Source organism: Mustela nivalis, assembly GCF_964662115.1.
Source record: "Mustela nivalis genome assembly, chromosome: 3".
NCBI classification, from domain to species: Eukaryota; Metazoa; Chordata; class Mammalia; order Carnivora; family Mustelidae; genus Mustela; species Mustela nivalis.
Genome location: NC_139022.1, coordinates 105,520,066 through 105,661,059, shown reverse-complemented (window position 1 = coordinate 105,661,059; position 140,994 = coordinate 105,520,066). Strand labels below are relative to the sequence as shown.

The 140,994-nt window shown below is 44.4% G+C and overlaps 6 protein-coding genes and 1 long non-coding RNA gene across 19 annotated transcripts in view; 6 read left to right on the top strand and 1 right to left on the bottom strand.

The window, feature by feature from the left end:
- The window catches only part of CDC25C (cell division cycle 25C), a 31,569-nt gene extending 12,346 nt beyond the window's left edge, over nt 1-19,223 (bottom strand). For 2 of the 6 annotated variants that reach the window (XM_082725555.1, XM_082725559.1), the window contains exons 1-9: nt 18,992-19,215; nt 18,554-18,654; nt 18,228-18,433; nt 17,414-17,511; nt 16,091-16,136; nt 14,135-14,168; nt 13,930-14,019; nt 12,423-12,521; nt 9,143-9,298 (exon numbers count right to left, since the gene is read on the bottom strand). In XM_082725555.1, the coding sequence (XP_082581681.1) occupies nt 9,143-9,298; nt 12,423-12,521; nt 13,930-14,019; nt 14,135-14,168; nt 16,091-16,136; nt 17,414-17,511; nt 18,228-18,421 (717 nt within the window). In that variant the 5' untranslated portion in view covers nt 18,422-18,433; nt 18,554-18,654; nt 18,992-19,215. Of the gene's footprint in view, nt 1-9,142; nt 9,299-12,422; nt 12,522-13,929; nt 14,020-14,134; nt 14,169-16,090; nt 16,137-17,413; nt 17,512-18,227; nt 18,434-18,553; nt 18,655-18,991 lie in introns of all 6 variants that reach the window. The other 4 variants (XM_082725556.1, XM_082725560.1, XM_082725557.1 and 1 more) reach the window with 3 other exon arrangements.
- Nucleotides 19,224-19,656: 433 nt separating this feature from the next.
- On the top strand, nt 19,657-24,683 carry LOC309862111 (oocyte-specific histone RNA stem-loop-binding protein 2-like). The gene is given in 7 exon segments (XM_082725607.1): nt 19,657-19,729; nt 20,810-20,905; nt 21,017-21,121; nt 21,951-22,071; nt 22,073-22,110; nt 22,253-22,385; nt 24,463-24,683. Coding segments are annotated over 7 exon segments (669 nt in total). The 5' UTR covers nt 19,657-19,685; the 3' UTR covers nt 24,595-24,683.
- Nucleotides 24,684-25,342: 659 nt separating this feature from the next.
- Nucleotides 25,343-36,138, top strand: FAM53C (family with sequence similarity 53 member C). 2 transcript variants are annotated; one of them, XM_082725583.1, is made up of 5 exons: nt 25,343-25,432; nt 28,772-29,001; nt 29,393-29,450; nt 30,664-31,448; nt 33,051-36,138. In XM_082725583.1, the coding sequence occupies exons 2-5, from the start codon at nt 28,924-28,926 to the stop codon at nt 33,309-33,311; spliced, it is 1,182 nt and encodes a 393-aa protein (XP_082581709.1). In that variant the 5' UTR covers nt 25,343-25,432; nt 28,772-28,923; the 3' UTR covers nt 33,312-36,138. The 2 variants fall into 2 exon arrangements, with proteins under 2 accessions (XP_082581709.1, XP_082581708.1); XM_082725582.1 differs by having other exon boundaries at nt 25,423-25,885.
- Nucleotides 36,139-39,287: 3,149 nt separating this feature from the next.
- Nucleotides 39,288-109,861, top strand: KDM3B (lysine demethylase 3B). 2 transcript variants are annotated; one of them, XM_082725474.1, is made up of 24 exons: nt 39,288-39,613; nt 56,685-56,852; nt 61,249-61,362; nt 62,600-62,705; nt 64,629-64,753; nt 66,536-66,610; nt 68,970-69,569; nt 74,510-75,746; nt 76,608-76,809; nt 81,472-81,686; nt 82,374-82,526; nt 91,818-91,925; nt 93,960-94,087; nt 95,064-95,340; nt 96,056-96,312; nt 99,620-99,886; nt 100,661-100,832; nt 101,254-101,344; nt 101,476-101,606; nt 103,586-103,705; nt 104,719-104,858; nt 105,351-105,527; nt 106,235-106,369; nt 108,425-109,861. In XM_082725474.1, the coding sequence occupies exons 1-24, from the start codon at nt 39,425-39,427 to the stop codon at nt 108,503-108,505; spliced, it is 5,268 nt and encodes a 1,755-aa protein (XP_082581600.1). In that variant the 5' UTR covers nt 39,288-39,424; the 3' UTR covers nt 108,506-109,861. The 2 variants fall into 2 exon arrangements, with proteins under 2 accessions (XP_082581600.1, XP_082581601.1); XM_082725475.1 differs by lacking the exon at nt 68,970-69,569 and having other exon boundaries at nt 39,294-39,613.
- A 1,556-nt stretch (nt 109,862-111,417) lies between these two features.
- Nucleotides 111,418-117,682, top strand: REEP2 (receptor accessory protein 2). Of its 6 annotated transcripts, none has more exons than XM_082725595.1 (8): nt 111,682-111,854; nt 113,731-113,803; nt 114,095-114,171; nt 115,263-115,383; nt 115,614-115,727; nt 116,049-116,190; nt 116,286-116,416; nt 116,491-117,682. In XM_082725595.1, the coding sequence occupies exons 1-8, from the start codon at nt 111,823-111,825 to the stop codon at nt 116,557-116,559; spliced, it is 759 nt and encodes a 252-aa protein (XP_082581721.1). In that variant the 5' UTR covers nt 111,682-111,822; the 3' UTR covers nt 116,560-117,682. The 6 variants fall into 6 exon arrangements, with proteins under 6 accessions (XP_082581718.1, XP_082581717.1, XP_082581716.1 ...); XM_082725594.1 differs by having other exon boundaries at nt 116,043-116,190; XM_082725593.1 differs by having other exon boundaries at nt 116,043-116,190; nt 116,283-116,416.
- Nucleotides 117,683-130,566: 12,884 nt separating this feature from the next.
- Nucleotides 130,567-134,694, top strand: EGR1 (early growth response 1). Its single transcript, XM_082725554.1, has 2 exons — nt 130,567-131,427; nt 132,131-134,694. The coding sequence occupies exons 1-2, from the start codon at nt 131,118-131,120 to the stop codon at nt 133,456-133,458; spliced, it is 1,638 nt and encodes a 545-aa protein (XP_082581680.1). The 5' UTR covers nt 130,567-131,117; the 3' UTR covers nt 133,459-134,694.
- A 642-nt stretch (nt 134,695-135,336) lies between these two features.
- LOC309862123 lies at nt 135,337-138,875 on the top strand. The gene is made up of 2 exons (XR_014310311.1): nt 135,337-136,361; nt 136,779-138,875. It is a non-coding gene; the product is annotated as an uncharacterized lncRNA (long non-coding RNA).
- Nucleotides 138,876-140,994: the final 2,119 nt, after the last annotated feature.

Genomic DNA, 140,994 nt, shown 5'->3' with positions numbered 1-140,994 from the left:
CACATTATCATCTCAATAGAAGCAGAAAAGGCATTTGGCAAAATTTATTACCTGTTTCTGCTAAAATCTCTTAGCAAACTGAAAATAAAAAGGAACTTCTTCAGCCTGACAAAGGGCACTAGAGGTGATAGCTTGGTGAGCATGGGTGGCTCAGTTGGTTAAGCAGCTGACTCAATCTCAGGTCAGGTTTTCATCTCAGGGTTATGAATTTGAGTCCCGTGTTGGGCTCCATGCTGGTTGTGGAGTCTACTTTGGGGGAAAAAAAAGAAAGAAAGAAAGAGGGGCACCTGGGTGACTTAGTTGGTTGAGCATCTGCTCTTGGTTTTGGCTCAGGTCATGATCTCACGATTATGAGATCAGGTCCCATGTGGCGCTCCCTGCTTTAGCACAGAGTCTCCTTGAAAATTTTTTTTTAAGATTTTTATTTATTTATTTGTCAGAAAGAAAGAGAGAGCACAAGCAGGGAAAGTGGCAGGCAGAGGCAGAGGGAGAAGCAGGCTCCCCAGTGAGCAAGGAGCCCAAAGTGGGACTCAATCCCAGAACCCTGGGATCATGACCTGAGCCAAAGGCAGATGCTTAACTGACTGAGCCACCCAGGTGTCCCCTCTCCTTGAGATTCTTTTCCTCTTCCTTTCCTCTGCTCCTCCCTCTACTTGCGCTCTTTTGCTTTCTTTCTCTCTCTCAAATAAATAAAATCTTTTTTAAAAAACCCTCACAACTAATATCATACTCAATGGAGAAAAACTGGATGCTTCTCCCAAAAGATCAGGCAAAGTGTTCTCAATAAGTTTTAAGATTGCAAATGAGTCCTGATACCAAAGAACTGGAGAAGTATTAATCTAGGAGATTAATACAGGAGGGAGAAAAAGAGAGCCGATTCCTGCAGGAGCAGACAAGAGGAGATGCTTCCATGTGACTCAGGAGTTTTGCAAAATGTTTACAATGACCTACTGGGCCCTACATGACTTGTCCTGCTACCTACTCTCTAGCCTCAACTACCGCTGTGTACCTGCTTACTTTGCTCCAGCCACCCTGGCCTTCTTGCTGTTCCATGGAAGATGCCTAGCACACCCCCACTTCAGAACCATTACATTTGATCTTTCTTCTGTCTAGAAAAATTCATCCCTTATTATTTTTTTTAAAGATTTTATTTATTTATTTGACAGAGAGAGATCACAAGTAGAGATCACAAGTAGAGAGATCACAGAGAGGCAGGCAGATAGAGAGGAAGGGAAGCAGGCTCCCTGCTGAGCAGAGAGCCCGATGCAGGACTCGATCCCAGGACCCTGAGATCATGACCTGAGCTGAAGGCAGCGGCTTAACCCACTGAGCCACCCAGGCGCCCCTCATCCCTTATTAACTGTTTGTTTGGCTCCCTCACTGCTTCAGATGTGTGCTCAAAGATCTGTGAGGTCTTCTCTAATCTACGCAACCTATCAAAAATAACTCCCACTCTACTCCAGCCCAATCCATGTACTCCCTATTCTGTTTACCCTCCTTTTTTACCATAGTATTTTACCATCTGTCATATTATAAATGCATTTGTTTCTTTATCTGTTTCCTCCTGACTAGGATGCAATCTTTACAAGAGAATAAACTTTACTATGTTATTGTGTTCGGTACTGTATCTCCAGCATTACCGGATGAAGGAATGATTGAATGAATGAATGAAGAGGAAGAAGTGCAGAGGGGGAGGGAGCTTCAGATAGGACGAGGGACACTTATACAGTATAACAAGAGGGATGGCAGTTATATGGATATGAAAGCAGATAGGATGCTGTATTTGGTGAGAGAAAGTAGTTTTCTTCTAACTGCTTATGTTTTCTCTTGGAAATAAAAACACTTGGAACTTAACATGTCTAAACTCATCCATGATCCTATCCTTCTTTTACAGCCTGTCAGTTCTGTATCCAAAACACCTTCTGAATTCATCCATTTCTGTCTCTGTAGCCACCACCGTAGCCTAGGCTACAATCAACCCTTCCTGAGACTACCACAATAGCTTCCTATCCTACTCTTACCTGCTTCCAACATCCTCCCTCCTTCAAACTCTTAATCCTTCCTACTCTTCTTTATCCAACAACAAGAGTGGTCTTCTTAAAACAAACTTATTATTCCTCTACTGAATATCCTCTAATTGCTTCCCAATGCACTTAGAATAAGATCCACACACTCACCATAGCCCTAAGGCCCTGCATGATCTGTCTCCTGCTTACCTCTTCTGTCCCACCTCAGGCAACTCTCCCCGTCCCTCACAATGGCTTCTCAGTACCTTGTACCCACCAAGATCTACTCAAACTTGGGACCTTTGCACCTACAATATTCCCTCCTCATGGAATGCTCTGGCTCTAGTCATGTCGTGTATGGTTCCTGCACAACTAGAGTGACCAGGTCACCCAAATTTGTCTGGGACTTTCCCAGTTTAAGCACTGAAAGGCCCAGGTCATAGAAACCTCCTCAATGGCAGGCAAACTGGGACAGTTTATCAACCTGTTCTCAACTAAATCTCTTTTTCTCAAGGAGGCCTTTCCTATTTATTCCCATTTATGTATTTATTTTTAAAGATTTTATTTATTTGTCAGTGAAAGAGCGCACAAGCAGGGGTAGCAGCAGGCAGTACAAGCAGAGGAAGAAGCAGGCTCCCCACTGAGCAAGGAGCCCAATGCGGGACTCAATCCAAGACCCTGGGATCATGACCTGAGCCAAAGGCAGACACTTAACCAACTGAGCCACCCAGGCGTCCCTATTTATTCCCATTTAAAGGTCTCCTTCTATTAGTGTTTATCTCAGCCCCCTTTTTGTTTCCTTCATTACACTTGGACAATTTGCAATGATTAAGTTATCTGGTCTCTTTTGGCAGTCATTTGCAATTTGGCTAAAGTTAGACATTTAGTAATATCTCAAATTTAATGGGGAGGCAGCCCTGCCTCCTGATAAGGAGGCCAAAGGGGGACAAATAATCCTTTTTCCATCCTCTTATAATCAACCAGATATTCCTGACTGGATTTTGAAGATCGAAGAATAACACAAAAGCACAGGGTTGGCTGAGTCTTTTTTTTATGGCTGCAGCACCACAGTGGAGAATAGAGTAGGTGGCAGCAAATGGTTCTAAGCAGTACGGTCCAGCAGTAGGTTGGATGACCTTCTGGGGCAGGGGGCTGGCAATGGTAACACTGAGTATCCAGCCAGTAGGTGGTGACATCCCAAGCACAAAGACCCCACAGCAGCACTTGGCCTTACCTTGTTTTCCAGCCTTCCTGGTACTTCTAAGTTCTTCAATACCCTCCAGAAAAATCCCTTTTCTGCCTGAGGTAACTAGAAATCATTTTCTTTTATTTGCTACCAAGAACCTAACTAGAACATCTATTAACCTGTATACACTTTTGTTGTTGATGTCTCCTTGACAAGAATATGAATTCCAAGAGGGCATAAACCTTCTGTATTGTTCACCATTGTATTACCACTGCCAATCACAGGGCCTGATACCTAACAGGCACTCAGTAAATATTTTTTAAACGAATACATTAGAAATCACTAAGTTTATACAAATCTCCTTGCTTTCTCAGGTATCTATTTCCATTTAGCATCAAAGAGATAAACCCAATAACAAAAATCCCTACGTATTTTGTATTCTAAAATCTACTGCTCTGCATATTCCTCTACAGTGTATCCTCAACTGAAAGTAATGCTGTAAGAGTCACAATGCATTAAAATGTGCAAATAAGGGGACTTAATATTTTTTATTATTTTTTTTTAAATTTTTTATTTTTTATAAACATATACTTTTATCCCCAGGGGTACAGGTAGACTTAATATTTTTTAAACACCAAAAGAAAAAAAAAACCCTCAAAAAATACCTCACAGCCAGAGCTATTCTTCTATATAAACAAACAAAATTTCCAGATTATTTGCTGGGGTCAGTCTATTTTAAACCTACCTTTCTTTTTTTTTATTATTATTTTATTTATTTATTTATTTATTTATTTATTTTTTAAGATTTTAAAAAAAATTATTTATTTGACAGATCACAAGTAAGCAGAGAGGCAGGCAGAGAGTGAGAGGAGGAAGCAGGCTCCCTGCTGAGCAGAGAGCCTATGTGGGGCTCGATCCCAGGACCCTGGGATCATGACCTGAGCCGAAGGCAGAGGCTTTAACCCACTGAGCCACCCAGGCACCTCTTAAACCTACCTTTCTATACTGTCTGTATTATACAACTCAGAATGATGTTTCTAAGATGATGAAAAGATCTTCATCAAGGAAAGATTCAATCATGTCCTCTGTACTGTACTTATTGTTTCAAAGAAGAGATTAAACACATTAGATAAATTTTCAACAAGAAAACTGAAAACAAAATTTTCTTTTTAATCAACATTAAATTTAATTACTAGCTAATACTAGTTGAGGACTGAACCATATCAGCTACATTTCGGAAATATGAAGACTAACATATATTTGTAAGAACACAATTAAATGTTCACCTTACATTGCTTCCCCCCACCTCCCGCCTCAGAAGGCTAGCAATCTTTCCCCATGCTAACTATCCCTAAACTTGTTTTTCCACAGATCTACCCTCCATCATCAGTGAGTCCTCAAAAAGGTTTGTTTCAGGAAGGTCACTATCAATTCTCCCAATATCCATCTTATCTCTTTCAGATAATACCTTGGTTCTGTTGTTTTCCCACAAACTGCTGACATTAAAACAAAACAGGATTTAATACTGTGTTATATAGCAGGGTGCATCAAAATCACTTAGAGGGACTATTAAAACAGACTGCTGGGCCCCACCCTCAGTTTCTGATTCAGAAAGTTGGGTTGGGGCCCAGTCATTTGCACTGCTGAGAAATTCCTACCTGATAATGATGGTGCTGCTCCAGGGACATACTTTTTAGAGGGTTCTAGATCTGACTTGCCATTATAGTAATACTAATGACACAGGGTAATCTGTATTGGTTAAAACTGAAAAAAATTAAAACTTCAGTTTCTCAGTGGCACAAGCCACATTTTATTTATTTTTTTTTAAAGATTTAATTTATTTATTTGATAGACAGAGATCACAAGGAGGCAGAGAGGCAAGCAGAGAGAGAGGAGGAATCAGGCTCCCTGCCGAGCAGAGAGCCCAATGTGAGGCTCAATCCCAGGACCCTGGGATCATGACCCGAGCCGAAGGCAGAGGCTCAACCCACTGAGCCACCCAGGCGCCCAAGCCACATTTTAAATGCTTCAAATCCACGGAGTGGTTACCATATTGGAGAGATATAAAGCATTTCCATCATCCCAGAAAGTTTTACAGAACAGCAGTGTTCTAGATAATTGATTCACCACCCTTCCTAATACTTCAACCCATTCAAACTCTGGGTATTCAACCTTACCAAACCTATGCAAAAAGCAAATGTCAGGATGCCTGGGTGGCTCAGTCAGTTAAGCATCTGACTCTTGATTTTAGCTCAGGTCATGATAACAATCTTGCGGTCCTGGGACCGAGTCCTGTGTCAGGTTCTAAGCTCAGTGCAGAGTCTGCTTGGAATTCTCTCTCCCTTTGCCCCTCCCATGCTTGCTCCCTCTTTCTCTTTCTCTCAAATAAATAAAAAATAGATAGATAAACAAATAAAAGCAAATGTCACTATTACATGTTCCTGGAACAATTTTTACCTCCCAGGCATATTGAGTAAAAGACACCATGATATTGGTAAAAACACCAGCTTGGGAGTCAGGCAGATCTCTCAGCTTAAACCCAGACTCTACCAGTGGCTAAATTTGTGACCTTGGGTAAGAGCCTTTATTCCATGGTCTGATATTCTCCTCCTAAAACATGACAATATTAAAGAAAAAACAAAAGGGAGAGAAGAAAAAAAAATAAAGGGGTATCATACTCCTATTTCAGGATTGACATGAAAATTAAAAGCAATGATGGATATAAACAGCTCAGCACACAGTGCCCAGTATGAACAGTCAATAAATGGAACCTACTCTTATTACCTGCCTCTCATTTTTCTTTTCCATTCTTGTCTCCCAAGACACTACTCAAAACACTAAAATCCAGACTACTTATTTCCCCACATGCATACCACATTCTAAAAACTGAAAACCCCTCAGAGAGGGACTTCACAACTTCTTAAATACTTGCACCAAGCTTCTCCTGCACTCCACATTACCCTCTCAGTAAGCAGGGACAAAACAAAACAAAAACAACAACAACAACAAAAAAAAACCCTGCAACCATCCACTTCCTCTACCACCAAGAATTCAAACTTGTCACATCCTCAAACTAACTACATTTCTGCTAGCTCTCAAAGTTTCTAAACCAGAAGCTTCTTCCTCCTTGGCAACTTTCAACCACATTGCTGTTCTTACCTTACTGAGTCTATCCAGTGAGACATTTGGCTCCTTATCCAGGCTTTGTTTGATTCATCATCATCTACTTCTCTGCTATTTTTTTTTTTTTTAATTTGTTATTGAGAGAGAGCACAAGCAGGAAGAGCAGCAAGCATTGGGAGAAGCAGGCTCCCTACTGAACAAGAAGCCCAATGTAGGACTCAATCCCAGGACCCTGGGATCACAACCTGAGCCTAAGGCAGACGTTTCAACAACTGAGCTACCCAGGTGTCCCATTCTTTCCTACTTTCACAATCACTTATGCTAACTGAACCCCAGTTGATGTTTTCATCTGCCAGTGGATACCTCTAACATTCAATCATCCTTAGAGCTCCAAAGTCTCCAATCTTGCTTCTAGGCAACAGCACACTATGCCATGCAGGTCTATCACATTAAACCTTACAAATGTCACTTTATTAGCTTTTTAATAATTCCTTTCTGAGGTTTCCAAAAGTTGATTATGACTTTCTCCAAATTCTTCAAGACTGTCACCTAACACTCTTCCTCTGAGTCACAGATTACTGCAACTTTCACTTTGCTAAGGACATCAAGGCCATCATGCATCCCTTCTCTTCCAGTCTTTATAACTCCATGCATTTTGGACCTTATACTACAGTAATTAAGCACTTTTACTACACTACATTATAATAATTAAACATTAGTAATTGGCAAGTATTGTTCTAAATGCTTTATGTATAATTAACTCATTTAATCATCACAACAACCCTATGAAATCGTTATCAAAGCCTTTTCTTTTTTGTAGATTAAGGAAGTGAAGCATATGGGATGCCTGCATGGCTCAGTTGGTTAAGCATCTATCTTCAGCTCAGGTCATGCCCAGGGTCCTGGGATTGAGTCCCGCATTGGGCTCCTTGCTCACTGGGGAGTCTGCTTCTCCCCCTGCCTGCCACTCCCCCTGCTTGTGTGCACTCTCTCTCTCTGGCAAATAAATAAATAAAATCATTTTTTGTTTTTAAAGATTTTATTTAATTATTTCACAGAGAGAAACAGCAAGAGAAGGAATACAAAAAGGGGGAGTGCTCAATGTCCAAAAGAGAACATATCTTACTCTCTTTGAATTCCTCCTTCTTTTCAAATTCATTGTAGTGTCAGCACTGCTCTAGTTACTCAAAGTTAAAAGCAGCACCCTACTAAACTTCTAGATCCTTCCTTTTCTTTTTAATTAAAGATTTTGTTTATTTATTCGACAGACAGAGATCACAAGTAGGCCGAGACAGGCAGAGAGAGAAATAGAGAGAGAGAGGAGGAAGCAGGCTCCCCATGGAGCAAAGAGCCCAATGTGGGGCTCGATCCTAGGACCCTGGGCTGAAGGCAAAGGCTTTAAGCCACTGAGCCACCCACGCGCCCTCTACATCCTTTTTCATACCACTCTGTCATCCATAGCACTTTTGAGAATCTTGTCATTATCTTGGGTATTGGTTTGCTTACTTACTTCCTTAGTCTATCTTTTAGACTAGAATAAATATAAATATGAGCTCCATGGAAGTTAGGAATCTTGACCATCTTAATCACAACTCTGTCCTCAGTTCTGGTATAGCACCTAACTAACTCATAACAGTCTCATAATAAATATTTACCGAATGCTGTTACAGCTTACATTCGTTTTTATTAACAATAAAGTATTATAAAGTGTTTAATACTTAATCATATTCACAACAATCCTACTGAGGAAATATTTCTCATTATTATGTTCTCTGTTTTATAAATGAGAAACTGGGGTGCCTGTGTGGCTTGGTTGTTAAGCATCTGCCTTCGGCTCAGGTCATGATCCCAGGACCCTGGGATCAAGCCCCACATCAGGCTCTCTTCTCAGCGGGAAGCCTGCTTCTCCCTCTCTTGCCTCTCCTGCTTGTATTCCCTCTCTCACTGTCTCTCTCTGTCAAACAAATAAATGAAATCTTTAAAAAGAAAAAATGAGAAACTGAGCTTTATACTGGTTAAGTGTCTTTCTCATGCTCATAACACTAAATAAGAGAATGAGGACTAGAATCCAAGAACTCAACTATATGACATTTGCCTATTTAATCAATACATTTAGAAACACACTCATACACATATTCGCTTCACAGAAATGAAGTTGATTTAGAAAAGCCAAATACCTCAGAATCTACCTTTGGCATATCCTATATGACCAAAAAGCCACAGGTTTCAGGTATGCCTCCCAGTGACACAGGGAGGATATATTGTAAAATGGCTAAAAATCATGCTAGGTATGTTCCATCCATTACTGTTCTTCTGGAGGCATCACTTATACCGAATTACTTTGAGGGTGATGTATTCAAACTACTAACTGGAACCTTCTCACCCAGAGGTAATAAGAATCGCACAGCTGGGGACACCTGGAAGGCTCAGTAGTTGAGCATCTGCTTCAGCTCAGATCATGATCCCAGGGTCCGGGGATTGAGTGCATCAGGCATCCTGTTCAGCAGGAAGTCTGCTTCTTCATCTCCCACTCCCCCTGCTTGTATTCCCTCTCTTGCTGTTTCTTGCTGCCAAATAATACATAAATAAATAAACAAATGCCTAAAAATTAATTAATTAATTAAAAGCCTTAAAAAAAAAAAAAAAAGAAAAGAATCCCACTGTTACCAATACCCCGTATTATTCAGGTAGCCCTTAGAGTATAGAGACCATGTCTTCTTGAGCTCTGTAGACCTAGTACTGTGGCTAAAACCCAGGAGATGCACAATATTGTTTATTCAAGAATGAAGGAATAGGGAAAATACAAAGTTATCAGACAGTATCTTACCTTGTCCTCTTCTTGATCTTCCAGAGAAAACTCCATCAATTCATCAGAAGTCTCCTCTGCCTGATCTTCTAGTTCTGGATTTTTATCCAATTTTGGAAATGTAGTAATGGGACTGCCCAGATATTTCATTTCACTTTCCAAAAAGTTTCCATTGTCCTGCCAATTATATGGACAATATTAAAAACTCTTCAGGACCCCTTACATTATACCATATATAAAAATTAATTCAAAATGAATCAAAGACCCAAATGTAAAAGCTAAAACTATAAAACTCTTAGAAGAAAACAGTTGGAGGGGGTGCCTGGTTGGCTCAGTGGTTAAAGCCTCTGCCTTCGGCTCAGGTCATGATCCCAGGGTCCTGGGATCAAGCCCCGCATCGGGCTCTCTGCTCAGTGGGGAGTCTGCTTCCTTCTCAATCTCTGCCTGCTTCTCTGCCTACTTGTGGTCTCTGTCTATCAAATAAATAAATAAAATCTTTGAAAAAAAAAAAGAAAACAGTTGGAAAAGTTCATAACATTGGATTTGGCAATGATCTCATTAACATGAAACTAGAGCATGGGCCAACAGAAGAAAAAAATGAAAAAAAAAAAAAAAAAGAAGAAGAAGAAAATGAACAAATTGAACTTAATAAAATTAAAAATTTCTGTGCATCAAAAAATACCACCAAGAAAGTAAAAAGGTAATGTACAAAAATGGGAGAAAATATTGGCAAACCATATATCTGATAAGCAATTAATATCCAGAATATACAAAAAACTCATACAGTGCAACACCAAAAAAACAAAGATTTTTAAAAAGGTCCAGCTGAGGAGTGCCTGGGTGGCTCAATCGGTTAAGTGGCTGCTTTCAACTCAGGTCATGATCCCAGAGTCCTGAGATTGAGCCCCACATGGAGCTCCCTGCTCAGTGGAGAGCCTGCTTCTCTCTCTCCCTCTGCCTGTCACTCTGCCTACTTGTGCTTTCTCTCTAGTAAACAAAAATCTTAAAATAAAAAAATATGCCACTGATATGGATAAAGAGTATTGTGGTTTCCCCTCAAATACAGAATTATCTTATAATCCACAAATTCCATTTCTGGGTATATACCCCAGAGATCTGAAAGCAAGGATTTGAACAGATATTTGTATACCAGTATTCATGGTAGCACTATTTGCAATTGAAAAAGGTAGAAACAACCCAATGTCCATTAACAAATTAATAGATAAACAGAATGTTATACCACTAATTGTCCAAAAGTCAAATTCACAGAGACAGAAAATAGATTAGAGGTTACCAGGAGCTGGAGGGAGAAAGGAATAGGGGAGTTATTTTTTAATGGGTAGCGAGTTTCTGTTCTAAATGATGAGAAAAATCTGGAAATGAATAGTGGTGATGGTTGCACAACATAGTAAATATATTTAATGCCACTGGATTGTACACTTAAAAATAGTTAAAATGGCAAATTTTATGTTATGTATACTCTATCACATTAAAAGATACATACATGCGCGTACGCGCACACACACACACCCCGCATATGAGACTTAATCAGTAATTTACCATGCTCAAGTCTTCCCTTTCTCCAAGAAATCAAAAACCTGAAACATGGTCAATATAATCTACTTATCATGGGCTATGTTAAAATGACTTTTTCCTAGGATTGAGGTTAGATCCTAAACCCATGGAGTATCTTGAATCCACTGTCTATTAAAAGCAACTGAGTGCCTGGGTACCTAAGACTCCAGTAGCTAAATGGACAAAGGGCACAGTCATTTACTAGGTAAAATGTACATGGCTAATATTCACACGAAATCACTACTAATTGTTTTTAACATAAAATAAAATATTTATCAATCTAATTAGCAGTTAAAAATAATCATTTATCTAAAGACCTATAGATTATTAATGAATATTTATTTTCCTACAACTTTTTTGGAAAGAAATCTGACTATATATATCAAAAATCTTAAAAATATACTCTTTAGGGGCACCTGGGTGGCTCAGTATTTAACTATCTGCCTCAGCTCAGGTCATGATGTCAGGGTCCTGGGATCAAGCCCTGCATCAAATTCCCTACTCAGTGGGAAGCCTGCTTCTCCCTCTCCCACTCCCCTCTACTTGTGTTCCCTCTCTCACTGTCTCTCTCTCTCTGTCAAATAAATAAATAAAATCTTAAAATATATTTATATATACTCTTTAACCTCATAATTTTAATTCTTGGTACTAATCCTAAAGAAAATATTTTGAAATACAGATAAAGACTGATGTTCAAGAATTACATTATAGCATTATTTGTAAAAGCAACATTTGGATACAACTGTGTCCAAAAATAGGGAATTTTGTAAATTATGGTTCATTTGTTAGAGTAAAAACATCCATTAAAAAGTAATGTTTACTAGGAGTTTCAATTTTAAGTTTAAAAAAGTGGGATATAGGGACGCCTGGGTGGCTCAGTTGGTTGGACGACTGCCTTCGGCTCAGGTCATGATCCTGGAGTCCCGGGATCGAGTCCCGAATCAGACTCCCAGCTCCACGGGGAGTCTGCTTCTCTCTCTGACCTTCTCCTCGTTCATGCTCTCTCTCACTGTCTCTCTCTCAAGTAAATAAATAAAATCTTTAAAAAAAAAAAAAAGTGGGATATAAAATTATATATATGTAATATGACTTCAACTTTGTAAAACTATACACATAGTTAAAAGACTGTAAAGAAATAAGGTAAAATGTTAATAACAGATTTCCCTTTATGAGATAGCTATTTTCTTTTTTTTTTTTTAAGATTTTATTTATTTATATGCCAGAGAGAGAGAGAGAGAGCACACAGGCAGGCAGAGTGGCAGCAGAGGCAGAGGGAGAAGCAGGCTCCCCGCTGAGCAAGGAACCCGATGCGGGACTCGATCCCAGGACGCTGGGATCATGATCTGAGCCAAAGGCAGCTGCTTAACCAACTGAGCCACCCAGGTGTCCCTTTTCTTTTTTATATTCTTGTATTTTAAAACCATTTTCACAATGGGCCCATTGTACTTTTAAAAATTAGGGTAGGGGGAAAAAATTAGGGTGAGGAAAACAAATAAAGAATAAAACAGAAAAATTTTAAATGCCCAAGAAATTTTTTTCCCTCCTTAAATTGAAACAAATAAAAAGATCAGGGGACGAGTCTCCTCCTTTTTCTAGAGTTACTTCTCCAACCCCTTTTCTCACCCAAGCCAGCTTAGAAAAATTCAAAGGGTTGTAAATGCAGATCTGCAACCTTATATTCCACAACGCCTCAGCAGACCCTTGATGAGGATGTTCAGTGACTCACCAGTAGAGAAAGGGGAGACATGTAAGGCCCCCCTTGTCTTGTTTGAAACTTCAGGCTCCTGGGTGCCCACCACTCTGAGGACTTCAAAGTGTTGTTCTCCTGCATAAGAAAAACTACATGGGCTGGAGGAAGGCAAGTGTCAGCAAGCCCTGCCAAACACATTTCATCAGATGGAGCCATGAATAACCCTCACAAAACACATTAAGTGTAATCAAGGTTGATCCTATATCCTGATGATACAAATTATGGTTTGAATTTGACGTATGATATGTAGCTTTGCTTTGGAGGATACTAACTTTATAATCACAAGCCAAAGGAGGGAAGGAAGAGGGGAGTCCAACTGGGGAGGGGATGGTGAGATTTTTAAAAAGTGATCAGGAGAGTATCAAATCAAGAAAAAGCTGATTAGAACAGCCAAAAACATGGATATAACTTAGTCAATGTGAGAAAAGAACAGCAGCTATCTTTTATAAATACTGACCTGGGGGAAAGGATAGGAGGCAGGAAATAGAAAAACATGGCTTGAAAAGGGAATTAGTTGAAGGGATTATTTAGACAATTATCTTAGTGATTAGGTGGCTCTGTGGTGCCCACTTCAATTTAGAACTGATGGAGGGGAACAGCTGGGTAACTCAGCCCATAAGCATCTGACTCTTGGGTTTCAGCTCAGGTCAGGATCTCAAAAGTCCTGCCTCAGGCTCTCCATTCAGCAAGGGATTCTTCCCTTTCCTTCTGCCTACCCCCCCACCCCCCACCCCCACTTTCATTCTCCTTCTCTCTCTAAAATAAACACTTAAAAAACAAACCAAACCAAAAGAACTAATGGAGGGCCTGAGGCTCCAAAAAAGGCCCATGGCTTTCTCAGAATTCAGACTAAAGAAGATGGACTAAGAGAAAAATAAGAAATAAAGCAGATGCATATATGAAGCCATGCAAAGAGTATGTTAACAACTTCTATAAATTACCTTTATCCATTAAAAAAAAAGTTCTAAATTACCAAACTACAGTAACAGATTTTTTTGTCCTTAAATTAATCAACGAACATGGGTAAAAATGATGACTTGCTGTGGAAGACTCAGAGCTATATTTCTATTCTAGGGTCAAACCTTAAAGAGAAAAAACAAACCATAAAGAATTTTTTGCCTGGGGCATCTGGGTGGCTCAGTTGGTTAATCCTCTGCCTTTGGCTCAGGTCATTATCTCAAGAGTACTGGGATGGACCCCTGCAAGGGCAATGGGCTCTGTGCTCAGCAGGGAGTCTGCTCTCCCTCCCCCTCTGCCCTTCCCCCCTGCTCTTCCCTCTCTTTCTCTCTTTTATGGTCTCTCTCAAATAAATAAATAAAAATTTAAAAGAAAAAAATATTTTAAAAAAGAATTTTTTGCTTGTAGTGATGCAGTTTGCTTGTCTGTACAATGAGGCATAAGGGTTCTAAGTCTCATAATAATACTGATGAGTTGCTCCCCTCACAGGAAGAAAAGTGCTACTGTATCTAGGTTTACCACTCACATTTTCTTTATTTGTGGATGAGCTACATATTGCATCTTTCTTCCTGTTGCCATGGTCCAAAGCACTTGGAGTGCTACAAAGCAGCTGTGCCTACAAGAGAATGTTTTCTGAGAAAATCCAGCATCCTTGGGCCACAAGTAAGCTGGAAAGTCTCTGTCTCTCACCTGAGAAACAAACCCAAACCCAAGAAAGAGACGCTACTCACTGGGCCGCATTTTGTAAGGTGCTGCTGATGATTCCTGCAGACCAAAAAAAACCTGACAGTCAGTTAACCCCAAATACTGTTTGATTATTTGTCAGTGGCTTGGGGCATTCCAACTTTTCCTTTCTTCCATGCTAGAAGCCCTATACCTAGTTGACGTGTTACTTTCAGTAATAATATGTAGGGTGCTGTCTGGTAAATACGAAGATGTTGAGTGATATCCTGGGCATAAGGCCCTCATTTGATATATATACATCAAAGATGATGAGTTTGTCTTACATCTTACATACACACAATTGACTAATTCTCCAGCTTTGGCTATTTGGAGCTAATATTTATTTTTTAAGAATTACTATCCTTCCTACCAGGATTTTATCTAGTCTACATGGTTTAGGACATTTTAAGCAAATCAAAGAAACTACAAGAAATTCAAAGTGAAATTTTCTCATGTATTATTAAAAATAATTATGGAGGGGCACCTGATGGGCTTAGTCACTGGAGCATTGACTCTTGATCTCGGGGTTGTGAGTTTAAGCCCCCTATTGGGTGTAGAGACTACTTAAAAATAAAATCTTAGGGGCGCCTGGGTGGCTTAGTGGGTTAGAGCCTCTGCCTTTGGCTCAGGTCATGATCCCAGGGTCCCACATCAGGCTTTCTGCTCCATGGGGAGCCTGCTTCCTCCTCTCTCTCTCTCTCTCTGCCTAGTTGTGATCTCTGTCAAATAAATAAATAAAAATTTTTAAAAAAATCTTAGGGCGTCTAGGTGGCTCAGTTGGTTAAGCAACTGCCTTTGGCTCAGGTCATGATCCCGGAGTCCAGGGATCAAGTCCCACATTGGGCTCCCAGCTCCATGGGGAGTTTGTTTCTTCCACCAACCTTCTCCCCTCTCATGTTTTCTCTCACTCTCTCTCTCTCAAATGGATAAATAAAATCTTTAAGTATTTTATTTATTTATTTGACAGAGAGAGATCACAAGTAGGCAGAGAGGCAGGCAGAGAGCCACCCAGGTGCCCCTAAAATAAAATCTTTTAAAAAATAAATAATTCAATAAAAATTTCAAAAGTCATAGAATGCTTTCACTAGTGCCCATAGTGGCACCTAATTCACCTAAATATCAAAGAATAAAGTTCTAAGAAGATTAAAACAGTCAAATGGAAACCTGAGAAGTTAAGAAGTTGAATTAAAGTTACTTTTCAGGGCAACTGCGTGGCTCAGTTGGTTGAGCGACTGCCTTTGGCTCAGGTCATGATCCTGGACTTCCAGGATCTCATCCCGAATCAGGCTCCCAGCTCCTTGGGGAGTCCGCTTCTCCCTCTAACCTTCTCCTCTCTCATGCTCTCTCTTTCACTCATTCTCTCTCAAATAGATAAATAAAATCTTTTAAAAATTAAATAAATAAATAAATAAATAAATAAAATAAAATTACTTTTCATTCCTGAGGATTCTCCCAGTTGAACATGTTAGATCTCCAACAAAGAATCCCCATGAATAATAATAATAAACATTATAAAATGTTTGGCATGTGCTAAATTTCATCCTTACAAGACCAGTTATGGGAAGTATTGGTATTATTTCCATTGTTATTTATTACAAATGAAGAAACTGAGGTCCAGGGAAGTTCAGAAACTTTTCAGAGTCATAGCTGGTAAAACAGTAAACCACTGGAATCTAGATGCTCTAACATAGCCCTACTCACATGCTGGTAACAGCCACTGCCTAAACGTAATATATCATTTTCTTTCATTTTTTAAATATAACACAAACTGTTTGTAGTGGTTAAAATGAACTATTTAGATCTGGGAAACTTAAAAAAAACTTTCAAAGAAAGGATCTGGGCTTTCAAGCCCACTTACACCCAAAGCAAAAGGTTCTATATTCTATAGAGTCTGTGTAGGATAAAATCTCTGTGCCACTGCTAAAAAGGTTTTAGCATGGGGTTCATTTAGCAAAAGAACTTACATCTCAGTTAAATGTATTTCCCGAGATCCTTTAGAATCCAAGTGACCTGTAATCAGATGGGAAGAGTTATTCTTGTCCATGCATTCTTTTTTTTTTTTTTTTTTTTTTTAAAGATTTTATTTATTTGTCTGACAGAGAGAGATCACAAGCAGGCAGAGAGAGAGAGAAGGAAGCAGGCTCCTGGCCGAGCAGAGAGCCCGATGTGGGGCTCGATCCCAGGACCCTGGGATCATGACCTGAGCCGAAGGCAGCCGCTCAACCCACTGAGCCACCCAGGCGCCCCTTGTCCATGCATTCTGTCTTTCCTTCTGGTTTTCTTCATTTCTTAATTTCAAAAGCTGATGTTTTGAAAACAAAGGCTCTTGATAAGTACTAAGTATACGGTACAAGGTACAACTTCATGAAAACTTAAGAATTTATGTGTGTCGCAAAGAAAAAACGCTGCGAAAACAGGGCCCTACCCTAAACAACAGAGATTTTTTTTCTCGTGAGTAGAAAATGATGCTTATCACTCAGGAAATCTGAAAGTAGAACAAATACTAAAATGGCTGACAAGTTACTCCTTTTGGACTCAGACTCTACAAAAACAAAAGAATTAGTTAACAAATATTTATGTTTGTTTCTTTGCCTTTCCTGAGATTAGACTAGAGCATAAGATGTCTCATTTTAATTACTACTTTCATTCCTACCATCAGTTAGTCAATAAAATATTCCTTTCTGGGATGCCTGGGTGGCTCAGTTGAGCAGCTGCCTTCAGCTCAGGTCATGATCCTGGACTTCCAGGATAGAGTCCCACATCGGGCTCCCAGCTCCTTGGGGAGTCTGCTTCTCCTTCTGACCTTCTCCTCTCACATGTTCTCTCTCACTCATTCTCCCTCAAATAAATAAATAAAATCTTAAAAAAAAAAATTCCGGGGCGCCTGGGTGGCTCAGTGCGTTAAAGCCTCTGCTTTCGGCTCGGGTCATGGTCTCGGGGTCCTGGGATCAAGCCCCGCATCGGGCTCTCTGCTCAGCAGGGAGCCTGCTTCCTCCTCTCCCTCTCTGCCTGCCTCTCTGCCTACTTGTGGTCTCTCTCTCTGTTAAATAAATAAATAAAATTTAAAAAAAAATTCCTTTCTAAATTTTTCAAATGCGAAGTGACTCTTATTAATGATATTACATTTCTCTTCTTGGCTTATTCTCAAAAATCCACTAAGTACTCACAGAATTCTAACTTCAAGGATCTCTACCTACTTTTACCACCTTCTATCTCTATTCAACTACACTGTCCTCTCCATTAAAAGCTGTTCTTTCCCTTGAGGTCTTTACCTCCTTTCTCCTTACCAGTTTCATCAAGGTCTGCAGAAGTGGTAAGCTGACTGGCAGACATCTCTCCACCACCGCTAAGATTCGAAAGATCAAGGCAACATTTCGGGGTACCTCTATTGAGACACAATAGTACATCAAGATTCCTATTTGGCTGTCGTATCCTTAAAAGGCAAAGGTCACATTATCCTCTTCATCTGAAACACCCCTCAATAGTCATTCACACCATCTGAACAGTGTCCAAATAAATTTAGCTGCTTTTTGGCAATACTTCAGAGTAGGCTGAGAAAAATCTCCCACTTTTCTCTACCCTAATAATTTGCATGTCATTTCCACCTCACCAACAGAGTGAGACAAGCAATTTTTTTAAATTCGAGAACCAAAGATTGTTGGCTGAAGTCAATCTTGACCCCACAACTTCTCCCCTAAGCACTGTGAACAAACACATTTGATTTCTCCTTGGAGTCTCTAGTATTTCTCAGGTCTATAACTCCAACTTTGTTTGCCAGCTGAGGCATCAGAGCATGGCATGACCAGAATTTAAAGAATAACACTAATATTAATACTAATAAAACAACCAACTCATTTAATGCAATAGAGTTTTCAAAGACTTGTGCCAGACATCACATCATTTGATTCTCACAAGATCGTGGTAAGATAGGAAGAGATTATTTCTATGTCATAAAAAAGAAACCTGAGACTCAAGGGTAACACGGTTAATGAAGGGCAGGGTTTAAAACTTCATCTCTGATTTTTGAGTCAGGATAATTTTTTAAACATTCAAAGGCCATTCAGGAAAGCAAAGGAGATAAAGTGTGAAAAGTGAATTTACCCAGACAAAACGCTTAGGTTTGCAGAATCACTACAGAGTTTGTTCACCGGAGTTCTAGGGAGATCTGGACAGGTGGTAAAGGAAGTGTCTCTCTCCAGGAGCAGGTTTAATATCTTCCTCCGACTGGATCTAAAACTGGGTCCGGAGCTGGGGCATTCCTCCTCTCCTGCTGATGAAATGAATTCTGCAGACATGGCCTCTGAAACCTAAGGAAAAAAATAAGTAAAGCCTAGCTAAGGGGCGAACATCATCTATAGGTACCCCACAGACTGTCCAGTGTTCACATCCTTCGCCAATCTTACCAGCAGCGGCCCGGCGGCTCTTACTGGATCCCAGTTCCAACCGATGAATCACACACAGATCCGCCTGAAGGTGAAATCACACGTGCTCCAAGCGGCTTGACCTTTTCCTCCGAGCCTGGACTTAACTAGAGGCAAACGTAGGATTTTTTTTTTTTTTCCCTTCAAGTCAGGTCGGCAACCTAACGTGGGACTCGAACTCATCACCCCAAAATCAACAGCCCCATGTTCCATCGACTGAGCCAGCCGGGCCCTCCAAACCCAAGACTTTAAAAAAGGAATGAAAAGATGGCTTTTATTTGTTCGGGGGCTACACAGTTCATGGCTCATGGCAAGGAAGGAATTCAGGTCTCTTAATTCACGACAATGACTATTAGGTCCCCTGAAGTTCTGTTTGTGAGACCCCGACCGGACCTGAGGGGACTCTAGGGTCTCTGATTCCGGTGGAGAAGTCTCCGCGCTTACCTCAGAAGAAACGGAAGGGGGAAGTCACTCACAAGCAAAGCCTTGAGTAGAATGAAAAGAAATCTGAAGGAAGGAGTCAATTAACCAGATTACAATTCTGCTTCAAGACAGGATAGGCTCGAGTCCAGGTTTGCGTTTCTCTCAGGAGAGGGTCAAACTTACAGCCTCGGTGCAAGAATATCAACAGTCACAAGTCCCGGCTGTTCAAACCTTCCGCCTTCCCAATAAACCTATCCCATTCACCTCAAAACTACGCCAGCCAATCTGCGCGCGTCCGCCAGAGCCCCCCACCCCCCCACCCCGTCACGGCCAATCGTTTGGCTCTACATCACCAGGCGTGAGCTTGCTTTGGAAGGAAGACAATATGCCCCTCCCCGTCGTCAGAGAAAGATGCCCATTGGCCCATCAGCGTACGGCTTGTCCCGAGGTAAGCCCTGCCGCGGGGAGTACCTGACACACCATTGGCTCTCTCTCTGGCCAATCGCCACAGCCTTTCCGAGCTCTCCATTCCCTAAGTCCCTCCAACCCCGGGAGATTTAAACTGCACTTCGTGAGCAATTATCACTCTGTAGGATAATATCTGGGGAGATTTGTTTGGGTGCAGGGTGTTTTAAACGTTTCTCTTTCCTTACTTCTTTCTTGTGTGGTTACGTGGGTCTTTTCCTCTTCGTTTTGCTTGACTTCCCTTGGAGATATGGAGCCTTTTCCACTGGGATGGCAGATGTTGAGACGAGACAGGTGTGTGTGCTCAAGCTGAGCAGCCCTGGCCGCTTCCGACAGCGTTTCTTGTTCCGTGTTCCTTTTATAGCGCGGCGTCTTCTAGATGCTACGTTGTGTAGGATAAAGGAAATTTCTTTTGAGAGTCGTTTATGGAAATGTGGACACTGATGAGGTGGTGTTAAAAAAATTCTCCCCCCCCCCCAAAGTTTATTTGTCTTTGTATTCTCTACACCCAATGTGGGGCTCAAACTAAGGATCCCAAGATCAAGAGCCCCATGGTCTTCTGACTCGGCCAGCCAGGCGCCCCAAGAATTTATTCTTGTATTTTTTCAAGAATTAATTCTTTTTTTAAAAAAATATTTTATTTATTTATTTGACAGACAGAGATCACAAGTAGGTAGAGAAGCAGAGAGAGAGGAAGGGAAGCAGGCTCCCCAGCGAGCAGAGATCCCCATGCGGGCTCTATCCCAGGACCCTGAGATCATGACCTGAGCGGAAGGCAGAGGCTTTAACCCACTCAGCCACCCAGGTGCCCCAAGAATTAATTCTTAAAGTTGAAGATTTGAATAATGCTGTGGGAGTACTGGTGTGCATAGATAAAACAAGATTTGCCATGATTATTAGGTGATGGGTAACTAGGGATCACTACTCTCAACGTTAAACTTACATACTAATCATCTGGGGATTTTAAAATGCAGGTTCTGATTCAGTAGGTCTGAGTTGGGCCCAAGATTCTGCACTTGTAACAATCTTGCAGCTGATGCTGATGCGGTGGTCCTGTGACCCTATTTTGAGTAGCAAAACATTATACTGTGCTCTTCTATTTTTGAAATTTTCCATAACAAAAAAAGTTCAAAATAACCTGGAAGCTCTTTAAAAGGCTTCAATAAGTTGAGTGTGGGATCTAGGAATTATCTAAGATCCCAGGGGCTACTAGTGCTGTTGGTTTGCAGACCAGTCTAAAAAACAAATAAAAAATACAACCTTTATCTTTGAGGAACAGTTAAGTCAGATATACAACCTTTATCTAGTGTCCGCATCTTGGTGGTGGTACAGTGTAGTCAGCCAGGTTTTATCCTAATACTCTTTCATCTGCAGAATCTGCTTCCCCAGAAACGAAGTGTGTGAAGAGTCTTTGTTCTCTGGGATTGAGATGGTGAGTGTGGGAGTCAGCACAGAGCCCTGTCATACCAGGTGAGTTTGGAAATCAGACTGGGGGTTAAAGGAGTATGTGGAGGATGAGTTGCTTTCTGCTTTGATAACCATAATCACAATTCATGGTGCCACTGTATACTTCCCCCACAGGTGGGAGGTAGAGACAGATGAAACTGTTCTACAGCGGCGGCAGAAACAGATAGATTATGGCAAGTGCACACCTGGTTACCAGTGTTTCCTGCAGCAGGTCCCCAAGTGAGTGCAGTTGTGGGTGGTCACAACAACAGAGTCATCCAAGTGGCTTTGGTTCAATGTAGGGTGATGGAAAGATACTAGAATCTGAGTGTTCTCACAAAGTTACATCATTACTACAACTAATTCTCTTGCACTGTAGCCCCAAAAATAAGTTTTCAAGATTTTTTTTCAAATAGAACAAATCATACTTGGCCAATGAGAATTTTTAGAGTTCTATTTAGTTTGCTATGAAGTTTTTTCTTTCTAACCATTTTTACCTCATACCTCCAGCTGACTTCACTAATTACAACATACTTGCCTAATTACATGTAAGTTTCCATGCATACATGCATACTAAGTGTATAAAAAGGAAGCATGTATTTTAAAGAGATGTCAGATATTGTCTTTTTTTTTAAGATTTTATTTATTTATTTGATAGAGAGAAATCACAAGTAGATGGAGAGGCAAGCAGAGAGAGAGAGAGGGAAGCAGGCTCCCTGCTGAGCAGAGAGCCCAATGCGGGACTTGATCCCAGGACCCTGAGATCATGACCCGAGCCGAAGGCAATGGCTTAACCCACTGAGCCACCCAGGCGCCCTCAGATATTGTCTTTATATCTACTTTGACTTCTGAGAGAGTTGAAATATCTAAATTATCTTTCCTAGAAGAATATTAGGAATTTAGGAAGTTAGGTACTTAATCCCATCTGAAGATTTATTTTTTCTGACTGAATTGAGAACATTGGCCCTACTTCCCTCTCAGGAAGTCCCTGAGTCTCCAAATTCACTGGATAAACAATGAGCTGTGCCCCTTTATCTTGACCTGAGTCTGACATATTTTTCATTGCCAGGGCCAAGCGACAGCCAGGACTTCACCCTCAAACACCAAACAAGAAGAGGAGATACAGCCGTCGCTCCTGGGATGCCCAGATCAGGCAATGGAGAAGAGCCCTACATTCCTGGGACCCCCGCCCCCCCCAACCAGCCTCTGCAGGGCAGAGTGTCTGAGGGGTGTGTGCATGATTCTTGGTTTGTTGTTTAAGTGGTGGACTGAGCCCAACCTCTCCTCAATTTGCAGAGGTTTAGCTTTTACAGGCTGAAAAGGGAGAGTCTGAATGAGGTGTGTGTTCCTCTGACTCAACTGCCTTCCTAGGCAGGGAATGGAGGAACTCTTAGAGCCAATGGGTTCCACCCCTTTGGATGACCTCCTGAATAACTGGTTCCAGGCCCTGGAACCCTCACCAAATCCAGATGGAGGCCAGAAGGGTACAGATACAGCCCAGGTAGTATCCTCTTCTAAAACCCATTGGAGCAGGTTTAGAAATAGGGTCTAGCCCATGAGGTAACCATTAGTTGGAGTTCATGGTAGTATTCGAAGAAAAATGGGGCAGCAGGAAACAATAGGACAGAAATAAAAAATTTGAGAACTAAAGGTGACATAAGGAGATTTAACTGTAGTTGGTAATGGTGGGAAAGTTGGGTTGCATTGAAGGTTATTTTATTTTATTTTATTTATTTATTTAAGATTTTATTTATTCATTTGACAGACAGAGATCACAAGCAGGCAGAGAGACAGGCAGAGAGAGAGGAAGGGAAGCAAGCTCCCCGCTGAGCAGAGAGCCCAATGCGGGGCCCGATCCCAGGACCCTGGGATCATGATCTGAGCCGAAGGCAGAGGCTTTAACCCACTGAGCCACCCATGTGCCCCTGAAGGTTATTTTATACTTGATGAAAGGTGTATCTTCCTTGGAAATGAGAACTTGAAAGGTGACATGAAGGGCTTGGGGTGTTTATTTTTCTTTTAAGTGTCTCAATTTATTTCCATGTTTCGGAATAAGCCAGTACTAACCTTACTTCTTCTTCTTCTTCTTTTTTAAGATTTTATTTATTTATTTGACAGACAGAGATCACAAGTAGGCAGAGAGGCAGGCAGAGAGAGAGGAAGGAAGCAGGCTCCCTGCCAAGCAGAGAGCCCGATGCGGGACTCAATCCCAGGACCCTGGGACCATGACCTGAGCCGAAGGCAGAGGCTTTAATCCACTGAGCCACCCAGGCGCCCCCTAACTTTACTTCTTATTCTCAATTATTGAACTTTTTGGGACGCCTGGTGGCTCAGTTGGTTGAGCGGCTGCCTTCGGCTCAGGTCATGATCCCGGCATCCTGGGATCGAGTCCCACATCGGGCTCCTTGCTCAGCGAGAAGCCTGCTTCTCCCTCTGCCTCTGTCTGCCATTCTGTCTGCTTGTGCTCGCGCTCTCTCCCTCTCTCTCTGACAAATAAATAAAATCTTTAAAAAAAATTATTGAACTGTTTTTAAAAAGATTTTATTTTTTTATTGAACTTTAAAAAAAAAGATTTTTTAAATTTATTTGACAGAGGGGCGCCTGGGTGGCTCAGTGGGTTAAGCCGCTGCCTTCGGCTCAGGTCATGATCTCAGGGTCCTGGGATCGAGTCCCGCATCGGGCTCTCTGCTCAGCAGGGAGCCTGCTTCCTTCTCTCTCTCTCTCTCTGCCTGCCTCTCAGTGTACTTGTAATTTCTCTCTGGCAAATAAATAAATAAATAATTTAAAAAAATTTATTTGACAGAGAGGTAGAGAGCACAAGTAGGCAGAGTGGCAGGCGGAGGGAGAGGGAGAAGCAGGCTCTCCACAGAGCAGGGAGTCCAATGCAGGGCTCAATCCGGGGACCCTGGCATCATGATGACCTGAGCTTGAAGGCAGCTGCCAACTGACTGAGCCATCCAGGCATCCCAATCACTGAACTTTATTAAGTATGGTTAATAATAAAAATGAGTATCACCAAGTGGTGAAAATCAAGGGCTTTAGAGCCTCAAGGAGTGTATTGTTACATTATCTTGGCCCACCATATGGGCAATCACTTAATCTCTCTGACCATTTCATCTGTCAAATAGGGAGATTTGTCTCATTTGATAATTCTAAGCAAAAAATGAGAATACATATTTAAAGTAAGTAGTATAGTGCCTGGCACACAGTGCTCCACAACAGCAATTATTGGAAACCATGTCTCCTATACTTCATGGCCTCTTTTGCCAAGGGATTTGAAATGTGCAGGTAAAGGAAATGTGCAGTGCATCTTCTCTCCACTCCCATTTTCTTTTTTTTTTTTTTAAGATTTTATTTATTTATTTGACAGACAGAAATCACAGGTAGCAGAGAGGCAGAGAGAGAGAGAGGTGGAAGCAGGCTCCCCGCTGAGCAGAGAGCCCTACTGGAGGCTCGATCCCAGGACCCGGAGATCACAACCCGAGCCGAAGGCAGAGGCTTTAACCCACTGAGCTACCCAGGCACCCCCACCCCCATTTTCTTGATAAATAGCTCACTTTCCCTCTACTCTTCTTTTTCAGTTTGCGGATTCGGTGGCTCCTGCCTACTCTCTTCCCTGGCTCTGTGAGGAAGAGCCCCACCACTGGTTCTACTTTCTAGCTCATCACAGTTATATATCTGTCCCAGATTTGAGTGGGACACAAAATATTTAGAGAAAACAGATGTCTTTCAAGGGACATGTTGCTAAGTGTAATAGTGAAGATTACTTGCATTACTGCTACTTCCCAATTAAAAAATAATCTTAAACTGCCCTACAAAGAAATCACAACACGAAGGCATTGTTTAAAACTTCTTTTCCCATTTTTGCCTGCTTTTCTAAACCTTCTTTGATAGCTGAGACTCAAATTTACATAAGAGCCAGTAACCATTTAGCTGTTCCCCAACCTATTCCCTACTAACGTCTATGTTCAGTCTTTTCAAAAAAGACTTAAACTTTGGCTGAGGTGGGAGGTGGTGGTAGTGGTGGAAATTTAATAACGGGCGGCATCCTCTTCCTGAAGAGGAAATACAAAGCTATCAACATCTTTTACACAAGCTGCCTCTTTCCTTCCTCCCTCCCGTTCTGTCTTAAGGAAAGTGGTCCAGCTGTAACCACCATACTCCCTCCGCCCCCCCCACCCCCGCAAGCAACTGAACCGCCTATGATGTCATAATCACAACCCCATTACCTCATCCTGCTGGGGGGTGGGGGTGCGTAGAAGAAGGAGGAGGAGTGAACAGCACTGGGCCCACCTCGGCTTTACAAAGTGTTTTGGGTGAGGGTTAATTACTGAACCAATTGGGAACGGCCCCGCAACCGTTACAAGTCTGAGGTTTATAAGGCTCTAGGCGATCCGGCAGCTGGAAGAGGGGCTCCTGGGACTCAGAGCAGGCCGTAATCGGCTCTTGGACTACATTTCCCAGAAGCCTTCACGCCGCGGACGGGTCCTCTGTTGGCGGAAGGGGGATTCCTTCTGAGAGGCTGCCGTAGAGGGCGGGACAGGAGAGCAGGTAAGAGGAACTTTGGCTATTTCTGTTACGCGGCCCGAATCGAGTAGGGAGCCGTACTTGGGCCAATGTCGGAACCGAGGGCGAGGGAAATGGCTTTGTTTACCTTCGACCGACACGGTCTCCCCCGCGGGTTTGGAGATGTGCCGCCAACTGGGCCCGTCCACCTTCTGCAATATTTTGGAGGGGGTGACTCGATAGTGAGGAAACCACGTTCATCCCTAACTCAAAGATCTTGGCTCATTCCCGGCATCACTTTCTAAAAAAGACTTTGAGAGAGAAATGACGCGGGTTCGAGCCGCCGCGGACGGTTCAGGGCGATTCTGCGATCCAGAGCGATCCCCTACTCTCCTTAGGGGCCCGTTGGTTCGTGCCGGCGCCTTTTAAGGGCACCGTGGGGCGAACGGAGCGCTCAGAGCTGCTCTGGCCGCGGCCCTGGGAGCTGGAGGAGCCGCGGTAGGTGGCGAGGGCAGGTGGCGCTGGGGCCTCGGGGCGGGCACCTCGACCGTCCCTCCCTCCTTCCCTCTTTCCCTTCCCCCAGCCCGGTCGCGCGCGCTGCATGGCCTCTCTGGACGCCTCCGCGGGGAGAGCACGGGACCTGGTGGGGGAGGGGTTGGCGGAGTGCTAAGTCCCAGACCCTCTACATCCCCTGCGTCCTGAGTTCGCTTCCCGCGGCCAGAAGATGGAAGCTGATTGGGAAGAGGCGAAAGACAGCCCCCCTGAGCGAGCCCTGGTGCCCCCCCTAGGGGCTAGCGGACGCCCCATGCCCCACCCCGCAGGGACAGGCAGGGCAACCGAGGGAGAGGTTGAAGACTGGAGGGGGGGCCTACCCCTTTTGCTTCTTCATCCGGGTGGGGGGAGGGGTGCTCCCCACTTGTCACCCCTATCCCCGCCAGAGCCATATGGAGGAAGAGCAGTCAGTTCCACTTACCTGTTCATGCACCTCCCTGCCTCCCTCATGTTTTCCTTTAGTGTCCCCCAGAGGTGTGGGTCTGGGACCTGGGGGGAAGGTCCCCAGGGGATTTGTGACTCTCCTCCCCCTTGATCTGACTTGATCCTAGGTTCTCCAGGTTTCAGCACAGCCTCAGCATCCCTAAAACCCGAATGTCAGGGGCTCCTACCATCCAATAGGAGATGGGGTGGGGGTCCAGTCTTTATTTTAGGGGGCTGATGGTGAAGGGAAAACCTGGATTGAGAGTTGGGCCTGGTGGGGTGGTGGGGAGGGCCTAGCGGCCTGCTACTCTGTGAAGGGCTGAGCCCTGTGCCAGTTGTTAAGCTGAGAAGTTTTAACTTGTTTAGTGAACGTTCAGGGCTGCCTCTGCTCCTCAGATATACAAAATGGAAGGGAAGGAAGGCGGCAAGAGAGGGTTTCTTACACTTTTTTCTATGCCTGCCTGAGAAAGAGGAGGCCCCTCGCGGAGCTGGTTTGCCTTCTTTTGTGTCCTGGTTTGATTCCTTATGGCTTCCGTTCTGTTCCCCCTCTCAGCCTGGCCTGTTTTAGGAAACTCAGGCTGAGAGTATCAGTTGCGTGATGGTAGTTGCATTGTTCCGATTACCGCCGTGTGTGGCCACATCCCAACAATTAAAATGCAGAAAAACACAAAATCACTCTCTTCACTTGATCCCAGAGAGGGCTGGGAGTTCGCTGTTTGGCCAAATGCCTCATGAAAAGCTTGAAAGAGTTTGCTTCACTCCCTGCTCTTCATGACTGGTCAGCCTGAGGCCTGGGATCTCTGGGGTAAAAGCTTGCAATTAGGCTCCCTGTCTAGTTGATCTTTTGGGGGCAGAGTTAAGAAACCAAGAGGGAAGTGATATAAGCTTTAGCTTTTCCTACAAGAACATAGGGGAAGCCACTGAAGGGAGCTCTCAGGAAGCTGGAACTTCATTCAGGGTGGTAATAATAATTATGCATGAAAATGATAGTTAACTGTAATGATGATTGACTTCTCCCACAGCTTCCAAAAAACTACAGATACATCTACATGTAGTTCTTTGCTCTTCCTTACCTACCTCTCTCTGAGGTGGGAATGTGGTAGAGATGATTCCTTCTTTTTGCAAAGTAGAAAGTGATCTGCCTCCAAGGTCACAGGAGAGCTGTTTTGGGCTTCCCTAGGTGTTCAGGTAAGGGAGGTTGGCATCCAGCCAAATAGATAAACCCAATTGCCGCCTTCATCTTAATGATACTATCACTTGTGGCATTCTTAAGCTGTGTAGAGCAACAAACAGGAGGGTTTGAGAAACAGCAGTCTGTGTGGACTCTTGATTTGTACAGGCTGGATGATATGCTTTTTGCATTTTGATATTTTGTGTTATAGTGTACCTGTGACAGATTATTTTTTTTCTGCCCATTTTACACATAGGTTAACTAAGGCCAAGGAAAGTAAAATTATCTCCCAGAACTGTTGTAGCAAATTGGAGCAAGACTTAGATTTCTTGATGTTTGTTGTTTCTACTAGAAAATGCTGCATACACTCTCTGATGAGCTGTCTGCCTGCTGGTCATTTCTGGGAATAGGCAGAACCATATGGAAACACTAGGTTATCCTCCCCTCCTCCATTGAGCAAGGTCCCTCAGGCGATTGTGTGGGCTTGAAGCCTGTTCTCTGATGGAATTAGTTTGCTTATACTGAAATTGACCATGAGAAGGAGTCTTGATTAATTGAATGCATGGTCTTTGAGTAAGATCAAGCTAAAAACTTATTTGAATGAAGTCATACAGTTGTTATTTTTAACATGTATAGAGTAATGTAATTGGAAGAATCCTGGTACCATTTCTATCTTCTTACCATTTTGTAAGAGAATACATACAGTATGTGTTGGAAAACAACAATAAATCAAACATTCAAGCTAGGGGAGAACATAAAACCTTTTTCACTTTGGTCTGAATCAAAAAGTCATTCCTACAACCAGTGCCCCTCCCTGTTCCCTGTTACTATTTCTGTAGTTTAGGAAAAGGGTACTTCTCTGTTTCTGATTGGAAGATAAAATATTGGGGTAATGAGGATGGAAGTAACCATTAGGGCTTCCCTTTTTCACGTGAGCTGTTTTTAAGTGGTGCTGGTACACTGGGTAGACAAAGCATAGCATGAACCAGGTTAAGATTGGCAAATAGGTTTCAACTTGCTTGCTAACTCCAGTTCATTTTACTGGTTAACTGGAGTGCCAGGTTCAGGGTGTTTCTGAGGCTGTATTGAGGCTTAGCAGGAAAGAGCTATGATCAAATTAATGAGGTCTGCCAGAGGCCTGGCATAGGGATGCTGTGTTATGTGTGCCATGCATTTTCTACCTTTGGGCCAGGTACATCTCTAATATCACTTGGGGCTGGTCCCTCTGTAATTGGCAGACTCAGCAGGCATGACTGGAGAGGGAAGTCCCAATGGTGCTAGAATGGTGCTGCAGTGGCAGAAGACGGCTCACGAGTGAGGTCTGGAAGAACGACAGGGAAGACATCCATCATTTGCTCCAAAGTGTGCAAGTCAAATCCTGGGGAGAATCATGATAACCCTGATCACTGAGCAGCTACAGAAGCAGACTCTGGATGAGCTGAAATGCACACGCTTCAGCATCAGTCTGGTAAAAGACCAGTCTTCCTGCTTCTCTACAACCCCCTCCCCCTTTTTTCTGAGGCTGTTTATTGCTACTACTTTACCCATGTCCTGTGCCATGTGAGTCATGGTACTTATACTGGAAAAGCCTACTAAAGACTTTCAAAACCCAGCCCAAAAGGAAGGGGGCAGGTATTCTTCCATGGATAGAGAAGGGACACCAAAACTTGGGTGGAGAAGGGTTTGAGATATTGGAAGATACAGATTATTTTACTCACTAACTTTGGGAAGACAAGAAGAGAACATTTAGGAGTCCCTCACATCCCTATAGCCCATGAATTCCAGGGGTGAGCTCAAGAGGCCTTCCTGGAAATCTGTATCTTAAACCTGAATCATGATGGATATTCTCTCTCTCTTAGCCTCTGCCTGATCATGCAGACATCTCCAACTGTGGGAACCCTTTCCAGCTTGTGTCTGGTAAGGCATTGTGTGTGTGTCTGTGTGTATGCCCGTGCTTCCATCCACACCTTTCTTGCACTGGTTTCCAGTGACCCCGGCTAGCTAGCCTACCTCCACAACTTTCTGGCCAGGATTGCCTGCTGAGATTGATGCTCATTTCCATTCTACTGTGCCAGCATGGAAGTTATTTGTTTAGTTGGCTCTTAATCGAGCCTTGATGGGACTTTTATAATCTGGTTTTATTTATTTGGTTGTTTGTTTATTTTTTGTCCCCCCCAGTCTGTTTTGTTTTTTTAATAGGTAATATGTTCATTTAGTTCAAAAATTTTTAAATAATAAAAGTTTATTAAGTTATAGTGAGAAAAAGTCTGCTTTCTCCATTCATCTCCCACCATCTCCCTAAAAGCAGCTCTTGTTATTACTGTCTATCCATCTAGAGTTTGTTTATAGAAATAGAAGCAAATATAAATGTATTTTTTTATTCCTGCAAAAGGTTGCATATTATATTTATTATTTGCACTTTTTTGTAAACTTAACTATAATATAGCCAGAAGATCTTTCCATATCAGTATGTTAATTTGAGTGTTTCTTTGTGGGTGGCCAGACACAAAGCAACATGAATCGTCTTAGGGTTTGCCAAGCACAGGTTCCACGTCAAAGGCCTTTCCTACACTGTTTGCCCTCTCTAGAAATTAAAATGATTTTTTACCTGCTGGATTATCTCTTACTCCTTGGCAGCCCTAACTCCTGTCTTGGTGCTGGTGACACATGGGAAAGGGAAAGACTAAGGAAGAGGACCATAGGCCTGCTTTTTACAATTTGGGGCTGGTGGGTAGGGGAGCAGAGTAGGGTTAGGTGGAGTGAGGGATGAGCAGGGCAGACATGCATTTGCTTCTCTTTAATTGGTCTACCTTTGAGAGAGAGTGGCAGGCAGTATATGAGACTTGTCAATTTCAGGTGGTTCCTCATAATGGAGGCAGTATCGTATAGTAATTAAGAGACCTAGCCTTAGCATCAGACAGACCTGGGTTTGAATCCTCCTTTGGTCATTTCATTCCTACGTGACTTTGGACAAGTTATTGGACTTCTGTCATCAAATAGGGATAATAATACCTACCTCATTAGGTTTTGGAGAAACCTCCCATAAAGTGCTCATTACATGGTGTGGCAAATAGCCCTTAAAAATATGTTAGCTTTCTTTAATACTATTTTTATTGTGAATGCTTTCCAGAAGGTGCTTCCTGGAGGGGCCTGCCCCACTGTTCCTGTGCCGAGTTCCAGGACAGCCTCAACCTCAGCTACCACCCCTCAGGCTTGAGCCTGCACCTCAGACCACCCAGCCCGGGAAGCTCCCCACAGGAGCAGCCCCTCTCCCAAGTCCTAAGCCCTGAGCCCCCAGACCCAGAGAAGCTTCCTGTGCCCCCTGCCCCTCCATCCAAGAGGCACTGCCGCTCACTCTCAGTGCCCGTGGACCTGTCTCGCTGGCAGCCGGTGTGGCGGCCTGCCCCCTCCAAGCTGTGGACTCCCATCAAGCACCGGGGCAGTGGTGGAGGGGGTGGGCCGCAGGTGCCTCACCAGAGCCCCCCAAAGCGGGTCTCCAGCCTCAGGTTCCTCCAAGCTCCCAGTGCCTCTTCTCAATGTGCCCCAGCCCACAGACCCTACAGTCCCCCTTTCTTCAGCCTGGCCCTGGCCCAAGATTCCTCTCGACCCTGTGCCACCTCCCCGCAAAGTGGCTCCTGGGAGAGTGATGCTGAGTCCCTGTCACCTTGCCCGCCCCAGCGCCGCTTCTCTTTGTCACCCAGCCTGGGCCCACAGGCAAGCCGCTTCTTGCCCTCTGCCCGGAGCTCCCCTGCATCCTCCCCAGAGCTGCCCTGGCGACCTCGAGGCCTCCGCAATCTTCCCCGAAGCCGTTCACAACCCTGTGATCTGGATGCCCGCAAAGCTGGAGTCAAGCGGCGCCATGAGGAAGACCCCCGGCGGCTGCGGCCTTCTTTGGACTTTGACAAGATGAATCAGGTGGGACCAGTAGGACTAGGGAAGCTTGGTTGGGAGGAGGGAGACTATTCCATTTTCCCTGAGAGCTATCCTCTAGTTCTATGCACTCCTGGAAGGTTTCTTTCTTTTTTATTTTAAAAAAATTTTTCTTTAGTTTTTAAGTAGACTCCACACCCAGCATAGAGCCCAACACGGGGCTTGAACTCAGCATCCTGAGATCAAGACCTGAGGTGAGATCAAGAGTCGTACACTTAACCGACTGGGCCACCCAGGCACCCCTGGCAGGTTCTTTTCTGTTTGAGCTTTTGCTAGGGTGATTTACCATCCTGGTTGCCCAGTATTGTACCCATTTTAGCACTCAAAGTCCATGTCATGTGCCACTCCATTTCGAGAAAAACTGAGGTGAGACCCATGTTAAACCTTCTAACAGGAATTCCCAGTTCTGTTAAAGGCATTTTCCCCTCCATTCTATGGATGTATAAGCCATAAAAGTCCCATCAGCAGTGCCCTGCCCCTTCTTGACCTCAGGGCTCATTTTGCCACTTGTCCTTCATTGCTTCCCTTGGGTCTGTGACGGCCTAAGCAAAATGGGTTGCTGCCATCATTCACGTTCAGCAGATGTATTTTGACTTACTGGTGTGGTACAGCTGTTGTATGCATGTGCCCACTTTTTTCATACCCTTCCTTTTAGTCCACCACGTCACAAACCTCTTTGAGAATCTTCATGCTTATTCATAGAGTCATTCCTCCAGCGAGTCAGCAGATGTTACTGAATACCTGTTACGTACCAGGCTGTGACTAGGCACTTACAATATTATGAAACATACAGATAATATTCCTGCCCACAGGAAGCTTATTAATGAGCCCCTAATCTTGAATCTGATAGAAACTATGGGCTCATTTCTCAAAGAATTTGGAGAAATTATAAATAATAAATCCATAAAATTTATTTATATATTTTATATATAAAATATTATATAATTTATATATAAATTATAATTTATATAATTTTATAAAATTATAAATAATTTATAAAATAAATTTATAAATTATAATATATAGTTCACATATTTCACCCTCAAGCCAAAAACTCCTTTTTTTTAATTCTTTTTTTTTTTTTAAGATTTTATTTATTTATTTGACAGAGAGAGATCACAAGTAGGCAGAGAGGCAGGCAGAGAGAGAGAGAGAGGAGGGACTCGATCCCAGGACCCTGAGATCATGACCTGAGCCAGAGGCAGCGGCTTAACCCACTGAGCCGCCCAGGCGCCCTTTTTAAAAAAATTTTTTTTTTTTTTTTCCCCTCTTAAAAGATCTTATTTATTTGACAGAGCACAAACGGGAGAGCAGTAGACAGGGACGGGGAGAAGCAGGCAGAGGGAGAGGAAGAAGCAAGCTCCCTGCAGAGCAGGGAGCCCAGTGTGGGGCTTGATTCCAGGAATCTGGGATCATGACCAGAGCCGGAGGCAGACACTTAACCAACTGAGCCACCCAGGTGCCCCAAGCTTAGGACTACTGCCTGCAAGAGTAACCAAGAGGGACACTTGGAAATAGATTGGACCCAGGGTTTTGTGGAAGTTGGTATCTTTTTTTGCAATCTTAACTTTGTTGTTTGTTTGACAGAAACCATACTCAGGAGGTCTCTGTCTCCAAGAAGCAGCCCGGGAAGGCAGCAGCATCTCTCCACCGTGGTTCATGGCCTGTAGCCCCCCACCCCTCTCTGCTTCCTGCAGCCCCATTGGGGGTTCCTCCCAGGTGCTGAGTGAAAGCGAAGAGGAGGAGGAGGAGGGGGCCGTGCGGTGGGGGCGGCAGGCACTGAGCAAGCGGACACTGTGCCAGCAGGACTTTGGGGACCTGGACTTGAATCTAATTGAGGAGAACTAAAACTGAGAGGCTACTTCCTGGGGCCACACAGACTGACTCTCTATGGCTACTAACAAGTGTCGAGGCCCCAAGGCCAGGGGCCCAGCCTGGGAATGGGGGTGAGTGGAGGGCTCCGACTCAGGGCAGCCGGAAATCTTCTCGCTCCAGGAAGCTCGACCATGCCAAGAGACTGGCCGGGACAAGATAAACGGAGCTGGTGGCGGGAGGGACAGCCCCAGAGCAGACCCTTCCCATGGCGGCCCTGAGTGTGAGTATCCCTGCCACTGAGAAAGCAATGGGCAGGGAAGGAAGGGGTCTGTTGACCCCAGCTCGGGGAATTTCACTAGCCCCTTTGCTTCAAAAGGGCACTTGTGTCTTAGAATTTGGCCAGGGTGGGGGGTTCATTCAGCCTCCTTGGAGAAAATGTGTGAGAGTGTGTGTGTGCGTGGGAGTGTACTTGGGGAAAGGTGTGTTTGTGTAGCCTTAGGGAAGGAAGGCAGTTGCTCCTTAACGGCAGAGCGTCATGATACCCCCAGGATCTTGAATTTTCACAGGATAGCAGGCTTATTCAAGGAGTCAAGAGGAGGGCACCAAGTTTTTCTTTTTTCTGAGTAGCTCTGGAACCAGGCTTGTAATCCATAAGCACCACTGGCTCTGCAGAGGATTCTCTTTGGGATATGGCAGGGTCTTTTAAGTGCTGTGACCCTAGCTAATGGTCTTTTTCTTAGGCCCATTCCCTCCCCTAGGTAGATCTAATATTAGGACTGGAGAGGGCTCTTTACATTGATTCTGAGCTGGCCTTTTTTTCTTATCAGATTGCCTAGGCTGTATACAACCTGCCTTTGTGTCTAAGTAGGTGTAAGTGCATGTGGGCAACTGAGGCAGAGTTGGGGGGGTCCATCTTCTTCTTTCCCTGTCTACTGATGGGACTCCCCCCCACTTCACTCTCTGAGCTTTGAGGGTTGAGAACATGGAGGGAAGGCTCTGTATTGGTCCCCATCATCTGAGGCCCAAGGGCCTATCTGCAGCAGAAGTTGCATTCAGTGCCCACTAACCATGGGTAACCCCATCCCAGTACTGCCCTTTGGAAGCAGACTGTAGAGAAACTTGTTAGAAGATCCAGGCCTAACCTCTTTTCTGACCTGCTTGAGAAAGCGGAAGGGGATGTCAGCATTTACCAGTTTGCTTGTCTTCCATTCCTGCCAGGAAATGTTTATTTGCCTCTAATTGGACCTGAGAGACCTCAGGGAGATTGGGGCTCACTGAGGGGTTGGCTGAGGATGTGTAAAGCAAAGGCTATGAGAAGCAGCTGGGAGTTTGTTGTTGTTGGATTGAATCCCCCCCCCCCCGCTTTTTTTTTTGTTTCTCACCCATAACTTGAGCCAGGACAGCAGGTCCCAGTGGCTGCGGTAATGGGTGTAATAGCTGCCGGACTCTTCGTAGGCCTGGCACCAGTGGAGGTATATACTGAAACTGCTGCCAAATAACTTGTGAGGCTTTATCCAGCTCTGGTTGACCCTGTACAACTGAATTGGACCTGCCCTTCAGGTTTTTTGGAGGAAGGGGATTCTCTTCAATTTCCAGGGTGTCTTAGGATCCAATTCCTCATGTTAGGGAAGAAGACCAAAGCCCATATGTTTTCTTCCTCATGGAATTGAGCCTGTCATTTTCTTGGTTTCCCACATATTGGATAGGAGTGTCACTGAGGCTGTAGTTTCCTCACCTCCGTTCCTGAGGAGGTGGCCATTTGTTCTTGAGCCTCTGGCTCTAGAGGTTCTACCCTTCCAGGGCCCTTCTCCTGCTAGTTACCAGGTATTACCAGTGAGCTACCAGGTCTGTGGGGGGCCTGAAAGAGGCTCTCTGGAGAATCCAGGGAAACTGGGAGCCCAGGGTTGCCCATCCTTGGTTTCATCCCTCCCTTGGCTCCTCTCCTTTTTTAGGCCATAATTTCCCTGGTGCCAGCTTCTTTTTCTCCTGGGGCCAGCTTCTTTGTCTTTTGGGGCATCCTTATCCCTGGGCTCTCTGCTGCATATTGGCTGTGCTAGCTTCCAGTAGGCCACTGGCAAGGCCAGTGGGGTCTCTGCAAGCCCTAAGCTGAAGAAATGAGGGCAGTTTCTGCCTCTATTCTGGCTTCCTCAAAGCCCTAGGGGTGCAGTCCTTAGAGGAGAGGGTCTACAGATACCATATTTGAATTCTATTACTTTAATATCTGGAAAGTTAAACTAGTTGAAACTGTCATCTTGCTTCCCAGTCTAAGCACCCATGACCCTGGTACAAGCCTTTTCAAGAAATGGTTCATTTTGCTTTACACAGTAGATCTGTTCCAACAGTTCTGTGTAAGCCAGATGCTATTTTGCGATGCATTTGGACTGCTGACCATTTAAAAGCAGCCTGTGTGATTGCTTCTTTTGTAAAGCAAGCAACCTCCCTCTACTTTAGCTGTTTTGACTCTTCAATTTTCACATATTGGGCTTACCCAGAGTGGAGCACACCTTTTACAGGGCTGTGGTTGACGCTGGGTAGACATCTGCATCTGTGTTGTGTGTGTGGTGTGGCTGACCGGTAGGTGAGTATTCCTGCGTGCGTGAGTGAAGCCACTCCCAGGCTGGTGCTCTCCTCCTGTGCCCGGTGACTGCCCAGTGGCAGCTCCAGCTGCCCTTCACTCCCACCTGCTGCCAAAGTCCCTGTGCTAATGGGATTACAAATACAAAAAGTGGAAAAAAATTTTTCGTAAACTTTGTTTTATATTAAAAAAATCCATTAAGTCTGTGTGTGTTAAACATGAGGTCCTGCCTCTGTGGCTGTGTTTGAAAAAATAAAGTTTTATTAGAATAATTCATTTTCCCAAGCAATCTCGTGTACTGCAGTGTCTTCTCCCCTTCTCCACAAAAAAAGGCAAGGAGGAAGCAGGGAGAAGGCTACCTAACAGCCCCCCTCCTCTAGTGCATGTCTGGGCCTTCACCCTTGGAGGGCGGTATCTGATCCTTAGGCCCTTCAAGGCATGGCAGTAATATCCTGGGGCCCAGACTTGTGTTAGGCCTTGGTTATTTCTGGCAGTCTGATTTGGTCTTTGTTTCCCTGCTACTTACCTTTTCCCTACGGTCACTCTTCCAACAAGTTGAAGTCAAGTATTTATACATTCTAGTTCCCTGAGAAATGTTTGTTGGTCCAGTCAGGAACTTTTAGATTGGCTTGTAGGCTTTAGGAAGGGGAGAGAAAGCAGACTGAGAGACTTGACTGGGAATCTTTTTCTAGGAGTTTTCACATCTTATACCCTAGAGAGATGGAGATTTCATCATCAGAATTCAGATTCTAAAGACCTAAGCAATTTCTCCATTCTAAAAATTATCCTAACAGCAGAGCTTCTCTTTTATTCTAGAAGTTGGTATTTTCCATAATGCTTCAGTTTGGGTTGTTCGTGTGTTAAGGGAAGCTGTGTGGTTCATTCTCTTTAGACATTGCTATTCCACCCTTCCTATGTTAGCATTCTTCCAGTTTGTGTGGGTGAAATGTAGTTGCTTAGAGATCCAGGCAGGAGCCTCTGTCCCTGAGGCATAGCCTTTCTTTACTACCAGTTGTGGTGCTGACTTGCCAGGCGTAAGAAGAGTCAAGTTGCTTAGCCTCCGTCCCAGTTTCCTGCTTCAAATTTGTGGCACTCATTGTTGAATACCAATGAAGTGTGCAGGAGGACAGGATTGGCTTGATAACCTGGAGCAGGAACTTTTGAGGGGTTGAAAGTACACTCTAAAAAGAGGGGCAGTTGTCATCTGCCCCCCAAACAAAGGAGAGGGTTTTGAGGAGGGTGGGGCTTTGGCATGTGTTTTAAAGGAGGCTCAGTATTAGAAGTTTTTCTCTTTCTTTAAAACTGCGGCTGTTTCATTTCACCTACTGTTTGAGCAAGGGTAAAGTTTGAACATCTAAAGTGACTTTGTTTTTTTTCAAACCCTTATGTTCATTTTGTTGTTGTTGTTAGGTTTTTATACTGTTTATTTTCTGTAAGGCAAAGAGATTTCATTTTTCATTCTTGAAGTCCTGCTAGTATAGGAAAGAATGTAAATTCCATGAGGACAAGGGTTTTGTTTAATGTTGTATCCCCAGCACATTGAAAAGTTACTGGCACGTGAAAAGACCTGCCATATTTGTTGAATGAATTTCTCATCTTTGCCTTCTCATCCCTGAACTTAGGTACATTACTGTCTCTGGTGCTAAGAAACCAGTTTTGAACACTGGGGCAATAATTAGAGCTCCATACAGGAGAAAATCCCAACAGTGAATTTTGGTAGAAAACCTGAAGGGCAGCCACCAGGTCTTAGGAATTCACCCTTGTTCTCCTCTTACCAACTATAGTTTGTGGGCCATGTGCTTTGAGAGATGTCTCTTGGCCCAGGAAAGCATTTTGATTTAGGCCTCAGCTGAGATGGAAGTTCCAAGGAATAGGGAGAGAAAAAATTCAAGGAAATGTTTCCTTAGTGCTCCACAGGGTTAGGTCTAGAATGATTTCCCAAGAGGTTTCATACTTTTTCTAAAGTCAGTAGTTGCTGCCTACTCCCTTTTGGAGCCCTGGACCTTTGCTGCAAGAAAAGTATGTCAAGGGTAAAGGAAAGGTATAGACAGGAGTTAACTGTGTAGGCACATAAGTCTTAGAGAAAAAACCATCTACTACTGTGTAGGGCAGATCATTGAAAGAAATGGTTACATTTTTTTTTTTTTAAGATTTTATTTATTTGACAGAGATCACAAGTAGACACAGAAAGAGAGAGGGAGTAGAGAGAGAGAGGAGGAAGCAGGCTCCCTGCCGAGCAGAGAGCCACAGAGAGCCAGATGCGGGACTTGATCCCAGAACTCAGATCATGACCTGAGCCGAAGGCAGAGGCTTAACCCACTGAGCCACCCAGGCACTCGAAATGGTTACTTTTAGAATAACAATCAAGGATTGTTTCTAGACCCTTTGTCTTTCTGGTTTGTATCTACTTCCATATATACTCATTCTGCATCCATAAAACTATGCAACCTGTGCTAATCTGATACTACCAATGGTAATGATTGAGGTTTCCCATTGCCTGGTGTGCAAGACCATCTGAGCCAAAATTTCAGTATCTTCCCTTCTCTACTGTCCCTTTTCTGTCAGGAGTTACCAATCTCCCATACCTATATTAAATGAATTGAGATGGGAATGATGGGATTTTCTTTGTCTCCACTCCCACTACTTGTGTGGTAAGAGGAGGTGCTACTGAAGCAGAGAAGATAATCTCTTTATTGCTGGTTTCATTCCAATTCCCCTCAAAGTTTAACTGAGAAATATCTGTAACTAATAACACTGGTAGACTTGGAAAGGGAAGAAGTTCCATGACTTTAGGTCAAAATACCAGGATGTTGGAAGCACATGGGCCTTCCCCCAGTGGGAAGAGTGGTATTACAACCTCCACAGGATGTAGGTCATTGGTCAGTTGGAAAGGAACCCATGAGGTACTGGTAGTATAGAATAGGATGGTACTATGTTATGGACCAGTGAAAAGAAGGATATTGTGTTCCATGGACCAATGGGGAAAGTTTCCTAAGAAATAGTGACAGGAATGGTAGGGCCTATTTTCCGGATAGGAAATCAGTAGGTATTGGGGTGTTAACTGCTTGGCTCAAAACACCAACCCTAGATGCCTTGCCCCTGAACCACCCGCCCCCCCGCCCCCAGTAAAAGTCTTTGGTGTCCAAGGCGGCCAAGCTAAAGCCTACTCACATATGGTACCCCCCCAGAAGGAAGGTTGGGACCAGAATGGTGCCATGGAAGACTGAAGGACCCGCCCACTTTCCCACCCCGGCCGAAACTGCAATTCCCCTCCCTGCCGCAGGGGGCACTGCAGGCCCCGGGGAGGTTGGGGCGGAGCGCTGCGAGGGGCCCGGAGCTGCCGCCCCGCTCCGGAGCGCGGGGGGCGCTGTGCGGGGCCCGGGCTGCGGCTCCGCTCCCGGCCACGGGGGGCGCTGCGCGGCGCCGGTGGTTGGTGGTGGCTGTTGGGGGGGGTGGGGGGGAGCCGCGGCCGCGGGTGGTGCGGAGGGAGGCCTTGCGGGCGGATCGGGCGCTCAGCGGCAGAGGTGGTGGGAGGCGGCGGGCGGGAGCGCGGGTCTGGCCGGCCCTGACGATGGCGGACGCCGCGGCCTCCCCGGTGGGCAAACGGCTGCTGCTTCTGTTCGCGGATACCGCGGCCTCGTCCTCGGCCTCGGTCCCCGCCGCGGCGGCGGGCGGAGATCCGGGGCCTGCGCTGCGCACTCGGGCCTGGCGGGCCGGCACGGTGCGGGCCATGAGCGGGGCGGTGCCCCAGGACCTAGCGGTGAGTGGCGGCCGAGGCGGGCACTTGAGGCCGGGGCTGCTGGGCCTGCGGGCGGCCTCCCCGGGGGCCTTTGTGAGGGGGCGGTGGGGTGGGGGTGACCCAGTTCTGCGCCCCCAGATCTCCTTAGCGCCCCCCACCGGCTCCTCAGCACCCCTTGCTCTGGCCGGCATGGCTTCCGCGTCGGGGTGCGCGCCCCGGTTTCCCCCGGGGGGGCGGCCAGGGCGCCAGGAGCTGCCGCCTCCACGCGGGAGGCCCCGCCTCCTGAGGGACCCCTTTCTCAGCGTGCCCCCCCCCAAACACGCCTTGGGAGCAGGCTCCCGAATCCTGGGAGCCCGGGCCCCTCAGAGTTCGACTGGTGCTGTAGCTGCGTCCTGAAAGACGCGGACCTGTAGTTCCCAGCCTCCCTGGAAACCTGCGCCCTGTTCCCTTCCTCCCGGAGCCCCGAGTGGGGCGGGAATGTGGGCAATTGTGGGAGGCACAGAGGCTGCAGTCGGAGCTGCTCCGGGCTTTTTTATCTGGCAGTTACTTCCTCCTTGTCTGAGCTGGGCTCGGCCTGGCGGTCTCCAGAAAGGCCAGCTCTTGAGATTCTCTTAGGGCTCCTTTCTCTTTGAGCTTCTGGGTGACAGGAGCTGCAGTTGTGGCTGTTTTTGATAAGTTTGAGATGTGTCTTAGCAGCCGAATGGGGCTGCTTAGCTGGTGCTTTTTTGCTCCCTGCTCGGCCCTGGGAGAGGTTTTGTTTTGAAACTTTGTGTTGGAGCTTGGGCGCTTTTGAATACTTGCCTTGGTATATTTTGTGATTAAAGTTGTTCAGTAAAATAGAACTTAACTAGTATTTGGGTGCGTTGTGTTATTTTTGCTAATGTGGCGGCAAAATACTGTCTTTGAGCTTTGGCAAACCCCTTTAGTTCCTCATTCTGGTAGCGGCCCTAGCTTCTCTGTTAAGATACTCTTAAAATAGGGAGATTCTTTTGGAATGTAATACATCAGCAGGCAGAAGGTAAATTTTCGTGATGAACTTGCTTCTGCAGATATTGTATTTGCTATAAATTGGAATGATTTGGAGAGATTTGATATTAATATTGTAGGTTTCTCATACCCATTTTTCTATTTATTGATTAGTCGTGTTAGGCTTTTTCCTCTCCCCCTTATCAAGCTTTATGGGTTGTTTGGCTTGCGGCTGGCTTAGCCTTTGCTTCTGCTACTTGAGTTCACATTCTTTGATCTTTTCTCCATGCTAAATAAGAAAAGGCTGCTTGGACATTTATGAGGCTTCAGTGGGGCGAATTTGTAAAAAGATACCAGAAATATAAGGGAATGAGGATGATGATTAAGAAGGGGATTTGGATTTAAATTCCTCCGTGCTTTCTTCAAAAGACTGCTTTCTAGGTTGAGGTGGGGGAGAGGTGTCTCTCTGAGAGCCAGTAATTCACTCCCATAAATGCAAAACATAATGAAGATCCACCATTATATGCATACTTTGACCTACAGCCTAGCAAGCCCTATCTTTTCAGTCGGAATTTTATATTCTAGTTGTTTCCACCATCAGATGAATTGCTAATGAGCTCTGCACCTGAAATGGCTACCCATTCACTTTGTTTTTTGCTGGGCTCCCTAAGGGCAGAGGTTTTTGAAGCTCCCTGAAATGCTGGACACCTACTAAGCTAAATACTGAATAATTTTACCACTGGCCTCATTGAATTGGTTTCTCAAACCAAGTAAAAAGTTGCAGTGATTCTTGGAAATTAAAGCCAAGCCTATGTTAGAACTGCTGAGGTCTTGCATGGAACTGTATACATACAGAAGCAAAGGCAGATTAGGGTTTTGAGGATAAACAAGCTTGTCCTGTGTATTTATCAAGGGATATAGATGAGAAAACAAACACAACCAAAACTCAGAGCCTTTAGACTTTTTCACCAGTTTGCAAAATTGCTCAAGAATTGCAGGTGCTATATTGAGGTTCTATTAATGACAATGACTAGTCTAGGATGAGAACTGGACGTTTGTTCTTCTTTTTCATTAAGAGTTTTCCTTTGGACCCTAGACATGTGGGCCTTACCAATTTGCACCACACACCGTAGTAAACACAACCGTCTTCCAATCAAAAGTGTTCTTCCTGTACTCAAGGGTGGAGTTTTCAAGCAGCTGGTCTGTGATTGGGCAGATTTTCATTCAGTTAGTTTAAGATGTTTTCAGGCATGCTTGGTTTTGAGTAATGCATAGCAGGGCGCCCCCTGTTAAGGATGAGTAATTGAGGGTTGGATGAATGAGTTTTTGAAGTGATTGAAAACACTTCTCAGTTTTAGGCTCCATTAATACCCTCTTTCTAAATACTTTATAATGCTGAAATGTTTCAAAATGTAGCCCTTCTCCATTTAGTTAACCCTTTTCTTGAAAACAATACCAAAGCCATGTACTACCTTAAAATGAAATAGGAAAAACAAAAAGTCAGGATCCTGTTGATTGGGAATTTTCTTGATAAGGATTTTATAGTGGCTATCTTCATCAAAGCTATGCTAACAAGTAACTGCTGAGATTTTTAGATGTAATAGGGAAAAAACCTCCCTGCCCTCCATGGAATAGTAGTTTTATTTGTGTTTCTAAATAGGCTAGTTTAAAAAAAAAAAAAAAATAGTCTTGTTGCAAGATTAGCTTAATGGATTTTTATGCATTTATTTTCTGACTCTTAAGTCTGCCCTCTGTGTTTTAAATCATTATTGGTTCACATGAGTTGCAGAGACCTTGGGACCTTCATATATGTAGGGATGGTAGATAAAACACCAAAAAAAAGGGGGTTTTCCTTTTCCTGTGTGTGTGTGTGTGTGTGTGTGAAAAATCAAGACTTCTGGTTTGTCGAATGTCAAACAACGAAAAGTATACACAGGGAAAGCCAACAATCTAGCTCTCACAGGCTTCCACTTGTAAAAGAAGGCTTTGCTCAACTTAACAGTAGTACAAAAAATATAGAAACATTCATCTATATACAAAAGGTTGCTTTTTTTTTTTTTAAATCAGATGGTATCACACTGCACGATATCTGCAGCCTGCTTCCCCCCCTACTCTTTTAAGTAAGGACTCTGACTTTTTTTTGTTGTTGTTGTTGTTGTTGTTTTTAATTTTCTTTTTAAATAATCTCTATACCCAACATGGGCTCAGAACTTACAACCCCTGAGGTCAAGAGTTGCAGGCTCTACCACCTGAGCCAGCCAGGTGCCCCTGTCTTTATTTCCATTCAACATTATACCATGGGCATCGATACCTGTAGATCTTACTCATCCTTTTAGGTAACTACATTGTATTTCATAGAATAGATGTACCATCATTTGTTATGTCATTCCTCCTCATGCTGTTCAAGATATTGAAAAAATTTTTGGTATTACAAATAATACTATGGTTAATAAACTTGGGCGTATATCTTGTATAATTATGGTTTTATTTCTGTAGTTTAGAGATTCAGGAGTGGGTTAGGAGCTATAGGAGTATATGCATCTTTTATTTTATTAGGTAATGCGAGGTTATTTTCTAGTAAGATGATAGCATTTCATAATCCCACCAGCATTGTGTGCATGCAGTGCTGCTTTCCCTTTTACCTTTGCCATCATCAGTCTTTGTCATTTTTGGCACTCCAATGGGTGAAGAATACAGCAATTTCATGACTACTAGTTTTTTTCTATGTTTATTGGCTGTTCGTGTTTTTTTTTTGTTTTTGTTTTTTTTTTTTTTTTTTTTTAATGAGTTCTATGGCTATCTTTTGCCCATTTGAAAAAAAAAAGTAGGAGGTGTCTTACCACTCCGTACAAGTTCTGTGCATTTTCAGGATAGGAACCCCTTTACTTCACAACTTCACAAGTGTATTACAGTTATTTTCTCTTCTTCATCTTCTGACTTGATGAGTTGTCTTGCCATATAGAAAAACAAAATGTTTATGTTATAAACAGATCTCTTGGACTTTTCTTAATGGCTTCTGGGTTACTTGCTTGGGGATAGCTCCCCTATTTTGAGCCTATATAAATGTTGTTCAGTTTTTCTTTATTTTTACCTTGAGATCTATGGTCCACCTGTAATATTTTTGCAAATGGCATGTGAGGTGGGGGATCTAACATGCTTCCTACTGAGTAAACAATGATGGCAGCACCAATTTTATTAAGTAAACTGCCCTTTTCTTGCTGTTTCTTAGAATTAATTGATGCCTTTATTAGAACTGATTTGTTTTGAATGTGTTGATCGTAGCTATCACAGCTATCCAGAACTTGGAAGAGGAGTGAAAGCACATCTGCCTTATTTCTTTATCCCTCAATCTTTCATCTTTATCTGGAGGAAAGGTGGACTCTCAAGTACTACTTTCCTTTGATTCCAGATAATGTAGTAATTGTAGCAGTGTCCAGACTAGTACCATGTTTCTTCTATCTGGGAGTCTTCCAAGAGGAATGAGAGCTTATCTGGATCTGCCGTATTGTTTTACTTAGTCCTCCTAGTCTCAGGTTAGGTGCACTTTAAAATACCTCTCTACTTTGTTTGTAGGTAATGTAATGATTATAATCAGATCCAGGACAATACCATATTTCCAGTCCACAGTCTCAACCTGTGTTCACACAAACCTAGAACTCCAACCCTAATTGAAATGGGAGTTTATGGATGTTAATGATCATCCTTAAGTGTCCTTTTCTTATAATTTCAGAAATTCAATAAAAATCTGCATGATACATGATAAGCTGTTTATTAAAGTAAATAGTATATGGTTTTGTGGATTGGTGTAAGGTTTAGAGAACTTTAAATAAAAGTGAGATTGTATACATGAATATGTAATGTTTAAGTGTGAGCCCCTCTACTGCACATTTCATCTTTTTTTTTTTAAAGATTTTATTTATTTATTTGTCAGAGAGAGAGTGAGTGAGAGCGAGCACAGGCAGACAGAGTGGAAGGCAGAGGCAGAGGGAGAAGCAGGCTTCCTGCGGAGCAAGGAGCCCGATGTGGGACTCCATCCCAGGACGCTGGGATCATGACCTGAGCCGAAGGCAGCTGCTTAACCAACTGAGCCACCCAGGCGTCCCACATTTCATCTTTTTTTAAAGATTTTATTTATTTATTTGACAGAGAGAGATCACAAGTAGGTGGAGAGGCAGGCAGAGAGCGAGAGGGAGGCAGAGAGCGAGAGGGAAGCAGGCTCCCCACTGAGCAGAGAGCCCGATGTGGGACTCGATCCCAGGACCCTGAGATCATGACCTGAGCCGAAAGCAGCGGCTTAACCCACTGAGCCACCCAGGCGCCCCGCATATTTCATCTTAATTCTCTTAAAGGAGGAGATCTATTTTTGAGACATTGAGCCATCCTTGAGTTTTTCAGGCACTCAGGTGCTTCATATTGTTCTTTTCTTTTTAACTTTGTCTTGTGTGTATAATTGTTAACAGTTGTCTCTTACTTTGTGTTTGCATTCTGTTTATTCTAGAGCTGTGTAGTATATTCACCAGTGATCACATACACTTGTCATTTTGTCCATCCAGCATCCTCTCCCTTTCCTACACAATCAGATCTTTCCTCTTAATTACCCACTTATTTCTAAGAGTTCCTTCACTAATTCCCCACCTGCCAAGGACTCATTCCCTCCTTCAGTACTCACTTGCTGAGTTCTTATTTCCAACTTGTTCTGGCTGATTCAGTTCCCCACTTCCCTTCCCCTAAATGGTTGGGTAAATAACGTGGTTAGTGATTTTCTCAACAGCCGGAGTTGATTCCTGTAGGCTTTGCTTCCACAAGGCCTGGGGGATACAACACCTGTTGCTGCATCTCAGTTTTCCACTCCCTTTAACATGTTGGTGGTTTTTAAGCCCTCCCTACCCAACTGCCCCAACTGCCAAAGTGTCTTTTACCCTTGTTCTGTAGATGGATAAAACCTGCCTGATTGTTCAGTAGTGACTCATATAGTATGACCTCTCTCAGTTTTGCAAGGGCAAAAACTCCATTTTTGTATGTGTGTTCAGGGATAATCAGGCTCTAGGGAACCGCTTCTCACTAACCAAATTCTCTGGAGACTGATTCGTAAATTGTCATATAAGGTTATTAATTTACAGTGGGAGATACATCTATCCAGAGATCTGCACAGAGCCCCCTCCTAATCTACTCAAGAGACCAAATTACAGATAAGAAGGACCCTTGGCGTGCAAAGAATCGAATGGGGGAAATTGGGTGTTGCCAAAAGGATATTTATAGCAAGCATCCCTGATTCAGTGATCTTGCACTTAATACTTTCTGCCTTCTACTGCTTGCTTTTTTTTTTTTTTTTTAAGATTTTATTTATTTGTTTGACAGAGATCACAAGTAGGCAGAGAGGCAGGCAGAGAGAGAGTGGGGGAAGCAGGCTCGCTGCTGAGCAGAGAGCCCAATGCGGGGCTCCCAGGACCCTGGGATCATGACCTGAGAGGAAGGCAGAGGCCTTAACCCACTGAGACACTCAGGGCCCCCTCCCCTTTGCTTTAATGTTAACCATTGAAATCCTATAAGAAGAGAAAGCCTGTCTGTTCCAGGTTCTACCAGTTCTATAAAGCCTGTCTGAATCTCCAGCATGCTATTTTTTTTTTCTTTGCTCCTTTAGTACTTTGTTATTTGCCTCTTTGGAATATTAATCACAGTTTTTCTTCTTATAGATAGATAACAAGATATATAGCTCATCTCCCCTACTAAATTGTAAGCTCCATCAAGAACAGAACATGCATTTTTCTGTTATTATTTTAAGAGACCTTTTCTGACTATCATATCTTAAAAATAATATTTAGAAGCTGGTATTAGATTAACTTTCACATCTGATTTATTATGGAATTTCTACTCTGTGGCTTCCTGTTATAAGGTGTTTATAATTGACCTTTAATTTTTGTGTTACATATTTCTGTTGATATGGACTCTGCTAATTTTTTTGTTTTGAGATTATTGGAATCTTAACTTGGGACTCCAGTCCCAGGTCCATTGTCCCCTGGTTTTCGTGACTTACATCTGACTTGTTAGATTAGAAGCATTAGATGTTTTATTTTTGTGATTCTCAGGTAATGCATGCCTATGATACAAAAATGAAGAAATTATTTTGAGGGTAATTTTAAAAGTAGCCTCTGTACATCACAACTGATTAGAAACTGCTGTTTATGTTTTGACATCTAACCTCTTTTTTAGAATTGTTAAAAGTCGAATTCATACTGTATTTTCAATTTTGTGTTTTGCTTTTTTACTTAATGTAGTAATTTTCCTGTGTTACTGAAAACTTTTGTATATTGTGATTTTAATTTTCTTTGTGCCCTTATTTATTTTCCAAAGATAACATGTATTGCTCTCATAACTGAAAGGAAAACAATAAAATTGTCTAAGAAAATTCTTACAATTTGAACTCGTTTCAGATTTTAGGTTTTACCAGTTATGCTGTGTTGAGCATTTTTGTGACTAAAGCCTATCCTGTGTTTAGGGTTATTTCCCAGGATTATTGCTGAAGGTATTATTATGGAGACACGGAGTGTGCACATATTTAAGATTCTTGATAGATAACGTTTTTTTCTTTTATCAGTTATAATCAGACCAGTAGTGTGAGTTTCTTATGGAATGCAAGTTTATCCGGAGCCCAAAGTCTGCTAGGCCTTTTATGCTTTTATTTCATTTAATCCTCAGACAATCCTTTGAGATACTTACTGTCCCTATTTATAGTCAAAGGAAGTGAGGCGCAAAGAGGCTAAAGTGACTTGCCCTGGGCTACACAGCTAAGAAATGAGGAAGTTGGGATGCAAACCCAGATCTTTGTGATTCCACAGGCCCTAAAAACACAATATATGTATATATGCTTGAGTTTTTATTCTCATTATCCCCAAGGTACTCAAGTACTTAACATCTAATTTATTGTGGATATTAGAAAGTAGGGGGAGGTTTGAGGTGGTGAATAGGGTTAATTGTTAGGAAGCTATGTCATGATCAAAGGAATATAGAGAAAATTGCTTTTTGTTTGAAAACTGCTGTCTTTTTTTTTTTTTTTTTTAAGATTTTACTTATTTATTTGACAGACAGACATCACAAGTAGGCAGAGAGGCAGGCAGAGAGAGAGAGGTGGAAGCAGGCTCCCCGCTGAGCAGAGAGCCTGATGTGGGGCTTGATCCCAGGACCCTGGGATCATAACCTAAGCCGAAGGCAGAGGCTTTAACCCACTGAGCCACCCAGGCGCCCCTGAAAACTGCTGTCTTCTAGACATGCGTCATTCCCCACCTTGGCTGTCGAGATATCCCATAGTTTTGTAAAGTCATTTTTTAAAAAAGATTTTATTTATTTATTTTGACAGAGAGTGAGAGAGTTCACAAATAGAGAGGCAGGAGTGGGGATAGGCAGACCCCCTGCTGAGCAGAGAGCACAATGCGGAACTCCCATCCGAGGACCCTGAGATCAGGGAGGACCCTCTGAGATCAGGGCCCGAGCCGAACCGAAGGCAGAGGCTTAACCTACTGAGCCACCCAGGCACCCCTGTAAAATCATTTGAAGCGGACTTTACATTTTGTTTAGAATCCTTAAGAAAACAAAATTCAACTGGTAGATTTTATAGATCTTACTGGCTTTATTCGACAATAACTGAATCAGGCAGCAACCCTTGTGGCTAATAGAAAGGAACTCCAGAGAGCTGTGCAAAATGAAAGACTTTTATAGGCAGAAGGAGGTAGGACAAAGAAGTTACTCTAGCAAAGAGCTGATTGTTTCAGACAAGGCCACTTTCCTTGAGGGGGGACAGTAGGGGTCTATCAGGCTGATTACCTCACTAGTACTGACCAGGTAATTCTAGATTTACTGGTTTAAGATTCCATTCTCTAGAGAGGTTTTGTTGTGGTTTGATGACCTGGGCTTAGCACAGGTGACTCCATTTTGGACCTGTTGTCCTTTTTGAACAAAATGTAGGTAGAAAATTGGAAAAGAAAATTTAGGGACCTTGGGAGTTGAGTTAGTCTTCCAATTCCCTTACTCTCAGTCATCACCATATCCTGTTACTTTTATCTCTGTGGCTTCTCAAATAAACTTTTCCCTTCATACAGCCTTATGGGGTTAGGCCTTTTTCATCTCTTTCCTGCATTGTCATGGCTTTGTAATTGGTCTCCCTGCCTTTAGTTTCTTCTCTCTGTAATTAATCTTCCACCCTGTTCCCAATGTTCATTCTTTCCCTTTTAAAAAGTAGTGAGTTGCCTGGGTGGCTCCGTCATTAAGCATCTGCCTTACAGCTCCGGTCATGATCCCAGAGTCCTGAGATCAAGCCCTACGTGGGGCTCCCTGTTCCACGGGAAGCCTGCTTCACCCTCCCCCATTCCCCCTGCTTGTTTTCCTCTCTCACTGTCTCTCTCAAATAAATAAAATCTGAAACAACAACAACAAAAGTATTATTTTAGCATTACATGAATACTTTTTTTTTTTTTAAAGAAGAAGGAGCATTTACTGATTAAGGCTAAAATACTATTATCCCTTTTGTCCCAATCCTTCCCTTCTCTCACTGCCACCCCTCCCCCAAATCTGCAACCAGCTTTTTTTTTTTTTTTTTTCTTTTTTTAAGATATTTATTTGACAGAGAACAATTGGAGGGGCAGAGGCATAAGCAGACTCCTTGCTGAGCTGGGAGCCTGATGCAGGGCTTGATCCTAGGACCCTGAGACCACTACCCAAGCTGAAGTTAGATACTCCACCCAGATGCCCCTGCAGCCAGCTTTTTTGCATATAATACATCTTGGAGATCTTTCCTTGTTAGTGTTTTAGATGTACATTTTTTAAAAACTTCTCAGTACTGTTTCATAGTCTGAGTAAAGTGTGTTTAGCCATTCATCTAATATTAAAATACTTTGTAATTTTTATTTTGATCTATTTTAAACTGAGCATTGAGAAGTTTTTCCCCAAAATGGCATTATCTCTATAAAGCATTTTACGATGTCTTCCCCCTGCCCCTTTAAAACTATCAGTGACTCCCCCAAAGCCTATTTCTGGGAACGTAAACCCACATGTGTCCAGGGTAGCAGGCTTATGAAAATAGCTAGGTGACAGACCAGAAAGTATAGTGGAGATTCGTAACTGGGGAGTGCAGACACTGCCTAAAGATGTTCAATGCATATTAAAAACAAACCAACAACAACAAAATCCCACTCTGCTGGCCAAACAAGATACCTTTGCCACCAGATTTCAATGCATCATGCACTAACATGCCAATCAGAGCCCTTACAGCTTACTTACTAATCCTATGGCTGCTGCCTAGAACACTCAATCTACTTTTGTTTCTTTTCCTTTTTACCTCCTGTAAGTCTTCTCTTCTTTCTCTGCCAGAATGCTTGTCCTTTAAGACCCAGCTTGGGTCCTACTACCTTTTCTGTGAAACTGTTCTAGTTTCTCAAGGCAGATGCCTTTTCTGGCCTAATGTATCATGTTCGGATCTTTGTTACTGCCCTTGTTACATAGCTCTGTAATCATTTCTTTTTTTTTTTTCTTCTTCATTTAAGGTTTTATTTATTTGTCAGAGAGGGGAGAGAGAGAGCACGAGCATGAGCAGTGGGGAGGGTCAGAGGGAGAAGCAGGCTCCATGTTGACCCCAATGTGGGACTTTATCTCAGGACCCTGGGATCATGACGTGAGCCAAACGCAGAGGCTTAACAGACTGAGCCACCCAGGTGTCCTGCTCTGTAATCATTTGGGGGGTTTTTTTGTGTTTTTTTTTTTAAGATTTTATTAATTTATTTGACAGAGACAGACACAGGTAGAGAGGGAACACAAACAGGGGCAGTGGGAGAGGGAGAAGTATGGTTCCTGCTAAGCAGAGAGCCCAATGCAGGGCTTGATCCCAGGACCGTAAAATCATTACCCGAGTGGAAGCCAGATGCTTAACGACTGAGCCACCCAGACGCCCCTCTGTAATCATTTCTGTACCTCTCTTAACTCATCTGAGTTAACAGATGAGTCCCTCCTGTCAGTTGCTAGCTTTATTCACCTTGGTATTCTTGGCCCCAGTAAATGCTATACATTTACATAAGAAGTGTTCTGTTTCTGTTGAGAGTAAATAAATTTTATTAATTGTAGGAAAAATGGCCTTAGGGAGAAACAGAATCCAAATTGATGATTAAACAATAAACATGAAAACTTATATTACCCAGGTTACTACTATTGATGTTATCAATCTTAGGAGAAATTAATCGATCTTTTTAAAAGATTTTATTTATTTATTTATTTATTTATTTATTTAACAGAGATCACAAGCGGGCAGAGAGGCAGGTGGGGGTGGGGGTGGGAGGGTGGAGTGGGGGGGGTGGAGCAGGCTCCCTGCTGAGCAGAGAGCCTAATGCAGGGCTCCATCCTGGGACCTTGAGATTGTGACCTGAGACAAAGGCAGAGGCCCAACCCACTGATAGACCCAGGTGCCCCCAAATTAATTGATTTTATTAAAAAATTTCTTTTATTTTAATGTCACTAAAATAAATGTAAATCACTTAGAGACCATAAAAGGAATTTTGAAATAAAAACAAGAGTGTTACCACTAGGGACGCCTGGGTGGCTCAGTTGGTTAAGCAGCTGCCTTCGGCTCAGGTCATGATCCCAGCGTCCTGGGATCGAGTCCCATATCGGGCTCCTTGCTCCGCAGGGAGCCTGCTTCTCCGTCTGACTCTGCCTTCCACTCAGTCTGACTCTGCCTTCCACTCTGTCTGCCTGTGCTCGCTCTCGCTCACTCTCTCTGACAAATAAATAAAATCTTTAAAAAAAAAAAAAAAAAAAAAAAAAAAAAAAAAAAAAGAGTGTTACCACTAACTTTCTTTAACTAATAAAATATTTTACATCTAGTCCTTGGATTTTAGCTGTAGCATGAGTAGTTCTATTTGCTACTTCTAATAGTAAAAATTTTTAAAAGACTTTAAATAATCAACTCAAACTGTCTTAGTCTTATTCTGTTTAGTTGATCAACCTGCCTTAGTCATCTCTGACTCAGTCCAACCACAATCATTGATTTTTGTTAGTTTATATCCCTTCCCCTGTTTTGTGGCCTAGCCACTACCATTTTAAGAGTTCATATTCTAGGTACTTTGATCTGAAATGATTATTTACTTATATGTTCTAACTTCTTCTATTACTCTAGGTAGGAAGTAAAGCACAGTGCTAGGGCCAAAAATAAGCCTCGCTGTTCAGAGAATATGTTTACATTCCATATTGCTCTTTATTTTCCTTTTTCTAAAGACTTACTTTGGAGAGAGAGCAATCAAGCAAGTGGTGGGGAGGGGCAGAAGGAGAGGAAATCCCAAATGGACTCTGCACTGACTACAGAGCCCTATCTTACCACAGGGGGCTCCATCTCAGGACCCTGAGATCAGGACCTGAGGTCAAACCAAGAATTAGACGCTTAACTGACTGCGCCACCTACGCACCCCTCCATATTGCTCTTAGAACAAATTCATATTGTTAGCTGTGAGGTATAGCTTGATCCCAGAGCATAGAGCACTGCTGTTCTTTTCAAAGTAAATACTTTATTCCATATATGTCCTTTGCCCAGGTGGATTGAGAGATAATTTCCCTTAAGTTAAGTGAGATCTGGCTTTCCAATAACTGAACTTTCCCTGATGTTTTCAGATAAGTGATGACAGGATTCCTGAATCTTAACTTTATGAATGTTGAAGTTCTTTTGTACTAAGAATAAAAACTGTTACAGCTGTAGTACAATGACTTCTTTCAGTGTTCTTGTATTTGTGAGTTGCTATATTTTGTGCCTTATGGTTTGATTTCTTTTTATATGGTTGGCAGATTAGAACTGCAGTGTGGTGCCTGGCCATCACTCACCATGGACCCTCAACCTCTGTTTTTCTGAGTGATGCCCAGTACAGGGCTGTGTCACAGTCACACACAGCCAGGGCATATAATACTTCATGCTTCTTTACATGTCATGCAAGATCTTGTGTGTCTTTTAGCCACCTCCTCCTCCTGACATCAGTTATGTAATGGTACCACTCTTGTTCAAAATCCAAGTCATTTTTGCATTTTCCTTTACTCTTTTATCCAGCCAGTCATCAAGCTTGGTGATAGAACTCATGGATTCTAATAAGCACAAGTAATTTTTTTCCTAGTCTCACTGTTCCCACTCTGGGTCATGGAAGAACACTTCCTTTTATCTTCCCCCAACTCCAGTCCATTTATATCCACTGGTAGGTAGGTGAATTTCCTTAAACCAACTGCTCTGTTCATATCTTGACCTCAGTTAGAAACCTTTTAATGGCACCTGTGTACATGAATGCGCGCACACACACACACACACACACACACACGCAGAAACACCCTCATGCCTCTCATTGGCGGCTGGATGAGGCCCTGGTTTTTTATCCTGGTATTCAGGATCTTCCACCTTTACTCTTAGTTTTTTAGCCTCATCTCCTATTGCCTTCCTCCACAGTCTGCTTTTAAAGTCCCGGCCATCCTAAAACTTGATTGGGAATTTTTTTTTTTTTTTTGCCTCAGACCATATAAGTCCCTCAGGACCCTGAGGTGATCTCTCCTGCCTCTGAACATCCCCCATACTTTATTTTACTTTATTTCTCTTTATATTGCCTAAGTAGTGCTTTGCAATTGACCACAGTGCTTTTGAATCCATTACTTTATTTAAAGTTCACAACCTGTGTGTGAGGGAAGTAAGACAGGTGGGTCTTAACACAAGGCAGGAAGCTAAAGCTTGAGGAGGGAAGAGTGACTTGTCCAGTTTTGCAGTTCATAGAGTGGGGCTAATGCTCAAATCCAAGCCTCCTAGAAGTTACCTCCAGCCTTTGTTTATTGTGCTGCTACTACCTACCTTTCTTGGTGTCTGAGTTTGCCCATAAGTGTACATTTGATTATCTCTTTCTTTTTTTTTTTTTTAATATTTTATTTATTTATTTGACAGAGATCACAAGTAGGCAGAGAGGCAGGCAGAGAGAGAGGAGGAAGCAGGCTCCCCACTGAACAGGGAGCCCGATGTGGGGCTCGATCCCAGGACTCCAGGATCATGACCTGAGCTGAAGGCAGAGGCTTTAACCCACTGAGCCACCCAGGCACCCCAAGATTATCTCTTTCTAGTTGTCTGCAAGTTATTTGAAGTTGTGTTTTATTCCCTTGGAACATATATGTATATATGAGTGAGCCCATTCATATATTAAATATGTTGCAATTCAGTGTTCTCTTTCTCTGTAAAAAATCATTCTTCTGCTTTCTAAGCCTTGTTTCCCCTTTGTGTCTGTGTGTGTAAGTAGAAGTGAGCTTACTTATTATAATAAACTAGAGCTTTATATAATGAATTTAATTTCTGGGATAACTTTTCAGCAGTGCACTCCATATCCACAAGTATGCATTGCCTGTGAAGAGATTAAGCCTAGGGACGCCTGGGTGGCTCAGTTGGTTAAGCGGCTGCCTTCGGCTCAGGTCATGATCCCAGCGTCCTGGGATCGAGTCCCACATCGGGCTCCTTGCTTGGCGGGGAGCCTGCTTCTCCCTCTGCCTCTGCCTGCCACTCTGTCTGCCTGTGCTTGCTCTCGCTTCTCTCTCTATGACAAATAAATAAATAAAATCTTAAAAAAAAAAAAAAGAGATTAAGCCTAATGCTAGGCTACTGTGAAGTGATTTCACACTTCTCAAGTGTGTCCTGAAATTTCATATAATTGTACCTATAATTTTGTATATTGACTGGATGAGAACATGTATACCAACAAAAGCTGATATGAATTCAGGAACAGTTTTAATAGATTCAAATTTTATTCATTCTGTCATCAACATTTTTAAAAAGATTTTATTTATTTGCATGGGGGAGGAGAGCACAGAGGGAGAGAAGCAGACTCCCTATTGAGCAGAGAGCCCGATGTGGGGCTCAGTCCCATGACCCTGAGATCATGGCCTGAACTGAAGGCAGACACTTAACCAACTGAGCCACCCAGGTGCCCTTATCAACATATATTTTAAAAACAATAGTACATACATATAGAACACATGTAGTACTCACTATAGGAAATGCTTGGTGTCCCTACTACTTAAAATTTTGGTAACTTCATGTTTCCTAGTTGGAAGTCACTATTCTACGGATTTTGGCTTTGTCCTACATCACTCATTGTTGACTTAGGAAGCTTCTTGTGAGAAATGTCCTACAGTGCCAAACGGTTGGAAAAGCATTGCTTCCCTGAGTAGTAATTGCTTTATTTTCCTTTTAGACAGTGGGAAGGGCGCTTGGCTTCCTTCCTTGGTTAGAACATACAACTCTTGATCTCCAGGTTGTAGGTTTAAGCCCCATGTTGGGAGTGGAGTTTAATTTAAAGAAGCAAAAGAGGGATGCTTGGGTGGCTCAGTTAAGCTGCTGCCTTCGGCTCAGGTCATGATCCCAGCATCCTGGGATTGAGCCCTGCATCAGGTTCTTTGCTCAGCAGGGAACCTGCTTCTTTCTCGCCTCTGCCTGCCACTCTGCCTGCTTGTGCATTCTCTCTCTCTCTCTCTCTCTGACAAATAAATAAAGAAAGAAAATCTTTTCAAAAAGAAAAAGAAAAAGATGTAGAAGGTGGGACCTGTGCAGCTGACTTCCCATTTCAAACTGGCCTTTAAGAAGCTTAGAGCCAAAAACATCACTCAGTCATATAGCCGTATAGATCCTTAGGGCCAGCTTAAGTCTTTGTTTTATACTTTGATAGTGACTTCTGTTGTAGTTTTCTTGATCTTGATTTTTTTCATTTATATTTTATCATCTTATTAATTGTGTTTCCCAAAAGGCAACTAAAACTCTGTGAAAATGAACGAACACTCTAGCCCTTCTATGACCAGCTATATCTTTAGGACCTGGGTATATCTATTCTAAGTACTGATGCCTATTTGCATAGGTCTAGCTCTATATGCTGCATGTGAAACATGCTTAGAAGTCACAATTTATATAGAAAAGCCAAACCTAAGCATGCTATTTATTAGGAAAATGTAGTTTTATTTAATATGAATCACTTTCCTAAACTTCTTACACTGTCTGCTTAACCATATGTCAAAGAGTGGAGTGTCTCTTGTGGAAGCAAAGCCTTGTTATTGATAATAACATGCCTCTCCTAACAGGTATGAGATCACTTCAGGCAGGGGTAATTTTAAAAATTCACACACAGAACTGGGAGGGCAGCTTCTTTTCCCCCCACTGTTTATCCTTTTGAGTTTTGTACCATGTGCGTATATCACCTATTCAAAAAAATTTATCAAAGAAGTTCACATTTTCAGTAGAAGTGTAAAAAAGTTTTGTCCAGCCTATTAGACCATGAGCTCCTTGAGACCAGGAAATGTGTTAGATTTCTCTATTTCTGAACCTAGTGCAGTGCTTTATACATAGTAAGCCCCCAGCTGGTGTGCATTAGATGTAAATTGGAAGGCAAGAGTTAAGATTTCGATAGGATCATGGCTAAAAGTTGTTAACTGTGGATGTGCCTCTTTAACTCTGCTACCTTTTTAGAGTGTAGCTGAGCGCAGCTTCCTTCTGTGAAATAAAATTGTTTTTTTATTGAAATTCATTAAAAGAACTTAAAAATGGGGCGCCTGGATTTCTCAGTTGGTTTAGTGTCTTCCTTTGGCTCAGGTCATGATCCCAGGGTCCTGGGATTGAGTCGCCCATTGGGCTCCCTGATCCTCAGGAAGCCTGCTTCTCCCTCTCCCACTTCCCCGGTTTGTGTTCCCTCTCTCGCTGTATCACTCTCTGTCAAATAAATAAATAAAATCTTAAAAAAGAAAAAAAAAGAACTTAAAAACAACTTAGTAGAGGGGGGCCTGGGTGGCTCAGTCATTAAGTGTCTGCCTTTGGCTCAGGTCATGATCTCAGGGTCCTGGGATGGAGCCCTGAATCAGGCTCCCTGCTCAATGGGAAGCCTGCTTCTCCCTCTCCCACTCTCCCTGCTTGCGTTCCCTCTCTTGCTGTCTGTGTATGTGCCTGTGTGTGTGAGAGAGAGAGAGCGATAGAAAGAGAGAAATAAATAAATCTTTTTGAAAAAACCGACAACGTAGAATTTTTCCCAGTTACGATTTAATTATTACAGTGTGGGATTTTTCCATATGTGACCTCCAAACTCCTTTTCATCTCTTTTTGCAGATCTTTGTGGAATTTGATGGCTGTAACTGGAAGCAACACTCCTGGGTTAAAGTTCATGCTGAAGAAGTTATTGTGCTTCTACTGGAAGGATCTCTGGTATGGGCACCCCGGAAGGACCCAGTCCTTGTCCAGGGTACTCGAGTCTCAATCGCACAGTGGCCAGCCCTGGTGAGTGACTTACCGGCTTGGAACATATTTGGGCTTTACTCCTAAGATTTTATTTATAACTGTAACTGTGGTATTTATCCAACAGCTGAACTCTTTAGAATTCCCAAAACTCCAGGCTTATCCCTAACATATTTTTATTCTGAAGTTACTAAAGCAAAACTGGGAGATCTTTTCTCCTTTCTCTTCTGAAACTTACTTTGTTTTATTGAAGTATAATTAACATATAGTGTTTATATTAGTTTTAACTGTGTAATATAATGATTCAGCATTTCTGCATATTACTCAGTACTCATCATACCCATCATACTCATGGTAAGTATACTCTCAATCCTCTTTATTTTACCCCTGCCCCCGACCTCCCTCCCTTCTGGCAACCACCAATTTTTTCTCTGTATTAAAGAGTCTGGGGTTTTTGTCTCTTTTTTTCTTTGTTCATTCATTTTGTTTGTTAAATTCCACATATGTGTGAAATCATATGGTATTTGCTTTTCTGTGACTTGTTTCACTTAGCATTATACCCACTGAGTCCATTCATGCTGTCACAAATGACAAGATCTCATTCTTTTTTATGGATGAATAATACTCCATTTTATGTCTGTGTGTGTTCTTAATCATTTATCTTTGGATGGACATTTAGATTGCTTCTATTTCTTGCCTATTGTAAGTGACGCTGCAAGAACCATAGAAGTGCCTGTATCTTTTCAAATTAGTATTTATGTTTTCTCTGGTTAAATGCATAGTAGTGGAATTAATGGATCATCTGATGATTGTATTTTTAATTTTTGAGGACCTTCCATACTGTTTGCCACAGTAGCTGTAACAGTTTACATTCCCACTGACAGGGCAGGAGGGTTCCTTTTTTTCCACATCCTCACCTGTTATTTCTGGTCTTTTTGATACTATCCATTCTGATAGGTCTGAGATGGTATCTCATTGTGGTTTGATCTGCATTTCCTCGATGAGGAATGATGTTGAACATCTTCTCATGTGTCTGTTGAGCATCTATATGTCTTCTTTGGAAGATTGCCTGTTCAGGTCCTCTGCCCATTTTTAATTGGATTATTTGAGCATTTTTATGGTGTTATGTATTTTGGATATTGTAATATTATTACAATTAATATTATAATATTATGTAATAGATCATTCTGCAGATGCCTTCTCCCATAAAGTAGGTTGCCATGTCATTTTGTTTATGGTTTCCTTTGCTGTGCAAAAGCTTTTTATTTTGGTGTAGTGTTGGTAGTTTCTTTTTGCTTTTGTTTTCCCTTTCCTGGGGAGACATAGCAAGAAAAATGTTTCTATGGCCAGTGTCAACGAAATTACTGCCTATGTTTTCTTTTATGGTTTCAGGTCTTAACAGTTAGCTGTTTAATCCACTTTGAGTTTATTTTTGTACTGGTGTAAGGGAATGGTCCAGTTTTATTCTTTTGCATGTAGCTGTAGTTTTCCGAATAGTATTTGTTGAAGAGACTGTGTTTTCCTTATTATGTATTCTCGTGTCCTTTGTCATAGATTAATTGATCATATGAGCTATTGCATGGGTTTATTTCTGGGCTCTTTATTCTTTTCAGTTGATCTTTGTGTCTAATTTTGTGCCAGTAGTGAAACTTTCTATATTAGATAATATTTGATACTTTGTCTCTAAAAATTTTTTTCACCTTTAGTGCCTTCACCTAGTAAGGTTATGAAACAATGTAATCCTTAAAGTCTTTTCTTTCCATAAGAACTCATTATTTTCCCCCAGCTAGATAAAATTGTCATACAACATTATACAAGTTTGTGAACAACATGATAATTTGATGTACATATATATAAACATATATATTGTGAGATGATTGCCACACAGTAAGGTCAGTTAATATATCCACTGGTTCACATAGTTAATATTTGATATATGTGTGGTCAGAACTTTAAGATTTACTTTCTTAACAACTTTCAGGTATACATTATTGTTAACTTTAGTTACTGTCCTTACATTAGGCCCCCATAATTTATACCTGAAGATTGTACCGTTTCAACACCTTTACCCATTTCACATTTCCTTTGACCCATGGGAATCACCAGTCTCCACTATATCCCTGAGTACCTTTTTTTTTTTTTTTTTTTTTGGTGGCTTCCACATGTAAATGAAATCATATCTTATTTGTCATTCTGATTTATTTCACTTAGTATAATACCCTGAAGTTTCATCCCTATTGTTGTACGTGGTGGGCTTTCCTCCTTTTTATGGCTGAATAGTATTCCTATGTATGCACTCACCATGTCATTTTCCTTATCTGTTCATCTGTCACTGGATGCTTAGGTCATTTTCATGCCTTGGCTGTAGTGAATAATGATGCAGTGAATGTGGGGGTGCAGGTAATCTTCTGAAATTTCATTTTTTCAGGTATATACCCAGAAGTATATGATGACTGCAGCATCATATGATAGTTCTGGGTTTTTTTTAATTTTTTATAAATTTTTTTAAAAATTTTATTTATTTATTTGACAGAGAGAGATGACAAGCAGGCAGAGAGGCAGGCAGAGCGAGAGGAGGAAGCAGGCTCCTTGCTGAGCAGAGAGCCCGATGTGGGGCTCGATCCCGGGACCCTGAGATCATGAGCTGAGCCGAAGGCAGCGGCTTAACCCACTAAGCCACCCAGGCACCCTGATAGTTCTGTTTTTAATTTTTGGAGGATCCTCCATGCTGTTTTCCACAGTGACTGCACCAATTTACATTCCCCTTGATTGTGCACAGGGGTTTCCTTTTCTCTACCTCCTTGCCATCCTGTTATTTTTTTTTTTTTTGTCTTTGATGATAGCCCTTCTAACAGGTGTGAAATAATGTCTCCTGGTGGTATTTATTTGCATTTCCCTAATGAGTAGTGATTGGCAGTCCCCTCCCCACTTTTTTAGAGAGAGAGCGCGCTCTTGGAAGTTGTGGGGGTGGACAGAGGGAGAAGGAGAGAGAGAATCTCAAGCATGTTTCATGCTCAATGCAGTGCTTGATGTCAGGACCCTGAGATTATGACTTGAGTGGAAATCAAGAGTCAGACACTTAACTGACTGAGCCTCACAGGAGCCCCTATTCAGCCCCTTTTTATGTACCTTTTGGCCATTTGTATATTTTTTTAAGAAAAATGTCTTTTGGGTGATTTCCCCATTTTAAAAATTAGACTATTTATGTTTTTCCTTTGAATTGTATGAATTGTATGAATTCAATTGCTTGTTTACTTTTGCTTTTGTTGTTTGTGCTTTTTTTTTTTTTTTCCTGAGTAAGTTTTTGTTTTCTGAAGTCTGACAAAATAGTGCTGTTGGGCGCCTTGGTGAGTCAGTGGGTTAAGCCTCTACTTTGGCTCAGGTCATGATCTTAGGGTCCTGAGATTGAGGCCCACATGGGACTCTCTACTCAGCAGGGAGGCTGCTTCCCCCCCTCTCTCTGCCTGCCTCTCTGCCTACTTGTGATCTCTCTCTCTCTGTCAAATGAATAAATAAAATCTTTAAAAAAAAATAGTGCTGTTAGGTTTAATTCTGAGAGTATCCATTTGTTCATATCCTATTAGTAAAGTAAAGGCATAAATGTTTACTTTTTAGAAAAATCTGATTCTCCTATGGCTAACCAGAGTCCATAATATTCTAAAGAAATATATTTTACGTATTGATTATACATATCATTATTTACTGTACTGTCTCTTCGTTTTTAAGGCCATTTCCAATTGAACTTTTATTTTATGTTTTTTTTTTTTAAAGATTTTTATTTATTTGACAGAGAGAGATCACAAGTAGGCAGAGAGAGAGAGAAGCAGGCTCCCCACTGAGCAAGGACCCCGATGCGGGGCTTGATCCCAGGACACTGAGATCATGACCTGAGCCGAAGGCAGCGGCTTAATCCACTGAGCCACCCAGGCGCCCCTCCAATTGAACTTTTAGAAGAAGCTCAAATGGACAAGGGCCCCTGGGTAACTTCTGAAGGCTATGAAACAGCAATATGCATTTACCCATGAACATTTATACCAGTGATTATTTTACAAGTCTCACTAAGATTTCAGGAGTTCTAGAGAAAATAATGGTGTAAGTGTTTATTCTGGGAATTTACTGTAATTTAGCCCTCTTGAAGCCTGACAAGATTAGTCAGATCCCTAGAGGGATTTAGGAATTTCTCATTCTTTGTGCCCTTTTTAGCTGTAAATAAGAGTATTGAGCTGACTTTCTGCTTCTAGTTTGTTCCTCTAATTATTTGTGGGGTAGATGCTGTGTTGGGAATGTTTTTAAGGACTTGTGCTTTAGTTTATCTGTATTTACTGGGGGTGAAATATATTAATTTTGGGTATTTTCTCTGAAGTTAGCTACGTGGCTGAATTGTTGTCTATTTTCTTGTACAAGCTCTAATCCATTTCTTGTCTTTTCTCTTTCACAGACTTTCACTCCCCTAGTAGATAAACTTGGTTTGGGTTCTGTGGTTCCAGTTGAATACCTTCTGGATCGAGAGCTTCGTTTCCTGTCAGATGCTAATGGATTACATCTGTTTCAGGTACTTAAACCAGTTGCTCTAGTCTTACTATTATTTTTCTCCTTGCTGGTTTTTTTGTTGATTATAAATATGTTGCCCCTTTTGTTTTAGCATTGAAAGAAGTACTTCCTCCCTATAATTCCCTGTGCCTTTTTTTTTTTTTTTAAGACTTTATTTATTTATTTGCTGGAGAGAGAAAGAGAGCGCAGGCAGGGGGAGCTGCAGGCAGAGGGAGAAGCAGACTCCATGTTGAGCAGGGAATCCAGTGTGGCACTCAATCCCAAGACCCTGGGATCCTGACCTGAATTGAAGGCAGATGCTTAACCAACTGAGCTACCCAGGAGTCCGTGCCTGTACCAAGTTTCTGTGCTATCATGAAAGTTTATTCACTAGCCGAGGCTTGTTTCCTCTCCTACATACCCCACCCTACCCTGAAACTGCTTAAGATCACAGTCCTAAGAGTCTTCTCAAAAGTTGGCTTCCCAGAGGTGGCTGCTTGTATAACTTAAGGATACTTAGGTCATTGGCGGAGAAGCTGGGAGTTTGGGCTGATTCCAAGCAGCATTAAATATTGAAGAGCTTAAGTTCATCTCTATTTACAAAGAAAGGGGTAAGTTAATAGTTTAAACAAACTAGCATCCAAGTTAAAGTTTCAGAATTTATGGATGTTAATATTTATTTCTTACTTGTAAGATTTACTGTCTGAAGATTAAAAATTAGGAGACTTCTAAGAGTTTTGCTGTCTTATTGAAGCAGCCAAGGACAGTTTTTCCTTAACTGTGTTGTGTGAAATATTGATGATGATTTCTTTGTTGATATGTATTCCTCCCTCTCCAGGCCTCACTCCCTCTCGCCAACCTTGCTTTATTCATCCTTGCAGTACTAGTACTTCTATGAGTAGGCACTCAGTAAATGTTGGATAAATACCAAAATATGCCAAAAGATTTACATGGAATAAGATACTTTGTGGTCAGATATGTGTGAGAAACACTGACCAAAACAAAGTTTTCTTCCATGCCTTCTCAGAGCCTTTAATATACTATTGTGTATAGAAAGATAGAGTATATCATATTTCCTAAACCTGACTGATACTAGCCTCATTATTTTTTGCAGAACATCTCATGAGACTAGGGTTTTATAGAACATTCTTTGGCCACACTGGCATAGCACTCCTCAAGGGTATGATTTTTCTAATCTGGTTAGGAACTATTGCTATTCATTTTAATATTTGGTTGTTTTCTTCTTTTATCTTTACCAGATGGGAACAGATAGCCAAAACCAGATTCTTTTGGAGCATGCTGCACTGAGAGATACAGTTAATGCTTTGATTAGTGACCAGAAGCTGCAAGAGATATTCAGCCGAGGTAAGAACAGGTATTCTTCTGTCCCTGAATCCTGAATCAGGTATGTGATCAGTGTTGAGTGATAGAATGGGGAAGATACCATGCAACTCTAAACATTTGTGCTGCTTTTTGTGAGGAGAGTCAAGAGTATCCAATTAGCTAGATTTCTAGAACAGTTTGGAAAAATAAGATCTCACTCAGACCACTGTTTCCTCTTTAAATTAAGACATAATATCCAGTTTTGTTGTGAGTTTTGTTCTGTTGTTTTTTTCCCCCCATTTTTAAAATATTTCTGAAGGATAAACTTTGGGAACGCCTGGGTTGCTCAGTTGGTTAAGCATCTGACTCTTGTTCTCAGCTCAGGTCTTGATCTTGGGTCATGAGCTCAGGTGCTGCACTGGGCTCATTGCTGGGCATGGAACCTACTTGGGGGAGAAAAAAAGGACAAATCTTGTACTAAACACAGTGTTAAGGTACTACGAGAGCTAGAGAATCTTTGCTGTTATTGAGCTCATTGTCTATGAGGTTCTCAAGGAGTAAAGACTGTAACACAAATAACAACTTAGACTGCAAGGTATGTTCATAAAAGAAGGTATCCACAGACTGATTCACCTTAACAACTTGTTATTTTTTAAAGAATGCAAAGGAGAGAATTATTAGCTTTTTCCAGTTCAGATACAGATTTTGCCTGAGATTCCACATAAAGAGTAGACGATCCTTTCTTTCATGTTGCACATCTACTCCTCTTCTTTCTGAGCCTCTTGAAAATCATGATTTTCAGTGAAATAGGGTCTTTGATTCTCTTTTGTATCTGAATAGGTAAAGGTAGGAAAACTGGTTTATTGGGGGAAGGAGAGTATCAGGATAAAGTGATGTTAAATAATCAAGGAAAAATATGGAGGCAGAAAGAATGTGAGGAAAAAATGGACAGCAGAGAGAAGAAAGTTGAGTGGACAGAATGAGAGGTTGAGATGTATGGGAATATGTATAGAAAAACTGAGGAAGCTTAATTATTGTTCCGAGAGATAATAATAATTTAAAATCAGTAATAATTTAGCTAGATAGTCTCAAATCTATGAGATATGGAGATAAGAGAAACTGTCCTTGGGACGCCTGGGTGGCTCAGTTGGTTGGACGACTGCCTTCGGCTCGGGTCATGATCCCGGAGTGCCAGGATCGAGTCCCGCATCGGGCTCCCAGCTCCGCGGAGAGTCTGCTTCTCTCTCTGACCTTCTCCTCACTCATGTTCTCTCTCACTATCTCTCTCTCAAATAAATAAAATCTTTAAAAAAAAAAAAAAAAGAAACTGTCCTTCGAGAGAAACTATTCTTCTTAGAGGGCCAGCTGAAATTGCAGGATAACATTACCTGCTGATAAAGTAATAGCTTTTAAAACTCTGTGTTCCTAGGAAGACAAGTGCTATATTTGTTCAGACTATTATTAGTGCAGAGCCTGGAAACTTCATAAATTGAACTCTCCACCTACTGTTACTGAAAGTCAGCAGAGTGTAAATGATTATCTATTCCTATGGTTGCTTAACATACTAGTATACTCAAGTGACTGGCCTTCCATTTTTTTATATGTATATATCAGATCAGATATGTCTGATAGATTTTCTTACTACCCTAGTTTTTGTTTCTAAGTTTCCTTTCTCTTCCCTATATTACTTCTACAATGGGAAGATTGAGATAAAGTGAAATCAGATCTGGGAGATGCTAAGAAATCTCCAAAAAAACCAGAATTTACAAAGATCACTGGGAAAAACTGTTTTTGTTTTTAAATTGCTGAGTATGGTAAATCTGAAATTGTTCATTTATTCATCTCCATAAGAGAGAACTGAAAATGCGAAATATTTACACCATATAGTTTTCCTTATGCTTTTAGAAACAATCATGAAATATAGCTTAGCCAAACATACTCAGTACTGACTGATCTCTCCTTTAGGTCCCTACAGTGTCCAAGGTCACAGGGTCAAAGTATACCAGCCAGAGGGGGAAGAAAGTTGGCTCTATGGTGTTGTAAGCCATCAGGACTCCATCACCCGCCTTATGGAGGTCTCTGTAACAGAGGTGAGGTTTTGATTAATTTCCTCTAAGATTCATCAATCCCCTTACGGAGGGTGGTGTAGAGGAAAGGAGCATTTGACTTTGTATTAGAAGACTCAGATTCTATCTCTGGCTCTTTCACTTAATGACTGTGTGACCTTGAGAAAGGCTGTTCAACTTTCTTAACCTCATTGTTCTCATCTGTAAATTAAGAGATAATTAGGTACTCCCCCAGCCCACTTCAGCACTGTTTTGGGAACTGAGATTATATATTGGAAAGTTCTTTGAAATCTGTAAAACATTAACGTAAAAATGTGAAGTGGTATTGGCCTTATTTTATCATATCCATAAAGGTTACTAGTTTAAAATTCAGTCAGTGAGGATTTGCTTCCGTAAAAAAAAAAAAAAAAGAATTGTTTCTAATGAAGTAAATAAAAATAAAGCACAGCATCTAGAGCTACCTGGGGAATTGTCTAGGAAAAACAACAGATGAGTGTTTTGAGGCAAACAGAAATGTATTCATGCTATCTTTGAATTGGTTTCAGATTTGCCCTTAGCAGTCATGTGTAATATAAGTGTAAATAATTTTACTTAATTCCTTACTGAGTTTTCAAGAATATTACTAATTAATCTTCATTTTAAAATGTGAGAAATAGGGGCGCCTGGGTGGCTCAGTGGGTTAAGCCTCTGCCTTCGGCTCAGGTCATGATCTCAGGGTTCTGGGATTGAGCCCCACATCGGGCTTCCTGCTCAGGGGGAAGCCTGCTTCTCCCTCTCCCACTCCCCCTGCTTGTGTTCCCTCATTCGCTATGTCTCTCTGTTAAATAAATAAATAAAATATTTTATAAAGAAATCAATAAAATGTCAGAAATACATATAAATAAAGTAGATATTGGAAAACCCTTTCCCCTAGGCAAATATCACTCTCCTCATTGGTAACTACCATTAATAATTTGGTATGTATTCCATATTCTTTGAAATATCTTGCATTTGTGTGTTGTAATATTTGCATGTTACAAATTTATGTGATAAGCATATGAGCCAAACTTTATTAATAGATGAGAATATACAATACATAAAGTTCTATAATTTACCATTTTTACTTAGCTGTAGATTATCAACATCTTTCTATGTAAATATACATAGAAATTTGCCTTATTCTTTTAAGATAGATGCATGCTATTCCACTGAATATGTATATTATAACTAGTTTAATCTAAAATTGATGGACATTTAAATCGTTGCCAGTATTTTCAATAATACAAATAATGTGGTGAATATCCTTGAACATATATTATTATAAACTATTTTGCATTGCTTATTGGAATAAATTTCTAGGTATATAATTGCTAGATCCAAGGATATGCATATTAAATCTGACCAGGTATCCTTTCAGCTGCTTCTCAGTATTTATAGTGTTTATTGATAGAGTGGTTCTTTTAATGATTTTTGGTTTTGTAGATTTTTTACTTTCTGATATGTACAGAATAGGAAGAGTGTAGAGATGTAGAATTTGCAATTAATGTCCCTGAAAGAGACACTTGGGCCTTGAGCTCAATTCATTCATTAATTTAACAAATATTTGAGTGCTCATAATATTCCTGACCTTGTTTTGGATGTTGTTATTCTGCCAGTGAATGACATAGTAGAGAACCCTGCTTTCATGGAGCTTTCATCCTATTAGGGAAGTAGAAATAAAGAGATAATTACATGGATTAGAAGAATACATAATTAAGTCTTTGGACAATGCCTAAATCTTTTTTTCCCCCCTTTTTCATATTTTCTGCTATCCTTCTCCTACTTTAGAGTGGTGAGATCAAGTCTGTAGATCCCAGACTGATCCATGTGATGCTGATGGATAATTCAACTACTCAGAGCGAGGTATAGTAGTCGACTGAGTCTTTGATCAGACTCATGATCTTTCTTTATCTTGTTATGCAGATTCCTCGTGCGTGTGTTACCCATGGATGTGCTTTGGGCTTCCACTCTGGCCACTGTACATTTCTTGCTCTCTCCAAGTCTTGTCTGGTTAAGAGAATATAGTCTCAAGAAGAAGTGTAGTTGGAGCAAACCCTTTTAATCATGGCTGTGTTGCCTAACCATTTTAGGATTCTACAGCCTAACTATTCATTCAGGACAGATGTATTTGGTATATTTGAAAGATACAGTAGACAGCTAAAGCTGTAATAAGCAGTAGTAATATCTATAACCTGCCTAATAAGAAATGGAGAAGTTGCATCCTTTTTCTTTCCATTAAGTGGTAGTGAGCTCCAAGAAGTTTGAAATTTTGTGTCCCAAGAAGAAATAAATCAAACAGGTGCCTAGCTAGTTCAGTGCTCAGCACACAGTGGATTACTCCTGTGATTCAGACCAACTCTTGGTTCATTCAGAATTATCATAACCCAAAAAAAGATACGTAATAAACCTGTGCCTAAACCAATCAAGGAATGCCATGTGAATTTCTTTCATTAAGACATTGACAAGAGAGCCATCTAGCCACATGTTCCTCGTAGTCTCTTAGCAGTTCTGTAATATTGTCGTCTTGGCCACTCCTGCTAAGTGTCTGGTTCTCATCTTTATCCGGTCATTCTTGACTTGATAAAACAGAATCAAGTTAGAAAAAGAAGAATCATGGTTAAATTTAATAGCTCTTTACTGTGTATTATATCGCTACAACTAGGATATGTCTCTTGACTGTTTACATGACTAAAAATATCTTTTACTTTAATGGGCGTTGGGCCCATTTTTATTCCCTTTCTTATTTTCTTTCATTCATTAAGTACCTTTTATATGCCATGCACTGTTCTACCGGTCAGATATATCTAGAGAGTACTGGGCTCCATATCTTATGCTATCTACTCACATGTGAGTAGCTCACCGGAAGTAGGATATACATACAAGTTAGTGCTCAGGGAGGTTGCAGTGAGCCGAGATTGGCAACTTGGCTGGATGGATAAGAGGTGAGATCTGTGGTTTTCAGGAGTAGATTGCCAAAAGTATGGGGGAAACAGAAGTAAATCTTGAGCGTGGTTAAGAACTATAGAAGAAAATTAAGGGAGAAAAGATGGAAATGAAGGCAGCAGAGGAAAAAAAAAAGAACAGAAAAACTAGAACTGGCAAGAAATATAAAATTTGAGGAAGTTGCAGCTGTCAAAGCTATAATGCTACAACAAAAATACAGATTTTTACAAAGAAGCTATAAATATTCAGGCACACCAAGATTAGTTTAATGAAGTTGGTGAACATTAATGGCTAAATCACTGTGTCTCACTAGCTTATTGCCACTCCAACACATGTTATTGGAGTAAAACTATCCGAAAGTTACCTGAATAGAGCTTAAAAAAAAAAGCATTCCTTCATAGTAGGATACTATTCTCATAATGTTCTAGATAAAAGTTTTTGCAGCACAAAGATTGCTGGAGTGTTCTAAGCCACCTTCCTTTTGTTCTTGCCAGGAGAGGAGTTTATTTAGGGATAGGAATTGTGTCTTCTAATCTTCTATTTTTCAAGGTTGCTTGGCCTCTCAATTAAGGCACAAGTTAGATTTCATAAGATAGGCTGAAATTATTGGAAGAGCTAAGGGGTTTGGCTGGCTGTTTGGTCTATGGTAGCCACCTGTTTTGCTTTCCTTTGTCTAACACTTTGAAATAAGTTCTGGAGATTGTTCGGATATTTATGGTGCCCACAAGAGCAATCCAGACCTGCCTATGTTGGACACACTTTTCCTTTGGTCACAGACACAAATGTTGTTGGTCTTTCTATTCTTAAGTTGTCACCAGTTTTTTTAGTGACTTCTGGATAGAGGAGATTTTATATCTCAGTACTTGAAATGCCAGTTTCAGTCAAACAAGGATAAAAATACAAAATAAAGCAGATTTTTTTTTTACACCAAGGGGCAAATGAGCTCCCATCCTAGCACTAATGGTCTTCTTTTGTAAACTAAATTCCACAAATCTTTCAAACCCTCAAAAAAAGCCCATTTGAGGAAGACTTTTATTTAAGGGAAAGTTCAACAAGTGAGTTAATCTCTCCTAACCATTATCTTGAATACATGTGTAAATTGAGTCATAGGAAGATTGCAGCTTTCTGACTGAGGGGATATCTTAGAGCTGGCGTTCGAACGGAGCAATCTGCCTGCTTTGATTGTCTGTTTCTAGAGATGGGAAAGAGCTAATGGTTTATGGTTTTCACAGGATGGAAGGTTCCTTATAATAAATCTTTTTTGAATTTTGTTTTGTAGGGGGGTACGTTAAAAGCAGTAAAATCTTCCAAAGGAAAGAAGAAGAGAGAGAGCATAGAGGGGAAAGATGGCCGGAGGAGAAAAAGTGCTTCGGACTCTGGGTGTGACCCTGCATCAAAGAAATTAAAAGGAGACAGGGGTGAAGTAGACAGTAATGGGAGCGATGGAGGTGAGGCGAGCCGAGGGCCCTGGAAAGGAGGGAATGCCAGTGGAGAGCCAGGGCTGGATCAGAGAGCCAAGCAGCCACCGACTACATTTGTCCCCCAGATTAATCGCAACATTCGCTTTGCCACTTACACCAAAGAAAACGGCAGGACTCTGGTGGTACAGGATGAGCCTGTAGGTGGGGACACACCTGTACCTTTCACTCCATATTCTCCAGCCACAGGTCAAACATCTTTGGCCCCAGAGGTGGGTGGAGCCGAAAACAAAGAGGCAGGAAAAACACTGGAACAAGTTGGCCAGGGCATTGTGGCTTCAGCAGCTGTGGTCAGTACCGCCAGCTCCACCCCAACCACGGTGAGGATCTCAGACACTGGCCTTGCAGCAGGGACTGGGCCGGACAAACAGAAAGGCGGCCGGTTACAGGCCCCAGGAGAGGTGAGTTGTTTCAGGGGCAGATTTGCAAGATTTGGGTTCATTTTCTTACCCTACTTTAATGTTAACACATTAAATAGCATCTAAAATGCCACAGGGAAGGAGCATTTCTGAGGTTTGCTTAAATTGTACTCTGAACAGTCCTTTACTGCTCTTTGGGCAAATGTGTATATTTTAATAACTTTATTAGCTCTTAAAAGTCACCTGAACAATTGCACTCATCAAAAACTGATTATAAAACCCAATTTAATGAGATGCTCAAATAGATCTGGTGGGGAATCTTTTTAATTCAATTATCTATTTAGTTCACATAGTGGTTGAGCCTCTACCAGGCCTATGAGAGGCAAGGTTAATGAATTATAGTGTTGGTAACAGTGAACACTATAATTAAGGCTATGTGAAAGTGACTATTACCATCCCCTGTTTTTAGTTCATAATTTTCTGTGATATTTTCCTTTGAGACTAGTTTTCTTTCCATGATTTGATATGGCCATAAAAGTTTCTTTTTTCTTTTTTTTTTTCTAACTTACTCTTTTTAAGCCTTACCTGGAAAATTTGATGGAATTAATCACAGTAGTATCCAACTTACTATGTTCTTTTTCCAGTATACATGTTCCTTCCTGAAATGGAACTTCTGTTAAATACAAGTTAGCATCAAGTTGGCTACCCAATCAAATTTGAAACACTACCAAAATCATTTCTTACATTATGCTAGTCTTTTTTTTTTTTTTTTTTTTTTTGAGACTGGCTGTTTCCTCAAGTTGGAATATGAAACACAAAGACAAAATACTAAATGGTTTTTTAAATTACGTATAGGAAACTACTGTGTGCTAAGTACTGTATATTATAAACAAAGAATTGAAATCCCTGTTTGAAGGAGCTCACATCTTAAGATGGAATCATTTTAGGTGTAACAGTGCCCAGTAAAACATGGCATATATATTTCACCTGACTCCTTCCTCTCCTGAAAGATGCAGTTTGTGAATCCTTAGTGTGCAGGGATGGGGAGGGAGGTGAAAGGTCCAGGCAGAAGAGGAGAAGGCCTATAAAATGGAAATTTCACACTATTCATGGTTTGTCCTCTATTGACCAGCATTCCCAAGATAACTAGGTGAGGATCTTATGTGGATTTCCACTGTGTGTAAGTCATCAAATTAATTAAAATCCAGTTCACATCAAAGGCGATGTAGATGTAAAGGGGGATTACAAAGTAGACCACATTTTATATGCTGCAGGAGGAGACACACTGATGCTATTCTTGGGGTAGCAAAGCTGAATAGAGGAAGTTTAGAGTCAAAGGGCATTTTCCAAACAGATTGGAGAAGTTTCTGTGACTGTACCAGTGATTTTGGTAATGTGTCGACCTAAGTATTGTCCTGGGATCTGATTTAAAAGTACAGAAATGGAAATTTCCACTGTGAAGTCAAATCTAAAATAGGGACACAGTCCCCAGGAAACTTCTTGCCCTAAAAATTAAGGTGAAATCACTTTGTCATAACTTTCTTACAAGAAAAGGATTTAAAATTTAATCATTTAAAGGAAAGTAAAAGGCCATCCAAATTATTTTTCATTCATGTGTATATTTTTATTTATTTATTTATTTGACAGACAGAGATCTCAAGTAGGCAGAGAGGCAGGCAGAGAGTGGGGAAGCAGGCCCCCTGCTGAGCAGAGAGCCCAATGTGGGTCTCCATTCCGGGACCCTGGGATCAAGACCTGAGCCGAAGGCAGAGGCTTTAACCCACTGAGCCACCCAGTTGCCCCAGTGCATTTTTTTTTTTTTAAGATTTTATTTATTTGAGAGAGGACGAGTGAGCAAGAGAGCACAAGTAGGGGGATTAGCAAAGGGAGAGAGAGAAGCAGGGTCTCCCCACTGAGTAGGGAAGCCGAAGCAGGACTCAATCCCAGGACCCTGGAATCATGACCTGAGCCAAAGGCAGATGCCTAACCGACTGAGCCACCCAGGTGCCCCAACACTTTAGTGCTTTTAAAAGTTTTTTTAAAAATATGTCATGCAGGGGCGCCTGGGTGGCACAATGGGTTAAAGCCTCTGCCTTCGGCTCAGGTTGTGATCCCAGGGTCCTGGGATCGAGCCCCGCGTCGGGCTCTCTGCTCCGCAGGGAGCCTGCTTCCTCCTCTCTCTCTCTCTCTGCCTGCCTCTCTGCCTACTTGTGATCTCTGTCTGTCAAATAAATAAATAAAATCTTAAAAAAAAAAAAAATATGTCATGCATGGGGCACCTGGGTGGCTCAGTGGGTTAAGCCTCTGCCTTCGGCTCAGGTCATGATCCCAGGGTCCTGGGATCGAGCCCCACATCGGGCTCTCTGCTTAGTGGGGAGCCTGCTTCCCTTCCCCTGCCTCTCTGCCTACTTGTGATCTCCGTCTATCAAATAAATAAATAAAATCTTTAAAAAAAAAAAATATGTCATGCATGTAAACCTGGCGATTCACAGACCTGTACCCCTGGGGATAAAATTATATGTTTATAAAAAATTTTAAAAAAATGTCATGCAGCACTTCTTTTTAATTTTTATTTTTTAGATTAATTTATTTCAGAGAGAGAGTGCCTGAGTGTGGGGAGGGGCAGAGGGAAAGCAGATCCTTGCTAAGTACTGAGCCCAGTGTGAGGTTTGATTCCAGGACCCTGGGATCATGACCTGAGCCGAAGGCAGAGGCCTCAACCCACTGAACCACCCAAGCACCCCCTGTATATTTATTTTTAAAGAGTAACTTTAGTAGTGAAACCTGAGCTACCCATGCTGGATTGTTGGAGTCATGCAGGTGTCAAGGCTCCTGGCCAAATTCTGCTAATGAAATTACAGCCAGGGTGGGTGGCTCAGTCAGTTAAGTGTCTGCCTTTGGCTCAGGTTATGATTTTAGGGTCCTGGAATCAGGGCCAGCATCCTGCTCCCTGCTTACCCAAGGGTCTGCTTCTCCCTCTCCTTCTGCCCTCCCCACACTTGTGTGTTCTCTCTTTCTCACTTTCTCTCTATGAGGTAAATAAATAAAGTCTAAAAAAAAAGAAAGAGAGAAAGAAACAAAAGCTGGTCATTAGGGGTGTGTCTTTCTATTCTCTTCTTTTTTATTGGGAGGACATTTAAGGCAGTAGCTGTTGATTGGTGGGAAGGAAAGGAAAAAGAATAATGGGGCACCTGTCTGGCTCAGTCAGTAGAGCGAGTCTTGATCTCCGAGCCACACGTTGGGTGTCAAGTTTACCTTTAAATAAATTAACAAACAAACAAACTTCAGGTTTTTAATTCAGAAATGCCATGAAGCAACCTCTGTAGCAGATGTCAACTGGAGGCAAGCCACAGGTGAGAACCTGCATGGTTCTCATGTGCCTGTGCCACCCTCAAAGTCCTAACCTAGACTCTTGCATATTTAAAGAATACTTTAAGTAAACAACACCCCCCTTTTGGACAATAGCCATTTCCTTTATCTGGAATAAAAATTTTTTGAATTGTGGAAAAGTAACCATTAAATTTACCATTTTAGGGATGCCTGGGTGGCTCAGTGGGTTAAGCCTCTGCCTTCAGCTTGGGTCATGATCTCAGGGTCCTGGGATCGAGCCCCGTATCGGGCTCTCTGCTCAGTGGGGAGCCTGCTTCCTCCTCTCTCTCTGCCTTCCTCTCTGCCTACTCGAGATCTCTCTCTCTGTCAAATAAATAAATAAAATCTTTTAAAAAATTTTTTACCATTTTAACTATTTAAAATGTTATAATACGTGGTATTTAGTACATCCACAATGTCGTGCAACCAATAGTACTTTCTAGTTCCAAAAATTTTCATCATCCCAGAAGCAAGCCTGATACCCATTAAGCAGTCCTTGAATAATTTTTGTTACCAATGTTTTAAAATGAATGTCTAGAGATAGCATTCTCTCCTACCTGAAAGTTGATTTTAAGTGTTCAGACCTGGATGTGTATATGAAAGGGATCCTGCCCTTCTTTACACACATACCTTTTATTCACATGCAGAAGTTAACATTTTCAAGGTGAAAAAAAAGGAATGTTTTTTCATTCTTCAGTTTGTTAGGCTGGGTACTTAATGTTTGGTGGGTGTATGAGTAGCTGTAGTTCTTCTGTTTGGAGGCTTGTTAGATCCTAATGATAACAAAAGGGTTCAGTGATGAGTGTGCTTTTTTTCTTTTTTTTTAAGTTTTTAATGTAGGCTCCATGCCCGGCATGGAGCCCAGTGCAGGGCTTGAACTCATAACCCTGAGATCGAGACCTGAGCCAAGATCAAGAGTCGGATGGCTAACTGACTGAGCCACAGAGGCTCCCCATGAGTGTGCTTTCTAATTATGTCTTTAGGTCTAACTTTAATTGAAACAGATTTGGACTCATAAATAAATGGCCAGATTCTAAAACAATCCATCTTGGGGAGTTTCAGACTAATAAAGAGAATTTTTTCCTTAATGTGCAGTGGGCTTGTCATGGGATGGAAGTCACTTTTGTAAGATGGGCAGGTAGTTTAAATGAATCAAAACTTTTAAATAAATCAAAACTTTGACAATAGCTGAGGTCATTGAAGTGGATTAATATTACAGGGCCCCTAAATTCATTTCATAGTAAAAGCTCTGTCTGTCTGTTCAGGAACCCTTTTCTCCTGCTCCTAGTAGAGTTTCCATTGCCAAATAGAAACTAAGAAGCCTACACAGCCTCTTGGAGCTATGATAGCCAGTTGGCTAACAACCAAGGGAGTGGTAGAATGAACATCCTGCTATCTCTAAGAGCTCTCTTGTGTTAAAGATGCCCTCTATGTGGTGGGTGGCAGGTTTCTTCATTAATGCTGGTGAGATGTAGTTTTAAGAGCAGTTTTCATGGAATTGTAGGAGAGAAAAGTTGATTGGACCCACAAGAAACATTTGCCTAAGTCCAGAATAGAGGTGACAGGTTGTCAAGAGAAGGCAGCATCACTAACTCTGGCTATCTTCTTTTCAGAATTCAAGAAATACCGTTCTGGCCTCTTCTGGATTTGGAGCATCTCTCCCAAGTTCATCACAACCTTTGACTTTTGGAAGTGGAAGGAGCCAGTCCAATGGGGTTCTAGCCACAGAAAACAAACCTTTGGGCTTCTCTTTTGGCTGTAGCTCTGCACCAGAGTCTCAGAAAGACTCTGATCTCTCCAAAAACTTGTTTTTTCAGTGCATGTCCCAAACCTTACCCACCAGTAACTACTTCACTACCGTTTCAGAGAGTTTGGCTGATGATTCCTCCAGTCGAGACTCATTCAAACAAAGCCTTGAGAGCCTGTGTAAAGGCAGATCCACTCTTGGAGCAGACACTAAATCAGGCTCTAAGGCTGGCAGCTCTGTGGATCGGAAGATGCCTGCAGAGTCCATGCCCACCCTCACGCCAGCCTTCCCACGGAGCCTCCTAAATCCCCGCACCCCAGAGAGTCATGAAAATCTATTTTTACAGCCCCCTAAACTATCCCGAGAAGAGCCCTCTAACCCTTTCCTTGCATTTGTGGAGAAAGTTGAACATAGCCCTTTCAGCAGCTTTGCATCTCAGGCATCAGGTAGCTCTTCCTCTGCTACCACAGTCACCTCTAAACCCGCAGCCAGCTGGCCCGAGGCTCACTCCTCTACAGATTCGGCATCCTTAGCAAAGAAGAAAACCCTCTTCATCACAACTGACTCCTCTAAACTGGTGTCCAGTGTTTTGGGCTCAGCTCTTACCACCGGAGGTCCAAGCCTCTCTGCCATGGGGAACGGCCGCTCCAGCTCGCCCACCAGCAGCCTCACCCAGCCCATTGAGATGCCTACTCTCTCCTCCAGCCCCACAGAGGAGAGGCCAACTGTGGGGCCTGGGCAGCAGGACAATCCCCTCCTCAAAACCTTTAGTAACGTCTTTGGCAGGCACTCAGGCAGCTTTCTGTCCTCCCCAGCAGATTTTTCACAGGAGAACAAAGCTCCTTTTGAAGCTGTGAAAAGGTTCTCACTGGATGAGCGAAGCTTGGCTTGCAGACAGGATTCGGACTCCAGTACCAACAGTGACCTGTCAGATTTGAGCGATTCTGAGGAGCAGCTGCAGGCCAAGACGGGCATGAAGGGGATTCCAGAGCACCTAATGGGGAAGTTGGGCCCCAATGGGGAGCGAAATGCTGAGCTATTGCTGGGCAAAGGCAAAGGGAAGCAGGCCCCAAAGGGCCGACCGCGGACCGCCCCCCTGAAAGGTGATCTTGCTGGGGTTATCCATTGCCTTGGCTCTGGCACTGACCTCGAATGCCCACCTATTGTGCTCCTGGGCAACAGAAGCCCTTCCTTTGATGGAAAGTTCTATAATCACGTGAAATAAAATAGCCAGAAGGGCCCAGTAGAGGCCCCTCAACCAACCTTATGGTTCAGGGCAGGATTGCATCTAACCCAGCAGTGTTACTAAAGAGGGATACTATCAGAAGAGTACCCTTGATACCCCTTTTGCTCAGGAGCTCTTTCCTGGTGTTTTTCTCATCTCTTTCTTCTCTTTGGCCTATCCTCTTTAATTTAGAGGAGATACTGTGTACAGCCTTTCATAGAATTACTTTAGCAAAAAGAATCACCCCTCAAATTTGCTTCTCTCTGTTACACATATAAAGTTTTAACACTTCTTCCAAAAGCCATTAACTGATGCTGTGAGGTTATGGTCCAGAATTACATACGGGCAAGTATCTAAGAAAGTCGAATGGTGAAAAGTAACTGTTGTCATTAGGAATTGGTATCCTAATGGGGGTACAAGAGTTGTTGTTAGTAGAATAGTTGTATCCCCAGAGGCTAGAGGCAAGTGGCTACTTTCTGCTTTCTTGAGTTTTTCTCACCCATGCCACAGTTTCCTTGCAGTGGGACACTGCCCACAGATTCTCTCCATGGTCCTTAGCTTCCAGTTAAGCTTCTTTGCTCCCTCCCTTTCTGTCAAGGGTGGGTCTGGTAGGCACAAGCCAAGCCATGGCAAGGAAGAATGAGCCAGGTCAGGACAAGAATGCAACACCTGGAGGATCATGTTATTGGGTCTCAATACCAATCATGACCAGCTGTTTCTCCCCCTTCACTTTCCACAGTTGGCCAATCAGTGCTGAAAGATGTGAGCAAGGTGAAAAAGCTGAAACAGTCTGGAGAGCCCTTCCTGCAGGATGGGTCCTGCATCAATGTAGCCCCTCACCTGCACAAGTGTCGGGAGTGCCGCCTGGAGCGGTATCGGAAATTTAAAGAACAGGAGCAAGATGATTCCACTGTGGCCTGCCGCTTCTTTCACTTCCGGAGGTACCCAAACCCGTCTCTGTCTCCTTCCCAGTTTCCATTTCCCACTCTTTCTCTGAATCTCACATCTTTTCTTTGTTTTCCTTAACCCCTTGGTTCTGGGGTCTTTGCTCTGCCAAAGGAGCCACTCAGGTGCTTGGGTTGTGAAGTGACTGGTGGCTTTGTCCCAAGGGAATTGAAGCTGAACAGTCTGAGCTGCAGGCCCCTGAGCTTTGTTACGTTATTCCTAACTTGGGTTCCATTTGAAACCAGTGGTATAAGCAGAAAGATGCGTGTTGTGGTGTATATGTGCCTGACCACTTACTCCTTTTAGGTACTAAAGTAACTTGGGAGCCTGGGTGGCTCAGTGGGTTAAGCCTCTGCCTTTGGCTCTGCTCATGATTTCAGGGTCATGGGATCGAGTCCTGCATCGGGCTCTCTGCGCAGCAGAGAGCCTGCTTCCCCCTCTCTCTTCCTACTTGTGATTCCTCTCTCTGTCAAATAAATAAATAAAATCTCTGTCAAATAAATAAATAAAATCTTTTAAAAAAAATAAAGTAACTTGACTCTCTGAGAAAGGAAGAGGGAAGATTAGGAGATAATGGAAATTGTCCTTGAAATAGAGATAACTGACAAATCTTGGGAATGTCCCCTGCTTTTACCTAACAAATGCTTTTAGTCACTTTTCTTCTGTTTGATAAACTTAGAAATTCTTCTTCTAATTTCTTCTGAAGATTTTATTTATTTATTTGACAGAGAGACAGCGGGAGAAGGAACACAGCAGGGGGTGTGGGGGAGGGGTAAGCAGACTCCCCACTGAGCAGGGAGCCCCATGCAGGCCTCCATCCTAGGACCCTGGGATGATGACCTAAGCCAAAGGCAGAAGAATTTCATCTAAATGACCTTTCAGGAATTCTTCATTTGTAAAATAAATCCAAATGATTTATCCACGTAGTATGGATTCACTCAGCAAATATTTACTGAGCACTTAACTGTGTGCCAGACATTGTTGTGGGCACTGAGGGTTAAACAGCATATAAAACCATAAAGATCCAGACCTTAGGAGGTTGCTGAGGAGGGAGATTAAATACTTAATAATAATAATTTATAATCAATTAATAATTAATTAATTATAAGTCATGTTAGCTGATAGTAACTATGAAAAAAATAAAGACAGAAGAGGATTGAAGTAAGGGGAGGTTAAGAGAAGCTGTAGTTTAAATAGGATGATTTTAGAAACTGAGATTTGAGTAAAGACCTTGAGGAGGCCAAGGAGTAGTTTGCACATTTTCCTGGGAGACAAGTATTCCAGGTAGAAGGCACAAGAGCAACTGTCCCAAGGCTGCAGTATTCCTGGTATGCTTGTGGAGCTAGGGTGGCAAAAAGATAGAGTGGGGGAAAAGATAGATTTGAGGTCATAGAGTTAACAATGGGTCCATTTTTTCTTTTTCTAAGATTTTATTTATTTATTTGACAGAGAGAGTGACAGCAAGAGAGGGAACACAGGAAGGGTGTGGGGGAGGGAGAATCAGGCTTCCTCCTGAGCAGGGAGCCTGATTAGGGACTTGACCTGAGTTAAAGGCAGACACTTAACAACTGAGCGACCCAGCTGCCCCATCTGTCCATATTTTAAAGGAATACTCTAAGGGGCTTGGCTTTTGTGTTGAAAGAGAAGTCACTGAAGGTTTTGAGCTGATGAGTGACACTAGGGAATGTTTTAAAAGATCACTGTAATTGCCTTCTTGAGAATAGATTATATTGAGGCAGAGGCAGAAACACAGAGAAGTAAGGAGGTTGTTGGAATTATCCAGGTGAGAGGTGATGGTGGCCTGCTGATAAAAGTAATGAGTCTGGTAGGATTAAGGATATATCTTGAGTGGGTCTCTGGGTGGCTCAGTCGGTTCTTCCTCTGCCTGCTGCTCCCCCCTGCTTCTGCTCTCTCTGTTTGTAAAATAAATAAATAAAATCCTAAAAAAAAAAAAGGAAAGAATATATTTTATATATAGATATATATATATATTTTTTAAAGATTTTATTTATTTATTTGACAGAGAGAGAGAGATCACAAGCAGGCAGAGAGGGGGTGGGGAAGCAGGCTCCCCACCGAGCAGAGAGCCCGATGCAGGGCTCGATCCAGGACTTGATCCAGGACTCAGACCGTGACCTGAGCCGAAGGCAGAGGCTTAACCCACTGAGCCACCCAGGCGGCCCGAAAGGATATATTTTAAAGGGAGAACTCATGATTTTCTGATGGGTTAGATGAGTATGAAAGAAGGAATCAAGTCAAAGATGTTTCTATAGCTTTTGACGTTAAAAACTGGAAGAGTAGGATTGCCATTTACTGCTAAGAAGATTTCTCAGGGAAAAGCAGGTTTGGGGAAGAAAAGGAGAACTTTAATTTGGGCTTTTTAAATTTGAGATGCCTGTTAAGATTTCTAGATGAAGATGTTGAAAGGGCAGCTGGAAACTTAACTCCTGAATTGAGGGGGAAAGTCCAGGCAGGAGGTTAAAAATTTTAATGTCACAGGGTATTTAAAGCTGTATGTCTGGGCACCTGGGGGCTCAGTTGGTTAAGCATCTGCCTTCGGCTCAGGTCATGATCCCAAGGTCCTGGGATGGAGCCCTGCATCAGGCTCCCTGCTTGGTGTGGGGAGCCGCCTTCTCCCTCTTCCAGCCCTCCTGCTTGTGCGCTGGTAAAGAAAGAAAGAAAAAAAGAAAGAAAGAAAATCTTAATTAAAAAAAAAAAAAGGCTGTGTATCTGCTTGAGGAGTCCAGGTGTAGTTAGAAAAGAGAAACATTCCTAGGACCAATCCTGAAGTTCTGCAATATTGAGAGACTAGAAAGATGAGGAGGAGCTGGTAAAGGAGGTTCAGAAAGAACAGCCAGTAAGGTGTCCTGGAAGGCAAATGAAGAAAATATTTCCAGGAAGGAATAATGAACTGTGGCAAATAATGGGGATTGAGTCAGGTCAGATAAGGACTGCAAATGATCATTGGATTTAAGGGGGCAAATGACCTTGTCAAAAACAGTTTTGGTATGTCATGGTGGGGGGATGAAGAGAAAATAAAAGGGAAGAGGAACTGTTGACAGTTTAAACAACTCTAAAGAAATGTTGCTCTTACAAATAGATAAAAAGAGGAGGGTGTGGGATTGAGAGGATTTTTGAGATTGCAAGTTTAAATACCAGAGTGATTCAGTAGGGAGGAAACCACAAGATGTAGACAAGAGAGTATGTGATGTGATGCCTATGCAAGAGGATAGGTTGTAGAGCATAGGTGGAGAGATGAGTCTTGGCTGGGACCTAGTTCATTCCTAGCAGCAGCAGGTCAGATGGAGGAGCATGAGCACAGTTGCAGGAAGGCCTGGTAGTATGGTGGGGGGAGCTTATGGGACATCTCTTCTGGTTCTTTGTATTTTCTCAGTGGAATACATAGCAAGGTCCTTATGGGAGAAATTACACTAGAGGTTAGAAAAGAAAGGTGAGGATATGAAACCGGCATCTAGGAGAGTGTGCATCAGGAAACTGTTGTGACTGGGAGGCAACATGAAGAGCTCACCTGACTTAGGTAGACATGAATTTCAAGTGTGACAGTGAGCATGGCTGTTTTCCTCTGGTCATGGTCAGTGGTGTAGGTGCACATGTCAAACAGGCAGATAGAGAAATTGCAGGGCATTATATGAGGACAGCTTTTTTTTTTTTAAATAAAGGTTTTATTTACTTATTTGTCAGAGAGAGAGAGTCAGAGCAAGAGTGAACACAAGCAGAGAGAGCAGTAGACAGAGGGAGAAGCAAGTTTCCTAGCTGAGCAAGGAGCCAGATGCGGGACTGGATCCCAGTCTTGACCTGAGCTGAAGACAGGCGCTTGACTGACTTGAGCCATCCAGGTGTCCACTGAGGACAGCTTTTTATTTTTATTTTGTTTTATTTTTTAAAGTACCCTGCTTTATGAACTTATTTATTTCTCTTTTTAAGATTTTATTTATTTGACAGTGAAAGAAGGAACACAAGCAAGGGGATTGGGGGAGGAAGAAGCAGGCTTCCCACTGAGCAGGGAGCCCGATGCGGGGCTTGATCCCACAACCCTGGGATCATGACCTGAGCCGAAGGCACACACTTAATGATTGAGCCACCCAGGCACCCCTGAGATCAGTTTTTGGTTTTTTTTTTTTTTTTTAAGATTTTATTTACTTATTTGACAGATAGAGATCACAAGTAGGGAGAGAGAGAGGAGGAAGCAGGCTCCCTGCAGAGCAGAGAGCCCGATGTGGGGCTCAATCGCAGGACCCTGAGATCATGACCCGAGCCGAAGGCAGAGGCTTTAACCCACTGAGCCACCCAGGCGCCCCTGAGATCAGTTTTTTAAAGAACGCAGACATAGTAAGTGTTCACAGGTCTTTCTGCTAGTGAAGAGAATGCATACTGTGTTGATCAAATAGAGTAGAAATTTTTTCTTTTTCTTTAAGTATGTCTGCATCCAGTTTGGGCATTGAACTTGCAACCCCAAGGTAAAGAGTTGGATGCCCTTCCAGCAGAGCCAGCCAGATGCCTTCCAGGGTGAAAATACTGCATGCTGATTGCTCTTAAGTCCTACCTAATGTTTTTAGCTCCTAGGGTTTTAGGTGTGTATCAGTTTGCTTGGCTGCTGCTGTTTACCATGTATTTGATTATCTACCTTCCTATCTCAGGTTGATCTTCACTCGGAAGGGGGTGCTCCGTGTGGAGGGATTTCTGAGTCCCCAGCAAAGTGACCCTGATGCCATGAACCTGTGGATTCCCTCTTCCTCCCTAGCAGAAGGAATAGACCTAGAGACCTCAAAATACATCCTGGCTAACGTTGGGGACCAGTTCTGCCAGCTTGTGATGTCCGAGAAGGAGGCAATGATGATGGTGGAGCCACACCGTAAGACACCCTCTTGCTTGTTTTCCTGGCACTCCTGCTTAAGAACTTCAATTTTTTGTTGCTTAAAGGAGGCGTGGTAGGAGTGGCAGGTGGCATTTTCTGTGGATGAGCTAAGACTGATAAGACTTTTCTTTGTAGCAAACTAAGTAGCTGATGCCCTAACTATATCCAGCAGACCTCATTCCTTCCTTGATCCCTGTCTGGGTTTGGGTCACCCTGAATATTTTCAGTTTGCTTTGAACCAGTTTGTGATAGTAAGTGATACATGGTTTGTGAATAGATGAAGCACTACTGGATACCATGTTTCACCACCTAGACCCCACCATTGTTCACATATTTTTGATATTTCATGTCTGTGAGATACTATACCCCAGGAGAATTCTCCTGTGAAAATTTTCCCTACACTTCAAGTGAAGAATCCTCTTACTTCAAACTCCCCCAAATTGAAATTTTTACATTATCTTAAGTAAAAACATGGGGCATTTGTTTTCGTTGACACTTGTTCAGAAATATTAGCAGTAGCATCTATTTTCTTTCTCTTAACATTTATAGAAACACTGACTTCTTACATCTTTGAGTTTTATTGCTGGACAAAAACAGTTCGAGTAGCAGTCAGTGGATCTGGGGTCTTTTGCTGTTATTCACAATGATCAACGCCAACAATATTCCTCTTCCTCTTTCCACCAGAGAAAGTGGCATGGAAGCGAGCAGTGCGTGGTGTACGGGAGATGTGTGATGTATGTGAAACAACTCTCTTCAACATCCACTGGGTTTGTCGCAAATGTGGATTTGGGGTCTGCCTTGACTGTTACAGGCTCAGAAAAAGCCGTCCACGCAGTGGTGAGCAAATATTGTCCTGTTCAGTTCTAAAGGTAACCTGTCATTGGAGGTATGGGACTTGAAGCCAGATGGGTTTGTGCCCCTTCTTGAACTGCTTAGCTTCCCTCATTTTTCTTGCATTGTGAGGCCTTAACAGTTGCCAGTATTCCAACCTGACTGGGTAGGCTAAAAGAAGCCAAGAAGGATTATTCTTTACCTTCTGTTTTTTCTCTCTCTCTCTTTTTTTTTAAAACAACATCTTTATTGATGTTACTATATAACTCACATGCTCTAAAATTCACCCTTTTAAGGTGTACAATTCAAAAGTTTTTAGTATATTCTCAAGGTTGTACAACCATTTCCACTATCAAATTTCACTCTGGTTGCTCCAAAAAGAAATGTTGTACATAATAGCAATAACTATATTCTCTCTTTGCTCAGCCCTTGGTAACCATTAATCTACTTATTGTCTCATCTCTGTTGAATTACCTGTTGTGTACCTGTCTTATAAATGGAATCATACAATATTTGGCCACCTTTGACCTTTTACTTCAGCATACTGTTTTAAAACTTCATCCATGCTATAGCACGTATCATTAACTTATTATTTTGTATTGCCAAATAATATTCCATTGTATGGATATACTACATTTTGTTTATCTGTTCTGATAGACATGTAGGTTGTTTCCATTCTGAGCTATTATGAAAAGTACCACTATGAACATTTGTGCACAGGTGTTTTGTGTGAACATAGGTTTTCATTTCTTTTGAGTATATGCTTAGAGTGGAATTGATGGGCTAAATGGAAGTTCTACATTTAACCCTTTCAGGAACTGTCAAATTGTATTCCAGAGTAGCTACATCATTTTATAATCCCACCAGCAATGCACAAGGGTTCCAGTTTTTCCCCTCTTAAAAACACTTAATATTGTCTGCCTTTTTTTTTTTTTTTCCAAGATGTTATTTATTATGCTCGCTCGCTTCGGAAGCACATATACCAAGATGTTATTTATTTATTTGATCTCTGGAGAGAGATCGCAGGTAGGCAAAGAGGCAGGCAGAGAGAGGGGGAAGCAGGCTCCCTGCCAAGCAGATCCCAGGACGCTGAGATCATGACCTGAGCCAAAGGCAGAGGCTTTACCCACTGCGCCATTCAGGTGACCCTGTTGTCTGCCTTTTTGTTTATAGGAAAGAGTCCCTATCACATTGTGTGATTTTGGTTTATATTTCTCTGATGATTGTTGGTGTTGAGCTTCTTTTCACGTGCTTATTGGCTCTCTGTTTATCTTTGGAAAAATGACTATTCAGATCTTTTGCTTCCTTTTGTCCTTTATCTTACTACTTAACCTGAAAACCTTCTTGCCCCTTGACCTCCTCATTCTTCCCTCTTCTGAGATATTCTGCAGCCATTGGAATCCAGTGGTTTAGAGCTTATGCTACTGGGATTTGAAACCTCCTTTCACAGCTTATTACTGCCAACTGTGGTATCTTGAGCTAGTTTCTTAATCACTAGAGTCTCAATTTCCTTATCTATAAAACAAAGGTGACATGAGTACTTCTTTCTCGGCATTGTTGTGAGGATTAAATGAGATATTTAAGTGGTTAGCACAGGGCCTAACATCCACTACTTAACTGTGTGTTACGTAGCTATCAGATCTTCCACTTCTGCCCATGAAAGGTTAACTTCCACAGGAATTGCCCTCCTGCCATAAACAAGAAAACGAGACTAAATGTATGAATCCACAGTTTTAAACATTGGACAGCAGGCAGCATGAATCTGTGATCTGTAAGAGAAGGGAAGAACCAAGGCAAATCCTACAATTTCTCCAGTTTACTGCCTGTAGACAGTTTCCAGGCTGCAGTAGAGGGAAGAGCAACTAAAACCGTTGGCAGTCTCACTGAGCTGAGACAGAGATCAGAGTCTGAGAAGAGTAAGGCAGTGTGCTAAAGACCTTAGAGCTGCACATAGAGAACAGAGCGGAGAGCGCAGAGCGGTCACCTCGGTTTTTGGCTGTATAGTGATCTGCACAGATACGAGGCCCAAAAAGGAACCTTCAGAAACCAATTGACGTAATAATTTCCATAACTTACCATTTGTATTGCTACCAGAAAGACACTGGGAAGAGTCCAGAAGGGTCACAGTTTGACAGTGGCACTAATGTAGTTCCAGAATAAAGGGGGCTCTGGAGATAACATAGTATAAAGCAAGCCTAGGAAGGATCCAACTGATCTTCAGGCTACTTAACTATGCACCAGACTAAAACCAAACATTCTTGAAAAGATTACGACAAAATCCAGCATTCTGAAACATTAAAGTAAAAAAACTCTGCATTTAGTCATGAAAAACCGGGAGGCAACTGGCTGGCTCAGTAGAGCATGCAACTCTTGATCTCAGGGTCATGAATTTGAGCCCCACACTGGGGATAGAGTTGACTTGAGAAAGAAAGAGAATGAGAGAGAAAGAAATAAGGGAAGGAAGGAAGGAAGAAGGAGGGAGGGAGGAAGGAGCAGGTATGAGTCTCTTTGGTACTGGACATCTACTTGCAAAGGAATGAAACCAGACCATTGTCTTAACACCATAAACAAAAATAAACTCAAGATGGATTAAATAACTAAATGTGAGATCCAAAACCATAAAACACATGTAAGAGAACATAGGCAGTAATCCCTTGAGTATTGGCCTTAGCAACATTTTTCTGAATATGTTTCCTCAGGCAAGGGAAACAAAAGAAAAATAAACTGTTGGGACTATACCAAAATAAAAAGCTTTTCCACAGCAAAGGAAACCATCAACAAAGCAAAACGGCAGCCTCCTGAACGGAAGAAAATATTTGCAAGTGATATATCCAATAAAGGGTTAATATCCAAACTATATAGATGACTTATATCAATGCCCCCCCCCCCCAAAACCAAAACAAAATACCTGTCTGGTTAAAAAATGGGCAGAGGACCTGCATAGACATTTTTCAGAGAAGGCATACAGATGGCCAGCAGACACATGAAGACATGTTCCACATTATTCCCATCAGGTAAATGCAGGCCAAAACCACAATGAGATCCTATGTCACACATGTCAGAAGGGCAAGTATCAAAAAGACAAGAAATAACAACTGTTGGGGAGAATGGAGAAAAAGGAACCCCCATGTGCTATTGGTGGGAATTTAAATTGGTGTAGTCACTATGGAAAACAGTATGGAGGCCCTCCAAAGAAAATGGATATGCTAATTCAAAAAAATGTACCACTATGTTTACTGCATTGCTGCTTACAATAGGCAAGATATGGAAGCAACCCAAGTGTCCATCTGTTGATGAATGGATAAAGAAAATGGGAGGGGAGGGTATACACATATGTATCTCCATACATGTGATGAAATACTACTCTGCCATAAATAAGGACATCTTGCCACTTGGAACAACATGGATGTACTTAAAGAGTATTGCACTAAGTGAAATAAATCAGACAAAGATAGATACCATATTTTTCACTTATATGTGAAATCTCAAAAACAAAACAGGGACACCTGGCTGGCTCAATCAGACCATGCAAGTCTTGATCTCGGGGACAAGGTCAAGCCCCACATTGGGCATAGAAACTACTTAAAATTCTTTTTTTTAAAAAAGATTTTATTTATTTATTTGACAGAGATCACAAGTAGGCAGAGAGGCAGGCAGAGAGAGAGAGAGAAGCAGGCTCCCTGCTGAGCAGAGAGCCTGGTGTGGGGCTCGATCCCAGGACCCTGAGATCATGACCCGAGCCGAAGGCAGAGGCTTTAACACACTGAGCCACCCAGGCGCCCCCCAAAAAATTCTTTTAATTAAAAAAATAATAAAGGGGTGCCTGCGTGACTCAGTCAGCTAAGTGTCCAACTCTTGATTTCAGCTCAGGTCATGAGATTTCAGCTAAGGACCATGAGATCGAGCCCCATGTCAGGCCCTACGCTGGTTTTGGAGTCTGCTTAAGATTCTCTCCAATAAATAAAATCTTTCAAAAAGCGGCGGGGTGGGGGGGGGGGTACCTGAGTGGCTCAGTTGGTTAAGTGTCTGCCTTTGGCTAAGGTCATGATCCCAGGGGTCCTGGGATCAAGTCCCACATTGAGCTCCTTGCTCAGTGGGAAGCCTGCTTTTCCGTCTACCTGAGGCTCCCGTGCTTGTACTCTCATGCTCACTCTTGCTCTCTGATGAATAAAATCTTTTAAAAAAAGATTCTTTCGCTCTCCTTTTGCCACCCCCAACCCCACTCACATACTCTTCCTTGCTTGCTTTCTCTCTAAAAAAAATAATAAATAAAACCAAAATGAACAAATAAACTCATAAATAAATGCAGAGAACAGACTAGTGATTTCCTGAGGGGAAGCAGTGGGAGGTGAGCAAAAAATAGGTGAGAGGGGTTAAGAGGTACAGAGTTCTAGTGATAAAGTCGTCACAGGGATGAAAATTACGGCACAGGGAATCTAGTCATTAACATTGTAATAATATTGTTTGGTGGCAGATGGCACCTGCATTTGTCTTGGAGAGCATGGCGTAACGTATAGAATCAAATCATTATGTTGTAAACATGAAACTACTTCAGAGTATCAACTATATGTCAACTATGCTTCAGTAATAAAAATTTTAAAGTAAAAGAATAATCACATTTGCAAAAAAGGCAGGATAATATAACCAATAATCTGTGGGAAAGAAATGATCAATAGAAACAAATTCAGAAATGACAGTGATGATAGAATTACTGTAAAAGGACCTTAAAGTTGCAATTATAAATGGTATATTGAAAGACATAAAGGGAGACATGAATATGATGAGTAGAAAAACAGAATACATAAGAGACCCAAGTGAATCATCTAGGTATGAAAAATATCTTTAAAAAAATTTATACTAGGTGGGATAATGGCAGTTAGACACTGCAGAAGAAACAAGTTGGACATAACAATAGAAACCAACACTGAGGACAGAGAGAAGAAAGACTAAACTTACAGATTGAAGAGTGCCGTCTTGAAGTATAGGAAGTATCAGGCAGTTTATGAAACAAAATTGTTGGGAGTTCCAGAAAGAGCAACAGTAGGAGGACAGATATAAAAAAATATCTGAACAAATAAAGCCACAAATTTTCCAAATTTGATGAAAAAGCTATAAAGCCACAAATCCAGCAATTAATCTCAAACAGAAGAAGCATTAAAACCACCCAAAACACATCAAAAACCACCTTACTGGAAAGCAGTAAGAGAAAGAAAAAATCTGAAAGTCACAAGAGGGTAAAAAAAAAACAAATTATATACAAAATAACAAAGATAAGAATGACAGCCAACTTGTCAGAAAACTATTGATACAGAAAGGGAATTCAGATTTACACAAAGGAATGAAAAACTTCCTACGTGAAAAATATTTAAGTAGATATGAAAGGCTTTCTTATTTTTACTTTTTTAAAAAGATAGTTGTTTAAAGGAAAAGTAACAATGTAGTGAGGGGTTGATAATATATGTAAAATTAAAATATGTAGTAATAGCACAAAAGAAGGGAAATGGAATTAGTTCAGTTTTACAGGGGTCTCAGGGTGAAGAGTGGTATAATATTTGAAGACAGACTGTGTTAAGTTAGAGACACTACAAACCCTAGGGCCAATAGTAACAAAGAGGTATATATAGCTAATAAGCCAAAAGTAGAAAATCAAATCATAAAAGCAGCTAGTTCAAAAGACGGGACAAGTAAACAGATATATAGTATATCTTGTATTCAGTTTTCTTGGGGTCGGTAGCACTATTACAAAAACAACAACAACAACCAAAAAACCTGTCCATAAAGGTCTTTGACGGAGTGAAAAATTAAGGTTGCAAAGCACTGAACCTAGGTACAGGTAGGAGCATCTTATATAATTCAAAAGACTGACTTTTTTTTTTTTTTTAAGGTTTCTTTTTTTTTTTTTTTAATTTATTTATTTGACAGACAGAAATCACAAGTAGGCAGAGAGGCAGGCAGAGAGGGGAAGGCAGGCTCCCTGCTGAGCAGAGAGCCCGATACAGGGCTCAATTCCAGGACCCTGAGATCATGACCCGAGCTGAAGGCAGAGGCTTTAACCCACTGAGCCACCCAGGCGCCCCAAGACTGACCTTTTCTCCCTGAGATCAGGAGCAAAGCAGGGTGTCTACTTTTCACAATTTCTCAACTCTAAGCTGGAGTTACTATACATTTCTACACATCAAGAAATAAAAGCATACCCTTCCCACACCTGCACCCCCAAAAAATGCATATGGACTGGAACGAAGTAAAGTATTTTTTTATTTCCAGGTAACATGACCATCTGTGTAGTAGAGTGCCTGGCTGGCCCAGTAGGAAGATGTTGTGACTCTTGATCTCAGGGTCATGGGTTCATGCCCCATGATGGATATAGAGATTTTTTTTTTTTTTTTTTTTAACTTTGTAGTCTTTTTTAGATTTTATTTTTAGGTAATCTCTATACCTGCTGTGGGGCTTGCACTCACAACCCAAGAGTCATCTTCAGGAGTCATGTTTTCTATGTACTGAGCCAGCCAAGCACCCCAGATGTAGTGATTATTTTAAAAAAAAAAAATTTTTTTTTTAAAGAAGAGAAAGAAAAAAAGCCTAAGAAATCTACAAAAAAGCTACAAGAACTAAAATGTGCGTTTAGCAAGATTGCAGGACAAAACACAACAAAAATCAATTCTATTTCTATATGCTGTCAATGAGCAATTAGAATTTGAATTTTTAAATCACTATCCTTTATGGCAGCATCAAAAAAACATGAATTGTGTAGGGATAAATTTAGTCAAAATGCAAAAAACGCATACACTGAAAACTACAATTGCTGAGAAAAATGAAAAAAGACAAAATAAATGCAGAGATGTGACATATTCATGGAAAGAAGATGGTGTACTAAGATGTCACTTCTTCCAAATTAATCTATTACATGTAATTCAAATCAAAATCCCAGTAGGCCTTTTTGTAGAAATTGAACAAGCTGATTCTAAAATTTACATGAAATCAAAGGACTAGAATAATGAAAACAGTTTTGAAAAAGAAGGCAGTTGGAGGATCTATACTACTTCATTTTTTTTTAAAGATTTTATTTATTTATTTGACAGACAGATCACAAGTAGGCAGAGAGGCAGGCAGAGAGAGAGAGAAGGAAGCAGGCTCCCCACGGAGCAGAAAGCCCAATGCGGGGCTCAATCCCAGGACCCTGAGATCATGACCCAAGCCGAAGGCAGAGGCCCATCCCACTGAGCCACCCTGGTGCCCCATACTACTTCATTTTAAGAGTTACAATATAGCTACAAGAATCAAGGCATTGTGGTAATAACAATAAAACAGAAATAAGCACGCATATAATCAGCTGATTAGTTAACAAAGGTACCACAATAATTCAGTGGGGAAAAGATAGTTCTTTCAACAAATGGTACTGGAATAACTGTGTATCCATACTCGAATAAAATAAACTTAATTTTTACTCATGTCATATATTAAAAGTTAGCTCTTAAGTAAATCATTGGCCTAAACATAAAAGCTAAAACTATAAAACCTCCAGAATAAAAAATAGAAGATCTTTGTATCCTTGGGTTGGGTAAATATTTTTTAGATAGGACACAAAAAGCAAAAAAATTATCAAATTTGAAAGCTTTCGCTGTTCAAAAAAACAGTCTCAAATAAAAAGGTAAGCTACAGACTGGGAGAAGAGATTGACTGATCCCATATTTGTTAAAGGACTTGAATCCATGGGGCACCTGGGTGGCTCAGTGGGTTAAAGCCTCTGCCTTCAGCTCAGGTCATGATACCAGGGTCCTGGGATCGAGCCCCACATCTCTGCTCAGCAGGGAGCCTGCTTCTCTCTCTCTCTCTGCCTGCATCTCCACGTACTTGTGATCTCTGCCTGTCAAATAAATAAATTCTTAAAAAAAAAAAAAAAGGACATGAATCCACAATAAAGACGTCTTAGAACTCAATAAGAAGACAAAAAATTTTTAAAAATTAACATATAATGTATTTGTTTCAGGTGTGTGATTCATCCTTACACAATTTATAGCACTCACCACAGCACATATCCTCCCCAGTGTTCATCATCCAGCTACCCAATTCCTCCAACCCCCCTCCATTCCAGCAATCCTCAATTTGTTTCCTGAGATTAAGAGTCGCTCATGGTTTGTCTCCCTCTCTGGTTACGTCTTGTTTCATTTTTTTCCCCCTCTTCCCCTATGATCCTCTGTCTTGTTTCTTAAATTCCACATATCAGTGAGATCATATGATAATCAGTGGGAGATGTTCCTCTCTGATTGACTTATTTCACTTAGCATTATACCCTCTAGTTCCAGCCGTGTTATTGCAAATGCCAAGATTTCATATTTTTGATGGCTGCATAATATTACAGACAACCCAGTTTTTAAGTGAGCAAAAGATTTGAACAATACTTTACCAAAGAAGATAGATCAATAGAAAATTAGAACCATAGTGAACAATCCTTGTATCCACTTGGAAGGCTAGAATTTTAGTGACTGATAATACCAAGTGTTGCCAAGGATGTGGAAAAACTAGAACTCTTAAAATTGCTGGTAGGAATGCACACTGATAACCTCACTTTGGAAAACCTGTATGGCCATTTCTTATAAACATTCCATATGATCCAGCATCCCACTTCTAGGGATTTATGAGAGAAATGAAAACATGTCCACCTAAAAGATTCTACTTGGATGTTTATAGCAACTTTATTCATAATAGCCCCAAATTGGAAACAATCCAACTGTTCACCAGCTGGTGAATGAGTATATTTAAAAAAAAAAAAAAAAAAGGATATCCATACGATGGAAGAGTATTCAGCCATTAAAAAGGAATGATTACTGATAATGAACATGTATGTATAAATCTCAAATCATGCTATCTGAAAGAAACCTGACACAACTGACTACTGTATGCTTCCAATTATATGAAATTCTAGAAAAAGCAAAACGTTAGTATTAGAAAGTTGATCAGTGGTAGCCAGAGATTAAGAAAAGGCTTTGACCACAAGCATAGGACTTGAGGGAACATCAGGAAGGGAGATGGAAAGTTCTATATCATGAAGGTGGCGGTGTTTATACAATTGTATACATTTGTCAAAATTACATTGAAGTGCACACTTTAAATTGTTGAATTTTTTGTATGTATATACAATAAATAATAAAACAATGAAGCAGTTTCTTTGAAAGTTAGATGTTGTCTTCTCTGGCCCTTGAGAAAGTTGGCCTATAGGATCTGAAACTCTGACTCACTGAGAAGGATATATCTTGTGACCCTCGTAAAATAAATGAAGTTCTTTTATTTCTGTTTCAGAGACCGAAGAGATGGGTGATGAAGAGGTTTTCTCCTGGTTGAAGTGTGCAAAGGGGCAGTCCCATGAACCAGAGAATCTCATGCCCACACAGATCATCCCTGGCACAGGTAAGGGAGTTATTTCAAAATTTGGGGAAAGAAGGGCTCCTAGCTAGCTCAGTCAGAGGAGTGGTAGTTCTTGATTTCGGGGTTGTATGTTTGAGCCCCATATTGGGTATAGAAATTACTTAAATAAACCAAAAAAAATACTAAAAATAAAGAACATTTGAGGGGAAAAAAGTGTTTTTAAGTTAATTTAGGTATAACTCACACACCATAAAATCTGGTGAGGTGGTTTATCCTGGCCAGATTTTGTTTAGCCTCCCCAGATTTTTCTGACAGTTTGAATCGTTAGATAGCTGTTAGATTTTATGCAGCCAGTGCACACTTGGCTCACCTTTCTGGTTGGAGACATTGGTTACTTTTCGACATAATATTTTACATTCCTGTGGTTGGTAGGATCAGAATAGAAGTCCCAAATGCTTCTAGAAAGACTTTTGATTTTAGGTTTGTAAAAATCCACCTAAAGCTAATCAAATTTCTTAAATCCCTGAAGAAAGCAGCTTAACAGTAGGAACGAGTGATCCTGTTTATGTCACAGTCCCAGCTTACTTCAGTGAGTCCTCCAAAAAGTTTCCAGCTTCCATACTTCTGATAACACATAGACATTGAAGATGGCTAGTCTACTATCTATATTCTCCTCTGCTGTGCAAGGGGCACTCTGGATCCTTATACCCAGTGCCTCCAAGCAGAAGGGTTCCCTCAGTGCACTAGTAGGATGGTTGCTCCCTGCTGATCTAAGCATTGGTTAAATGTTGATGTTAAGTTTGCACTGGTCTGTTTTTTTTCTCTACATTTTTTTTTTGTTAGGTATAACTTAAAGTATACAAATCTCAAGTATACAATTCAGAATGTTTACCATGCTTTCGAACATTAAAGAATCTAACCCTAGAGTTTCTCCTACAGGTCAGCTTGCTAATGTTTACTAGAAGAGGGAGTGTAGGGGCGCCTGGGTGGCTCAGAGGGTTAAGCCTCTGCCTTCGGCTCAGGTCATGATCTCAGGGTCCTGGGATCGAGTCCCACATCAGGCTCTCTGCTCAGCAGGGAGCCTGCTTCCTCCTCTCTCTCTGCCTGCCTCTCTATCTGCTTGTGATCTCTGTCTGTCAAATAAATAAATAAAATCTTTATTTAAAAAAAAAAAAAAAGAGGGAGTGTAGGTTAGTAGTTAAGAGTGCACAGAACTTTAGGGCTAAGTATACCTCAGCTAAACTGTTAGTACTTCCATTTACCAACTATGTGTGCTTGAGCAAATGACAAACTACTCGTGAGTATCAGTTTCATCATCAGAAATTGAGAGTGTGGAGCACCTGGCTAGCTCAGTCAGTGGAGTGCGATGCTTGATCTCGGGGTTGTGAGTTCGAGCCCTATATTGGGTGTAGTGATCACTTAAAAAAAAAATACAATCTTTAGGGGTACCTGGCTGGTGTTCAGTTGGTAGAATATGCGACTCTTTTTTTGTTTTTAAGATTTTATTTATTTGACAGAGATCACAAGTAGGCAGAGAGGCAGGCCAAGAGAGAAGGGAAGCAGGCTCCTTGCCAAACAGAGAGCCTGATTTGGGACTCCATCCCAGGACCCTGACACCATGACCTGAGCCGAAGGCAGAGGCTCAACCCACTGAGCCACCCAGGCGCCCCGAACATACAACTCTTAATCTCAGGGTCTTGAGGTCTGGGTGTGGAGCCTGCTTAAATAAATTTAGGGGTGCCTGGGTGGCTTGGTCAGTTAAGCGTCTGCCTTCGGGTCCTGAGATCTAGTTCCACGTCAGGCTCTATACTCGGCCGGGAGCCTGCTTCTCCCCTTCCCTCTGCCTTCTGCTCCCCCTGCTTGTGTACTCTCTCTCTCTGTCAAATAAATAAAATCGTAAGTAAAATCTTTTTCAGAAAAATTGAGGGTAAAGGCTACCACCTCACTGAAATGTGAAGTGGTAGCCTTTTACCTTTACCTTTAAGGGTTGAGGAGGGTAATATAAATGAGATCCTTAGCACAATACCTGGCACATAAAACATTCTGCGGCTTTCGTTGTTGCTGTCTGTCTTCCAGCTCTTTACAATATTGGAGACATGGTACATGCTGCCCGGGGCAAATGGGGAATAAAAGCAAACTGCCCTTGTATTAGTCGGCAGAACAAATCTGTGCTGAGACCTGCTGTCACCAATGGGATGTCACAGGTAAAGTGGTATGTGCGGGTATATGTGAGAGAAACTTCACCTCTTAGTACTGGGAAGTGCCCCCATTTTCACCTGTGTTGTCTTAGGCTACTGTAGGATACCTGAGGAATTAGGGGATGGAGAAGTGTTTCTAGAGAGAGCCCCAAAAATGTTACTCAGGGATTTGATTCCCTCTGCCTGGTATGAGTTTCTCTTCAGTCATTTTAAAACCATTTCAGGCTGGGTTGATAAATAGCACAAAGAAATTCTTTGCATCTTGTCAAGATTTACACTTTAGAGTCCTTATATAGGTGAGAAGTATAGAAAATGTTACTAGGAAGGCAGTCCTATCTGTGTGCATGGTCCCTGTCCTTGTCATGTTAGGTACTGAGGACAGAAATGTGAAGACTGGCCTGCTGAGCTGGGATCATTCTACCCTGAAAACAATGCCAGGCCTCCAGAGAGGCAGTGGTTTGCTCATTGCTCTGTCAGAGGTGGAGGTCATTCCGGTTTGATGGTAACTGTTTTGAACAAGAGGCTGTTTCTAAAACACATATGCACACCCACACACATACCCCTACCTGCTTTCCAAGAACACAACCAACACATGGTCAGGAGGAGCCACAGGAATTAAGGCTAATCATCTGGAAAATTCAGTAATAGAACATTTATGGATTATTTATGTGTGCCAAGCACTATACCAAACTCTTTGCGTATACTATTTCATTTAATCCTCAGAACAGCTTAATGAGCTTACTTTCTATTAAAATATTTGTTACATTCAACTGTTCTTTCCACAGAACCAAGTTTCTGACACATTGCAGAACTCCTTAAATGTATGGTAAATTAATGAATGAATGAAATAGCAGTTTATGGGACAGTTTCACATTGTTTTCCCAGACCTTTTCAGTGTCAGCAGCCCTTACTGTGTTTTTTGTTTTTTGTTTTTTCCTGTGCAAGGACAGCACTCTAACCATGTTGGCCTTCTATGCTTTAGCTTCCTAGCATAAACCCTAGTGCCTCTTCTGGAAGTGAAACCACCTTCTCAGGCGGAGGAGGAACTGCAGCAGTAACGTCAGAGACCGACCATGTTCCAAAAGCCGACAGCACTGATATCAGATCTGAGGACTCTCTGAAAGCAGAGAGTTCAGCTTCAAATAGCAATAGTGAGCTAAAAGCCATCAGGCCCCCTTGCCCCGACACGGCTCCCCCCTCTTCTGCCCTGCACTGGTTGGCAGATTTAGCAACTCAGAAGGCTAAAGAGGAAACAAAAGGTGAGATAAACACAAGCCTTTGCCCTGCCTACGGGTGGAACACTTGAGTTATTCAGGGATTCTTCATACTCACACATTACTATCCACATTTATAAAGCATGCTGCTTGCTTTCTCTTTCACATAAAATAAGGGAATCTCCTTCATTTTCTTTCTAGAAGTGGAGCTTTTTTAAAAAAGCACATGCCTGGGCTCTACCCCAGACCTCTTTAGTCAGAATTAATCATAGATTTTTAATAAGCTTCCAGGTGGTTCTGTTATGCAGCCAGGTTTTCAGTGGGCACAAAGTCACCTGGAGAATTGTTAAAAATGCGGATTCCTATGCCTCTCCAGAACTATTAAGTGACAACCTCTTAAAGAACTATCAAGAATCTCCATTTCTCGTGATCACCCCAGGTGATTCCCCTACAGGTCTTCTGAAGACCCCCTTGTAAAGACACTGTCTTAGCAAGTAAGGGAGATGAAAGATGGATGGGAATAAGAAGAAGTTTGAAATTCACATCGGGGAAAGGAAGAAAGTAGTAGGAGAGCTTCTCCTTGGCCGTGATCCTGCTATAGTCATATCTGGTCAGGCTTGGTCCATATGAAACTATATGTAGTTTGGGGGGCAGGAGTAGGGAAAATCTGCTCCTTCCCACTTGGCTGATTTTTAGGAGTCAGTTGCCTGTTGGATGTTCCTCATGATGCCTAATATTGTTCCCGGTTATGTCCTTACAGAAGCAGGGTCCCTGAGGTCGGTGCTCAGTAAAGAGTCTCATTCACCCTTTGGGCTGGACTCGTTCAACTCCACTGCAAAGGTCTCTCCGTTGACTCCAAAGCTTTTCAACAGTCTGTTACTGGGTCCCACTGCCTCTAACAACAAAACCGAAGGCTCTAGCCTTCGAGACCTCCTTCACTCCGGGCCTGGAAAGCTTCCTCAAACCCCCTTGGACACAGGCATACCCTTCCCCCCCGTCTTCTCTACATCCTCAGCAGTAAGTGTTCTTTCTACAACTCTAGCCTTTTCCAGTGAAGAGCCATTAGAGATCTGATAACTGGGTTAGAGTATGTTTGGGTGACTTGTATTCTCTACATTGTGTGTCCAGTTAATAAGATCTTTCTTTACATTTGAGTTTGGGGAATGTTTGAGATCCCTTTAAATCATGAAAATTTTTTGCCCTGTCAAGAAGTCAGTAAAATTAAGACATTGAAATTTTCACTCAGCAGAAATTACTATTTTCTTGATAATAATGGGCATTATTATTTTTTTTAACCTAGGCAGTACATCCATGTTATCTTCTCTTGGATATCTAATAGACACCTCAAACCATGTAACCATGTAACACATGTAAGACCACATTCCTGCCTCATCTTCTGCCCGTAAGCCTGCTTCTCCCTTAGTTTCTTCTCTTGGTAATGGGCATTTGCATTCTTCCATTGCTTGGCCAAAATCATCTCTCACATTTCATATTTAATCTGCCAGCACCTCTTTAAGTTTGATCTTTTTTTTTTTTTTAAGATTTATTTATTTGACAGAGATCACAAGTAGGCAGAGAGGCAAGCAGAGAGAGAGGAGGAAGCAGGCTCCCCCACTGAGCAGAGAGCCCGATGCAGGACTCGATCCCAGGACCCCAAGATCATGACCTGAGCTGAAGGCAGAGGCTTTAATCCACTGAGCCACCTAGGTGCCTCCCAGTTTGATCTTTAAAATGTATTCAGAGTCCACTCATTTCTCATTGGCTCCCTCATTTCCTATTTGGTCTGAGCCAGCATCCTCTCTTTCCTGCGTATTTGGAGTAAACTCCTTACAGGTCCCCTTTATTTCTTCCCTTTTCCACTCTCTATAGTCTGTTGTCAATACAGCAACTAGAGTGATTCTTTTAAAATATAAGTGATCTCCTAGCCATGATTTATGTCACTTTTGCCTAAACTCCTTCAGGGGCTATACTCCTAGTATAAGCAGAGTTCTTTCTGTGGATGGTAAGGCTCCATCCCTGTCTGTGCGTCTTGCCTACACTTCTCTGACTTCAGCTGTCACTTTCCTTGTGCAAGCTGCTCTTGACTACACCCACCTTCATAGTCTTTGAACGTAACAAGGCAGGCTCCTTCTTCAGAGCCTTTGCATTTGTCCTTCTACCTGGAATGAACTTTCCCATGTAACCACAGGCTTGCTTCATCACTTTTGTCTCCTCCCTCCTGAAATGTCACATCCTATAAGCCTTCTTCTTAAATCACCCTTTTTAACTGACTGCACCACCCAGACGCACCCCTTTAAATCACCCTTTCTAAAGTCCATCACACTCCCATCCTTCATAACTGTTCTCCCTGAATTTGATATTCCATAGCATTCACTACCGTGTTTAATTTCTTTTCTGTCTTACCTTTCCTTAAAGAATTTTTAGCTGTTCTATTTACTTTTTTTTTTTTAATTTTATTTATTTATTTGACAGAGAGAGATGACAAGCAGGCAGAGAGGCAGGCAGAGAGAGAGGAGGAAGCAGGCTCCCCGACGAGCAGAGAGCCCGATGCGGCGCTCGATCCCAGGACCCTGAGATCGTGACCCGAGCCGAAGGCAGCGGCTCAACCCACTGAGCCACCCAGGAGCCCCTGTTCTATTTACTTTTAAATCACTAATGCTAGAGTTTGATACATAGTAGGTGTTTGTTAGCATTTACTGAATGAAGGAATTCACAAGATAGAAAATTTAAAAGATAGAGTGAGAAGTCTCCTTCCTATCATTGTCTCCCCACCACCTGTTTCCTTTCTGGAGGTCAGTCACCATCGTTTCAGGGGATTTACTCTCTCTCTCTCTCTCTCTCTATATATATATATATAGTTTCTTCTCCCTGTTTTTACATACATGTTCTACACCTTGCTCTTCTGGTTTCAGTCTGTATTATCTTTGAGATCGTTTCAAGCAAGTACATAAACATGCTTGTCATTCTTTTTTGTGATTAATGGCTGAAATTCAATGAATTGTGGGTTGTTGAGCCCTGTATGATGTGAATATTGGTTTCTCTTTTAGATTCATGAATTTTTAAAAAGTCATTTTTAGCTCTGTTTTATTTGTACATGCTCTGTCAGTTCTCCTTTTCCTTTTTTAGTTTTCCCAGGAAGTTACATGATTACATGTACTCTGTACAGATAATGATGAGTGATATTTCAGGCATAGGAATATCAGGTGTACAAAAGCCCTCTGAGAGGGGCGCCTTGGTGGCTCAGTGGATTAAGCCTCTGCCTTCAGCTCAAGTCATGATCTCAGGGTTCTGGGATCAAGCCCCGTATCAGGCTTCCTGCTCAGCAGGGAGCCTGCTTCCCCCTTCTCTTCGCCTGCCTCTCTGCCTGCTTGTGATCTGTCTCTCTGTCAAATAAATAAATAAAATTAAAAAAAAAAAAAAGCCCTCTAAGTTCTGTGACATTACAGATGTCACCCTGATTTCTGAACCTGAGCTTTCCCATCACCGGAAGCATGTGAGAAATTCTCACTGTGGTGAGAAGTGGGGGCAGAATTGGGATTAAGAGACTTCTTTCAGAATATACATTTCCAATTGAATACTTTGGTTTACCCCTCTATTGGGGTATACTCCCTGGTTAAAAAAAGCACTGCCTTGGGGCACCTGGGTGGCTCAGTGGAAGCCTCTGCCTTCGGCTCAGGTCATGACTCCCAGAGTTCTGGGATCGAGCCCCATATCCGGCTCTTTGCTCGGCAGGGAGCCTGCTTCCCTCTGTCGTTTCTCTGCCTACTTGTTATCTCTGTCTGTCAAATAAATAAATAAAGTCTTTAAAAAAAAAAAAAAGCACTGCCTTGATAAGTCACTTTATTACTTAAGTATTGTATCCCTTGGGCATACTAGCGAGAAAAAACATTTATAACCTTCAAAGTCAATGATCTTTTCCACTCAGCTACAGTATTTTGTGATCCCTGTGGTCTCCATGCAAATCCTTAATATCTCTGGCTGGATGCCAGAGATATTTCTTAGATCTCCAGTCTCCTGAGGCAGAGGGGATCTTTCTGTACTTTTATAAATGTAAAGCAGGATCTGAAGGACAGGAAGATTTAAGATCTTGACTTAACAGACCCCGCCCTTCATTTACAAAAGGCGTTTCAGTAAGTTTTGTGAAACTTAATGAGGTAAATCAGAACAACTCCTTGTGAAGACAGCTGTGCGTTTCAGTAAGTTTTGTGAAACTTAATGAGGTAAATCAGAGCTCCTTCTTGTGAAGACAGCTGGGAGACAGTTTTGTGAATGCTCTTCTCATGGCACCTCAGTCAGACTTACCCAATGGAATTGTGTGTGGCAGGGAGTGAAGAACAAGGCCAGCCTACCCAACTTCCTTGACCACATCATTGCCTCGGTGGTAGAAAATAAGAAAACCTCAGATGCTGCAAAGCGGGCCTGTAACTTGACTGATACCCAAAAGGAAGTGAAGGAGATGGTGATGGGGTTAAATGTGCTGGACCCCCATACCTCTCACTCCTGGCTCTGTGATGGCAGACTTCTGTGTCTTCATGACCCCAGCAACAAAAATAATTGGAAGATCTTCCGGGAGTGTTGGAAGCAAGGCCAGGTAAGTAAGAAATAAGCAATCCACCACAGCTGCCAGGGCAGTTTCAATTCTGTCTGGGAGCCTTTTTGCCAGGGAGAATAAGACATAGTAAGTTTGTTTCAGACAGCCTTGCTACTTCAGGTTATCCTGGATTTTAAAAAAATCAGAAGATTCCTAAACATATAGCATGTTTCCTTATATTTCTATAATTCTATATAGTATGTAGCTCTGTGTTCTTAAAAGGGCAGTTGAAATTTCTGTGAAGTGGTAACTGCCATTAATGACACCTTTAGAGGAAAATCCTTAAGTGTGACATAGGGGTAAGGCAAAGGTGGGTGGAAGTGAGTGGTACTTTTCTAGGTAAATATTTCAAGGCCACACAAATTTGAAGGATAGTGTGATAACACTAATTTTTATACTTCAGCAGGTGCTTGAGAAAGGGGGAGGTTATGGAATTGTCTGGATAGTTTTTCATTCTAGATGTGAGGAAGTATTCTCAGAGGTGGATTTGTCAGCTTTTTGTTCTCTTACCCCAGCATAGTGGTAGATACCTGAGCAACAGAAGTGATTTCTGTGGCCTGCCTCCCAGGGTGAGAATCAAGAATAATGATAGAGTAGAAGTAGTCTCCATTTCCTGCAACTGCCGTGTTCAAATCTTTAGATTCTAAAACTGGGAAAGAATAGTAAATCATGGTAAAGAAGACTACGTTGTCCCAAGAAACCTCTTATTCTGTCCCTTAGCCCTGAGCTAAAGGTATTCCTAAATGGTTCTGATTGGGATTTTTGTTTCCACAGCCAGTGCTGGTTTCAGGGGTACATAAAAAGCTCAAGTCTGAACTCTGGAAGCCAGAAGCCTTTAGCCAGGAATTTGGGGACCAGGATGTGGACTTGGTGAACTGCAGGAACTGTGCTATAATTTCTGATGTGAAAGTTCGGGATTTCTGGGATGGCTTCGAGATTATATGCAGTAAGTAGCTTTGATAATGGCTGACTGAGCATCTATACACCCATCACTACCCCTGGACTCAAAATAAATCTTCTTGGCATGTGGCAGTGGTGAGGGGAGGGTGGTGTTGGTAGAACAGACATTCTGTCCTGGTGCCAACCAGGCAGCTCTCATGGCAATCATATGGCTCCCAGAGCACACCTGGGCATAAGCCCATGCTCCCTTGGGTTGTGTGGAACACTTCACTGAGGAATTGGGTGGAATCCCTGTGAGATGGAAAAAAATATAGCATGTACTAAAGCAGTAGGTGAGGAAAACAAAGCCCACGTAGTCTGTTATGACAGGTTACAAGTCTGAAAATAAAAAGTTAAAACTTTTGGTCACTGAAAAAATCAGGCAGCAGCCAAACTAGCAGATTATGGGAGTGCTTTCTGTCTTCCAGAGCGATTAAGATCAGAAGATGGGCAGCCAATGGTGCTTAAACTCAAGGACTGGCCTCCTGGGGAAGATTTTCGGGACATGATGCCAACAAGGTTAGTAGACCACAGTGGGTCATCTTGAGACACTGGCCTTCCTGGAGCATCTCAAAGTAATTATAGAAAAGGGGACTTTGTGCTTTTTTCCCCCTGTAATAAGTTAAGTCATCTTTCCTGATCTTTTGTAGGTTTGAAGATCTAATGGAGAACCTTCCCTTGCCAGAGTATACCAAACGAGATGGCAGGCTCAATCTGGCATCTAGGCTACCCAGCTACTTTGTAAGGCCGGATCTGGGCCCCAAGATGTACAATGCCTACGGTATGAGGGAGAAGCCCTATTGCCCTTTTTGGACACTGCCATTCCCCATTTCACAATAGAGGGAGATATTTAGGCAGGGTCATTTGTAGAGCTAATGGAGGGCAAAGTGACAGGAAAAAAAAAATGATAGAAAAGTTAACAGTGTCCAGGATGATTTGGGGTTTTCTTTGTATTGTTTTGTTTTGTTTTAGAGGGGGAGGGGCACAGGGAAAGGGAAAGAGAGAGAATCTTAAGCAGGTTCCATGCCCAGCATTTAGTCTGTCGCAGGGCTTGATTTCATGCCCCTGAGATCATGACCTGAGCCAAAATCAGGAGTCTGTTGCTTAACCAACTAAGCCGTCCAGGCGACTCTGTGTGTGCGCGTGCGCGCTATTTTTTTTCCCCCCTTTTCAATTTATTTATTTGTTTGTTTGTTTTTTAAAAGATTGATTGATTGATTTTAGAGAGTATATGAGCAGGGCAAGGTGCAGAGGGGAAGAGAGAAGGGGAAAGAATCTCAAGCAGAATCCTTTCTGAGCATGGATCCTGACCCAGGCTGGATCTCACAACCCTGAGATTATGACCTGAGCTGAATCCAAGAGTTGGACATTAAGCTGACTGTGCCACCTGGGAGCCCCTATTTGTTGCTTTTTTGATTGTTTTATGAGTTTATTTGTTTGAGAGGAGACAGAGATAGAGCATGATCCGGGGGCGTGGGAGGGGAGGAGGCAGAGGGAGAGGGAGAAGCAGATTCCCCACTGAGCTGGGAGCCTGACTTGGGGCTCAATCCCAGGATCCTGAGATTGTGACCTGAGCTAAAGGCAGATGCTTGACCAACTGAGCCACCCAGGTTCTTCTCTCTTTTCTTTCCTTTCCTTTTCTTTCTTTTTTTTAATTTTACTTTTTACTTATTTTTAAGATTTATTTATTTGAGCGAGAGAGTCAGCAAGAGCACAAGTAGGGAGGAGAGGGAGAAGCCAGCTCCCTGCTGACCAGGGAGTCCTGTGTGGGGCTTCATCCCACATGATCATGGGATCATGACCTGAGCTGAAGGCAGACAACTGACTGAGCCACCCAGGCACCCCTTTTTTTCTTTTCTCTTTTCTTTAAAATTTTACTTACTGTTTGTTTATTTTAAAGATTTCTTTACTTTGAGATAATCTTTACACCTGTCATGGGGCTAACCTTAAAACTCTGAGATCAGGAGTCACATGCTCTTATCAGCTGAGGCAGCCAGGCACCCCAGGATGGTTTTGGGTGTGTTTGCCACATCTTTTGTCATATTGTCATATTGCTTTATGTCACATCTATAACTTGTCTATCTCCAATGATTGGAAAGTTTCCTATCAAATATTCTGTGCAAGAAGACATGATTCTTAGTTTTTAAGAGTCTTGATTAAAAAAAAAAAAACAGTGAAGAGATCTGAGTACCATGCTACCCGGCCTGCTCTTATGGAGTCAGAGTAGGACCATAAATCACTGTGAAAGCCAAACTTCTACTGAATGTCAGTAATGCCCATATCAGTTTTGCTTTTTAAGGAGAGATTGTTGTGGGGGGGTGAATCAGTTCATTGCCCAAATCTAATGATAGTGTCATCCAAGCTAGAAATCAATCTTTTTTTTTTTTTTTAAAGATTTTATTTATTTATTTTACAGAGAGAAATCACAAGTAGATGGAGAGGCAGGCAGAGAGAGAGAGAGAGGGAAGCAGGCTCTCCGCTGAGCAGAGAGCCCGATGAGGGACTCGATCCCAGGACTCTGAGATCATGACCTGAACCGAAGGCAGCGGCTTAACCCACTGAGCCACCCAGGCGCCCCAGAAATCAATCTTAAAACACTAAAAAAGAGATGGAAAGAATGATTTCTTAAGATACAGATAGACTTCACTCTCCCACTGTTACCCATTTAAGAACATCTTTGAGTATGTTTGCACTTGTAGGGTCTCTGTGGATTTTTCACAATATTGCCCTTTCACCCTTCATATCCTCCTTTTCTCTCAGGCTTGATAACTGCGGAAGATAGAAGAGTTGGCACAACAAACCTTCATTTAGATGTGTCTGATGCAGTTAATGTGATGGTGTATGTTGGGATCCCCATCGGGGAGGGTGCCCATGATGAAGGTATGATTTCTAGAAGCTATACTTCAGGTTGGTGAGGCTTGGCCTCAGGAGTAGAATCGGAGTCTTCCTCCTCACTTAGAGCCAGTGGTTTCTTCTTAACTCTCTTCAAGACTTGATGCCTAGTAGGCACCCAGTGGATGTTGCTAGATGAAAGGAGGTTCTAGGAGAGAGGAGTGGTATTTGTGTATCTTTGACCGGTCGTCTTTATGGGAATGCTCCCCTTTCCACTAAGTGTATAGCATCAGAAAGATGAAGGAAGGAGGAAGGATCACCTGGCTCACTTGGTCCATCAGCCAGATTACCTGTGAGGTGACAGATGATAAGGCCAGCTCACTGGCACAGAATCGAAGCATCACAGTGATATTTTGCTGCATTTGCACTCCCTCCATCTCAGTGTAAACTTAATATGTGTTAATTATGGACATTTTAGAAAACAGAAAGTTTTAAAGAAAAATAAGTTAACTTAGAGTCTAATGGTTCAGGGATTATCATTGTCATCATTACGGTACATTTGCTGCCACAATTTTGCTTTTAATGCTACACACCTGCAGATCTTTCCACGATATTGTCCTTTAAGGTATTAAAGTAGACAAGCATTAGAAGCCGACCCTCTTAACTTGTCAGAGATGCTTTACATTTCATGGCTTTAAATCCATAGAACCCTTGAGTTTGAAGAGGTCTTGAGGAAGTATATGGAGTCTGTCTACTTACAGTGGGAAATGACCTACAATTTGAACATAAGATGTGGCTACACAGTTTGAGCAGGATATAGTTTTAAAAGAAACCTCTACGCTCCAAAATGCTGAGTTTCTCTTCAGTAAAGAAGATTTAGGGTTTTTCTTCCTGTGTATAGTAAGGTTAGACAAATTTGAGTTTTGATTCTTTGATTCTGCTTTATATTACGCCAGAGAGATTGAGAATTGTAGATATTAAACTTCTTTGAGTTGGATATTTCACTTGACTCAGGTACTGAAATAGCTGGTTACACTGAAAAGTAATTTTGCTGTTTTCAGAGGTACTCAAGACCATTGATGAGGGGGATGCTGATGAGGTGACAAAGCAGAGAATTCATGATGGAAAGGAGAAGCCTGGTGCTTTGTGGCATATCTATGCAGCCAAGGATGCAGAAAAGATCCGGGAATTGCTCCGAAAGGTATGCCCCTGGGTTGGCTCCCAGCTCCAAGATTAAGGTTCTGGGATGCTGCTGACATAGCCTGCTTTGGGTTTCTCCTGTGCAGTCTCTTGGCTTTAAAAACCTGTACCTTTTGTCGGAATTCCCTGAAGGTGCGGTGCCTGGGTGGCTCAGTTGGTTAAGCCTTTGGCTGAAGTCATGATCCTGGAGTTCCAGGATCGAGTCCCGCATCAGGCTTACAGCTCTCTGGGGAGTCTTTCTCCCTCTGACCTTCTCCCCTCTCTCTCACTTTCTCTCTCTCTCTCTCTCAAATAAATAAATAAACTCTTTTAAAAATCCTCTTTAACAAAAAAAAAAATTCCCTGATGGTGTGAATCCACACCTGGAGGATGCTGAAGAGAACAAAGCAGAAGATTTGGCCCACTAGGGACATTGCCTCTATAAGCAGCATTTATGCTGTTAGTAATATTTATGTATTGATTTTTCCATCTGTGGGTTTGGTTATGGCTTCAGGTTGGAGAAGAGCAAGGCCAAGAGAATCCCCCTGATCACGACCCAATTCATGACCAAAGTTGGTACCTGGACCAGACCCTCCGTAAGCGACTCTATGAAGAGTATGGTGTGCAAGGCTGGGCCATTGTTCAGTTCCTGGGAGATGCTGTCTTCATACCTGCTGGAGCCCCACACCAGGTGGGTTCCACTTGGTTCCATGGGCTTCTGTATTTCTGATTTTCTTAGTAATCTAGCAAGAAGTATAAGTGGCTGGATTGGACTGGCTGTTCTTTTTATTTATTTATTTTTTTTATTTATTTATTTTTTTTCATTATGTTCAGTTAGCCACCATATAGTACATCATCAGTTTTGATACATAGAGTTCAGCAATTCATTAGTTGCGTATAACATCCAGTGCTCATCACAATACGTGCCCTCCTTAATACCCGTCATCTCGCTATCCCATCCTCCTACCCCTCCCCACTGAAGGACTGGCTGTTCTTAAACTGCTGCTTATTTTTTGCTTTTTAGTTTCCTTCTGTGTAATTTTAAATGCACATTTAAAAAATTTTTTAAAGAAGGGAGACCATTTTTTAAAAAATGAAAGTCGCAGCTCACCTCCCTGTGCCATACCCCTATTCGGTCCCTTCATCCTGCGTTCTCCAGAGGTAGCTGGTGGTTAACAGTTCAGTGTGTATTTCTCCAGATCCTTTTCTGTACAATTACCAACATTTTCATGTATAAATTTATACTCGCAATTTTTCTGCACTTGTTTTTATGAAAATGGAATATTGGAAGCATTTCTCAAGTTTGGAGATTTTTGTTTGTTTTTTAAACCATATCATAGATGTTTTCTAGGTGTTGCTGACTGTGGCTCTTCTCCCTCTGTACTTTTCCCCTTCCAGGTACACAATCTATACAGTTGCATAAAAGTAGCAGAAGACTTTGTATCTCCAGAACATGTAAAGCACTGTTTCCGCCTGACACAGGAATTCAGGCATCTCTCTAACACTCATACAAACCATGAGGATAAACTGCAGGTAAATAACCCCTCCATCACCCCTCCCTCCTCCTCCTACCTCATTCTGTCTCCTCATCTCCTACTTGGCTACATATGAAAAACGCACATTCTACATCAGTCCTCGTCACATTTCGCTTTTAGAGAATACTCATCTTTTAACATAATCATTTCTGCCATCACCTTCTCTTTCTCTCCCACCGGGAGATAGAGTATTTAGCGCTGATAACTGACTGGATTTGACTTTTCCAGTCAGCTGGCAAAAGCAGTGTGGCAGTGTGTTACAAGCATGTTTCCAAGAAGGGCACCTCCCCAGAGCTGCTTCTCACAGTACGTTTTGGTGCAGATTCAATTCCCTGAAGCCCCGCTAGGACTGCAGTTCATTTCCCTGAGAATTACTGGGTGCTGCAGTGGCATTTAAAGAAAATAATAAGGAAGCAAGATTCCCCGGGGCAGATGTGCAGTCTTTCTGCCACCGGCCAGTAGATTCAGTCACCTTCAACCCTGATCTGATCTTTTTTGCTATTCCTTTTTTTAAATTTTTAGAATATTTCAGCCATAAAAGTTGTTAGACAAAGTCCGTTCACATGGATAGAGGAGGTAACACTGATCCTATAGATAAAATGCATACGTATTTCAGACATCACTGCCATCAGGTCTACTTGGGATGTGTCACCTCCAGCACTCCCAGTCCTCGGTCACTGCTTAATTTTTTTCTGTAGTATTTTTCACTTAACTTTATGCATTTTATCTATTTGTTTCTATCCCTACTAGAATGTAAGCTATTTAAGCTCCATGAAGGCAGGGATTTTACTGTTTTATTCACTGCTTTTCCCTAGCACAATATCTTATACATACTAGGTACACAGTAAATATTTGTTGAATTAGTACAAAAATTTAATAAAGAATAGCAAAAGGGGGCTGTGTGCCCATCATTCAGGTTAAGAATTAAAGCATCATATCCATACAGACAAACAATATTAACACACAGAACAACTGCATTATTGAAGGTTCCGTGTACCCTTCCCCATCCTGTCTCCTTACTTTCCCTCCCCAGAAATCATCATTATCTTGGTTTAAAACTCTTTTCAGCTTGTTACTTAGTGACTGTTCTTCCTGCTTGATGTGTAGATTGTGTTCCTCTTAGACAATTAGAAAATACGTACAAGCACAAAGGGAAAAAATTTCCAATAATCTGACCTGCCAACTGTTGTTTTAGTGCATTCCTGTTAGTTCTAGGACCTTAGGCAAGGTTCTTGACCTCCAGACCTTGGTTTCCTCAGTTTCTCATGGGTAAAAATGGGGATATAGTAGAATCGACCTCGTAAGATGTGGAAAGGATGAAATGAAAGTCCATGTAAAAAACTTACCCGTAGGTGCCTGGGTGGCTCAGTGGGTTAAGCCTCTACCTTTGGCTCAGGTCATGATCTTATGGTCCTGGGATCGAGTCCCACACCAGGCTTTCTGCTCAGCTCGGAGGCTGCTTTCCCCTCTCTCTTTCTCTGCCTGCCTCTCTGCCTACTTGTGATCTCTCTCTGTCAAATAAATAAATAAAATCTTAGAAAGAAAGAAAAAAAAAAAAAGGCTTATCAGTAGTGCCCAGCACTTAACTAAGCACTTAGATGAAAGTGATTATATAGTCTTTCAGTTGGATTCATCATTCTTTTCTGATTATAGACCTTTTAGCCTCTGTGATTTGTGAATCCCCTTTGGAATTGATTTGGGAAGTATGCGGTGCTCGCTGACAGGTTTCCTCATTAATTAGTCTTTATAGGCTGTGTAAAACATATGCTTTTGTGGGGCTCCAGGTTGGCTCAGTCAGTTCAGTGTCTGCCTTCAGCTTAGGTCATGATCCCAGGGGCCTGAGATCGAGCTCCTTGCTCACGAGGGACTCTGCTTCTCCCTCTCCCTCTGCCTGCTGCTTCCCCAGCTTGTGCTCTTGAGAGCGTATGCACGCTCTCTCTTCATCAAATAAATAAATAAAATATTTAAAAAAAAAACACACACACAACATACATTTTTGTTTGAGAATATAATATGGGGCCACCATGAACTGACTGCTGATTGCTCTCTCCAGGTGAAGAACATCATTTATCACGCAGTGAAAGATGCTGTTGGCACCCTCAAGGCTCATGAATCCAAATTGGCAAGGTCTTAGGCACGGAGAAACTCCAGACTCCCCTGTGAAGCAGGTCTTTCACTCACAACACATACAGGGAACGGCGGGGCTTCTCTGCTGGAGCAGAGGCCCTTCACTTGGAGCCAGTGTGGTCAGTATTAACAAACTCTCCAGCCACTCTTTTCTACGCTGCCTCAACACTGAAGGTTGACACAGGAAAGTCGCACTGTTCACACACACAGTTTCAGACTCCAAGCCAAGGGTGCCGCATCCCCATCCTGTGGTCTTTTGGGACTCTGAATTGCCTGAACGTTGCTGGGCTTTCCTGCACATTCTCGTGACTTGAGATCCATGGAAACTGGGAATGTGGGCACACCTTTCTTTTCTTTTTTCTCTCGTGCCTAGTGAAGTGGGAATCTGTTTGGAGGTAGGGGGAATCCCATAACTGGTACAAGTAGGGGCTAACTGCTTAAACATGCCTGGTGGAAGCCTGACAGTGTCTTTGCACGTGACCTCTGATACAGCCCATCCCAGGAGACGGGGTGAAGCCATTCCCCACAATCTCTCCCATGAACACTGGAGTCTTATAGGACCCAGGGAGAACCCACTGCTTTTCCCAGGAGGCTCCAGGATTAGGAAATGTGTGTATTTAGTGAAAAATAGGTTTGTAGTGAAATAGTTACTATTTCATGAAAGTAGATATTTTTAGAATTTTTGAAATACCACAGTTGTTTTCCTGGATTATGAGGAAAGGCACATTACATTTAGTCTTCCTTTCGATAAAAATCTTTGAAAAAATATGATTTTTAGAAATCAACTGCCCATTATAGCACAAAATCAGCCAAAGCAGAATTTAAAAGAATTGGCTTTTTAGGATTCTTTTAGTTTTCTTCCCCTCCCATCTCAGTCGTATCTTGTGGGAACAGCCAATTGAGAAAGAACTTTGTCGTGTCTGAGCTGTGGTGTGTTTTACAAATATGCACACTCATGACACAGGAACCATTTTCACCTATTACCAGCGTTCCCTTGGGACTCCTCTTACACTTCCAAATGCTAAGGAAAGTTTGATTTCCTACATGAGGCTTTTGTTTTTTGGGTTTTTTGTCCAGAAATATTTTAAGCAAAACTTTCCAACTCCGTGGAGTTTTATTAAGAATTTATTTGAAAATTATGGAATTCATTGGCCCATAGATACATTGGAAAATGTATCTATCTTCTTTCCAGCTGTACTGTAGTGCCCTGCAGGCTTGTTTATATGTTCACAGTTACCTTTTTTTTTTTTTTTTTTAATAAAAGTCATTTACTGTAGAATACTTTTAATTTCACTTTCTGTATTTTAATTTTGTTGAAGGGCTGATTGGGATTTCCATGTTCTTATTAAAAATCTAACAAATCTGTTTGGAGTGGACTAAATTCTTCCTGTGCCAGCCATTCTAAAAAGTGAAGGCAGGTTGAATGTGGGTTGAAGATGGAGGATGGTTCACTTTCATATCTTCATTACATTGCTGCTTCCGATTACCCTTTGCTTCCTGAATTTGAGCCTTTTTGAGAGCGGAAAGTGCCAGGTCATTGTGGTCTGTGGGCTTGGGGTGGGGAGGGTGAAGGGAAAAGGTCACTTGAGTTAGAAGGTGGGAGAAAAGCTGGGTTTTCCACAGTTTATGCTGTGTGTGAATGGAATGGGAAAGGTGAGGTCTTGATCTTCCTGCAGCAGTCAGGAGTGAGGGGGATGGGTGATGGCATGAGTAAGGTTTTGGGCAATTAGTAACAGGGTTCCTTAAAGCAGGTGGCCTGGCTGCCCACATAGGAAGCCGTGGATCCACCTCAGAGTTGATGGGAAAAGACCCAAACGGGTTTTGTTTTGTTTTTTTAATCGAGCAGTAACTAAAATGACTTGAGGAGTGAGGACAGACTACATTCCCATTAGAAAAGGCCTTTTGAAAAGGAAGTTGTAAAGAATAGCAAGAGGGGTCATCAGAGGCTGCTTCTCCAGACCCTGTTGGAAAACATCTTCCAAAGTGTTTGAGCCTGGAAATACAATTATCAGGGTGGAAATAGACCATTGTGTGGTTCAAGGATACTGAGTTTGAATAGGACCATAACTGAAATACAGAACTCTGAGCATTTCCTTTCAGCCTGGGTGGGCATGGGTCGAAGCTGTGATCACCAGAAGACTTACACCTCCACTTAAAGAATGCAGAAGCTTTGAAATGGGACAGGAAAGGAAAGCTTTGGGGAGAAAAGGGGGTTGCAGAGGTTGGAGCTTTGTTGCTTTGGTAAAAATCAGGAGGCGGGCTAGCCTACATTCTGGATATAAATGTCTTCAGAATTAGGGCATACACTGCTGCCAGCGTTTGCTGATGGGGGTGGAACTGGAGCTCCTGGATCCATCTCCAACCTAGACATCAAGCCTCCAGCCCTTCTGTTTAAAGAGGGTCTGTCCTGGGGTATTCCCCTTGAGAGCATGGGCTCATTACCCTGCAAAGTGGAGCAAATGACAACCTAAAAAAAGCAGATGGGGGGGTTCCTTCTCCAACTGGGGTGATTGGTGATGGCCAAGAAGGGGTAAGGTGGACAGGTGCAACCATCCTTGACCTCAGGAGTTGCTGGGCGGGTGTCTTTACAGGTCCTGTAATTGGGGAGGACAGTTTGCTGGTCAGCAGTTGGGAGAAGTGGCCTGACTAAAGTAGATTTTATGGGTTACATCTTGGCAGCATGACTTAGTGGTTTTGTGACCTTGGCAAATTACTGAACTTCCCTAAGCATTCCATTTCCTTATCTTCAAAATGAGGATAATTCTAACCTCTGTCATGTGGAATGATAGTGAGGATTCCGTGAAATAATGCGGGTAAAGCTCTTACCTCAGGGCCTGGCCGTTAGTAAGCACTGAATAAGTCATTCCTCAGGGGATGTTGAAGCCTTTTCAGCCTGGTGTGGTCAAGGCAGGAGGGCTAGGATTTGGGGATTAGGATGTCAGGATGGAACCTGAAGGCCTGTGAGGACCTCAAACCAGGGCTTGGAATCCAAGAAAGAGGAACAAGCGATTAGAGAAAGGCAGGGTGCTGAGGGTCAAAGGCGCATGCCCGGTGGTAGCAGGTGCAGGGGGGCGCGCTGCCGCCGCCACCACCGCCGGGGCCTCCCCTTTAAGAGCCGCCACCGCCCACGGCCCGCCGCTGCGGCAGGGACCTCCCCTTTAACCGCGGCTGCTCGGCGCTCCGCGGCCCCCGCGGCGGCTGCTGCTGCTGCGGCTGCTGCTGCTACTGCGGCTCCTGCTGTCGCGGCGGACGCCGCCCGACCTCCGGCACCTGCATCCTCGGCCCGGGCGGAACCCGCCGGCCCTCGCCCCGCCCGGCCCCGCCATGGTGTCCTGGATCATCTCCCGCCTGGTGGTGTGAGTGCGGTGGTGGCGGGGCGCGGCCGGCTGGGAGGGGGAGGGGGGAATAGGGTTGGGGGGTGAGGGGTGTGTTGAAGCCCTGGATGGACCGCTCCGTGGCTTCATACAACAGTCACCTAAGGCACATCGTCCCTATTTGGGGTCCCCGGAGACAAGACATGGGGTGTAGGACCTAGGACCGGAGCGGGGCATATTAGAGGAGCCATAGCACGCCCGGCTTCTCATCCCTTTTAATTTTCTTGCTCCTTTGCCCTCCCTCATCCCAGGGCTGGGCAGCATGGCTTGATTTATGAGGGGAGGTGGCATGTCCCCTCCCCCACCTAGCAGATGTCCGCTGGAGGGGCAACTCAGACCTGGGCCCTCATCTCCCTGTGGGGAGAGAGCTAATGGCAGAGTGGAAAGCAAAGCAGGGCCTCTTCATTCCATAGCTTGGGGCCATAGCTAACAGCCTTGGCCTCTACCCTCTTCTACTATCAGGACACTGGAGATGAGGGCACTTGCACTAGAGTCCCCCCAGGGAGGACGTCTGGGTATTGGGAAGCAGAGATCCCCGGAGCACAAAGTGTGGGAGGGAACCGGGAGAGGATATGTGTGTTCAGCCTGGATTTGTGAAAGGCACAGAGGGGACTGCGTTAGGTGGCCTTCATTCCAGGCCAACCACAGTGTGGAGCTACCATTCCTGCCTCCTCCTCCCCCCCCCCCCCCGGCCCCCAGGAGGGAAGGCTGCTCCCACACTCCACACTTTGTCCTTGAGGAGTCCGCCCCCACCCCATCTCCACAGGTCAGTTCAGAAGCGTCCTGTTCTATGAGGCAGGTTCCTGTGAGAACAGGCACTACCCACACATTGTCAAGCAACTGGGCCTGGGAGGGGCTCTGCCTGGGCCTCAGCTAACCCCTGTCCCGGCTCAGGACCCTGTCCCTCAGCCTCCACTGTGGGGGACTGACAGCCCAGGGTTCCCTCCCTCTTGCCTTCTTCCCGTTCAGTTCTGTTAGATGCTTGTGTTCTGGCTCCCTCTAGACCTACCAGGATCTCCCTTCTTCCTCCCCCATCCCACCACAGAGGGAATCTTGGGGCCTTGTGCCTCCCTGTGGCCTTCAGAGTGGCTGCTTCTCTTACCTGGATGAGCTCCCTGAGGGCATCATTCCTCTTATTCCCTCACCTGTGCCCTTTATGTGGTCTCCAATGGGGTCACTACCTGGTTGTACTCCATCCAGAGTCTCCAGCCCAGCGTTCCCACTCCCTTGAGCTTGGTTCCAAGGCTGCTTACATGAGGTAATAAACCTTTTTGCCCCTCTAGGGCCTCCTGCCCCTGTGCCCTCTGCTCCCCAGGTCCCCAGGGCCACAGTGGTGCCTCCGACTGCCACATAGAGGCCCTGTTGGGCGGTATCACATTCCCTTACAGACCTGGCCTTTCCCAGCCTGGCTCTGAGACAGGAAAGTAGAGGTTAAGGGCAGATGGGTATGAGTGAGCACCATATCTGAAGAAGGAAGACATCTATGGTGGTGACCAGACCCCCCACACACACACTCTCCATGATATGTTTATGCTTAACCAGCGATTATGGCTAAAGAGACCACACTGGACCCTCTGGCCTCTGGGTCTTTCTTCACCTAAAGGGTTGGAGAAAACCTGAACAATAAAGGGGAAAAGGCATCACCCTAACCATCCAGAGGCCTCTACGCTTGTGTATTACCCAAGGCTGAACTACTTTGACCATAACCACTGATCTGAATTCATCAGTCCAGCCGATGTGGCACTCTGGAGTTCTGTCCTTCTCCCCTTACCTACCCAGGGACTGACTGATGCAGAGCTGGGAGGGAGAGGCCACTGCTCTTGGCCGAGGGGACCAGTAACCCTGCCTGCCTCCCTAGGCTCATCTTTGGCACCTTGTACCCAGCCTATTCTTCCTACAAGGCCGTGAAGACAAAAAACGTGAAGGAATATGTGAGTTTGCGACACTTCATCTCCCATTCCACCCACCACATGGCGAGATAGGGGAGGACCATGGGTCACATTACAGACTGGGTGACTTTGTACCAATGCCTCAGCACTAAGGAGACCCTGCTTCCAGAAGGTTCCTTTGTGTTCCTTTCCCCCAGGCCTGGTGGGATCCACAGGCAAAGTTGAGATCCTGAGTGTCCCTTCCCCACCACACCTCCAGCATAGTTGGCATCAGAAACGGGCTCCTGGGTGTTCCCTTGAGACCCCAGCTGACACTATCCTCTGTGCCTTCAGGTGAAATGGATGATGTACTGGATCGTCTTTGCCTTCTTCACCACAGCTGAGACGCTCACGGATATTGTGCTTTCCTGGTGAGGTCCAGCATCCCCACCCCTGCACCCCAAGGTCAGGGTTTAGACTCTCTACCCCACCAGCCAACCAAAGATTGAGAGCCGGGGTGGAGCCCCCCACAGTCCCATTGGTCCTGAATACCCACCCTCCCTGACATAGGTCTGGCTTGATCAGTAGAATAAGAGAAAGAGCCCCCACCTTTCTTTCTGGTGGCAGCCAAAGCACCCCTATTGAATGCAGATTATAGTTTTGTAGGTCTCAGTTTCACTGTTGGTAAAATAGGATTCAGTCTTGTAAAGTTCATACTAGTATTTCAAAGCACTACTAGACTATGTTACGAGCACTTGGAGGACAGAGAATGTCTTAATTGCCTATATGTATATTCACAGCAGGAGCTCAAAAAATGTTTATCGGGTGAGTATATGCCTCTTGGAAGAGAGGACTAACAGCACAGAATATTGTAAGACAGAAGAGAGTTTTATGGAGAGGTAGAGGAAAAAAGATGACTGCCTTTGTAGATTGTAAGGACCAGTGGCCCTTGAGAAAACAGTTTTAGCAGAAGTTGAATGGGGTCAGATTAGGAAAGAATAATGGGTTAGAAATTGAGGACAGTGAGCATGTATGCTTCTCGACACAAACAAAGCAAAAAGCTTTGTGAGAGTGTAGGAGATGTGAAGGAGTCTGTGGCCTAAGGAAAAGGAGCCAGGGAATGGACAACAATCCTTAAAAGCAAGAGGCATGTCATGACAGCAAGGGACGGGAGTCTTCCTCATGAGGGGGGAGGTCAGGAAGACAAGGGGGTGAGGACCCAGGAGCAGACCCCGGACAGAGGAGTAGGAGTCTTTTGTCAGAGTAAGATGCCTAGTGCAGAGAGCCACTGCTGGGGGTTGCGGGGGTGGTTAATTCTTGCTGGGGGCACTTCTCACCAACCCACTTGGAGTCTCAGCTGAGCCTCCCATTCTCCTGGAGATGAGAAATGCCCAGTCACCCGAGCCACGTGGGGACCCCAGTGCACTAAGGGGTGGGGGGCTAGCCAAGGTCTTGCAGGGGATCAGCTCACCCCCTGAGTCCCTATCCCAGGCTCTACCACTTGCCTCTCTCCCACCAACAGGTTCCCCTTCTACTTTGAGCTCAAGATCGCCTTTGTGATATGGCTGCTGTCCCCTTACACCAAGGGCTCCAGTGTGCTCTACCGCAAGTTCGTGCACCCGACACTGTCCAACAAGGAGAAGGTTTGCCCCACTTTCAGCTGACTTCCTCGCCTGCCCCAGGCCGAGGCAGCCTAGTGCCTGTAGCTGTGTACATTTGTGGCTCTCCCTGTGGGTGCCCAGAACCTGAAGTGATCTGCCAGGGCCCTGGCCTCCTGGAGCAGGCTGTGTGCCTTTGTCCAGGTGAACAAAGGCAGGGCAGGGCCTGGCCAGTGGGGCCCACCCCTCACCTCCCTTCCCCTCCAACCCCTCAGGAGATCGACGAGTACATCACCCAGGCCCGAGACAAGAGCTATGAGACCATGATGAGGGTGGGCAAGAGGGGCCTGAACCTGGCTGCCAATGCCGCGGTCACAGCCGCTGCCAAGGTGAGATGAGGGCAGACCCAGGCTCCCAGGACTCTACCTTGCCTGTTTCATGCCCCTGGCCAAGCCCCTTTTTGTTTACTCTGTCCTTGGGGCTCTGCCAGCCCCGGGCTGTGTGATTTCCACTCCCTGGGCCAGATTCCTCATCTGTCCAAAGGGACGGTGTGTAGCAACGCCACCCTGTCCGTGCTGCTGTAGGACAGGGTGAGGACATTGTGGGGAAAGCACTGAGCTCGGGGGCTGCTCGTGCTCCATGGTGACCTCTCTCTCCACCCCGCCCCTTCCTCCGGTTCTCCCGGTGCGTGGTGGTGACCCTAGGGCCAGGGGGTGCTATCAGAGAAGCTCCGGAGCTTCAGCATGCAGGACCTGACCCTGATTCGGGATGATGATGCGCTGCCCCTGCAGGGGCCTGACAGCCGGCTCCGATCCAGCCCCGGCAGCCTCCTGGACACCATCGAGGACTTAGGTACAGGCAGGGCTCCAGGCTGGGAGGGCCAGAGGGCATGGAGGCCAGGCGAGAGAGCCGCCAGACCTCTGCTCTCCTTTGCTCCCCCAAAGCAGGAGATGACCCTGCACTGAGTTTAAGGTCTAGCACGAACCAGGCAGATCCCCGAACAGAGACCTCTGAAGATGATATGGGAGACAAGGCCCCTAAGCGGGTCAAACCTGTCAAAAAAGTGCCCAAAGCTGAGGTGAGAGCTTGCGGACATGGGGAGGGGATGTGAGCCTCGGCTGAGCCCTCTGACATCCTCTCTCCCTCCTACAGCCATTGGCTTCCAAGACACTGAAGACCCGGCCCAAGAAGAAGACCTCTGGCGGGGGTGACTTGGCTTGAGGTCCTGACGCCCCACAGGCTGTAGAGCCCCTGCTCCACACTGTGCCAGTAGCCCATGTGTCTCAGGCCCCAGGTCCCCTCCGATGGCTGCCTGCCCAGTGACCACTCCTCTGGAGGGGCTTGGAAAAGACGAGGGAGGCCCTGCTGTGGGGGTGGAGGGTAGCGGCTGGAGGAGTTCCTGAGGACTGAGCCACCCAAGGAGGTGGGGGCTCCATAGAGCCAAATTGCTATTCTCCCTGCTCCAGTCCTGTCCCCACCCACCCAGTGCCTTGCTGAAGACCATGGCCATTCCCTTTTCTGAGGTCCTAACATGCCCCCACTGCTCTCTCTGGGGTGGGGGTGGGGGGTACTCACAGCCCAGAATGACCAGAGATGGGCCCGAGGGTACCTGGGAGACCAGGAAGGAGTGGAGAAGGCTTCAGAGAACCTGGGCAAGAGCTTAGGCCTTAATGTGTGTTTGAAGGACCAGGATGGCCAGGCCAGAGCTACAGTTGAGGGTAATGGGTAGGGCTGTGTGCTATATGTCTCCATTAAAAAGAAGTGGGGTTCTGGGGGTATGCGTGTGAGAGTGTGCGTGTGTGTGTGTGTGTGTGTGTGTATTTCTGGGTCTAGGGCTGGGGTGGGGGGGTTGGGTAAAGGACTTTCCTGCCAGCAGCTACCCCCCCACATCTCAAGCCCCTCCCTGCTGTCGGCCTTCTTTCCTACTCTCAGACCACCCTGAGAGGATGGGATTCTGAGGGCCTCTTACCTCCTCCTCCACCCTTGATAGCCTTTCGCCTCTTCCCCTTCCTGCCCTGCCCCTGTGCTGGGCTCCTCTGCCTCAGGGCCCACTGTAGAGGCCCCTGCTGAGCCAGCTCCTTTCCTCATCACCTGGGGGCTCATCTTCCTTTCCCCCAGAGCCCTCTTGCTGTGCCAAGCAAACTGGGCCCCACGTGAGCAGACTCTTAGGAGCCCAGCCTTTGCCCCCACACTCTACCCCCGCTTCTACCATGGCTTCAGTCAGGGCCAGGAGAAGTGTGTGAAGAAAAAAAAAATTTAGGAGCCAAAAGGCTTCCAATTCTGTGGAAAGAGGGTGCCCATTGGACCTTTGGCCCTGAATGAGCCAATAAACCGAATTCTGGCACCTCATGCGTTTCAGCCTCTGTGTTTTGTTCTCACCTGTCCCATCCACGGGTGAGAAGGACCTCAAGTGAAAAGCAGAGCCCAGCTGTGGGGGGGACGGGGGAAGAGGTCGGACTGTGGACCCCAGGAGTTCCATTCTCCAAGATACGAGATGGGCTTCAGCTGGTTCCATCTGGGGAGATGGTTTGGAGGCTCAAGGTACAGCCAGGGGAGGGTTGCCTTGGTGGTTCAGTCAGTTAAGGGGCTGACTTCTGATTTCAGGTCAGGCCCTAATCTCAGGATCCTGGGATCAAGCTGTGCTCAGCGGGGAGTCTGCTTCAGGATTTTTTTCTCTCCTCTGCTTCTCCCCCCTGCTTGCTTGCCGTTCTCTCTCTCTCTCAAATAAATAAATAAATCTTTAAAAAAAAAAAAAAAGATACAGCCAGGACAGTAGAAGGGATCAGGACTTGAGGGCTGGGGGCCCCAACCCTCAAGGTTGTCTTGTCCCTCAGAATCCTGCCCAGAGACCTCCTGCCCCAGTGGACCTTCCGGTACCTCATAGAAAGTTCCGGTGTAAGCTTTAAGGACAAAGACCTTCATAAGGCTCCCAGGGAAGGAGGGATAGGATTTGGGGCTGCTGGGCAGGGCGGGGGGATTAGATGGCCACAGGGCCCAGAAAGGCTAAAGAATGTTGGAGAGGAGAGCTGTGAGCCAGAGACGCTGAAAGGAAGAGACAGGTAGGCTGACGGAAGACTGGGTAATGGGGAACCAGCCTCATAGTGTATGTCTGACCCTGGGGACAGAAGGAGGACAGGACCAAAGGCTGGGGCCAGAGAGGCCGTCCCTGTGGCACCTGGAGGGAAGCCTTGAGGCTTGGGCTGCTGGGCTGGGTTGGAGGAGAAAGGGAGCGAGGGGGAGCATATGGGGTCTGAGTCCTTGGGAGCTAGAGCCAAGGCCACCAGGGGCCAAGGGGCACAGCCGGCTGGGAGTGAGACCTGCAAGGCGGTGCCCAGAGAAAGGGAAAGGATGGCACAGGAGCAGTGGTAGCATGGGAGGAGAAAAACAAAGGAAAAGAGTGGAGAGGGAGCGGGTAGAGAGAGCAAGGCAAGGAGGAGGAAAGGAGAAGGGAGCGGAGAAACAGCCGCATGCACAGCCTTGTGGAAGGAAAACAGAGGCAGAGTACAGGGTGGGGCACAGCGTGTGTGGTGGCTTGGCCCCAGGTCTGCAGAAAGTCTACCGACTTTCCCGTCCCTTCCCCAGCATCACAGAGGTATGTCCTCCTGCCACACTTGCGCTCAACTGGCCAAGAACCTCCCGAACTGACGTCGCAGTGGAGGTGGGGCGAGAACGGTCCTTTTCATCTTCCCTAGAGTCCTCCAGTCAACAGATCTTGGAAGGTTATTCCTTTCACCACTGGCCTCTGGGCAAATTGGCCCCTTTCTCTCTCTGAAAGGAGAGGATGTGTCAGGATAGAATTCAGGAGAGAGACTTGCTTGTTCTAGAAAGATCTCCAGAGAGTAAGATGCTGCAGTCTCAAGCTAGCAGCTACCATATGGTCAAGAAACCAGGTTAGGCCCTCTCTAACCTAAATCCCATTTGCTGCATAACATGAACATGCGCAAGAGCGCGCGCGTGCACACACACACCACACACAAACACCCCTGCAGTGACCGGTGGCTAAGGAGGTCACTGCCAGTTTCCCTATGCCAGGCTCTCTGTGCACATCTGGTTTCTCTGTGTCAACAGGAACATGCTCAGATTTCCAAGCTCCTTAGTCTGTTGCCATGGGAACATTCAGTCAGTCTCCTAGAACTCGGCACTGGGCCTGGCCCCTGTGGTGCAGGGGAGGAGAGGAGAGGTGGAGGGTGACAATGAGATGGAGGGAAAGGCTCCTGGGAGGGGCTGGTGGGACACATTTGGGTCAAGGTGACATCTTGCTATCTCATTCCTTGGGACCACCTGCCCTCTCCCGTCTGTCTCAGTAGACCTCTAGGCCCGAGCAGTGGGGAAAAGATGTCAGAACAGAGGCTAGAGCTCTGTAGAGGATTCTTGATCACTGCCTGGGTCACCAGGAAGTTATTGAGGGATATTAGCTTTTGAGTGGGAGCTGAGGTCCGTCTAGCCCTGTGTCCCATGCTCAAACCATCTTGGGGACACTGGGCAGCCCTCCAGGTCTGAGGTCCCTGAAATAGAATGTCCTCAGGGCTGGAGCTGCTTTAGCTGGCTCCCCCTCCCTTTCTTGTGTGTGTCCCCCACCCTGAGAACCTGCTTAAAATGGGATTTCCAGGCTGTGACGTCAGAGGAAAGCCAGCAGCAGTTCCAGCCTGTGCCAGCTCTTCCTTGATCAGCAGGGCTGAGCCGATCCTTGCTCAGCCTGGAGGAAAGAGCGTTAGCAGAGAAGGGAGGGTTTCTGAGGGCTCTGAATCATGGTCCCCGTATCAGTGCCATCCATGATAGTAGGGAGAGACAGTAATAGGGAGAGGCAGGCTAAAGCCACAGCTGGCTTCCTCACAGCCTTAAATTTCAGCCAGTTCGTGGTCATTTCCCTCCCCAGTTTGTCTAGTTTTTCCCTCTCTATACTGAGTCAGGCCTTCCTGGTGGAGGAGGGTACCTCAAGTATTAAAGCCATTTGGGTTCTGCCTGAGAACTTGTCCCATATCTAGGCTGGAGGCCGGGAGGGATCGGAGGGATACCTGCAAGGATGGAGAAGCCCACTAGGTGGCGCAGCTCACTCTCAGTGTGGGATTCCCCACCCCTGCGGGGGAGACTCTTCATGCAGTCTGCCTAAGGTCTGGTGAGCAGGGCGTCTCATGCCCCACTCCGTGGAGTTGGAGATTCATGAGGAAAACATCCTTACAGGTGCATGAAACAGCTATGGATTCTCAAACCATCACTTCCCAAGCCCAGCCTGTGTGCCCACACCCAGTATTCTCACCAGGGGATGGTCAGACCCAAAGGGCAGGTACTCCCCTTGGGTGAGGATCAGGCACCCTCCTGGAATCAGAGGAGTTGCCAAGCTGACCCTGGAAGGGCCCTGCAGCCCAAGGGACCCAACATGGGTTTCTGAAATGATTATCTAGAGGGACTGCTGGAGCTAATTTCAACGTCAGGTGAGGAGAGGGACTTAAGATGTGGCAAAGGATAGGGAACTTGGGAGGGCAGGTTAGGTCCAGAGGGAAGGAAGCACACTTGGCCACAGAATTCTCTGGATATGATTTCCCTGCTGGCCACAGTGGCAGTCCCAGGCCTGCCCCAGGTTTTCCTATTTCCTGCCGCTTCCCTTATTTTCATCTGGGGCACTGCAGGATTTAAAAAGGAGAGAAAAGACCCTAATTTCCAAGCGCTGGGATCCCAAGGTACTTTTGCAAGAGCCAAGGCTGGGGCTCCTTAGTGACCTACCTTTCTCTGACCTCTTCCCCAAAATGACCCCACCAGCCCTGCATCCCTAATGAATTACCCTCTCCTTTTGTCCCAGCCAGATGAGTGATCAATAAATAATGCTGCTTGAAATATTGATGGCGAGTTTTACACAAGCATCCCTCAGCTGTGCCTGCCATTGGGGAACTCGAGAGCTGACAGAACTGCATGGCCCCCCAGAGAGCCCTCTCCTCTCTCTGCCAGCAGAGGGTCTATCTTTGCCAAGATTTCAACCTGTTCCCATCTCAGCCAGAATCATGAGTCACTCCCATCAAGTAAGGAGAGGGAAGGTACCCCAGAGACTCAGCCAGCAACTTCCAACCTGGCAAGCATCAGGTAAGCCAAACCAAGCAGAGACCCTTCTTGATACTTCTGCCTCAAGACAAAGAGATCCCATTTACTATGTTCCACGTCCACCTTGGACCTGAGTGATAACTCAGAAGGAGACCTGCACGTTCCCTGTCCCCTAGGTTGACTGTTTAGAGCATGAGCAGCAAGGACTCACAGGCTCCCAGACTTCTCTGGCCCACATCACTGTCATCTGGTTTTGTTGTCCCTGGAAGAAGGGGAGAAGAGAAGAGGAGCAGGTGGAAACTCTTGAGCCTTCTTGAGCCCAACTCACCCGGTGCCAGCGCCCTCCGTGGCAGAAGCCAGGCACACTCAGATCTCTGTGTGCACAGTGCCTTCTGCCCAGGCACTCTTGTTCGGCTCCACTTGTTCAGCTCCTGCCTGCAAGTCTCAGCTTGGATGCGATGTCCCCACTTCATCCCATGGGGTTCCTGTGGCATCCTGCTCCTCTTCCCAACACTTCCCCCTGGTGGTCATTGCCTATTTCCCCACCAGACTGAAAGCCAGAGTATAGATGATGTCTACCTGGCTCACGGTTTCCCCAGCATCTAGCACACAATAAGCCCTCGGCACATTTTTGTGGAATGTTCGAATGCTGTCCCTCTAGCATTCTTCCACTCCTGAGAAAACACCAACCTTCAAACCTCGGTGTCTCTCTGCTGAGGATGTCTGCCTGCACCTGAGGATAGGTGTCCAAACTAAACAGCAGCAGCCCAGATCAGCCTCCCTTGCTCTGACTCCCCCTGCTTGTGCTCATGCTCACTTGCTCTCCTTTTTCTCTCTCACACACACAGATGGGAGTCAGCTTTCCAGCCACATTCAGTTCTCACTTTAATTCAAAAGCTAAATTGGGAAGAAGAACAGCTTCACACTCCCAATTTAGCCTGGGAGAGAAAAAGGGAGACAGCCTGGATTTGCCAAAGAAAGGAGAAAAGCTGGGTGGGGGGTGGGGGATTGGGGGCAAACATACCCAGAGCCCAAGGGAAGACAATGAAACCCTCACCACCCAGCTCCTAAAAATAAACCATCCTGTGGTTTATCCTGTCACCCCAGAGTGACCCCTGTTAAGCCTCTTTCCTATACAAGTGCAGCCATTTGGAGCATTACCCCAGTCCAGGGATGGGATGAGGGGAGCTGGAGAAAATTGTGGTTATTAAAACTATGAAAAGAGGGAGATGCTGCTGCTTTGGTCACTGGTAGTACAAAATCAGGAAGTCCTTCTTAAATCTAACTTTAATCCCTCTTGCGATAGCTGATGGATGATGAATAAAAACAGAGTCTGGGGGCGCCTGGGTGGCTCATTTGGTTAAGCGTCTGCCTTTGGCTCAGGTCGTGATCCCAGAGTCCTGGGCTCGAACCCCGCATCGGGCTCTCTGCTCTGTAGAAGCCTGCTTTTCCTTGGGCCTGCCACTCCCCCTGCTTGTGTTCTCTCTCTCTGTCAAATAAATAAATAAAATTCTTTTTTTAAAAAAAGAAAAAGGAAAAAAAGACACTGAGCCCAATGTCAGCTTGAAGACTAGGTCGTCCTGCCAGGATGGCCCTCTCTGAGGCTTAACGAAGGGAAATCGAGTCCTAGAATTCCCAAAGATCCCTCCCTTTGCTGAAGTGCCACTTCTGCATGGAGCGCAAGGAACACTCCTCTGGGGACATTTCTGAGGATAAAGATTTATTTATTTATTTGAGAGAGCGCACTGGGGAGTGGGGGTGGGTGGAGCAGAGAGAGGATCTTCAAGCAGACTCCCCGCTGAACGGCTCAATGTGGGGCTCCGTCTCACAACCCTGAGATCATTACCTGAGCGGAAGCAAAGACTCAGATGTGAGACTGACTGAGCCACCCAGGGGCCCGCATTCCGCAGGACAGGAGCTAATGCTTCCTACCTCTTATCTCCTCTTATCAGTATGATTATCTGGAGGGAAGCTCTTCTTCCTGGTTCTGTATTCCAGGTTCCTCTTCAGTCACTCATTTTAACTTGCCCAAAACAGAGTTCCCGGAAGGGTGAAGTAAATAAAGGGCTGGTTAGATAAGGAAAAAGAGAAGACCCTTCCCTCCAGTCTCTTCAACTACCCTATTGCCACTGTACCGAGGGGAAAGGAAGTGCCTTTAGGCTGAGCTGCCTGTCAGTAAATTTGGGTGTCCAGTATTCTTGCTCTCTGCCACTGGCTGGGAGGCCCCTGAAGGGAGTGTGTGATAGCCAATTCGGAGGCCTGCAGATCTCACCCTCTCTCCTGGACGACTGCATGGTTTCTTGGCTAGTCTCACACCGGCACTCCACACCCAGCCTCCTGCAGAATTGCCCGTTGGCTCTCTGACTGCTCAGAAGAACTTCAGTGGATGGGAACCAGATAAGGGGCTCCCACAATCGCTGTGTGTTCCCCACGATAGCACATTTCACACTGTTGTGATTGCCTGTTTGTCTGTCTCCCCCAACAGATGTGAACTACAAAAGAGGGAGTCACCTTTTTACTTCTGTTTGTATCTTTAATGCCTAGAGGAGCAGATGTTTGATAAGTAACTGTTGAAATGACTTGTTCACAGGTCTCTCTGCCCTGTTCAACCTCACCCTTAGAGGGTAAAAGCTCTGTCCAGTCTGTCCTGGGCCCCCAGAGAACCTGTGGTTCTTGGCATAAGGTAGGTTTCAGCCAGAGGTTCAGAAGCCAGACTATGTGGATTGAACTCTTGGCTCCCTGACTGCCCAGCTCGCTCACCTTAATCAAGTCACCCGCCCTCTCTGAGCCCCCTTCCTCATTAATGAAATGGGGGTGAGAATCGTACCTATTTCACAAGGCATTGTGAAGACCAATGCCTGTCCAGTTGTTCAGCACAGAGCCTGTGACATAGTCAATGTGTCTTGCGGGTGGGGTGGGGGTAGAGAATCCATTTAGAGATTAAGGAAAATCAGGAGAAATAAGCACCCACCACTGACTGCTGCCTCCTGGTGTTTTGGAGTAGGGGGAGTGAAGCGAGTGCCACAGTGGGGTAACCCCGGGGGCTGCCCATCCCCGCCTTCCCTCCCCCTCCCACCAGGTCGGCAGAGTCCAAGCTCACCCACCATGAAGCTGAGCAGCCCCGGAGCTGGGCTGGGCGGTGGTGAGGGGCCAGAAATAACCACCGTTGCTATTCCTGCTTTTCTAGGCTGGATGGGAATGCTGCCTCTCTCATCTAAAGGCTGCTCTAGACTTCCTGCACATCAGTGGGCTCTTATGTAACGCTCCCCTCCCTCTGCCTGCCCAACGAGCTTCCAGAGATTTCTACAGCCAGCTTTGCTGCACACTCAGCTGGGGGTTGGGGAAGCAAAGAAGTCACCATAGGCCAGATTGTCCTCTAAGCCCAGGGTCCTGACAGCCCCAGGCGTGGGACAGGGGCCACACAGCACAGGGTAAAGGGACTGATTCCAAGGACAGAAGCCTTTTCTAGCATCTGCTCATTAACTCTGGGGTGGAAAGGACCCGGAGAGCCCCACCGGAGTGTTCACCCACTCTCCGCCCTTAACAGATTCTCTGTGCCATCTCTCCAAATTACTATACCTCGGGGTTCTCCCCTTCAGGTTCTCAACCTGACAATGTCTGACATGTGATTCCTTAGGCAGACTCTAAGGACAGCAACCCAAACCCCAACTCTCTTGGGCAGATCCCCCAACCTTGGCCAAATCCTCCACGGTCTCTTCCTGCAGCTCCTGGATCCTATCGGAGCATGCCAGGTCCCCTCTTCAGAGCCAGGGGCCCCCTCTGCCTTAGGCCTCAGCATCACTCCATATCAGCCCTTCTCAGAACGTGTGCTTCTCCACCTGTCCTAGGACTCGGGGTTCTCCTCTGGCACCCAATTTCCCCATCTATAATAGGAGCGCATGAGATGGCTTCACACCTGAACACTCCGGGGTGATTTTTCATCTCCCCTGGTCCTTCTTCATGTCTCCAAGTGTTCTTTTCTGTCAGTTCACCTTTGGCCTTCCCCCACAGCACTGCCAGACCTGGCCTCTTCAGGTTTTTCCTCGCCCTTCACAACCCTTCACAGGGTGGGAGCAGAGCTGCCCCCCGACCTACTGAAGGCCAGGCCCTCCATATTTCCGGCAGAACCCATCAGCTATCGGAAAGAGTGACAGGCACCCCATATAGAACTGAAGGGAGAGTCACTTCCTGAGCCCGAGGCTGGGCCACCACCGTGGCAAACCACGAACTGAGCAGCACATGTGGGTGCTGACGTAGTCCGGGGCTGGGGAGGAGGAAGTGGCAATGGAAAAAGGGGCTTGCTTTCCTCTGAGAGCGGCAGCCTGCTCAGCCATGGCTCAAGTTTCTGAGACATGATGGTTCCCACTGGCCTTCACTTAGAGCCTCAGCTGCCGTGGACAAGTTCCGTCCTGCTCTCGGACTCTGCCCCCTACTCCTCTTGTTTGCAAGAAAAGTCAGAGTGTAGAGGGCAGCTCAAACCTGCACACCCTCTGAAAGCACCTCCTCTTTCCCTGGACTTCTGGCACCAGTCACCCAGGGGGCCAGGTGTGAGTCCCAGCCTCACCCCTAATGCTTCTTTAAGTCCTGTAGATACTTGGGCCAGGCTGCAGGAGTGGTTCTGAGTCTTTCTTTCCCCCAACCTTCCTTAAAAGTCTTTCCCTTTAGGCTCCAGGCTGGTTGACCTCAAGGGTTGTTGGTCACAAGTTAGGTACTCAAACCCCCAAATGAGATTTGGCTCCTTGGGAGGGGTCTTTTTTCTCTGTCTCCTCCCCTTTCAGTGCCCCCAGTCAGAGCAAATGGGAATGTGCCATTGGCCAAAAGACGGACCATACTAGAATGGGGATAACCTAGATGCCTCCAGCCCTATCACTGAGAAGGCAGGCCTGAAGCATAACCCTATCCAGGGAGAAGCATCTCATGCCCTTCTTTTGACCGGTTTCCCTGTCGCTAAGGTTATGGAGGGGCTTTGAGCCAGCTCCTCTCACTGTTTCTGTGGAAGCTGTCTTCCCAGGGCCACACAACCTTGAAGGCAGAGCAGGGCTGAGAAGGCCACCTCCTCCTCTGTAGGAGCTGTAGAGGGCAGAATGAGGGAGATGAGGGTGGGGGGATACAGTTTGTCCCATCTCATAGCCCACACCTTAGCTGGAGGTCCTGGACTGATCAAGGCCTTTCCCCTCCTGAGGCCTTTGCCCAGTGGTCCCCTTTGCCTAGAACACCCTCCCCCTCCACCCTCCTCTATGCAGAGTTGGTTTCCTGTCATCCTTCATGTCTCTGAATAAATGTCACCTCCTCTGAGAAGTCTTCCCTCACCTCTCCAGTATGTTATACTTACCATAATCTGAAATCATCCTTTTCAGTTATGTAGCTGTTTAACTTGGACACAAGTAGCCCAATGAATGGCAATTTCCAGGAGGGTAAAACTACATCTGCCTTTTTCATTGCAGAATCCCTAAGACTTAACACTACCTCAGATGTGAGCAGTGGCCAATTAACCTGTTTTTTAAAAAATGAATGTTTTACTCAACCTTACCCCCTACTGTATCTCCCAATTGGAACCCTTTCTATCCCAGCCCATTTTTTCCAGACAGAGCACACAAGGACTGTCCTGGCCACCCGACTCCCAACCTTGACCTGCAACTGCCTCACTTCCTCACCACAAAGTTCTGTCCTTCTCATGCTCTCTTTCCTCCAAGATCTCTTTGTCATTTCTGCCCCTCTCCCTGGAAACTTTCCCTCCTCTTATCTTCTGTGTTCTTCAGCATAACTGACATTTGGTGGCTAACGGCTTCCCATTCTTAATTCTCTTGCAACATGGAATGCAGTCTTCCTTCCACCCAAGTGTAAGTTCCTTAGGGGGCAGGGCTTCTGTAGGCCTTCCCGGGCCTTGCCCATAGAGTCTTCAGAAAAATTCTTGGTTGTTGTGGATGATGGGTGTACTAATCAGAAATTGCTGGGTTGTGGGAACAAAAACTGAAATGAGCCTATTTTATTAAATCAAAAAGGGATGCATTGGCCTGCATAACTTAGAAGTCCAGATTGTATCAAAGACTCACTTTCTGCCTGTAGATACCTTCTGTTTCCCTCTGCATTGGCTTTGTTTTCAGGTAAGTCTTTCCAGTCCTCACTGCAAGATGGCCTCCAGGCTTGCCTTCCATTGGCTTAGTACCACTAGGGAGGGAACTTTTTCAAGAGTTCCAGAAAAAATCCTGGAGGTGCTTCTCACTGGCCTGGTTTGGGTCATGTGTCCATCCTGACTCAACCACTGGAGCATCCTAGATGGATGGCTAGGTATGGGTGACATAACCACTCCTAGATCTGGGGTGGGGTTATCTACCTCCAACCGCATAGACTGGATTGGTTTCCCAAAGGAAATTACTAGCTAGGAGCTATTATGAAAAGAAAGGGGAATTGCTAGGGGCACTTGGGTGGCTCATTGGGTTAAGCCTCTGCCTTCAGCTCAGGTCATGATCTCAGGGTCCTGGGATGGAGCCCCACATCGGGCTCTCTGCTCAGCAGGGAGCCTGCTCCCCCATCTCTCTCTGCCTGCGCTGCCTACTTGTGATCTCCCTCTCTCTGTCAAATAAATAAATAAAATCTTAAAAAAAAAAAGGGGGGGGGGAATTGCTATTGCATATGCAAAATAAAAGATGCAGACTATAAGGATTTCCAGTGTCCACCTTCATCAAGGACCTGAAGATACTGTAGGTCATCTTGCGCATTAGAATCATAGGGGAATTGTTTTGCTCTGGCTGGGTTTGGGAGATGTGCTCTTGGGGTCTGGACAGCAGCCCAGGGACAGAAGGAGGATCCTAGGATGAGGAACTGACTCAGTTCTGGCACTCACAAGCTCAGAAAAATTGTGACTCAGTTGTTCTAAGGTTAAAACATTTTTCTTGGGACACCTGGGTGGCTCAGTTGGTTAAGCAGCTGCCTTCGGCTCAGGTCATGATCCCAGCGTCCTGGGATCAAGTCCCACATCGGTCTCCTTGCTCAGCAGGGAGCCTGCTTCTCCCTCTGCCTCTGCCTGCCTCTGTCTGCCTGTGCTCGCTTTCTCCCTCTCTCTCTCTGATAAATAAGTAAAATCTTTAAAAAAAAAAAAAAAACTTTTTTTTTTTTTTTTTTTTTTTTTTTTTTTTTAGAGTTCCACAGGTGACTCTGTTATATCAGCAAGGTTGAAAAATTCTGCTCTGGGAAATGATGTTCTACCGCAGCAAGAAAGATTCAGATTAGCTCTTCAGGACAATGTCCCCTGTGTTAGAATTGGAATCTTTCTCCCTCTCTGTACAACTTTTCTGAAAAGGGTCACTGGAGTTTGCTCAGAGACTGAAGATGTGTGGGTGAATTGTGGGTGACCCCAAGGGTCAAAAGCCCCTGAAAATAACAATAGCCACTATTTATTGAATGGCAACCGCAAGGCAGGCACTGTGCTTTGGGACTTTAGAGACTCAGTCCCTGTAAGTTTCAGTTTTTTCACAAACAATCCTTCCATGTGGGTATCATTAACATAAGCTCCATTTTACAGTTGAAGAGAGATTTGAAAAGCCTGGCCAAGGTACCCCACCAGGGAGTGGCAAAATGGGCATTGAGACACAAGACCATCTGATCCTGACTAGCAGGAGGCCTCAGAGAGGTGCATCACTCATGCCCCTAATGAAAAACAGGGGTAGAGGGTGGGAGTGGGTCCCCCAACCCCCTAGGTTTTGGGTTGGGGAACTCAGAGCACAGAGATAGGGTTCATTGCGGGATTCCTTAAATAGATTTTTATGAGAAAGTGAGTGTGTGTGTGTGTGTGTGTTTAAGAAATATAGGCGGATGAAGCCCCAGAGAGCTATGCACCCCCTTCAATAAACCCCCTGACTCCGACCTGTTTGGGTTCAGAGACCCCAGCCCCGCCCCCTTCTGTCCCGGTATCCTCAGCACCCTCCTATCACATACATACTTTCTGCTTTCTTTTTAAATTCAGAAAACAGCACCTCCCCTGGATTCAGAGCTAGAGCAAGAACCTTCCTCTCTCGGAATCTCTATTTACTTTGGGGTGCGCACTTGAATGCTGGGGGTGGTAATGGCACCGAGAGGGCTTCCCCGTTCACGTCCGGCTCCCAGGAGACCTGCAGAAATCATTCCCGCCTACTCCCCCCCGACCCCCCTCCACCACCGCCCTTAGCCTGGCTCCGGGAGGGGAGTGTTATCCCGCCCAGAGTCTGGGCGCCTCGGCGGTGGCGGCTCCCCAGGGACTGCAGGGAGAGCCCAGGCTGCGGCGCCTGCTCAGTTCGTGTTCACTGCGTCTAAGGCTCCCCCTCCCTGGCTCCGAGCCCAGCACAGGAGCAGGGAGGGGGAGCAGGAAGGCGGCGGAAGAGCCCACTCCGCCCGGGGCCCGGGGAACCGAGCTGAAGAGGGGACCTCCAGGGGGCAGCACCAGGCCGCTAAGCAGGTCCTCTCTATGCCAGCGTAGGGGTCTCCAGACAGCCCATAGGGAAGCCCCCTTTTAAGACTGCCGCACTGCCCGCCCCACCTACATTTGTTCTGGATAAATGTGGGAAAGTCTCCAGCCACCACAAGGACCACCAGCTCCTGCCTGAGAAGCAGGTGGCCCACCACAACGCAAAGGGACGTTGGGGATGATCTAGCGATTATTTCCTATCCTCAGTTTCCCCAAAGACATCTGGAAAGCCATAGTATCATTGGTCAAGGCCGGAGGGTCAACGCTCCGCCTCTCCTGGGCGGCCTCTGCCCCGGCCAGCCCAGTCACTCCTCCCCTTAGCTCCCGCCCGGCTCCCACGGTCCCAGAGCTGGGCGGGAGGTCCCTGGATGACGGTGGCAGAACCCTTGCCCGACTCGCCCTCGCCCCCGCCCCTGGCCCGGGCTTCCCCAGTCCAGTCCTCGCCCGGGAGCCGCCTGAGCCGCGGTGCGCCTAGCTCTACGCGCCCCGAGACCTCCACCTGGGCGTCCCCAGCTCTTGCGCACGTTCGGGCTCCCAGCTTGGAACCAGGGAGGTGGGAGGGTGCCAGGGAGCAGCAAGCAACGACCCGGAAATGCCATATAAGGAGCAGGAAGGATCCCCCGCCGGAACAACCCTTATTTGGGCAGCACCTTATTTGGAACGGCCTGATATGGCCCGGCCACTTCCGGCTCCGGGAGGAGGGAGGAAGGCGGAGGGAAGAGGCGGGGGTAACGCTGGGAACTCCGGAGCAGCCTGGGTCCGGGAGTCCTCAGCTGAGGCTTGGGTTCTAAGCTCTCTCGAGGCCTGGGCGCCCAGGGTGCGGGAGTCGCCTCGGGGGCCAGAGTGCTGGACGGCGGTGCCCACAGCTCTGGGATAGGGGGCTTCACGTCACTCCGGGTCCTCCCGGCCGGTCTTGCCATATTAGGGCTTCCTGCCTCCCATATATGGCCATGTACGTCACGACGGAGGCTGGCCCGTGGCGTTCCAGACCCTTCAAATAGAGGCGGATCCGGGGAGTCGCGAGAGATCCCAGCGCGCAGAACTTGGGGAGCCGCCGCCGCCAGCTACCGTCGCCGCCAGCTTCCGCCGCCGCAGGACCGGCCCCTGCCCCAGCCTCGGTAGCAGCGCAGCGTCCACACCGGCCGGCGGCGAGGGCGAGCCTGGAGGCCCCACCTGCTCTCGCCACAGTGTCCCCCGCGTCCCGCATGTGACCCGGCCAGGCCCCCCGAGAGTGTGTCCCCCGCAGCCACGGCTCCGGGCTGCGCCCGCCCGCCCCAACACCAGCTCTCCAGCCCGCCCGTCCGGGATGGCCGCAGCCAAGGCCGAGATGCAGCTGATGTCCCCGCTGCAGATCTCCGACCCGTTCGGCTCCTTTCCTCACTCGCCCACCATGGACAACTATCCCAAGCTGGAGGAGATGATGCTGCTGAGCAACGGGGCTCCCCAGTTCCTCGGTGCCGCCGGGGCCTCGGAGGGCAGCGGCGGTAACAGCAGCAGCAGCAGCAGCAGCAGCGGGGGCGGTGGAGGTGGAGGGGGCGGCAGCAGCGGTAGCAGCAGCGGCGCCTTCAACCCTCAGGGGGAGGCGGGCGAGCAGCCCTACGAGCACCTGACCGCAGGTAAGCGGTGGCCTACGCCGAGGATTAGCCCCTTCGCCACCATCCTGGCGAGCAGTCCTTCCCCACCGCCTTGCAGCGCCCTCTTCACCGCAGCAGCAGTGTTCTGGACCTCAGGGATGCAAGTGGGATTTCCCTTCCCTTCCTCAGGGTCATGTGTTAGAGGGATGCCTGGGGACATCCACCCTCACCCTCACCCGCCTGGTCCCTAGCGGTGCGCAGAGGAGCTAGCTTCTGTTTTGGATGGAGAGCTCGGGATGCGTGGGTGGGTGGAGGGGGGAGGGCTTGTTTTGAAAAGCAGAGCTGCGCCCCCCTTTCTCCAGACAGGCTTGCTTTGCCAGCCGCCTGTCCCCAAGGAAGGGCCGCGATCCGTGCCCAGGGATGTCCTGGCAGCTGGGGGTAGGGGGCGCGCACTAGCCGCGGCCGAAGGGGTGCTGGCGGGAATCCCTCCGTGGCGCAGCCGCCGCTGCGGAGCGCTGGGAGCTGCAGTGGAGGGGGATTCTCCGTATTTGCGTCAGCTGTTGTTCAAATGGGCTCTGCCGCTGGAGCGGATCCAGGAACATTGCAATCTGCTGCTATCAATTATTAACCAGCTCAGGAGTCAATGGTAGCCAGCCCGACCTCTTGCCTGGCAGCTCGGGTCCTTCTCGTCCTCCAGTAATTGCTCTCCAGTAACCAGGCCTCCCCCTTCTCTCTCTTCTGCCAGAGTCTTTTCCTGATATCTCTCTGAATAACGAGAAGGTTCTGGTGGAGACAAGTTACCCCAGCCAAACCACCCGGCTGCCCCCCATCACTTATACTGGCCGCTTCTCTCTGGAGCCTGCACCCAACAGTGGCAACACCTTGTGGCCTGAGCCCCTCTTCAGCCTGGTCAGCGGCCTCGTGAGCATGACCAACCCACCGGCCACCTCATCTTCAGCACCATCTCCAGCAGCGTCCTCCTCCTCCTCTGCCTCTCAGAGCCCACCCCTGAGTTGTGCAGTCCAGTCCAGTGACAGCAGCCCCATTTACTCAGCGGCACCAACGTTCCCCACACCTAACACTGACATCTTCCCTGAGCCACAAAGCCAGGCCTTTCCCGGCTCTGCGGGCACCGCGCTCCAGTACCCGCCTCCTGCCTACCCTGCTGCCAAGGGTGGCTTCCAAGTCCCCATGATCCCTGACTATCTGTTTCCACAACAGCAGGGGGACCTGGGCCTGGGCACCCCAGACCAGAAGCCCTTCCAGGGCCTGGAGAGCCGTACCCAGCAGCCTTCACTCACTCCACTGTCTACCATCAAGGCCTTTGCCACACAGTCGGGCTCCCAGGACTTGAAGGCCCTCAACACCACCTACCAGTCCCAACTCATCAAACCCAGCCGCATGCGCAAGTACCCCAACCGGCCCAGCAAGACACCCCCTCATGAACGCCCATATGCGTGCCCGGTGGAGTCCTGTGACCGCCGTTTCTCCCGCTCTGATGAGCTCACTCGCCACATTCGCATCCATACCGGCCAGAAGCCCTTCCAGTGTCGCATCTGCATGCGCAACTTTAGCCGCAGTGACCATCTCACCACCCACATCCGCACCCACACAGGCGAGAAGCCCTTCGCCTGCGACATCTGTGGGAGAAAGTTTGCCAGGAGCGATGAACGCAAGAGGCATACCAAGATCCACTTAAGGCAGAAGGACAAAAAAGCAGACAAAGGTGTTGTGGCCTCTTCTGCCGCCACCTCCCTCTCTTCTTACCCCTCCCAGGTGGCTACCTCCTACACATCCCCAGTTACTACCTCTTACCCATCCCCAGCCACCACCTCATATCCATCCCCTGTGCCCACCTCCTACTCCTCTCCTGGGTCTTCAACCTACCCATCCCCTGTGCACAGCGGCTTCCCCTCACCCTCAGTGGCCACCACATACTCCTCTGTTCCCCCTGCTTTCCCGGCTCAAGTCAGCAGCTTCCCTTCCTCAGCTGTCACCAACTCCTTCAGCGCCTCCACAGGGCTTTCGGACATGACGACAACCTTTTCTCCCAGGACAATTGAAATTTGCTAAAGGGAAAGGGGAAAGAAGGGAAAGGGGAGAAAAAGAAACACAAGAGACTTAATCTTAACGGCCAGGAGGAGGAGATGGCCACAGGAGGGGGTTCCTCTTAAGTGAAACGGAGGTTCTCAGAGCCAAATCCTCCCCCTCTACTCCACCCCAAGGTTGGCCTGGAAGGTCTGTTGGCCTGCAGTCCTTTCTGCCCACTTGTCTTTCCTCCCCAATTCCTACGCCCTTTGACTTCAGCTGCCTGAAACAGCCATGTCCAAGTTCTTCACCTCTATCCAAAGAACTTGATTTGCATGGATTTTGGATATATCATTTCAGTATCATCTCCATCGTATGCCTGACCCCCTGCTCCCTTCAATGCTAGAAAATCAAGTTGGCAAAAATGGGGTTGGGGCCTCTCAGAGCCCAGCCCTGCATCCTTGTACAGTGTCTGTGCCATGGGTTTTGTTTTTCTTGGGGTACTCTTGATGTGAAGATAATTTGCATATTCTATTGTATTATTTGGAGTTAGGTCCTCACTTTGGGGGGCGGGGGGAAGAAAAGCCAAGCAAACCAACGGTGATCCTTTATTTTGTGATGATGCTGTGACGATTAAGTTTGAAGCTTTTTTTGAAACAGCAGTCCTTGGTATTAATCAGAGCATGTGTCAGAGTGACGTTCCGTTAACCTTTTTGTAAATATTGCCCGACTGTACTCTCACATGTGACAAAATATGGTTTGGTTTTTCTTCCTTTTTTTTAAAGTGTTCCTTCCTTTTCGTCCTTTTGGTTTAAAAAGTTTCACGTCTTGGTGCCTTTTGTGTGATGCGCCTTGCTGACAGCCTGACATGTGCAATTGTGAGGGATGTGCTTACCTCTAGCCTTAAGGGGGGCAGGGAGTGATGATTCGGGGGAGGCTTTGGGAGCAAAATAAGAAAGAGGGCTGAGCTAAGACTCGGTCTTCCAGAATGTAAGAAAACAAAATCTAAAACAAAATCTGAACTCTCAAAAGTCTATTTTTTTAACTGAAGATGTAAATTTATAAATATATTCAGGAGTTGGAATGTTGTAGTTACCTACTGAGTAGGCGGCGATTTTTGTATGTTATGAACATGCAGTTCATTATTTTGTGGTTTTATTTTACTTTGTACTTGTGTTTGCTTAAACAAAGTGACTGGCTTATAAACACATTGAATGCGCTTTATTGCCCATGGGATATGTGGTGTATATCCTTCAGAAAAATTAAAAGGAAAATAAAATAGCTGCGGTTGGGTGCGTGTTTCCTGGGCTGGGGTGGGGGCCCTTTTGCTTTTTTTTTTTTTAATTTATTTATTGAGCGAGGAAGAAGAGAGAGCGTGGGGGAAGGGGCAGGGAAAGAGTTTTTAAGATTTTATTTATTTATTTGACAGAGACTCAGTGAGAGGAAGCTCAAGGGGGGTGGGTAATAAGAAAGGGAGAAGCAGGCTTCCCGCTGAGCGGAGCCCGATGCGATGCCACAATGCCGGGCTCAGGGCCCCAGGTTAACGACTGAGCCACCCAGGCACCCCAGGGAAGATGAGTCTTAAGCAGAGCCCCCTGGGAGGCTCCACATGGGGCTGGAGCCAGGGTTTGAGTTGGGGCTCTGTCTCACCATGGGAGAACAGGAACTAAGCTGAAATGGACAGTCAGTCGCTTTGCCAGCTGTGCCCACAGGACCCAACTTTTTCCATCTTTATTGAAGGCATTGAAGGGCTTTTACTGAGAAAGGGAAATTCCTTTTTTTTTTTTAAGTTTATTTATTTTTTAAATTTTATTCATTTATTTGACAAAGAGACCACAAGGAGGCAGAGAGGCAGGCAGAGAGAGAGGGAGACGCAGGCTACCCCCCCACCACCCGAGCAGAGAGCCCGATGCGGGGCTCGATCCCAGGACCCTGAGACCATGACCTGAGCTGAAGGCAGAGGCTTAACCCACTGAGCCACCCAGGTGCTCCTTAAATTTATTTTTTAAGATCTTATTTTTAAGTAATCTCTGTACCCAATATGGGACTTGAACTCACAGCCAGAAGATCCAAGAGTCACATGCTCTACTGACTGAGCCAACTAGGCACCCCCATTCAGAGTCATGCCTGCTGTGTGTCACTTGAGTGAATTCTTTGAGAACTGTGTCTGGGTCTCTTCTTGATACTGGGCTTCAGTCAGGGTGGATTGCAGCCTTATCTCGGTTAATTAAAGCTAAAGAAGGCCAGAGGCAGAAGTGGAACAGGAATGCCCAGGGGCCGTGCTATTCTCTTAGCCCCAAATGTTTGGCTGGCCTGCCCCTCCTTCTCTACACAGGGCTGGAGAAAGCCATGTTCTTGGGAATCCCTGCTATAAACACTTGGGGGAGATGAAGGATGGGCACAAGAGCTTTGGGAAATAGTAACAAGGCTAGAGCTGACTCAGCCTCTCCTTCCCATCTTCCATGGCCCCAGAAACCTGAAGGTGTCAAAGAAGCCTAGAAGAGGTGAGGGCCAGTTCTCAAGCCAAGAATCCTTCCAGGAAGAAATCTCATTATGTGCCAGCTGGAGCTGTGATCCTTGGCAGCTTCCAGGAATACAGGGCAGAGTGGGCAGGAGGTTGGCTTGGTATTTAAGGTTCCCATCCAGACCAAGTTTGTCCCCATTGTGTAGGAGGCCTGAGGTGCTGGGTTCCCCAGCCCCAGCTCCCTGATGGTGCATACTCATGGCTGGAGCAATTCATGGGGCTTATTAGCATCTGTCTGCTCTGTGAGAGGCCTTGAGCTGGTCACAACAATGCAGATTGTTGGTTGAGGAGACAGAGACATAAGCCAAATATTGTAACATAGTGTTATGTTATATAATGTGGACAAGTGTAGGACTCTGAGATGGACAAGGACACCCAACCCGCTCAGAAGCTTAGGAAAAGTGGAAAAACTGAATTGGGAATGGTAAGTAGGAGTCAGTTCAATTGACTTGCTTTGTCTGTGAGCCAGGGAGGGTGTTGGTGACTGCCTGGGTGGGTGAATGGATAGACTATTGAATGCAAGCACTACCTTCAACCCTGATTTGAGCCTTTCATGAATTGCTCTGACATTACCATCCATTGGTCATTTGGGTGAAATAGATTTGATGTGCTGGAATTCCCAAGCCTTGGCTCCTCTCTCAACGTCTGATCCTCCCAGTCAAGGACAGGGAAGTATCTTCTATACCCAGTATGGCTATCAGGCCTTGTGTGGGGTTGACGTCTAACCCACTCCACTCCTACCACTGAGGGTCTCCCAGGTTACCCATGGAAAATGCTTCTGGAGCCAGGGCAATTCCAGCAATCTCCTAGCATTAGCCCAATTCTTTCTTTTCTTTTCTAGCCTTCAACTACCAACGCTGTTGGTCTCTGCCCTTTCCCATGATATCAGACTCCTCAGCCTGGAACAGGAGGAACCAAACCACCTTCCACAGCTAAGGGCACATCCCTGTGAGATCCCTGCAAAATTGCCAGTCCTGATGAGACAATATTTGTATTGACACACCTTTTCCCAGCCCCACCTACCCCTTCCCATCTCACTCTGGGCCCAGAAACACAAGTCCGTGCCTGTTACACATTCTTAATAATTCCTCACCACAGACAACCAAGGCGGGCAGTGGGGGAGGGGGTGCAAGGGGGAAGGAGAACATGGCAAGAATAAAGTATGAAAGAAGGGGCAAAAAGATTCTGTTCCTCTAAAGCAGAAAATCTCTATGTTATTATTACAATGCATCAGAATCAGATTACCAGGCCCCCTTCCTTATTCTTGAGGTCTGGGATGGGGACCTGGAACTGGTCTTCTTAACAACCACGCCCAGCAATTCTGATGTAGATAGCTTATTGAGAAATTCTGCCAAGATTGCTAGCTAGTATTTATTAGTCCTGTCACCAGGGTTCCTTTGGATTCTGCCACTAGAAACTCAAGTTTCTCTGCACAGCTGAAATAGAGCAAGACTCAAAAATTGTCCCATTTTGTGGTCTTATAGTATTAAAAAAAAAAAAAAAAGGAAAGTGTTCATTTTAACTCCTGTTCCTGTGAGGGAAATCTATAACCAAGGGCATAGGGCCGTGCTGATAAAAGCTCTATCATCCTCAAGGCTGAGGTTTAGGAAGGGACCCAGATAGTGTTGAACAATTGACTGTTACCTGGGGGCATTGTCCATGGCCTCAGGGACGTGGAGGACTGAGGACGTGGGGTGGGAGAGCCAAGGGGGCAGGGAAACCCAGCCAGCCAAAGCTAGGATTAGATTCTGAAGAAAAAGAAGAAGCAGATTTTAAGGACCCTTGACCCTTCTTCCTAGTACCTGAGAGATACTCTTCTCTCTAGAATTTTAAGAATGTGGAGCCTCATCTTTTTGGAAAGATTCTAAGCACTCAGAAAGACATAGCGTAGCCTGGTTGTCAGGCTGGGTTTAAGGTGTGCTTCTTTTTTATTTCCCTCTGAAGATTTTATTTAGGCAGAAGCTCAACCCACTGAGCCACCCAGACGCCCCTAAGGTGTGCTTCTTTCTACCTCCCCCTTCTTGGAACCTCCAACCCAGAAGAAATGGAGTCAGGAATGGGTACTATAGGATCAGAGGTAGTTTCTGCAATGTCCTCTTCTCTCCCCATTCCTGCTCTTTTCCTTGGTTCAGCCACACTTGGTGTAGTTTGAGAGGGGAAGACTGAGCAGAGTGATATCTCGGTGGTCCTAAGGGAAATGAGGCAAAGTCTAAAAGGATCAGGTGTTGAGCAAATAAGGTTTCAACATTTTACTCGTAAGCCTCCAGGTGCTAATAAGATTTTTGCACCCAAATAGTAAATTTAGCTCTCTACTGTAGTGATTTTTCTTCCCATCTCTTTTTTCCATTACCAGAACCTCGGAAAGCCTTATGAGGCAAAGCTTACTGGAGAAGTTTTCTTAGGTCCAATCAGCAGCCTGGCTCCTCATTTGCAAGAAAATCTATTTCATGTCTCTTTTCAGGAGATCTCTTCAGCCCATTCTCCTCAGTGCTCAGGTTGTTTATTATTATTATTATACCTTTACAGAGAGGCAATTGATACAGAATAAACTGTACAATTTGATGAGTCTTGATATATGTGTTCACAGGTAAAACTGTGACCCACATTAAGATAATAAACATATCCGTCCCTGCCCAAACTTTCCTTGTACCCCTTTGCTTTCCTTCTTCCGTTCCTGTCCCTGTGGCAACCACTGATCTGCTTTCTCTTGCTGTATAGATCAGTTTGCACTTTCTGCTTTCTGGAGTTTCATATAAATTTAATACTTCAATATGTACTCCTTTTGGTCTGGTTTTTTTTTTTTTTTTCTCCTTTTTATTTCTGAGGGGTATTTCACTCTATGGCTATAGCACAATTTGCTCACCCTTTCACCTGCGGATGGATGTTGGGGTTCGTTTCCTTTGGGATTATTATAAATAAAGCTGCTATGAACATTTGAGAACAAGTCTTCCTGTGGAGGTGTTCCCATATGCTCCAAAGGGCACCCCCCCATTCTGGGCCCTATTTTCCCACCATGTCCCCATTTACTCACCTCCCTCTTGTTAGAAACGACAATAACCCATCTTCCCCCCACACTCACACAGTTAGGGCCCAGCCTTTTAAGAGATCGGCTTCATTTAATTTTTCCTCACATCATGCTCGCTTCAGCAGCACATATACTAATTTTTCCTCACGTAAACAAAGCCAGCCCCTTCATCATTTTTATTGCTCTATTTCAAACTCCCTCCCACTTGTTTATACCTTCCTGGTAACGAAACATTCTAAGGCTAAGCGAGTTAAACTATTGTGACTTATTCAGGTTGGCAAATGTACATGGGTCCTTGGTGATACTTTTCTAAGGTACCCGGTAACGGGCGGGCTACATACTGATGAGGCACTTCAACCTCAGAGGAAGGGGCTAAGCTCAGATGGTGTGAGAGGCTGTCCTGGGATACTTTTCCTGAGAAGTTATCTGTCCACGTTATCTCTGTCTCCTGTGGGCTCTTCCCTGGATGGGTTTTCTGAAACACAGGCCCCACTCACTCACTAGTTGTCCAAAAAAACTTACTCTTCTGAATTCCCACCTCTCAGTTCTGAGGTAATGTTTTATTTTTCTGTTTTGTTTCTTTTTTGTTTTTAAGATTTGATTTATTTATTTGAGAGAGAGAGTGTGCACACAGGCCAGGGGAGAGGCAGAGGGAGAGGGAGAAGCAGACTCTCTACTGAGCAGGGAGCCCACTTAGGACTCCATTCCAGGACCTGGGGATCATGACCTAAGCCAAAGGCAGAGTCAAAGGCATATGCTTAACCAACTGAGCCACCCAGGCGCCTCAGTTCTGAGGTAATGTAACTACAGCTTCTCTCTCTCTTCTTTGGGCCCAGGGAACTGCAGAGCAGCCTGAGAGTGGAGAGGACAGCTGAGGCTCTGTGGTCTCAGCTGTGATAATCTGGCACTTTTGCCTGCCTGGGTATATGTTGGGGTTGGGGTGAGGAGAGATGGCTTTACTTATTTTAGAAAATTATCCTTAACAGTTATCCTTCAGACAGGCAATAACAAGTGTTGGTGAGAAAATGGAAAAATTGGAACCCTGATACCTTGCAGGTGGACATGTAAAAAGGTACCACTTTAGTAAACAGTTTAGTTTTTTCTTTTTCAGCAGGGGGAGTAGGAGAGAGAGAAGCTGGCTTCCCATTGAACACAAGCAGGGAGAGTGGGAGAGAGAGAAGCAGGCTTCCCACGGAGCAGGGAGCCCTATGGGGGGCTCAATACCAGGACCCCTGGGATCATGACCTGAGCTGAAGGCAGATGCTTAACGACTGAGCCACCCAGGCATCCCTGTTGTTTCTTATAAAGTTAAACATACGTTCATCGTATGACCCAGCAATTCCATTCCTGAGTATGTCCTCAGGACAAATGAAAGCACGTTTGTACAAAGATATGAATATGAATGTTCATAGCAACATTATTCATAATAGCCCCAAAGTGGAAATAATCCACATGCATATTCAACCAGTGAATGGATAAACAAGATATGGAATATCCAAACAATGAAATACCATTCTGCAATATGTGTGCTTTAACATAGATAAACCTCAAAAACATTATGATTAAACATGTTTGGTGCACACTGTAAAATTTAAACATTATGATTAAAAATGTCTGGTGCACACTGTATGATTGCATTTTTGTGAAATGTCCAGAAAAAGTGAATCTACAGAGGCAACAAATTAGTAGACCCTGGGGTAAGGGGAGGTATTGACTGCAAATCAGCTTGCTATTTTAAAGATGGTGGAAATGTCCTAAAACTGGATTGTGATGTTCGAACAACTGTAAGTTTACTAAAAGTCATTGAGTTGTACAAATGGATGAATTTCATGGTATATAAATCATACCTCAATAAGGCTATTTTTAAATCCCTTGTACTTCAATAAAACTAGATTTTTTTAAAAGATTTTATTTATTTATTTGACAGACAGGGATCACAAGTAGGCAGAGACACAGGCAGAGAGGAGGAAGCAGGCCCCCTGCTGAGCAGAGAGCCCGATGTGGGGCTTGATCCCAGGACCCCGAGATCATG

Excerpts from the sequence above, each read along its gene's own strand:
- REEP2 (XM_082725590.1), top strand. The coding sequence starts at position 111,543 with ATGCCCGGTGGTAGCAGGTGCAGGGGGGCGCGCTGCCGCCGCCACCAC. Across the intron at positions 115,384-115,613 it reads CACTGTCCAACAAGGAGAAG|GAGATCGACGAGTACATCAC; the intron begins GTTTGCCCCACT and ends CCAACCCCTCAG. Across the intron at positions 116,191-116,282 it reads GGACACCATCGAGGACTTAG|CAGGAGATGACCCTGCACTG; the intron begins GTACAGGCAGGG and ends GCTCCCCCAAAG.
- KDM3B (XM_082725474.1), top strand. The coding sequence starts at position 39,425 with ATGGCGGACGCCGCGGCCTCCCCGGTGGGCAAACGGCTGCTGCTTCTG. Across the intron at positions 76,810-81,471 it reads CGCTTCTTTCACTTCCGGAG|GTTGATCTTCACTCGGAAGG; the intron begins GTACCCAAACCC and ends TTCCTATCTCAG. Across the intron at positions 99,887-100,660 it reads AGTGTTGGAAGCAAGGCCAG|CCAGTGCTGGTTTCAGGGGT; the intron begins GTAAGTAAGAAA and ends TTGTTTCCACAG.
- FAM53C (XM_082725583.1), top strand. The coding sequence starts at position 28,924 with ATGATAACCCTGATCACTGAGCAGCTACAGAAGCAGACTCTGGATGAG. Across the intron at positions 29,002-29,392 it reads CACGCTTCAGCATCAGTCTG|CCTCTGCCTGATCATGCAGA; the intron begins GTAAAAGACCAG and ends TCTCTCTCTTAG. Across the intron at positions 31,449-33,050 it reads ACTTTGACAAGATGAATCAG|AAACCATACTCAGGAGGTCT; the intron begins GTGGGACCAGTA and ends TTTGTTTGACAG.
- EGR1 (XM_082725554.1), top strand. The coding sequence starts at position 131,118 with ATGGCCGCAGCCAAGGCCGAGATGCAGCTGATGTCCCCGCTGCAGATC. Across the intron at positions 131,428-132,130 it reads CTACGAGCACCTGACCGCAG|AGTCTTTTCCTGATATCTCT; the intron begins GTAAGCGGTGGC and ends CTCTTCTGCCAG.